Source organism: Phocoena phocoena, chromosome 2 (genome assembly GCF_963924675.1).
Source record: "Phocoena phocoena chromosome 2, mPhoPho1.1, whole genome shotgun sequence".
NCBI classification, from domain to species: domain Eukaryota; kingdom Metazoa; phylum Chordata; class Mammalia; order Artiodactyla; family Phocoenidae; genus Phocoena; species Phocoena phocoena.
Genome location: NC_089220.1, coordinates 47270331 through 47384212, shown reverse-complemented (window position 1 = coordinate 47384212; position 113882 = coordinate 47270331). Strand labels below are relative to the sequence as shown.

General features: G+C 39.4%; 1 protein-coding gene across 2 annotated transcripts; it reads right to left on the bottom strand.

Annotated features, from left to right (window-relative positions):
• Positions 1–24174: 24174 nt before the first annotated feature.
• FERMT2 (FERM domain containing kindlin 2) lies at positions 24175–95094 on the bottom strand. 2 transcript variants are annotated; one of them, XM_065901389.1, is made up of 15 exons: positions 94764–95094; positions 73785–74018; positions 55147–55281; positions 45357–45582; positions 44729–44831; positions 43246–43353; positions 39524–39658; positions 38531–38580; positions 37225–37349; positions 30658–30764; positions 30299–30520; positions 27708–27728; positions 26934–27058; positions 26473–26614; positions 25296–25469 (listed from the first exon to the last, which is right to left on the bottom strand). In XM_065901389.1, the coding sequence occupies exons 1-15, from the start codon at positions 94918–94920 to the stop codon at positions 25296–25298; spliced, it is 2064 nt and encodes a 687-aa protein (XP_065757461.1). In that variant the 5' UTR covers positions 94921–95094. The 2 variants fall into 2 exon arrangements, with proteins under 2 accessions (XP_065757468.1, XP_065757461.1); XM_065901396.1 differs by lacking the exon at positions 27708–27728 and having other exon boundaries at positions 24175–25469.
• Between the last annotated feature and the right edge of the window lie 18788 nt (positions 95095–113882).

Sequence of the window (113882 nt, the reverse complement as noted above, 5' to 3'; positions counted from 1 at the left end):
TCTTTTGTGTTTCCATACAAATTGTGAAATTTTTTGTTCTAGTTCTGTGAAAAATGCCAGTGGTAGTTTTATAGGGATCGCATTGAATCTGTAGATTGCTTTGGGTTATAGAGTCATTTTCACAATGTTGATTCTTCCTGTCCAAGAACGTGGTATATCTCTCCATCTGTTTGTATCATCTTTAATTTCTTTCATCAGTGTCTTATAATTTTCTGCATACAGGTCTTTTGTCTCCTTAGGTAGGTTTATTCCTAGATATTTTATTCTTTTTGTTGCAGTGGTAAAGGGGAGTGTTTTCTTGATTTCACTTTCAGATTTTTCATCATTAGTGTATAGGAATGCCAGAGATTTCTGTGCATTAATTTTGTATCCTGCTACGTTACCAAATTCATTGATTAGCTCTAGTAGTTTTCTGGTAGCATCTTTAGGATTCTCTATGTATAGTATCATGTCATCTGCAAAGAGTGACAGCTTTACTTCTTCTTTTCCGATTTGGATTCCTTTTATTTCCTTTTCTTCTCTGATTGCTGTGGCTAAAACTTCCATAACTATGTTGAATAAGAGTGGTGAGAGTGGGCAACCTTGTCTTGTTCCTGATCTTAGTGGAAATGCTTTCAGTTTTTCACCATTGAGGATGATGTTGGCTGTGGGTTTGTCATATATGGTCTTTATTATGTTGAGGAAAGTTCCCTCTATGCCTACTTTCTGCAGGGTTTTTATCATAAATGGATGTTGAATTTTGTCGAAAGCTTTCTCTGCATCGATTGAGATGATCATATGTTTTTTCTCCTTCAATTTGTTAATATGGTGTATCACGTTGATTGATTTGTGTATATTGAAGAATCCTTGCATTCCTAGAATAAACCCCACTTGATCATGGTGTAGGATCCCTTTAATGTGCTGTTGGATTCTGTTTGCTAGTATTTTGTTGAGGATTTTTGCATCTATGTTCATCAGTGATATTGGCCTGTAGTTTTCTTTCTTTGTGACATCCTTGTCTGGTTTTGGTATCAGGGTGGTGGTGGCCTCATCGAATGAGTTGGAGGTTGCTCCTCCCTCTGCTATATTTTCGAAGAGTTTGAGAAGGATAGGTGTTAGCTCTTCTCTAAATGTTTGATAGAATTCACCTGTGAAGCCATCTGGTCCTGGGCTTTTGTTTGTTGGAAGATTTTTAATCACAGTTTCAATTTCAGTGCTTGTGATTGGTCTGTTCATATTTTCTGTTTCTTCCTGATTCAGTCTTGGCAGGTTGTGCATTTCTAAGAATTTTAATGAGGGTTTGATGTCTCCTATAGAGTCAGAAAATTTTGTTTCTGTTGTGGAAGAGCTATTTGTGTTAATAACAACAGAAAAAGGAGTCAAAGGCCACTCTGAAATTTTTCCTGATATTTAATGACTGTGTTTACGAAGGTATTCTGGAAAGTTAACATGGCTTATTAAGCTGAAATTTTAAAAAGCGTTTCTTTAATGACATAAGCTTCTTTCAACTCCAGCTGTTCTAAATGGCAGCTTCCTGTCCAAGAGTCATTATTTTTAAAAGTCGTATTTAAGGTAACTGAAAAAAAACTCTTTTAGTAATTATAGTGATTAGATTCTCTTTTAAAATTATGCTTGGATTTTCTATTAGGAAAACCATGGCAAAGTCATAAAATCATAGATCCATAATAAAGTTTCAAAGGTCTGAAAACTTTTATGGACTAAAAAATACTGCATTTTCAAAATTGAATTCTGTGGCTTTCATATTAAAGGCAAGCAGAAGTTTCCCACATCTTTAAATAATTAAGACAATTAGAAAACTGTAAACCAAACTTTGAATTCTGTAGCCCTTCAGAGTATGAAAGCTCTGTTGTAAATCTGCTGGATTTATTAACTGGGGGTGCTCATTGAGTAGGGCATAAGCCATATCATATAATGCTACCTACTGAAGGCTTGTTTTGTTCCTTTGTTGAAACACTTCCCCAGAGTAAAAAGACTGGGAAGAGAAAAGAGTTAACTGAGTTCATCTGAAAGAACCTCCCTTCCCATCCCCAATCAAAAACTTCTCACCCTTAAATCCCGCCTCCTTTGACTCTGAGCCCTGCCCCTTTCCAGGCCCTTCTCACCTGCTTTGAATCCCTGTGCTCTGTACCTTGGCATGGAGCCTTTCATTCTATCATTTTTAAGTTATTCTACAGTGATTTCTGGGGTACTTAGTACAGGTTTGTCCCTACAGTTTACTCTTCTTGAAGACAGGGTCCACTCTATGCTTTGTCTCCATTTTCCCACAGGAGTTTAACCTATGCTGATCACTGAACTCTCTGTTTCCAGAACTGTGATGGTTAATCTCATGTCAACTTGGCTAGGCTGTGGTGGCTAGTTGTTTGGTCAAACACTGGTCAAGATGTTTCTGTGAAAAAATTTTTTTTAGACGTGATTAACTCTTAAATCAGTGGACATTGAGTAAAGCAGATTGCTCTCCACAGTGTGAATGGCCTCATCTAATTAGTTGAAGGCCTTAAGGGCAAAGACTGAAGCTCCCTGAAATAGAGCGCATTCTCCTCAAGACTGCAGCGTAGAAACCCTGCCTGAATTTCCAGCCCACTGCCCTATGGATCACACTCCAGATGCAATATCCGCTCTCCCCTGAATTTCGACTTCAGACTTGCCAGCCCCTGCAGTCACATGAGCCAATTCCTTAAAATCTCATTCTCTCCTAGTGGTTCCGCTTCTCTGGAGAGCCCAAGAATTAAAAACCTACATTAAACAATAGATACAATAATAAGAGATTTCAGTGGGCTGTATCATTTTTATAGTAATTCTCTGAAGAAAGTACCTTCTGGCTCTCAGTTTACAAAAGTGATACGTCTTGAAGGAGCCTTAAAAACTTAGCCACTCAACATTGTCCCTGTCCCCAAATCATGCTACCCTCATGCCTCATTGACGTTTTTTAACTTTTTATTTGGAAATAATTTCAAAGTTACAGAAGTGTTGCAAGAGTAGGAATAGTGCAAAGAAAACTCACATATACTTTCCCTGACTTCATCTAGTTTACCCATTTACTTTATCACTGTGCATGCACTGTCTTTCCCTGTATGCACGTGCGTGCACACACATTTGAGTGTAAGTTATATATAACATAACTCTTTACTTCTAAATGCTTCAGTGTGTGTTTCCTAAGAAGAGGGATACTCTTACTAACCCAGTACAATTATCAACTAAGAGAAATTTATTACTGATATAATACTTATATCTATTCCATTATCTGTATTCCGGTTGTATCCATTGGTCTGACATTGTCCTTTAAAGCATTTTAAAATTCTTTCCCGTTATAGAGTATTACAAGATATTGAATATAATTCCCTGTGCTATACAGTAGGATCTTGTTGTTTATCTATTTTATATAGAGTAGCTTGCATCTGCCAATCCCAAACTCCTCATTTATCCCTCCTCTCCCCCAACGTTCTGCTTTGGTATCCATAAGTTTGCTTTCTGTGTCCATGAGTCTGTTTTCATATTGTAAATAGGTTCATTTATATCATATTTGAGATTCCACATATAAGTGATATCGTATGATAGTTGTCTTCCTCTATCTGACTTAACTTCATGTAGTATGATAATCTCTAGGTCCGTCCATGTTGCCGCAAATGGCATTATTTCATTCTTTTTTATGGCTGAGTAATATTCCATTACACACACACACACACACACACACACACACACACACACACTGCATCTTCTTTATCCATTCATCCGTTGAAGGACACTTAGGTTGCTTTCATGTCTTGGCTATTGTAAATAGCACTGCTGTGAACATTGAGGTGCATGTATCTTTTCAAATAAGAGTTTCGTCCAGATATATGCCCAGAAGTGGGATTGCTAGATCATATCGTAACTCTAGTTTTTTAAGGAACCTCCATACTGTTTTCCATAGTGGCTGCACCAATTTACATTCCCACTAACAGTGTAGGAGAGTTCCCTTTTCTCCACACCCTCTGCAGCATTTATTATTTGTAGACTTTTTAATGATGGCCATTCTGACTGGTGTGAGGTGATACCTCACTGTAGTTTTGATTTGCATTTCTCTAATAATTAGCTAAGTTGAGCATCTTTTCATGTGCTTATTGGCCCTCTGTATGTCTTCTTTGGAGAATGTCTATTTAGTTCTTCTGCCCATTTTTGATTGGGTTGTTTTTTGTTTGTTTGATATTGAGTTGTATGAGCTGTTTATATATTTTGGAAATTAAGCCCTTGCCAGTTGCATTGTTTGCAAATATTTTCTCCCATTCTGTGGGTTGTCTTTTTGTTTTGTTTATGGTTTCCTTTGCTGTGCAAAAGCTTAAAGCATTTTTTTTCTTTACTGTAGGATCAAGTCTCTCTAATCTGGAACATTTCCACAGCCTTTCTTTGTCTCATATGACATAGGAGCCATCAATTTTGATGCAAAATTTCCAAGGAAATTCATTGTTTAGCTAATGCTAGTTTTAGCAAAACTCAGAGTCAGAGATAAATGAATTTAAGATGTAATTTTCCTCTTAGGAGTTCATAAGGATCACACAGAATTCTGGATATGAAACACATACCCTAGTAATGCCTGACTAAATCACTTGATGTCCCATTGCTCTCTATTATACTTTCCTAACCTAGGTTTTCCTCTGCCCTGGGCGCAGTCAGTGGGTAAGGCAGACTTTGTGCCTGAAGTCCTATGACTAAAAGCTTATTGTCAATTAGATCTCGGTTTGGAAATTAGAACCAGATCTGGTTTTCAGTTAATTAATTCATAAGAGAAAACTAAGGGCTTGAGATTAAAAAAAAAATTAATGAGAAAACATTGAAGTCACCGGGAATAGGCTTTTCCAAAATATACTCCCTTCAGCTTTATTTAATATATTTTATAAACAAACTAATATAATTAAGCTAGCTTTAGCCCATAACAAGCTCTGGCTTCTTTCTTTCTTTCTTTTTAAACAGAGGGGAACATTTGATTAAATTACTATTCATCTGAAAATATTATTCGATGGGAAAAAACCCATTAGATGTATAAAGACAGATAACATTAAACAGTTAATTGTGAATAAAGAATCACGTGATTTAACATAGATGACTGAGAAAAAAAGAGTTCTTGGTTTTGAAATACATTTTTATGCAATGTCATATAGTTAAAATCACTGTCATGCTACCTTCTGCTCCAAAACTGGAAGTCATATAGTACATCGTGTAGCATCCTCACTCTGGTTGACTCGCTGTCTTGGCATGGTTTTTGCTGCAGATGGGTATAGAGACGGTTCTTGTCATACTTTAGAAAAATGTCATTGTTCAGTAGAGTAGAAACACAAGTGAGTAAGCTTCCGAATTATTAGATATTTTAAAATAGAGAATTTAAAGATATATTCTTATGACCAGTGAAAACTATTGTTTTTAAACAGGAAAAATATTAAATTAGAATTTGATGGGGGGAGTGGGGCAGAGTGGAGAGGGTCGTGCATGTTTTAGGTGGTTAACAGCTAGCTGACTATCAGTCAGAAATCCCCCTCAGAGTAGATATTACTTTTGTGAAGAAAGCTTTTTTGTTTGTTTTATTTATAGAACTTGATAAATAAGATGATGGCCATTAAAAAAAAAAACTGAATACCATTCTCATTGAGAGACCAGCTAATTGTGGGACCTATAACCAAGGTCAGGAAGTTAGTAATAAAGTTTAAGACAGATGGCTCAGTTACCTAATTTAGTCAACACCCCTTGCTCTGGAAACCAGAATGGCCTTGGGCCTAAGGAAGATCTTCCCATACTAAGTATAAAGCATCTCTGATGAAGCAAAGGTTTCCAGACGCATTTCTACAACATTTTCCATTATTTACCACACGGGAGGTTAGGTGTGATGCAAATGAAAGGTAGTTATTTTCTGTTTGTGAGAGCCACCCACACTTCCCTGGGACACCTTGACAAAGGACAAAGACACTGCTTTCTCATCATGTAAAGGGAATAAATTGTTTTGCTCTGAATGGGTCTGTACCCATTTGGCTCAATGCAGAAGCAGTCCTGTGCCCAGGGATGAGTTCTGGCCTTTGCCTTCCAGCTTCTTCAAGTGGTTTTCCACCCCTTAATGTACCTAAATGGAATACAGGGAGGCTGCTCCCTACTCCCTCCCAGAGAGACAGCTCCTCCAGTGAGTCATGCAGACAGACACGCTCCAGCGTCCTGGGCGTTTTCTCTCTAAGCAGACTGGCTTGCGTCGCACCAGCATGCCGCGTTGCCTACAGCGTCAGCTGTTTCCCAGACGACACTGCCAACTCTGCCTAATGCCACCGCCCTGAGAAACCAAGGCCTGGGTCTAAGGATCCTACGGAGTGGGAGGGAAAGGGGGTAACTGATGCCCATTTCACAGGAGCAGCAAGGGCTGAGGTGGACTGGTGGACATAGTAAATGGGTCCAGACTTTGGAGTGCCTGCAACTGTATTTCAAGCCCTAGGCACTGCTTTTTAAATCACCATGAATAATTTTTTTTCCATTCTCCCAAGAGAGCTCAGATGTGAGCATTAAATTTTCCTCGCTTTTAGAAGATTATGAACCTCTGGGCTCAACCACTGTTGTGTTTTATTTACCAGAACACAATTAGATGATTGAATAAATTATTGGTTACTTTGCCAGTAACTGTGACCCCCATGGGATTATTGCTTTTGAAATGCTAAAATGTTTTTAAACTTCCAAGATTCCTGCTGATGTGTGTTAAAGAAAAAATTATTCTGATACTTGTTAAATCAGTAAGGAAAACTTTTCCAGGACTCTTGTAAGTCAGAGCATTGCAGTAGGGGAGAGAGAAGAGGCTCAACTCCAAACACAATAGACAGCCGGGGATTACCGCCAAACAGCAGAGGGAGCGGGGTCAGTGGATGGAAAACTACTAAGAGGATCAAGGGTAGGGAGATTTGCTAAAACTACCAAACAGGATTCTTGCTGAAGGCAGGTCAAGGACACATACGTCAAATGTGAGGGATGAGGAACTTGATCCCAGCAAGGGTGAGGGCCGAGGTCGAGGCCTGGTAGACCGGGGTCTGACTCAAGTTTGGTCAAGGAGAGTATCTTTGTGATGTGTACTGCATCAGGGTTTCTACTGCAGAGAGGAGAGGAGGGGCTCTGGTGCAGTTGACCTGAGAGGGGAAAGGCCCTTCTCAGACTTGTGCTTGGCAGGTAATACACACAGGGTTGCTCTGCCCAGGACTTCCCTTCTGGGCCAGCAGGGTCACCAGTTGGGATGATGGTTCTCAGGGCCAGACAGAGCTTCCAGGCTGCTGCCCCCTATGCCCCATCCCCACCCAGTCCAGCCACGCAATCTACTGTTAAACCGGGTCCAGGGAGACTTGGAAGTTTTTATTGTGCTCTGTTCCAGAGTCGAAATGGAAGAATCAGATCACCTTTTATTAGTTTTATGTATTAAAAATACTGGAAACACAATTTTATTTATTTTAATTTTTTATTTATTTATTTTTATTTTTGGCTGCGTTGGGTCTTCATTGCTGCGCGCAGGCTTTCTCTAGTTGTGGCGAGTGGGGCTACTCTTCGTGGAGGTGCATGGGCTTCTCATTGCAGTGGCTTCTCTTGTTGCGGAGCATGGGTTCTAGGCATGTGGGCTTCAGTAATTGTGGCACACGGTCTCAGTAGTTGTGGCTCGTGGGCTGTAGAGCGCAGGCCCAGTAGTTGTGGCTCGCGGGCTTAGCTGCTCCACAGCATGTGGGATCTTCCCAGACCAGGGCTCGAACCCATGTCCCCTGCATTGGCAGGCAGATTCTTAGCTACTGCGCCACCCGGGGAGCCCTGGAAACACAATTTTAGATTATAAACTTGACCTTGTCAAGTAGTTTATTCAGCTTTTTAAAGTTGGGGTAAAATAGACATAGAATAAAATTTACCATTTTAACCCTTTTTGAGTGTACAAGTCACTGGCATTAAAGTATGTTCACATTCATCGCTATCCATTTCCAGAAGTTTTCCATTATCCCAAACTGAAACTCTATCCCCATTAAACACTAATTCGCTGTCCCCTCCCTCCCCTTAGTCCTGGGCAAACATTGTTCTACTTTTTGTGTCTATGAGTTTCTGTCCTCTGTGAGTGCCTCTAGGTACCTCATGTAAGTGAAATCATACAATATTTGTCCTTTTGTGACTAGCTTATTTCTTATTTCACTTAGCATAATGTCTTCAAGTTTCCTCCGTGTTGTAGCATATGTCAGAATTTCCTTCCTTTTTAAGGCTGAATAATATTCCATTGTATGTATATACCACATTTTGTTTATCCATTTATCTGTCAACGGACACTTGGGTTGCTTCCACCTTTTGGCTACTGTGAATAATGCTGCTATGAGCATGGGTGTACAAATATCTGTTTGAGTCCCTGCTTTCAATTCCTTTGGGTATATACTAGATCATCTGGTAATTCCATTTTTAATTTTTTGAGGAACCATCATACTGTTTTCCACAGTGGCTATACCATTTTACATTCCCGACAGCAATGCACAAGAATTCCGAATTCTCCATATCCTCGCCAACATTTATCTTCTGTTTTCTTTTATAGTAGCCTTCCTAACGGGTATGAAGTGGTATTTCACTGTGGCTTTGATTTGCATTTCCCTCATAATTGATGATATAGAGCATCTTTTCATGTGACTGTGGCCATTTGTATATCTTCTTTGGACAAATGTGTATTCAAATCCTTTGCCTATTTTTAAATTGGATCATTTGCTTTTTTGTTGTTGAGTTGTTAAGAGTTCCTTATTCTGGATATTAATCGCTTACCAGATATATGATTTGTAAATATTTTCTCCCATTCTGTAGACTGCCTTTTCATTCTGTTAATAGTGTCCTTTGATACAGACAAGTTTTGAATTTTGACAAGGTCCAATTTATTTATTTTTCTTTTGTGGTCTGTGTTTTGGTGTCATACCTAAGAATTCATTGCCAAATCCAGTGTCATGAAGCTTTTCTCCTATGTTTTCTTCTAAGAGTTTTATAGTTTTTAGCTCTCACATTTAGGTCTTTGACCCATTTAGAGTTAATTTTTATGTATGGTGTAAGGCGTGGGTCTAGTTTCATTCTTTTGCATGTGGTTATTCAGTTTGCAAGCACCATTTGTTGAAAAGACTGTCCTTTCCCCATTGAATGGTCTTGGCACCCTCGTTGATCATTCACTTTTATTTTACATTGAGAAGAGGAAACTGTTAGAATTACATTTCATCTTTTAGATTTACATTTCATTTTTTGATAGGTTTTCAAAATCTATCCATCTGCCACATTTCTTTACCAGCCCTTTGCTCGAGAGTCAGTGCGGGTAGTGACTTTACCTCTATTAGGGATGACAAAACTTTGTCAGTCTGATGGTACTTGGATGGTTTGGGGAATCCGGACTGCTCCACATTTTCTCTGTTGGGTGTCCTACAGATTGAGCTCTCCTCCTATGGAACATATTAACAAACTTCTGGAATGCCAGTGCACATGGGAGGAATAAAAAATATTAGTCACTCACATGCAAGTGTGAATTCATTTACATTCCTTGCCTCCCAGTTGATTACTGAGAAGAAGGCAATTTTCACTTTAACTTGATTAGAGGGTTGGGGAGAAGTAGGAGAGGGAGAAACACTATTTTAAGGACAAGGCAACATTTCAAGAAGGGCAGGCCCAGGTGTGGTGCTACCCCAGACAAATGAGGCATGGAGCACTGTGGATGGACCCACAGAGAGGACCATGGCCCAGACAGGGAAGTAGGAGAATCTAAAGATAAATTTTGCATACTCCACAGCTGTGCCAGGGAGGGGCTGTGGGAGTGAGCTTGAGTACCCCAGAGATGTGCAGAGCCAAGGCCCAGCTCCTTCGTCGTTATTTTAAGGCAGTAGCCCATATTTCTCTAGGCCTGGACACATTTCTTTTAGGTATTGTCTGTCTAATCCTTCTTTTAAGGGAAAAATGAAAAGAGCGCAGTGCTGAAGAACATCTTACTGGGGGAGTGGGAGCTCTCAGACAGCTAATGTGTCTGTGACCCTCGCCTCCACCTCCAAAACACACACACACACACACACACACACACACACACACACACACACACCCCTCTCGGGAATTTGTCCTCATTTTGTAATGATTCTAATTTGAGTTGATTGCACATATTTACATAACAGATATTTAAAATGTAGACTATATTGTTGATGCTGGTGTACCTCTGGTGAGTACTGGGTATTTTATTTAATTAATTAATTTATTTATTTTTAAAAATAAATTTATTTATTTTTGGCTGTGTTGGGTCTTCGTTTCTGTGCGAGAGCTTTTCCAGTTGCAGCGAGCGGGGGGCCACTCTTCATCGCGGTGCGCAGGCCTCTCACTGTTGCGGCCTCTCTTGTTGTGGAGCACAGGCTTCAGACGCGCAGACTCAGTAGTTGTGGCTCACGGGCCTAGTTGCTCCGCAGCGTGTGGGATCTTCCCAGACCAGGGCTCGAACCCGTGTCCCCTGCATTGGCAGGCAGATTCTCAACCACTGGGCCACCAGGGAAGCCCACTGGGTATTTTAAAAGTTCCATTCGTACATTTCGAGAATTAGGATGATTTGTAAATTATTAAAGATTCACAGTTTGTCCTGTAAGCTCCTGTTTCTAGCCAAAATCATCCCTGCTACACAGTAGAGAAAAGTAGTTTTACAATTTGGTTCTGTTATCTTTAAAGCATCTTTTATTCACAAAGGGAAAGATGTATCTAGATCACATTCAAAATTTCACTAATGCCTCATTGATCTAATTAATTTGGCCACATAAGACTTGACCATTGCTGGGAGTTAGTCCCATAGAAAAGTATCACAAAGGTCACACCCTTAGCAGGGAACTAAGGGTTTTCCCTTTTCTATTACAGAACTACTTATCTCTCACTTCTTGATCTTTGTACTGTTACAAGAGAGTTGACTTGTGACACTAGAGTGCAGGATATCACAAAGCACTCCAGCCAATGCTTTTTCTCTTTAACAAATCACACTTGACCGTTAAGTTAACAAGAGAGGCTATCTTATGCTATCATTAGGAAGCTGGGGCTTCCACTTTCCATTATCTTTCCATCCATTTCTTTTTTTTTTCCCCACTCATGTTGTCCAACAGTTCAGGCCCTCAAATTGTGTGATTAATTTCCCCTACTTTCAGGTAGACTATGTGACCATCCCCTTAGCTGCAAATATATATATACGCCAAACAAACAAAAATATATTTTAACACAGTAGTAGATATCTTGCTTGATTAGCTCTTATATATGTCCTTTATTTACATTTTGGGGAACACGTCTTTTTCCTATTTGGAATTATTACTATTATTTGAGGTAATCTCTGACTAAAATAGCTAGAAAGTTGTTTTGTTTTGTTTTGTTTTGTTTTGCGGTACGCGAGCCTCTCACTGTTGTGGCCTCTCCCGTTGCGGAGCACAGGCTCTGGACGCACAGGCTCAGCGGCCATGGCTCACGGGCCCAGCTGCTCCGCGGCATGTGGGATCTTCCAGGGCCGGGACACGAACCTGTGTCCCCTGCATCGGCAGGCGGACTCTTAACCACTGCGCCACCAGGGAAGCCCCTAGAAAGCTTTTGAATAGGGTAGAATAGAAAGCACCTTTAACCTTGGAATAAGATTTTTCTGATAACAATTTTTTCTTTTAACGATTCCAGTGTGGGGACTTCCCTGGTGGCACAGTGGTTAAGAACCCGCCTGCCAATGCAGGGGACACGGGTTCGAGCCCTGGTCTGGGAAGATCCCACATGCCGCGGAACAACTAAGCCCGTGTGCCACAACTACTGAGCCTGTGCTCTAGAGCCCATGAGCCACAACCACGGAGCCCATGTGCCACAACTACTGAAGCCCGCGTGCCTGGAGCCCGTGCTCCGCAACAAGAGAAGCCACTGCAATGAGGAGCCCACGCACTGCATTGAAGAGTAGCCCTCGCTTGTCACAACTAGACAAAGCCCACACACAACAACAAAGACCCAACACAGCCAAAAATAAATAAATAGATAGATAAATAAATATTTTTTAAAATAAATAAATAAAAATAAAGATTCCAGTGTGGTATCATGGGTGTATGCATATGTCCAAACTCATCAAATTGCAACATTAAATATGTGCAGGGTTTTTTGTGTATCAGTTATGTCTCAATTAAGCTGCTTTAAAAAAAAATAGCTTTGTTTCTGTCTGGTAAATAGAGACTCAGTCTTGCCAAAAGAAAAAAAAAAAAGATTCCAATAAATGGAAAGAGATACCATATTCATTGATTGGAAGACTCAATATTGTTAACATGTCAGTTCTCTCCAAAGTAGTGTAAAGATTCAATGTAATCTCAGTAGGCTTTTTAATGTGTTAGAAATTAACAAGATAATTGTAAAATCTATATGGAAATGCAAAGGACCTAGACTTGTCAAAACAGTCTTTAAGAAGAATAAAGCTAGGAAATAAAGAGGAAAGTATGGAGTAAGGACATAACAGAAAGCCCAGAAATAGATCCTCACTTACGTGGTCAGCTGATTTTTGTCAAAGGGTCAAGGTAATTCAATCCAGGAAACAATAGTGTTTTCAACAAATGGTACAGGAATAACTGGACAACCGCATGTATAAAAATGAACCTCAACCAGTACCTCACAGCATATACAAAACTTAAGATGGATCCTAGACATAAATATAAAAGCTAAAACTATAAAGCACTAGAAAGAGAACATAAGAGAAAGCATTCATGAAGTGGGGGTAGGCAACTATTCAGACAGGACTCAGAAAGCAATAACCATCAAAGAAAAAATTTATAAATCAGATTTCTTCCAAATTAAGTATTTGTTTATTAGAAACACTATTAAGAAAATAAGCAATCCATGGCCTGGAAGAAGACAGTGGCAAATGTATATCTAATAAAGGAGTTGTATCCAGAAGATATAAGGAACTCCACAATTCAATAATAAAGACAACCCACTTCTTCTTTTAACCTCATCAACATTTATTGAATTGTGAACCGTTGCAAATACTGCTGAAATCTCAGACTCACTCACTCCAATCCCTCTCTCAGTTTCCGCTTGAAAAGGAAGCCTAGAGAAGGCACCCCAAACACCAGAGGGTAGAAGGGAGACATGGGGGAACGCAGGGAGATGGGACATAGGGGGAAGAGGAAGGAAGGAGCAGGACCAGTCTGCATGGTTAGCCTCCTGGGACACACACACACACACACACACACACACACACACACACACACAGGCAAAGACCAGGGGTGTCCATCTCTGCCCCCACCCGGTGGCCGTGAGGACATCAGGGAAGGACCAGGCATCCATGAGACATTTCAGTCCTTCCTGTCATGAAGCGAAAGCCCACCTTTTAAACGATGGACAGAAATCTTAAACCCACACTTCACAAAGGAAGATACATGAATGGTCAGCAAACACATGGAAAGATGCTCAACATAATTAGTCATCAGAGAAATGCAAATTCAAACCACAATGAACTAGGACTACACACCCATTAAAATGGCTAAAATTAAGAAGACTGACAACATCAAATGTTGGTGAGGCTGTAAGCAACTCCTGTGCAATGCTAGTAGAAATATAAAAGAGTATATCCACTTTGGGAAAAGGTTTAGCAGTTTCAGATAAAAATCAAACATACACTACGCTTTGACTTGGAAATTCCACTCCCAGAGAGAAATGAAACACATGTTCACAAAAAGGCTTGTACAAGAATGTTCACAGGAGCCTTATTCATAATAGCTCGAGAATGGAAACATCCCACATGTGCCTCAGTAGGAGAACGGATAGACAAATTGTGGTGTATTCATACAAAGAATGAACTACTGATACATCCAACAACATTGGATAAATCTCAGAAACACACGGAGCAAAGGAAGCCAGACACAAGGACATGCTGTGTGATTCCATTTATAGAAATTCTAGAAGAGGCGAACTAAGGTGGGAAAAACAACAACAAAGCAGTGGTTGCCTCTTGAGTGTGGGGAGGAACTGGGAAGACATAGAGGCACTTTCTGGGGAGACGGAATGTTCTGAATCGAATGAGGAGTGTGGATTACAGCTGTGTATCCATTTGTCAAGTTGTACAGCTGAGATTGGTGCATGTCAGTGGATGTAATTTTTACCTCAAAAAAGCTGCAAAAACATAATAACTGAGTGAGGAGTAGGAAGACATAAAGGTGATGCAAGAATGTCAGGATAGGGCTTCCCTGGTGGCGCGGTGGTTGAGAGTCCGCCTGCCGATGCAGGGGACACGGGTTCATGCCCTGGTCCGGGAAGATCCCACATGCCGCGGAGCGGCTGGGCTCGTGAGCCATGGCCGCTGAGCCTGCGCGTCCGGAGCCTGTGCTCCGCAACGGGAGAGGCCACAACAGTGAGAGGCCCGCGTACCGCAAAAAAAAAAATGTCAGGATATTGGTAATTGTGTGTGATGGATACGTGGAGGTTCATTATACGGTTCTCGTTATATGTGTTTGAATTTTTCCATAATAAAAAGTTTTGAAAGTGTGTATGAAATTAAAAAGTGAATTGATGTATGGATCATGGGTTGCTCTGGTTGCCATACTTTTCTGGGCAACGTTCAATTATCCATATTAATGGGGGAGGACAGTGGTTGAAGATTACAAGCTTTGGAACCATTTACTAGCTCCATGGCTTTGAGAAAACTTGATTTCTCCATAGTTCAGGTCTGTCATAGGGCTTTGTGAGGTTTAAATGAGACGAAATATGTGTAAAGTGCTTTGCCAAGTCCTTGCTCAATAAATGTTAGCTATTACGATTAGCGGAGGGAAGATGTGGCAGAGATCACTTTAAAAATTTATTTTTACCTGGCTTTGAAAAAATCCTTTTCTGTGTAATTTGAGTGTGACTGTTTCTGATATTTGAGGAATCGATATGATGGGATCCCACTGGGGAAGGTTTGGCTGAGAAGAAATTAGAAAAGCGCTCCTGCCCTTGCAGTGAACTTGGAAATTAACACCTAAACTTTATCTCCATGAGGTTGTCTTCAAATTCCTAACATGAAACGACGTAGACAGTCCCAAAATCTTTTTTTCTTATTTGTTCGCTTTTTGAATTTGAACTTTTTTTTTTCTTTTCTTTTGGTAGCACCTGTCTCTGGGATGTTTTGCTTGGGCCAGTATTTAAATTGACCGTTTTGTAACTTCAAAACAGCTAGTGGTAGGGAGAGAAGGCTAAGATGTTGGGACCTAAAAATAGCAAAATAAATAATCCCCAGCTGGCTGATAAAAAACCAAGTATATAACCGTATTCACTCTCAGGCCTGGAGAACACTTGATTCAGCGTCTTTTGTTAGCAGCTTCTAACTCCAAGCCTTCACATTGTTATAGGAAATCTTTTGCTTTATAGCTAGAATTCATAACCTCATTCATTCAGGGAAAACATTTTGAGCACCTTGTTCATCCCGGCCGTCAGGCGCTGGGGAGGCGAGGCCGAGCACGGCCCTTGGCTCTAAGGCTGGGACACACTCAGTAAATAAGGATGATCTCATGGGGACACAGGAAGGGTTGTCAGGGAAGGTGTCTCCGAGATTCATGAGTGCACGTCCTGTCAGATGAGAAGGGCTCTGTTGGTCTCTCTTTCTTGCTTTACATACTGTTGGGTTTTGGTGTCATTTTCTTTAAAGGACCTAAATGGAATTTGCCAGACAGAGCTGGCTTTGAAGACTGATTTGTGGTGACACTCTTTCCACTTCACATTAGTTTCTCTGAGTACCACACATATTATTTCGTTGTAGAAAAGCAGCTTTCAGCCCATCTGCTCAGGGTCAAAGTTCTCCACACACCCTCACGTGTAGCAGAGAGGTTCCCACGCTTGGGCTCTGGGCGCTGGCCTGTGATTCCCTCCTTCCCTCGGCCCCTGAGGGTGCTCACGCGCTCTGATCTGTTTCCGCCATCTCCCTCCTTATCCTGAAATGTAAGGAGCGTCTTTTCAAATGGAATTTGGCCTTCCCAGGAGTCTTCTCCAGGACATCTTGTTTTGGAAACTTCAGTGTGTTATGCCCCTTTATCTTGCATTTTTATAAAACCTCTTTTGTTGTTGCTTTTTCATCTTTTTTCCTCCGCTTTTTAAAAATAGAGGCATTTATACTAATTAAGGTTATAGCCGCTGCTTTACGTGTGTGTATTATTTTCCACGTTTCTTCAGGATGATTTTGAAGGGCTTGTCTCCCTCACATTCTGGTTTCCCCAACTGTACTTCTGAAATAATTGGCTAAATTTAGTTTCGTTTGAATAACTCAAACACATACCACATTACTCCACATGATTTCTGAGTATTTTAATTAGCTGGGTTTTTTTTAATCCCTCTTTTACGTTTTCACAAATATTTATTGAGCACCTACCATTTCCTCATGTCAGGATCGGGATTTTCTCAGTAACCTGGACCCTTGCTTCTCACCCTCCTGCCTTCACACACCCCCCAACACACACACACACACACACACACACACACACACACACACACACACACACACTTCTCTCCGTGTCCTTCCAGGCCTCGCCGCTCTGGTGTCCCCGTGGTCAGGCGGTGCTCCTGGGCTGCTCTGGCCCGCGGCCCTCTCTGCCTCGTGAGCACTTATCACCTCCATCACTGGCTTGGCAGTTAGTCATAAACAGCCATGTGACATGTACCAAACTTCTCCTGTACTGTCTTCCACGATTACTAGAGTCTTTTCATCTCTGGGTCCTACATCACTTAATATAGTACTGTCTTCCTCCTGAGTGTTCAAAATTTTAGATTTTTAAAAAAAGATTAATAGCTCCTTGCCTTCTACTTCTCCAACTTTAGCTTCAGGCACCTACTTTGGTTTTCAGATGATCAAGAAAAGTTTCTCCCTTTCCCAAAAGAATAGTCAACCAGGCAGCTTTACCTGCGTCACCGAGGAACTCATCTGAATTTATAGATGTGTTGGAACAAAACGAGCTGACTGGCCTCCAGTGATTTGTGACCTCTTACTTAGAGACAGAACTCAATTAGGTATTACACCACCAGCAACCCCCCTTTAAATAGTTGCCTAACAGATTGCAAAAGACTGTGCCCCAGGCTTTTATGGAGCACAGCTTCTTAGTGCAGTTTCTCAGAATATAAATCAAGGGCAAGGTTTATAATCAAATCTCATAGGTTTAAGAATCATTTTTGCTTAGAAATCAATATAATTTGATCTCAAACAGTTCTTGGGACTAGAGGAAATATTTTAAATTCCTTTTGTCTGCCTAAAAAACAAAAATCAAAAGACAAAAACCCTCTAGTATTTCTACATTCCACAGATTTGTCTTAACCAGTGAAGATGAAAGGAAACATCTGTTCAGTTCCCCTCTTTAAAGATCTTCATAGGAGGAATTCTGGGCATGTGAAAGGAGTCAAGGTCACAGTATAGGCTTCCATCTACAGTACAGCCAGGTCTGGACAGGGCGTTGCAAGGAACTCAGTTCTGGCTTCCTGCTAAGGATAAGTAGAAGGCATTTACTCTTCATTATGTGGTTGCTTTCAACAAAATTTATGAGAAAGCAAAAGGAAGTTTCTAAACTACTGCCATATGGCAAGTACTTGGAGCACTGAAATGAGACTAAAACCCAATCAGAAAGAAGCATAACCTATTTAGGACAAGACATCCAGGCCTCTTTTGAAACTGAAGCATTTCCAGACCTTCTGTAAAGACATATAGGCTGATTATACAAAGGTATTTCTTGAGTATAACATTTAGAAATAAAAGTCAAACCTGAGTGACAAAGATGACCTCAAAACAGTCTATTTGCTGTCTGTCCTTTGCTCTTGTTAAGTAAGTTTCTTCCCTATTAAAGCTACTTTTGAAGCTTCTTTTTCCTCATCTTCTGTACAGAACAACTGGTATCATCACCCCCTGGTACAAATGATGGCTTTTCAAAATATACCCTTGTAAGAACACTTGATATGTATCTTGTTTAGTCCATGATTCTATGTGTCTTTTTCCATTCTCACTGAAGCCATGCTGAGCTAGTCTTACTAATCCATTATTTTTAACCTTCTGACAGTTTTACTTACTTGCATCACTCCTTATTCTGGTACTTTCTGTATGAATGGGGACATTTTTAAAACAAACAAATCAAAATAGATTCCAGCTATTTTCAAGATTGCCCTGCCATGTAAGCAGTGGCTTTTATCTATCTTTCCTATCCTGTTGACTTTCTGTTCATATATTTATAAAGCACTTTCAAATCATGAAAGCCTAATTTCTTGAGAGTCAACATTTTGTTCAGAATTCCTCTCTTATAAAGTCAGCATCTGTAGAAGGCTGGATCTGAAGGACACACTTTAATACTAAGGTGGGCAGCAAGGGAAGGTGTCAAGTAAGTTCCCTGACTCCTCTGCTATGACCTGGATGGTTTAATAAGATCTGAGTTGACATCTTCACTAAGGCTTATAAGTAACAATGCTGTGATTTGTATATTGACCAGAGCCTTGAGCTTTTTTTTTTAAAGTTATTTATTTATTTATTTTTGTCTGTGTTGGGTCTTTGTTGCTGCATGCGGACTTTCTCTAGTTGTGGTGAGCAGGGGCTATTCTTCGTTGCGGTGGTTTCTCTTGTTGCGGAGCACAGACTCTAGGTGTGCGGGCTCAGTAGTTGTGGCGCACGGGCTTAGCTGCTCCGCGGCACATGGGATCTTCCCAGACCAGGGCTCAAACCCATGTCCCGTGCACTGGCAGGCGGATTCTTAACCACCGTGCCACCAGGGAAGCCCCGAGCCTTGAGCTTTAAGTTGATTCTTTTTTTTTTTTTTTTTTTTTTTTTTTTTTTTTTTTTTTTTTTTTGCGGTACGCGGGCCTCTCACTGCTGCAGCCTCTCCCGTTGCGGAGCACAGGCTCTGGACGTGCAGGCTCAGCGGCCATGGCTCACGGGCCCAGCTGCTCCGCGGCACGTGGGATCCTCCCGGACCTGGGCACGAACCCGTGTCCCCTGCATCGGCAGGCGGACTCTTAACCACTGCGCCACCAGGGAAGCCCTAAGTTGATTTTCTGATTGAGCTGATAGATCTTTTCTTATCCAGTCCTTCATGTGACTAAGCCTGCCTGTTCACAGAATAGTGGTGCCGCCCGTGAACATGAAACAGAGCAAAACCAACTGGACCGCAAGGGGAATGAACCCCTGACCCTGGGCTCATTAGCTCCATTCGTAAACCAGGGCAGCCCAACAGTCAGCCAATTAGTGATTCACTTGGCAGGATGGGCCAGACCCATGTGCTGATCCAGTCCAAATCCAGGAAAGTCTATCAGAGGAATAGAGTGGCAGCTGTCAAGAGCAAGACTCGCTTACTTCCAATTTTAATGTTAAAAAAATCTTGTACATTTTAAAACTTGAATCATACTATGTGTTCTGCAAGCTAGATTTTTGATTCATCATTAGGTTGAGATTCATCTGTGTTGTTTTGTGCATTGGAATTTATTCGCTATTTTGATTGCATTTTATGACTGTGTTATATTTGATCCGTGCTACCGTAATGGACACTTGATTTCCGGTTTTCTGCTATTATAAGTAGTTCTGCTGTGCATATTCACGTTTGTGTCTTCTGGATTGCACGTGCAAGAGTTTCTCCAGGTTCTATACATACCTAGGAGGGGAACTGCTGGCCTATAGGATACATCTTTAATTTTACCATTTGATATCAAAGTGTTTGTGCAGGGCTCTGTTCCAGTTTATATTCCCACCAACAAGTATTCCAGTGATTACACATCCTGGCCAATACTTGATATTGTCAGACTTTAAACATTTACCAATGTGGCATGTGTGAAGCTGTATTTTAGTTGTATTTAAAATTTGTTTCTTCCTCCATTTTCTAGAACACTGGTAGAGTTGCACAGTTCTCTGTAGATTTACTGGCCATTCAGCCTTCCTCTTTTGTGAAGTACCCAGTCTTCTGTCCATTTTTCTTTTGGCTTCATCAGTGAGCACGTGTACTTAACATTCCAGATGGTAACGCTCTGTCAATTATGTTGCGAATCTCTCTCCCAGTTTGATTTGCCGTTTTACACTTTATAGTATCTTTATAGTTCTCATTTTGATGGAACTGGTTTGTACTTTTTGTCTTATTAATACACAAGCTCTTTCCCCACTGTCACAGAAATGCTCTCTTACGTTATCTTTTAAAAGTTTTATTCTTTCCCTATTTAAGTATTTAATCCATCTGGAGTTGACTCGGACTACTACATTCATAGATGAGGTGAGTGGTCTAAATTCCTCCCATAAAGATAAACACCAGCACCGTTTGGTGGGCAGTCCTTGTGTTTCGTGCTGGTCTGCAAGGCTGGCTTTTGGAAATCAAGTTTCCCTACGTGGGCATGTTTGCTTCTGGGGTCTGTTCGGGATCTTCGATTATTGTATTTCTCTCTGTGCCAACACCACACTTTCCGTCTAGTGTTACACGACTTCTTGCTGTCTGGTGAGGCCTCACCTGTTGTCCTCTAGGAGCATCTTAGCTATTCTTGGCCCTTTGTGCTCCTGGAATAGAAGAAATGCTGTTTTCTAAATGTTCCTTCTACGAGCTAACTGAATTTGCAGTTAGACGAGGAAGATAGAAACAAGGTTTAGATGTTCTGAACAGTAAATATCAGAGTAAATGTTGTTTACTTGAATTTTACTTGGTCATAAAAATTAAGTTCATGAAATTTAGATTTGAGATGAGAATTTATGCTCAAGGTGTTTTTTTAAAAAATTGTCCAATATCTACAAACCATATTAATACAGATATGTTAAACCCGTCTGGTTGGTCGTGCTGTTTTTATCACAAATTTAATTAACATTGAACTTGGACTACTTCCCTGAGCAGTAATATAGATAGTGCTTGGCCAATGAAGTCACATGAGACCATAACTAGAGCTCATGAAATAATGGTCTCAAATTATTTTAAGTGCTTGTAATTTTTCGTAATATGCAGGCCCAGGCCCAGATATCAAAAGGGAAACTCAACTAGGGGTATGTGTGTGTGTGTGTGTGTGCGCGCGCACTCTGGTAACTGTTCAGTAAGGGAATAAATAGAGAATTTTAATGTACACATTCAGCCTGGGAAACTTTGTATTGTTTATTAAATAAAGCAGAGAAAGCAAGAGAGGAGTCAGCACAGCGGGAAATAAGGTCACCAGATAAGGCTTCTTTGCTACCCTGTTTCCTGTTCTGGATGGCTCTGCCGTCCACTCGGAGTTTCATTCCTCTTACCCAGCTTGACAGTTTCCCATTTCCTGTCACTCTCTGTCACCTCCCCCATTCTTGAGCTGCCAAACCAAAGCAGTTCACACAGATGAAGACAGTTAATTTGTTGAAGAGCACAGAGCTTTCAGTAAACACCTTCTTCCTGCACAGTACTGTGTAGAGATGATGGGAGCTTTATCAGCGGAATGAGAACTGGATCAACTTCGTACTGTACATGTCATTAGGTCTACACCCAGATAGCAAGTCAGCTCACCTCTGCCTTTCTTTGCAACTATATAGCTGCAAAAAGAGGGAATGGCTACAGGAGCCACAAAAATGTTTTGGGAGGGGGTGGCAGGATTTTTTGGAATCAGTGTCTGCATTTTTAGAGTAAAGCAGAGCACAGACGGCAGCTGTGCGGGGTCATGTGTGGAGGAGAGGCATTCAGGAATTATCAGTGATGATACTCTGTCACAAAGGGATGGATTTCAGAAAGCCCTGTTCTTATTTTCTGAATTATCAAAGTGGTGAAGACATTACCATGTTTTGATTGATGGTCTAAGAACAGCAGCAGCCCTTGTCAAACTTAATTATAGGGGGTAGAAAGAATTATGAAAGGTACAGGATAAGGATGCATTCCAGAGAATCGAAAAAGTTTTGAGTTTAAAACAACCTAACATTTTACTAAGAAACTACTACATTCAGTGTAGGTACGGTTAACTCTGTGTGGTTTTTCCTACATAAATTAAGGGTCAGGAACCTAGGTTGGTCTGATCCCACTACATCACTGATAACTAAAGCACCTTAATAAGACTTTTAACATTAAAAAACAACTATGGAATACAAAATGAAATACGCACCATCTGCTACAGTGTTGCCCTTTGTCCTGTGTAAGAGCAAGTCAACTGCCAAGTGGCTTTCCTTCTACAAAGTTCATGTCTCTGGGGTTATAGATGTGTTAATTAGCTAGGTGGTGGGAATCCTTTCATAGTGTGTACCTACAGCAAATCACAATGTACACTTTAAATATCTTACAGTTTTGTCAATTATACCTCAGTAATACCGGGGAAAAATAAGTTCACGTCTCTAGGTACCTGACTTGAAGTTCAAGGTTTTGTAAAAAATAATTTGTACTAAGTGAAGATTACTGACTAACTATATCAGGGGCTTCCAGCTGGTCTCTAACCTCCTGATTTAAGAGAGTCAGAAGGGAGCTTAGTCTCCCATCCCCTGAGCCTTCACGTCCACTTAAAGCTGAGTCACTGAGCAGAAACCAGAAACTTGTGTTGCTGCAGACCCTGCCAGTGTTCTTTTCATGGACTGGTATCATCTCTGTAGAGAGATCACCACCACTAGGGTTCCCCAGGATTCATGAAGGCTTTGTTTTTAATACCACTGGACAGGGAGATGGAAACCAGGGTTCCACTTCTAGCTCTGCCTTGGCACTTGTCAGTTATAGCTGTGTGACTTCAAACAGGTCACTTGGCCTCTCTGAGCTTCACCTGTAAAATGAGGTTGAATTGCACAAATCTTTAGATAACATATGTGAAAGCACTTAGCATGCCCCTTAGTGCACAGTTGGTGTGCCAAAAATGTTTGTTTCCTCCGTACTAAACTATGCTGAGGCTGAAAAATTCTAAGTTGTAATGATTCCTTGATTTCCAAGATGGCCATCACTATATTCAATAAACAAATGTATGTGAATTGATCCTAGGTAGTAACCATGAGGCTCAGATCCAGTCCTCAAGGAAGTAATCATTTATTAGGGGCAAGAGGATATACTCAATAAAGATGATTGCTCTTAAGTTCCAAAAAGGACCAAATTCAATGGCAGTTCAGAGTTAAGAGAAAATTTTTGGCTACAAGGAAACTTGGAAGTATTCATGGAAGAAAGAACACTTGAGCTCTTTCTAAAATGCTACAGAATGCTGAGATTTGTACAGGTGGAGACTAGAAGGTTTGGGGATGAAGACATCCCAGGTGTGGGGAATGACTTGGAGATGGGCAAGTGCAAAGTGTGTCTGCAGCCGCCCAGTCTGAGTGAAGTATGCAGAAGACTGTTGGGAGATAAGGGTGAAAAAATGTGACCTGGGAAACAGGCCACAGAAGACCTCTGAGCACTTAACTGGGGACTTTTAGCTTTTATGCTGTAAGCAACCAGGAGTTATTAGAGCATAACCTGTTGCTGTGCTGGGGCTAAATTAATCTTGAAATCACTGGGAGGGCAGCGGGGCAACCAGAAGCAGGGAAGTCAGCACAGAGGCTCCTCTCTCCCTTGTGGGGAGGCCGTGGGACCATCAACGACTCGGGCACGCCGTAGACTAAATGTATTTTAGGGCTTTTAGCAAGAGACTGTACAAGTTGGTGATCTGTACTTAAGGGAACGTATTATTATTATTTTTTTTTTTAATGGGAAGGCGCTCTTAAATTTATGTTATGACCTGGCCTTAGAGTACAAAGAAAAGCCATGGAGAATGTGACACAGACCAAAGACCTGAATTCAGGGGATGGTGAGAGCAATGACAAATGAAAGACACTGGGCTGCATGAGGGAAATATCAACAGGGCTTGGCCTGATTAACTGCACGGGGTAAAGGAGAAAAGTTCAGAACTGAAGTTCTGAGTCTGAATGATGATGGGATAGCAGTAACAATACGGAGTCAATTCATAAAAATTGTAGTTTTTGAAACTGAGTCATTTTGCTGTTTAAAACCAGTTCTGCCCAAGTCAACAGTGCGGTTCATCTGTCATATTTGTTTATAGCTACATGTCTAACAAACATATAAATATTTTACAGTTCATTCCTAAGTAGTAGGAAAAATGAGGGGTTTACTATTTTTTAAGTGGAAGACTCCATCTTAGAGATTAAGTATGTCTGTCTGGTGACACTACAGAATACTAAGCAAGCTGTTCTCACAAGCTGCAGGTAGAGCACTTCCAAAAGGCAAAAGATCACTTCTACAAAGTTAACGCCATGTAAACAGTAAAAACAAGAAGTACAAAAGAAACATTAAATAAAAGATTTTGCTTTTATTTAAAATAAAATGCATTTATACAGTCTTTAAACCATGGATTATTGAACAATACTGGTAATCTACCCCCTCCCTGGCACCCTTTTGGGCTACGTGAGCTAGGAATTTTCTGACTAGCACCAATGCGGATTGTAACAGCGCAACAGACTAGAACACAGCCAGTCCAGGCATTCGGGTTAAGGACACTGTGGCAAATCATGACTATGATGAAGTCATCCTTAAGTTAGCAGATATTAAAACTGCACATTAATTATATTTTAAAGAGCATTTAATTAATTGCAAAGATGCAACATCCAAGCCATTTGCTAGTTGTGAGTAGTTTTTTAAAAAACTGTACAATCTTTCTTATAAAATTTGTGTTTGTACATTAGTTACACAAAATGCATACTTCATAGACCTTTACTTCATATTGTAATGCAAAGGCTGCATATTTTAGGCAGACAGTGAATATGCTGGTGAATACTAAAAGTGTTGTAATACAATATGGTGTAAAAATAAAAACACAAGACAATATACACACATGCTTATTCAAGGACAAAAACAAACCAGGCATGACGACTAACAGCTATTTCCTTCAAGATCAAACAACGACAGTATTAAATATCAGGCACCTTCTGCAGGCCTGATTTATTTGGGGGGTGGGGTTGGGAGCAGACAGACAACAAATGGCGACCAGAAGTATAGGCTGTTTGAAAAATACGAGGTCAAATTAAACATACATTAAAACACATGCATTAAACATGATAAATAGACTTCATATAGTTTAAGCCCTGGATAGCTTTAAAGTAGATGGCTTGAGTTTCTTACATACAGTTTGGCTAGCTTGAATCAGTGATGTTTTGTTTCTGACTTGCCCACTACTTCAGTTTTCAATTCATGGCCCTAAGGAACGTGTGCCATATTCAAGTCCATATATTGTATCATGACAGCGATTAATAGTCGTGCTTGTTAGTGCACATATTAACTGGTCTGGTAAGGCAAAAATGTTTTCATGATAAAATAATAAATTTCAAGCTTACTTTATTAAGCAGCATATAACAAACAACAGCTTTTAAACTTAAATAACTGTTATGGCCATGGAGCTTCATTACACAGCGTTTCTGTTCACACCCAACCACTGGTAAGTTTGTAGAACATCTCTTCATCTAAACTCTCGTTTTGGTCTTTTGCACGTGTTGAGAGAAATATGTAGCCACCAATGAATTCATGAACCACTTTGCAATCTACTTCAGTACAAATGAAGGACAATCGTACTTCATCTGCAAACTCTACAGTGACCTAGAACAAAGACAGAGAACGATCAGTCCCTGCAAAACTCCAGATGGTTGGGTCCAAGTGAAGCTACTGTGCTTAAGGTCTGTCCTTATCACAAAATACTTGCTGGTCCTCAAATATGTTTTTAATCCTAAACTAATAATGCCTTTAAGTCCAAAAGCATAACTAAAGTGTACTAGCCCCTCCCCTCCTCCTTTTTAGTTTTCTTGTTCTGAAAAGGAAGACTGAATGCAAGGGGGCTTAGGTCATTAGGTTCCCAAATGGTCTCTGGTGATTCAGTTAATGAGAATGTCTCTCTTGAAGTCCTGGGAGAAAACCTACTTCCTGTGTTTAATATCTGCTTTAGATATTTAACCTTTAGGTTTCATGTTTGAATATTTCAGAAATACAAGGTTCTATGATGTAACTGAAATCGATACAACAAACCCAGCGACCCTAACACAGATGACTTCCTAGTAAAACATTCTGTTTATTTTAAATGATAGTCATGTAGTCCAAGGCTAGGGGCAGCATGACATGCCAGGCTTGAGAGCCCCAAGTATCCCAGTGTGAATCCTGATTCTGTTACTAAGTGTGTGGTCATGGACAGCGACTGCCCTCAGTCCTCTAAATTCTAGTGTCCTCATCTGTAAAGTGGGGATAATCCATCAACCTTACAGGGCTGAGGTGAGGTTTAGAAATATGGTACGAATATAAAACATCTAGTATCGTGCCTGGCACAGGCATTCAATAAAGAGTAGCTGCTATTTGTGAGTGGAAATATTTATTTCCACTCACAAATACTTACCTAAAGAGAAATATTTATTTATCCGTTATAGAAGGATAACCTTAACGATGAGGCAACAGTGTAACGTATTATGTTCTTAGAATTTAATATCTAGGCTAGTTATGAAATAGGCAAGTTTAAGTAGGAAATGAATAGAATTTATAGGCCTTTTTCTTCTTCATTCATTCATTTTTAGCAGACGAACTACATACGCATTCAAGTAGCATAGTTACAGCTTACCATTTTTATTTCCCAGTTTACATTCCACTGTTTCATGTTGCTGAAACGCCAGGTTTTAATTGCATCTCCTGTACTGGCGTCCATCCTAATCAGTCTGTTGTATGCAATTCCAATAAGTTCTTCTTTTTTGCCCCCTTGGAATCTACAGCATTAAAAACATAAATAAATGTTTTAAAACATGTTGGGGGTGGGAGGGGGACATGTTGGTCTGTTTTTCTTCAAGACACGTGTGTTTTAATTCTAAAAAAAAGCACAAAACAGAAATGCAATCATTTCGAATTTTTGATGAAACAATTTTAAGTATAGAAAATACATTCCAACATTCTTTAAATTTTACTGTGTAACAGGTTAATGGGTCTCAGGAGGTAGCTTTAAATGTTCAATTTCTAATTATATGAAGTAGATTAAGTAAAAAGGCACAGATTATGGTTTACACATAGGTGCTTAGTAGAACCACTGACCTTGCAATAAAGTGTGTGATGCCGAATTCTGGTAATGACTGCCAAGCTTGGATAAATCTCATCTTGGCTTCAATTAGACTCATCTGAGCTACATTCTGATGGGCCTCCAAGATTCTTGCTGTTATCTAAACATGATTAAACATCATCTTTACCATTAGATATTATTCTTTCATGATAGAATCAAGGCAAAAAAGATTAAAACATTGAATTATGTGCCTCACCAAAATTATGTATTGCAAGAGTTGGAATTAGAAAATACCTGAAGCTACATTTGGGAATTTTAGTAAAATAATGACTTTCCAAAATAAACCTCAATATATATTTTTTCTTAATTTTAGTTTCCATATGTCAAGAAACAGTGAACTATTAGGACTGCATAACTGCCATTCTTGAGACATATTCAAGTACACATACATATGATACTGCATTATAAAACTATATTTTCTAATCCTCATATACATGACGGGTTTTAAATTCAGTACCAAGATAACATGATCAGAATGAGTACCTGGCATACAAGTTTCTAGCAGGAATAATATATACTTTTAGCAGCTTTAAAGTACTTGAAATCACTGTAATAACTTTAAAATTTTTCTAAAGGAATCATCAGAAAGGTTAATTTTTTAATTTAAATTATACTCACTTTGGGATGACTATTCCCTCAAAGAGTAGAAGGAAATTAATCCATGAGGGGAGACTGTAGCTAGGGCTTTAAATATTTTTAGTTATTTTCTTTTTCTTTCTTTCTTTTTTTTGTAAATATGGAGAACTTACCAAATCTCTTATATAGCCTGGCTGTAGATGGCAATGCGAGGAAAAGAAAAAGGAAGCAGAAAGAAAAAAAGGCAATCAGAAAAAATGGCAATGAAGCAAAGAAAAAGTTGCGGTAACCTGCAAACCAAAATTCCAGCCAAAAACCATGCAAAAAATTACTTTAGATGGAAACCAAGCAAAGTAAATGCAAGCATGAAAATGAAAATGAGAAAGCAGCGATTACTTTCCATTTAGAATACTGAGAAACACTCCCCATTATTTTAGATTGTTAAGTGTTACTGAAATTAAGGGTAGAAATTTGTAGGGAGAAAATTAGGAGCAAATAACCTTTCCCCCTTCATGTACCAGTTCTTACTGGTTAGGGTAAAGCTAATTATTTTAGTAGCAAAATAAAAATTAATATTGAAAAGCCTTTAATGTTGTCTCATATTGAGTCAGATAATATGTCCATGCACCGCTTTTCAGAAATAAGTTGAAGGCATAAAAATAAGTGCAGTGACCATACTGTTTTCTTATTTACACAAGAAAAGCAAATCCCTCAATTACCATCTGTTTTTTGCATCCTTTTTCCTGGAAGGGAAAATAAAAATATGCCATACACTACAGTAGGAGTGGTGGCTATAAACATACTGGTCCATTTCAATTTGGATTAACATGGATAAGACGTAGAACAATTCTTTCTTTTAAAATGTTAAAATCCAGTTTGGGAGACATCTATGTAAAAAATATCCATAGCAAATTTAATTAATATATAGTTTTTAGGAATTAAAGTAGATTAACTATAACAAAGGCTATACTGATGGACCCAAAGACTTTATGCCCTGGTAGGGCTGAATGACCCCATGGCCTGCACGTCTTAGACCTACCTGACCCCGGAGTGCCACCGGATCATACAGTTTAACAAACAGTTACTGAGCAATATGTCCAACGACTAGTACACACCTGACACAACTAAACTAAACTAAACTAAACTCCTGCTTATCAGCACTTACTAGGTGTCAGAGCAATAATATGACTCAACCTCCAAATCTAGTTAGGGAAAGGAGAACTCAAAAAGAATGCGCATTTGATAAGATGCCAATGTGGAAGACAGGGCTAGAAAGATCCTTAATCTCAGACCACACACATACTGCCATCCTGCCAGTTAAAGACAGTCACACATTCTCTGTTCTCAAGAGAATTTTCAGCTGACATCTATTCAAGAACTCACCAACAGAAAAGTACCTTTTTAAAGCAAAAACTATCATTTTAAAGGCTTCTGAGAAAACAATACCTGTCTGACAACTAAACCACCATTTGGCAGTCTTCACAATTATACTTTAAGATCTTTTTTTCCCTAATACCTGATAGTGAAATGAGATTGCTAAAGATCTGAAACTATTCATTGACTTTGAAGGCAAATGAATCCACTTTTAGAAATAAGTCTCTTTATAAATAATTTTTAAATGAATTAACTAAGAATAAAAAATGAAATTAGAACTCGATTCACTTTCCCTTTTTAACTTACAATCTACATTCCACAAAGCTCCCCAGGGCAGCATTTCCTCCATTCCTCACTACTCCCACTTCATATGACCGTGGGATAGACCATTTCCATGCAGTTTACACAACCTCTGCAACTTAAAGATGAATACTTGGTGATTAAAACTTCTGAACATTTCTAGCTAAGTGATTTCATATCCAAATGATAAAGACTGTATTTAAAGTTAAGAATTAGTAAGTGTTCTGGATATATCATTGGGCCTTTCCAGGAATGTTTTAAAATTACTCAACAAAAATAAAAATGAAACTAGATAAAAATGAAATATTTATTTCAAAGTTCTTCTTCACTCCCCTCCTAAACTGGAGCCTTTTCCTTTTATGGCATGATGCTGGGTGTAGAGAATACTGGGGGCTATCCCAAGTAAAACTCCCCTGGCAAAGAACCTTTTACGTTGTGGCAAAGAACCTTTTTCCTAAATAGCAATCCTCTTATGGTATTAATTTCCAGGAAAGGAATTCTAAACAGAGGGAACAAAAGCAGTGAGTTTCAATGAAAATTTACCAAACTTTGTCACATTATGCAAATGTTGCCTAGGTTTTGCCTGTTAATGTTAAGAAAAGACAATGTTCAACGTGGACTCTATCTACCCTCATAAAGTTTATTTCCAAAGCTGAAAAAGTCAATTTTGACAGCAAGAAGAGTCATCACAGATTTGGTTGGGAAATGCTGGCTGTGCTTTCTATCAGACTTCCTTTATATACGGAGTAAAGCTGATGAATTAAGGAACACAATGCAGTAAGACCGCATTCAATTTCCTGAAAGACACCCTGTTAGCAGAGTGATTTCCGCAGGTTTGAGAATAAATATGCTCCCGATATTCCACCTCATTATCTTCCATATTAAAATAATAAGGCTTTTCTTAAACGACCAATTTAAACTGACCGAAAGCTATTTATTTCTTATTTTATGTTTTAACCACCTGATACGAAATTAAGACTACCAATTAAAATGAAAAGGTTGGGTTTAAGAGGGGGAAACTAAAGTATATGTAGAAAATTATAAAACAAATCAGCAGAAAATAGCAGATGAAGTAAAATGAATCAAGTACCTGCTTGTTCTTGTACTTTTTTAGATAGCGAGGGGACACCAAACACTCAGGATTTATATCGGTTGTGATCTGCTCTGGTATTAACTGAGGATCTGGATTTAAATGCTGCATCTTCAGAAAGGAAAGAATATTTTGAACTTCTAAGTTATAGGAACTGTCCGCCATGGTCTTGCCTTTGGAGGCCAACCTGCAGGCTGCCATCCAGTGTGCATACTGTTTTTCCTGTTGAAAAGAAATACTGAGGTTTGAAATCTATCCCATGATGGCGTCCTTTGAGTATAAAATATAAGAATGAATGGTCAACTCACTAAGTAAGGAAGCAAAGAACACTGAGTTTTACTTTTAATCAGAAAACTTACATTGTCACAACGAAGCCAGATTTCATTCATGCCCTCTGCGACTGGAATGAGGAGTTTAATGTTAAATTTTTGGCCTGAAATGTTCACATCTGGGGTAACTTCACACCCTGTAGTAAAAAAGTTATTAAAATGATCAAATTTACTCTTAAGAAATCCCAAGCCAATATAGGTAGCCCTCATTTTATGCCATCTTAACATGTTGAATTTGCTGTCGTGGAATCTATAAATCAGGGAATAAATTCTTTATGCTCAGTAATTTTGTCCGGGGGTGGAGCAAAGAATCAGATCTATATAACATACAAGAGATCTAACTGCACAGAGTTTGTGGCCCTTGACTGAGAAGAGAAGCAAAGAGTCCTATTAAAAGGATATTTTACCAAAAACACTTGCACTCCATCCCACAAGTTTTATATGTATTGTTTTAGTATCATTCAGTTCTTTGAATCTTAAGTTATTTGGGATTTTTTCCCCTAGGTTTCTAAATGTACAGGGATTTTTAAATATCTTTCTATAATTAAATTCTAACTTAATTGTGTTTGGGTCAGAATAAATGACTTTTATGATGCTTTAAAAAAAAGGCATGTTTCGGGTGGATTACCCAGTTTGAGCTAGAGTCCTATCATAAGGGCCTCCTTAGGACCCCACTGCTCCCTAACTCAACTGCTCTCCTCTCCTATTCCTGTGTAAGAAGCATGAAGCTTAATGGCACAGGGGAGGGGAGGCACACGATCTCCTGATTCAACTGAGTGCTCCTGGGCACAGGCCTCCTTCCAAAACTCCAGGGTGTTGGAATACTTAACAAGTAGTTCGATTCAGAGGGTGATCATTTGAACAAAAATAGTTTCTTAAGCATTTCTTTGTACATATGAGAAATTAATTGTAAGCACAATATATTAGGAGTCCATCTGGTATAGAAGGTAACATAAACTCATATACATGCGAAGTCAGTATGAAAATAAGTGGCATGCAGAATTTCACTCTACTGGCAAGTTTTCAGGAATACATACATTTATGGATTATAAAAATCCATGTAATCAACTCTGTTAACCATGAGCTGGTGGTTTTACAGAAGAGAACACAGATTTATTGAATGTATATACCCAGTTAGATAACGGGACAATGGTCAGCATAAATTAGTAACCAGTATAATATAGTGAAGAAGAGCTCTGCAAGCAGACAGATTTGGGTTCCAGACCCTTCTCAACCACTTCATAATCATGTCCAATTTATTTATGCCCAAATATCCTGACCTTAAACTCGACCTCACAGGGATGCTGTAAGGATCAATAAGATAATGAAGATGTCAAAGCTCCCTAAAGAGTATTCCAAGTGTTAGTACTTAGGTCATGTCACCCTCAATACGTGTTAAGACCATCCAGTAGGCTCTATGAGGAAGAATGTAAACTGTTAGCAGGGACTGCTGTTGCCTTTCTCCTTGTACTGGAGCAACTTCTCCCGGCACAGAGAGTACAAGGAACAAGATAATAAACCTCTATGTATCTATCACACAAAAAGAACATATGTTTAAATTGTCATTTTTTTTCCCCATCACATAAGTGTTTTATGTATCATATAAAAGAAACAGAACATGTCAGATAAAGGAGAGATCCTCTCCTCTCCAGAATTAACTTCAATCATTAATTTGATGGACCTTCTCCCCTCTTTGCTTTCTTTTTAGAATATTTACTCCACATAAATAGCTACCACGTTAACTCCTATACAGTCATTAGAAACAATTAGGAAGTTGTGTGGCAATATGTTTAACCTGCAAAGTTAAAACAAAGAGATGTTTGAAGATACACAATCTTTGCCACAAATTTCATTAATCATGCAAGTAGATTTACAGTACCCAAGCCCATAATAATTAGACCTCTTTTTAAAGTAAAATGCCAAAAAAACCAAAAAGGAGAGACCAAGCGAGTGGTAACTCAGGCACTAGTGTAAGAGTGCAAGCACAGAGGCACTCAGTAGCCACATTTCAGACAGTATTCACCCCACGCCTCCTCCAAGCACAGGCTACCTGCTTCCACGGTAACATGCTGGACCTCACTGTAACCCAATTACTAGTTCTCTGAAGCATTAAATGCAAACAGCCCACTCTGATCACAATCTTCCATCCTAAGTCTCCCCAAGTTCTTTGAGAGACGCCATCCTGTGACCTCATCACTTTCTCCCCATCATGTTTCCACCTCTTCCTTCTCTGCAGTCCAGCCTGGACCCCGCTGCACCAGCTGTCACCTCCAACTCTCCAGACTCACTGTCTTTCCATTACACACACTCAGCAAACCCTGAACCCTAGCTCAACCCAGCCATCTACCACTTACTTGCCTCTGCTCTGGCTCTGAGCACTCTGAGGGGGGAGGAAAAAAAAAAAAAAAAAAAATCACAAAACTGAGCAGATAAATTTCACCAGCAATTCGTAAATTCCCAACCTTAGCCTGCCCCTTGACACTGGCAAGCCTTCTGTGTTAGCAGACATTCTCAACAATGTTTATTTCACATCTTCTCAGGCCTCCTATGCCACTCACTCTCAGCGGACAACCTCACATGTTACTTGGACAACCTCACATGTTACTTTCCCAAGATGAAAGCCATCAAAAGTGAGGTGCCCCAACTTCCTGCCACCAAAGCAGATAAACCTGGCTGCCCTTGCTTCCACACAGTGGAAGAGGTGTCTCTCCTCCCAAGGCTCTTACGTCCGAGTGGGCTGCATCTTCTACCACCCGTCAGGAGCCTTGCTCCATCACAGAGATCTTCTCCTCCCACCTCCCTTCCTTTCTTTCTACTGTGACGTTTCCATCAGCATTTAACTTCCTTGAGTCTCTCATCTTAAACCATAAAACGCCTCTCTCCTCTACCTTATACCTCTCTCTTCTATTACTGCCCTCTTTCCTCCTTCTCTGTCACAGATAAGGTTCATCAAAAAGCTATCTTTGTTTCCTATTTACCTCTCAATGACTGTACTTGTACTTTGGCTCCCATACTTAAAAGCCCATTGAAATCTGCTGAATCTGTTCTTAATCAAGGTTACTAACCACCTCCATGTAGCTAAATCCTATGGAGGCTTAATCTTACTTTTCTGTAGCATCTGACACTATTGACTACACTGTCCTTTTCGAAACAACTTTTACCTTAACTTCCATCATGCCTCATTTCCATGGTCTTCCTATATATTATTTTTTGTGGTTTATTTCCCTTGCAAGTTCCTCCTCCTCTAATCTTCCCTGTCCCTTAAACATGGGTGTCCTGCAAGGTTCTGCTCTTAGCCTTTTCATATTGTAGACAACTATTCCAACGGCTACATCTACCATTAATACTAGCTGCTACCACATCGCTATCTGCAGCATGGATCTCTCCCGTGCTCCAAACAGATATCCCACCAGCACCTCAAATTTAAAATAACCCAATTAAATTAAGCTCATCTTCCTCCCCAAACTCATCTCTTCTATATTCTCAATCTCAATACCACCCTATCCACCCAGCTATACAAGCCAGAATCAAGTCCCTCCTCGAGCCTCTCCCAGGCCAATCACCCAGTCTGTTGATCGAACTTCCTCAGAATCTAACGAAGTTGCGCCCTCTTCTCCACCCATATTGATAAACGTAATTTGGATCACTATCACTGCTCTGAAATTGCTCCTCTACACTGTAGCCAATATAAATATGATGGATCCCATCATTTTCATAATAATCTTTCAGTGTCACTTCACTGCTGCCAGTTTAAAAAACTTAACAATTTTATCCTCCAATTCCTGCCAGTTTCTTCTGCTATTACCTCTCATAGTTAGCAGGAATGGATTCGACAGCTATTAAGGAAGGGTTCATCCTCCCCGCTCTAACTCCATGTTCCGGAAGCACAACCCGCCCGGTGACTGCGGATGCTTCTCTCCACGCGTTTGCACACCAGTCTCTTTTACCAACTCTCCTCCTTCCTTCCACAGATCACAATTTTCTCTTTTGGATCGTAACTGTGACATTATTTCCCCCATGAAGTCTCTCCTAATTCTCTCCAATGTCACTGAAGACTAACTGGTACAGCACCCTTACCTCTTTGCTCCTCTAATCTATTGCTTACTTTTTTTTAAGATTTTTTTTTTTTTTTTTTTTGCAGTACTCGGGCCTCTCACTGTTGCGGCCTCCCCCGTTGCGGAGCACAGGCTCCGGACACGCAGGATGTGCAGGCTCAGCAGCCATGGCTCACGGGCCCAGCCGCTCCGCGACATGTGGGATCCTCCCGGGCCCAGGCATGAACTCGTGTCCCCTGCATTGGCAGGCAGACTCCCAACCACTGCGCCACCAGGGAAGCCCTATTGCTTACTTTTTAAAGTACTATTTACCGCCCGAATTGTAGCTGTTTATCTCCTGACATGCTCTAAAACACCTTGAAGGATGCGACTGTAATCTGTTCTTGCTCCTGTCTCTAGTGCCTGGCACAGCTCACGGCAGGAGGTCCATCGGCATCTGCTGAATTGCACCTTTTAGAACTGTGCGTTTCAGATATCTCAGGGGCCTCAGAGAGCATCCAGTTCAACACTCTTGTTACTCAGAGGAAGATGCTACGGTCCAGATAGGCTATTTCCAAAATCACAGAGCAGAACAGAATCTAGGCCATTTGATTTAGTTTAGTGGCAGAGCAGAATCTAGGCCGTTTGATTCTTAGTCTGGTGTTACCTTCACCAGTGTGATGTGCTAGAAAAGTGCTCCTTGGGAGGACTTGGGAGAAGTGGGACTCGGACACCCTGTAGGCTGTTCTCCATACCGGGACTTAACTTCTCAGTTATAGAAGGAGAAGACTAAGGATGTAATAGGGACAGAGAAGACGGGCCAGAAAACAGATTAAGTCTCTAAATCGAGAGTGGACAATTGCAGCTGGTCCTGAGCAGCTACAAAGGGAAGCAAGAGGACAGCTGCAATAGATTTTGAGAGTAACAAATAATGGTAAAGACTCAAAAGTTAAACTCGTGACTTAGAGAAAAAGACAGTGAGTCTAACTAAAAGTTTTAGGAAAATTACAGAATTTCAACACATGGGCACAGCAATCATCTACCCAGGGCAGAGGTCTTTCTATTTATTAAAATGTGTGTAACTACACAGCAATAGTTCGGATGACTACTGGGCAGAATAGAGATAGGGTAGAGATTTGGACGTCGGGTTGAAATATACTAAAAATATACTAATGCACAATTTACTAAGAAAAATTAAGAATACAGATGTAACTCCAGAGCCCGGAAGCACCTAACTCCTTCCTTAACTGCCTCTCTAACCCCTTAACTCAGGAATTCAAGTCTCACAAGAATGCATCCGGCTGGAATCTAAATCCCACTGGAAATGAGTCTGGAAGATGTATTTTAGTCTTGCAGCTTTGCTGTAAGGGAAGGCACAGTAAAAGGAGTGTGGAGCAGCGAGGAGCCAACCTGCCGCGTCCCCCACCAAGCATGCTGGGTGCCCGGGGCAGCGAGTGCGGGGGAGCCTGTGGAGAGCAGGCTTCCTGGAGGAAGTGGTATCTACACCGGAAGTGAGCTGGCAGTTTTAAGTAACATCACCGCGAGTGAGAGGCTCATGAACGATCTGCAAGACCAGACGAAGGCTGCAGAGAATCACAGAAAGAGGCAGCAGGATGTCCTCCAGCCACAGAAGAACCAGACCAACCTGGAGAGGGAATTCTCCTACCACCTGAACCACTGCATCCAACAGATGAGAGTGGTGAAGGAGCAGTGTGAAGGACCAACAGAACTCACTAAAACCAAATGAAGCTGTAACTCCACAGACCTGAACAGAAAAAAAAAAAAAGACCAAAACCAGCAGCTCTGACCCTTGGCCAGGCTCAGCCTGGGCCACAGGAAGCAAGCCCGCCACAGCTGCCACAGGACCGCGGAAACAGGTCCAGCAACGTGTGCCTCAGGTACCAGCCCCTGTTCTGAGACAGCTTTGGATCTGAAGAAATAAAGAGGAAACCAACAGATTCAGGTTGTCAGCTAGGAGGAGCCTCAGAGGGGTATCCTGGGGCTGCCCCAGGGGCCAGGACGACAGCAGTGTTGAAGATGACGAAAATGTGCAGGGAAGAGGTGTTGGGAAAGGGGAAGAACTCAGCTAAGCCCTGCAGGTGGCTAACCCACCGGTGAGCCAGAAAACCTAGAGACTGGGGACCTGAGCTGGACCAGCTTGTTAGCAGTGAAGGTCAGGGGGATGCTGATGAGGAAGGGAGACCCCAGCAAAAACTGGGGGAGATGTGACTACAGCACAGGTGAGAATGAGGCAGACCCTGAAAATTAAGTGGGCAGCTCCTGCAGAATGAGACAAACCTAAATGTCCTAATACTGAAGAACAGAAAAGGGACATCATACATTTACTTGGGATGAAAGTAGAATCACACACTTCAAGTGAGGACTGCACAGAGATTACAACAAAATATTCATGTGAAATTGAATACTAAACATAAAAAAGTACCTAAAGCAGTTAAGAAACTAAAAAACTAAACAACTTTATCCCCCAGCAAAACAAAGTTTATTGAATATTAGCTAACAGATATTCCACCATCAATACTGGTCATTCCAAGGCTTTCCTTACCTCTTAGGTTCATCTGATGAGCTGGTGTGCCACTGGATTCTTCTTTGCTCTTATAGCAAGAAATAGATGTGTCTTTAAAGGTGCACCAGTACTGCTTGTAACCTTTTAGAGTCAGCTTTTTTGGCCTATGTGTCAAACAGAATTAGAAGGAAAAAAAAAAAAACACTTTTGAAATAACTTTATCAATGCTATGTTTTAGCAGCAAAGTTTCACAATGTTAAAAGTCTGAGACCAAGTTTTACATATGCTGAATTCAGTTCCCTTTTGGCCAGTGTGTTATATTCAATGTTGCTCTTACTGGATTTGCCCCTCCTTTCTCAATCTACTCAGGAAGATCTTACAGTGAGTGGGCAGAGGAAGACAGTAAGGCAAACATTCCAGTATTTCTGTCAGTTGTAGCTGTCCCTATCACTAGCAGGTCACATGGAAAGCATAGGAAAATAAAGGTGAAGTAAATGTCAATGATCGGAAGGTTCCTAGGTCCTGTAATTACCTGCAAGTTCATGATGTCCATAGGGCTGCCTTTGGAGCCTCTCTAAACAAGCAAGTTTACCTGGCAAGACTAAAGTGAGGGAACTGCTTATCTCTCAGGCATGTACTTCAGTGGTGACTTTAACTTGTCACTCCAATGTCAAACAGGAAGCATGAGGAAGAGAGGATAAGGAAAAGTGCAGGTAGGTAAAAAAGGCGTGTAAAGGGAGAACAAAGTAGGGTAGGGAGCAGCATTTGAAATTGTGCCATTAGCTCAGAAATGTTACATATGTGGAGCTGTTAATATGTTCACCTACAGTAAATGGTTTATTCCAAAATGGCTTTATATCTTATATTCCACATCACCTCCTTTCCTCTTTCTGCCTTAATGCCTAGCGCTCTTGATTCGTTGGAGTATGACTAGATCGACGGTTTAAAAGTCTAGATAAGATACACTGGAACCTTGTTATAAAATGTCCCATCACCAAATGAATAGCATTCAATAGATTCTGGGGCTCTAAACAAAGAAACAGCCACTGACAATAGCAGTTCATCATGTACTGCTTTCACCCAGACGGGATGCTTTATACTGATATGCCACTGTATGTTTCAGAATCTGCATGATGCAATCCATCTAGGTTTACACAATCTCCTCCCCCACCTTAAGGAAAATGTTTATCAGATAAAACAACTTAATAAGTACTGCAATTTTAATTTGGTAAAGATGGTTATTTTCCCTCATTTGCCAGTCAGAGTAAATTTCAAAAATGTGAACGTGGCTATAAAACTGACATTTATTCATTAATATTTGGAATTCCTCCCCTTTTGTACTTACTTGAAAACTTTAATATAGTCAGCAAGTTCAGGAATGGAAGTGATGTCCCCCTAGGAAAAGAATTAAGTCATTTTTTTCTCATGAAAAAAAAAAATCTGAAACTCTACTGTTTAGTATCTGATATCAAGAACCAGCTTATTCAGTAAATAAGGAAAATTACATAAAATACAGATCATAAAGATTTTAAAGGTACAATCATATTATATGGTCCCATAGTACAATGGTATTTTCAAATGACATAAAAAGCTATTAAAAATTTGATCAAAATAGCAATTTATACAACCCACAAGAATATACTGTTGATTTTAATATAGCTAAAACTGCTTAGAGCTGCATATGGAACTTTTGTTTTTTTTTTTGGTATGCGGGCCTCTCACTGTTGGGGCCTCTCACTGTTGTGGCCTCTCCCATCGCGGAGCACAGGCTCCGGACGTGCAGGCTCAGCGGCCATGGCTCACAGGCCCAGCCGCTCCGCGGCATGTGGGATCTTCCCGGACCGGGGCACGAACCGTGTCCACTGCATCGGCAGGTGGACTCTCAACCACTGTGCCACCAGGGAAGCCCCATATGGAACTTTTGTAACTCGTAACAGTCCTTAAAATAGTGTTTCTTCTGTAATAACTAACACCTAAGCATTTAAAAATTTTCCTGAGATCTATTTTTCTCTTCTTTTTGTCATTTCAAATTTGGAGATCACTAAATGGATTTTACCATGACTTGAGATTAATTTTTCCTCTGAAGAAACATTCTCCCTCTACTTGTAAGAGAATGTGCAGACTGTCAAGATCTATCTTTACTGTGTTGGAAGCACTAGACACTAGAACAATATTAATGTTAAAAATTTCCCTGAAAGTTTCTGGAAAGTTGATGTCTGTATTTTCTAAAGCACTAAATATTTCTCTGTATCCCCCAAACACTGCATGAAAACCTAATTCCACAGAAAGGTATAAACATCTGTTCAAACTAAATCAGTAGGTAAAAGATTCACCCTACCAAAATTGTTGATGTTTTACCCCCTTCCAAAGTAATCTCCAGGTCTGAAAGGGCAGCATCAACTTCATCCACTTCTTTGTCACTGTTGTTCAAATGATTCTCTGATGTCATGATCGACAACTTATTGATATGATACTGAAACCAGAAGTGATATTTTATTTAAATGATTGTTCTAACTATAAATTTTTAAATGAGATATTATCTGTATCTATACTGAATGTCTTTCATCACCTAATCTGAAAAGCTAAACGTCTCTAAGAATTAGAAGGATAGGAAAATAATGGGCATGGCACCTGAAATCAATGTCCTAAACCTGCTAATAAATGTTTACTCAAAAAAGTAGGGTCCCTGGACAAATACAAATGAATTCAGTTTGGGTGTCCCTAGGATTTAGAGAGTTAACACCTCTCCCACTGAACTCTACATGAGCAGAGACTTTTTTAAAAAAAGAATAAATTTATTTATTTATTTTTGGCTGCACTGGGTCTTCGTTGCTGTGCCCGGGCTTTCTCTAGTTGTGGCGAGCGGGGGCTACTCTTTGTTGTGGTGCGCAGGCTGCTCATTGCAGTGGCTTTTCTTGTTGTGCAGCATGGGCTCTAGGCACACGGGCTTCAGTAGTTGTGGCTCGTGGGCTCTAGAGCGCAGGCTCAGTAGTTGTGGCGCGCAGGCTTAGTTGCTCTGTGGCATGTGGGATCTTCCCGGACTAGGGCTCAAACCTGTGTCCCCTGCACCGGCAGGTGGATTCATAACCACTGCGCCACCAGGGAAGTCCACGAGCAGAGACTTTTAAGTGTCTTTTTTCCCCCACTGCAGTATTCCACGTCTAAAACGCAGACTAGAACCAACAAGTATTGGATGAATGAACAGAATATGCGTAAGGTCTTCCGTAGAAATGGATTAACATTGGTTACCTTATATTACTACTATTATCCAGCAGAGGAAATTTAGTTACCACTATTATGCTGAAAACTAAAGTTCCACTTTCCCCCATCCTCAATTCAATGCTGAAAACCTGATCAGAGAGAGATGACATTTACCTTCTCATTCATACATTAGAATAAGGTAGAATACATTTATATGTGAATACATATACCACCACTGACACACATGAATACTCCCATATACATATATGTATATATATAATGAGTAGTGATAACTCCTCCTATATGTAGATAGAAAGATCTTTGGGTATAGAACTAGTCATGATTTTAAATACACTTAGGTAAGTGGTTTAGAACAAATATTAATGATTAGATTTTGATGCTAAACTTTAGAGAGGTTTTATACAAAGTTAAGCAGAACTTTTAAATCACTTAATCAGTTACCTTTCAAAGCACTAAGTAGCAATCCATATTTCTGAAGGATTCATTCACTGAATACAATCTATTCATGGGAACATTTAGTGAACTAATCCTGAGGCCAAATATCAATGTTCCTCTGTATTTTAAGATGTAGTGAATTAGTAATGACTACTCTCTGGCTGTATCTTCAGTTGTGCTGAAATGAGATCCTTATAGTGGTAGAAATTTTCATATTCACAAATCATGAAGAAAAAGGCAGGGTGAGGTCCCCAGGCAGTGGCCGCAAATATCAGAGCATATTAAGAAGCATATGGAGAGCTGGTTAAAAATATAGATGCTTAGGTTCGTTCACCCCCAGAGATTCTGATTCAGCAAATATGGGGTCCAGCCTGGAATCTGCATTTTTACTAAGTACCTTAGATGATTCTGATGCAAAAGGTCCTTCTGAGTTATACTGGAGAAATCCTGGATGTGAATGGGACTGGTCATAAAATCCAGTTTTGATTTCAAAGGGGCATGGAGTATCTGTTAAATGTTACAATACATGATTGGACCTAAATACTTGAAAAACAGTGTTACTAACTTACCCAATTTAATTTTTTTTATCCACAGCTTCTTACTTTGAATTTTTTTGTTTCTTTTTACTATTGTAGACTTAATTTACACAAGGAACCAGAAGCTCTAAGGAGAGAATAGTTCAGATTGTAACCTATGTCTAAAATAAAAAACCCTAGGCATCTCCTTGCCATACTTTCAGTTTCCCCCTTCTTGTACTGGATGGCTTCCAAGAGGCTTTGGGTCAGTCTCTTGGAAGGCTTCCAACAACTCAGGGGATTTGTAGTCCAAAACTCTCTCAATGAATCTATATTCTAAAATGGTCCAGGAAAGCTATGCTTTGGGGCATTCAGTCTCCATGAATTAAAATCCATGGTTCTGAGGTGTTTTTCACTGAATCGAAATGGAATATCTAATGTTTATTGGGTTGGGGTGGGAGTTGGGCAAAGCTGAAGAATAATCCCATTTCTATGACAGTATGACTGGGTGTATACTCATTCAACAAATATTTTTTGAACACCTATGTGCTGGGATATATCTGTTGGCTTTTTAAAAAAATGCATTATTTTATAATAAAAAGATAAGAAATACTATATAAGAAAACCTGTGGTTTTCCCCACATACATTTTACATGTATTATTATTCTGTCATTAGCAAAACTTTCACTAGAAAATTATGAGCCCATACTCTAAGTGAGAAAGATGTAGAGAGAACACTATATAAAACCAAGTGAGATTACTCTGAACAAAACTGCTCCAGAATTTAATTAAAGAAATTCTTCAGGTAGTCTGAATCACCCACAAACACAATATGAGAGTCTTAACTGATTAAGCATGTCTCTAGAAAATAACTAAACTAATTCATCTGTCACTACCAATTTTCCCTGTCTGAGCTTCATTTTGATTCCCTTCTTTCAGTGTGTAAAACTAAGGAGAAATGAGCTGCTCTTCCTCTCTAAAGGACAACTTTTTTGAGTCTTAACTGAGAAACTCTTCTGGGTACATAAAAACATTTGGAAGATTGAGGGCATTTTTATTTGTGTTCTAAGGAAAAAATTAAATCATTGTGATAGTGAAAGATATTCATAACTGAATGTCAACCTTGCTTCGAGTACTTAAATAGAATTCCACCATAATCTGAGAACACTCGCCAAAGCCTCACGCAGATATCTGAAATTATTAATCTAGAAAAATTAATCTAGTGGTCAATCAGACCTCAGTGTCTCCAAGAATGATTTGTGGATGCCACCTTAATGTTACTTTACCAGTGGGAACAGCAGTAATGAAGTGGGCAATTAATTTTTTAATAAGCCCTACTGTAATTCTGAAACAGGTGGTAAGCAAGAACCACATTTGGAAAAATACTAGTTTAACATTAGCTACCTACTTCTTAAGGATTACCATTCTAAAAACTTATCTATGTTTAGTTTCACTAGTCTCTTAAAATTTTATCATCTTAAAAGGTATTAATTTCTGCCATAGCCCATTTTACAAATATTACCATCCCCAGTTATTTATCAAGTTATGCAAAGCTTCATTTCAGAAATCTGATTCTTAATATAGATTTTATTTCCAGGGGAAAATTGGACAGTTTTAAGCTTATATACATCTAGGGGTGGAAGGATATTTTTCTCCTACAGGGTATAGAAAAGTAACTATTAAGTATACCACTAATCTCTTACATAAGACAAAAATTAAATTAAATTCACACATATTTTGCCTTCTAAGTGTCTGTTCACTTTCTACATAGCAAAAAGTAAAAACACTACCTATCAGAATGCTACTGGAATTACTATGCCTCTTTACCATTTAAATAATCCCCTACCCTTTCCCCTGAAAAGTCCCATTTACCAATACTTGCCACTACCTGCAAGGCTGCAAACATCATCATTTCTTCTTCCGTGCATTCAATTTCTTCCAAGATAATAGCCCATTTGGCCTGCTCATAAAGCTGATTAATTCTGATTGCATCATACTGCAGCAAAAGAGATACAATTCTTTTGTAATATATTACCTTTTACATTAACAATAAGGAAAAAAGCTACCTATAGGCTTACGTATCCCTAAATATATCCACATCTAATTTTTCATTAAAAATGGCATTAAAATCTGCCATAAGATTTTTACATATTCAGTATGAGAAGCAGATTCTGTATGTTATTTTCCAGGGAAAAAAACATTAGGTATTACAGACCTTAATAAAAGGAATTTAACTTGAAGACATTAAAGTAAGGTAGAACTGACTGTTTGTCAGTATTGTTGTTGCAATTTACCACACTAACATGTCATAATCAGACAGTAAGTTAATTATTTCGGGGAACATCTTGCTCACTGTGGAAAAGCATACCCAGACAAAGTGGCAGGTCCTTGGAAACAGTAATTATTTTAAGAATCCAAAATAGAGGGCATACACAAACACACATAAGCACACACACACATTTGTAGAAAAGATTTACTTAAATGTTACTGAATTATCCATTTAGTTAACGTTAATAAAAATCAATAGTAATACTGTAACAATACTATCTTAGAATGGTAACAAAATACATAGCCCCCTCCCACCCCATGCAAATATAACTATGTTCCCAGAACAGCTTTGGCTTTACCAAAATTAGGTATGATATAACCTAAAAAGGGATTAAAATGATTTTTTGTAATTCTACTATATACATTTTACTGTTGTATGAAGAATTATTTAAGCACATAATTTAAAATGATAAATATATACATTAAAATCTAGGCTATAATCTAGACATGAAAAGGATGAGAAGCAGGCAAGAGAGGTCCCCTAACCCGCAAGGATGACAAGAAAGCAAAAGACTCAAATCTCTGTGCCATGTGTTTTCTGGGGGAAAACATTCCAGATCTCTACAGCAAATTTAAATCTTATCAGAAAGGCAAAGTACTTCAGTAGCACAGATGATGCCAACCATCTGATAGTAAAAACATATTACAATGTTTGGCTATTAAATTGAGAGAAATATAGACTTAAAAAGGAGTTTTTTTTTGAAGCAACATCTTCTGGGATATATAATTATGTACAGTTGAAGAGAGATGTTAAAAAAAAACAACACATAAACTAACTTTACCAATTCCGTAGTACCTAACTAGTTCCTTTAAAATACAAATCAACCAAAAATTCAATTATTTAACAAAAAGAAAAGGGTTTAGTTATGCTTCCAACTTACTAAAACAACAGACTACTTTAAAATACAGGTGCCTTTGTCCAAAGCTTTGAGTTTTTAATATTATTCAGGACTTGCTATATATATCCAAACAATTCCTTACCCCACCAACTTCCAAAAAGCAAACAAAAAGGAACAAAAGAGATCCCTCTAAACCCTCGGTACCTTTGGATTCAAATCAAAAAAGCTGTAATACTTGAATCGGAGCAGCAAGGCCTCATTTTCCTTCACATCCTGTTCCATTAGAGATCTTGAGGAATCAAGCCACCTGGACAAATTAACAATAGTGGAACAGAGCAAGACAAAATTAATTCTACCTCTATGTGGATAAAGGAATTCTTAAATTGTATCTATACTTTAAAACTTACTCTTGGTTGGGCAGGATAAATTAGGAGGCTGGGATCAACATATACACACTACTATTTATAAAATAGATAACCAACAAGGACCTACTATATAGCACAGGGAACTATATTCAATATTTTGTAATAACCTATAAGGGAAGAGAAACTGAAGAAGACTATATATACATATATACATACACACACATATTTATACACACACACACATATACACACACATATGCTATATGTATATACAGCTGAACCACTGTGTATGTGTGTGTGTATATATATACACACACACATATATATATAAGTGAACCGCTGTGCCGTACAATTGAAACTAACACAATAGTATAAATTAACTATAACTTCAGTAAAAACAAAAACAAAAAAAACTTGTAAAGTAATTGGTAAACAGCAAAAAAAACAAAACAAAACAAAAAACTTACCCTTGGTTGATTTTTGCTTTGTCAAGAAGGGCTTGAGGCTTGAACATTTTGGCCAAGATTTCCGGTGACGTTATTGGCTGACTGACAGCAAGTATACCAGGGTTGCCTTCTGACAAAGCACTGTCACCGAACCAAGCAGAAGTTGGTGACAAGGGGCTTCCATCATGAGCATCGTAAGTGGGGGTCATTGTTTTACTATAAAGTCCTGGGCTTGAATATATACTTCCTAATAAATAACATGAAAAACAGGTAGTAAGTATGAAGTATAGTTATCTTAGTTTTCAGTAATACATGCTATAATGATATAAAGCATACTGAGAAACACAAGCTTCATTCTGGAAGGAAAAGCTTTAGTACATTATTTTACCTCTCTTAAAAACAAGTGAAATTAACTTACTTGTATAACATTAAGAACATGTATAACAATAAGGTCAAAAAATATAACTAAGTTGGAAACTCTAGGGAAAAAATCAGTTCAAGAGAGTTAGAATATAAGTTAAGGATATTGCTGAAGCAGATAGACCAACACTTTTGTTTTTTAATTGTGCCAAGGCTCACCTTTCAGAGGGCCAATGTAAAGAACATCAGTGCCTATAGAAAAGGAAAGAAAGGAATTCAGAAGGTAAAGAAAGGCAATAATAGAAGACAGAAACAAAGAATGAAAATGAAAAGAAAATGGGAAGAAGAAAATACAGATTTTTTCCTAATTGTGAATCATAAACTGAAGTAAATATTCCAAGTGTATTTAAGAGTAAAGAACCTTAGAAGCTATAATCTAAGTAAAACAAGTTTTGTCCAATTCAGAACAATGAGGTTGGGCCTCCCTGGTGGCACAGTGGTTAAGAGTCCGCCTGCCAATGCAGGGGACACGGGTTTGAGTCCTGGTTTGGGAAGATCCCACATGCCGCAGAACAACTGGGCTCGTGTGCCACAGCTACTGAGCCTGCGCTCTGGAGCCCGCATGCTGCAACTACTGAAGCCCACGCACCTGGAGCCTGTGCTCCACAACAAGAGGCCACCGCAATAAGAAGCCCGTGCACCACAATGAGGAGTGGCCCCCGCCCACCGCAGCTAGAGAGCCCTTGCAGCAATGCAGCCCAATAAATAAATATAATTTTTTTAAAAAGTCATTAAAAAAAAAAGGTTGTGCTCTAATCATGTGTGACAAACATGTATACATTTATCACCCTTTGAAATCACTGTACCCTGTTTTAAGATCGCTCAATGTAACTGAATAAACTCACATAAATTAAGGGAATAATAATTTTCTCAGTGAATAGCTAAACTGGCTCCAACAGATTTACAAATAAAGTATTCGAGCAAAGGGATATATAAATATTGCCCTAGAAAGAGGCTTACAAGGTGCATTTTATAATTAAACCCCTGAAGCTGTAGAGATACTGTCTTTTTAATCTGCTTTCTCAGTGTTAAAGGGCTAGGTATGTAGTAGAGGCAACATTAAAAAAAATTGTTGACTTAGTCCACTGATGATCTATCCTCTGTCATTTAGACTACAAAAATTAAGGAGATTAAGTTAAGACTTTAAAAAAATTCAGAATGACATTAAAAGCACCCCTTCAAAGTTCTAACTCTGTTAATATATTTTATCCTGTAGTCATAATTTTTAAAAAGAAAATGTGTAAATGGGTGTCACACTGTTAATGGATGATGTTAATGGAATGGCTTTTTTCCTTGACTAATTTAGGAATATGCTTAGGAATTTCTCTCCTTTCATCTCTAATGACATACCACCCCCAAACACACAATGATAGAAACAATTACCTATGAAAAAGTGGTGGTAATGCTAGAGATTTCTGAAGTTGTCAAGATGGAGTCTAGGAAGAGAACACAAAGTGGAAAAAAAAAAAAAATCTCTTACTAGCCTCTGGGTATCTGATTTGATACCCCTAAATGTATTCTCCCAATGGATGCTTAAAACAACTTGTAGAATGTGAACATTGTTAAATAAGCAACAAAGAAAGCTGTGAATGCTCCTTTTCAGCCTTCAAGGAAGAACACTGGGATATTTAGTTGTACCTTTAAAAGCAAGAACCTTAAACCACAAGGGCATTTTCTGAAAGAGTTACTTATTAAAAGGGCTGAAAACATTACTCCAGCTCATCTGAGCAAAAAATAATTCTGCTATAGGGAGTATACATGTAAATACGGTGTGGAAAAATAACATTACCTTCTAGGCAGAATCTTCTCATTGTTTATTTCAAAGATCTAGCAAACAAATCTTTTACTAAATATGTCAGAATACTGACTGAAAATTCATTCCTGATATGAACTATAATTACTATTCAGAACTGAGTAAAGTTAGAATTGATTTAGAAACTTCTTTATGAAGTTTCTAAAACAGAAAATATATTCCCCTACATTACACATCATTTAATAGAATCAGCCACCCAATCAATTCCTTTCCCTCTTATTTACCTATACTTTGTGTAATCTACACGTCGTTATCTGATCACTTCATTTTTCCCCTTTATTCTTTTTTGTTAGGCAATCTACAGTAATAACTCGTTTAATGTTCCCAACAAACCTATTATTGTCATTTCAGAGGAGCAAACTGAGGCAAGGAGAAGTTAATATACACGTCCAATGTCAAGAGCTATTAAGTTGCAGAGCCAAATGTAAATCAGCAGTCTGACTGCAGCTAAATACACTGCCTCCCAGGTACCGTAACTTATTTAAGCCATTCCCAGTTGGTGTGCATTTATTCATTTTAGAGTTTTATTATTGATGTCACCACTGCTGTTGCAAACAGTGCCTTCCAATAAACAGTTTTGTACCTATTCCCCAATTCTAGCGGCATTGCTGGGTCAGAGGGTATGTGTGTTTAAGTCCCAGTTCAGTGATAATCGCAACCAGTCTGTATTCATGATTGCCCAGTTTAACCCATGTTTGAAGCAGAAAACTAATACAGGGTAAGATGAAGTAGCAATAAAATATGAGTTTGCTGAACAACATGCAGTGATAACTTAAAAACTATAAGGATGAGAAACAAAGACTTCAATAAGCACTACAGTCTTGGGACACCTACTATAAATATGAAAAACCCAATGTAACCTAATAGCTCCTGAGAGTATCCCTATATTTTAATACAGTAGAATCTGCCTCATAACTTAGTGATTATATACACATATATCCTTTTCTAAAAAATACTAAAGTATTTAATACACTTAAGAAATTTTTCCATCAAGGTATCTAGCTCATATCATACTTAGAAAACACATTACAGGTGAATTAAAAATATGAATATTGATATTACAGATAAATTAAAATATATAAATATGAAATAATTATAAAGGTATTAAAAGGAAATATAGAAAATTTTCTGTAATATTTGTGAAGATTTTATTAACAGTGAAAACAGAGAACTACAAAATAAATGCCAGATTTGACTACATAAAAATGTAAGACTTTAGTATAGTAAAAAAAAGAGCACAAACTTAAATACAGAATGCCAGTATAGGGAAAATACTTATCACATCAAAAGATTAGTATCACTAAAACAAAAACACAGATAAAAGAAAATGGACAAGGTCCATAACTGAAAATTAAGAGAAGAAACAGGAATGGCTAATAAATACATGAAATATTGTTCAACCATTGTTCACACTCAGTGTTTACCAGGGAAATAAAGTAATTCTGAGATACCTGTCACACTGGCAAACATTTTGTCAAGATTTACAACAGTCAGTATTGGGCAGAATGTCGGAAAAGGGGCACTTTCATATACTGTTGATGGGAGTGCAAAACCGTCGCCTTCATAACTCTTTCTCGGAGTACAGTCAACCCTTGAAGAATGTGCAACCACATTTGAACTGTGTGCGTCCACTTACATGTGGATTTTTTTCAATCCTAAATACTACAGTACTACACGATCTGTGGTTGGTTGAGTCTGTGGACGTGGAACTTCGGGTATGGAGGGGTAACTACAGGTTATACACATATTTTCGATTTCGAAGAAGGTTGACCTCCCAACCCCACATTGTTCAAGGGCCAACTGTATGTCTGAATCTTGGAGAAACTTTCTGGAGTATATTTGACAGAAAAATTAGATACTAGTTAGCTAGAGAAACAGTTAAATGTAGTTCTTCTACATGGAAAAATCTGACACTATATACAAAGAAGTAGGGAGACCTCTACTCTGACACACAGAAAGATCACCAAAACATACTGTTCAATGAAAAAACTCATACTGTAGAACAAATATATAATATATATGTCTCTCATTAATGTTATAAAAACAAAACAAGACATGCAAGTAGATATAAAACATACAGAAAAGGTACTGGCAACTTGTACTCCGTTTACAATATAGTTATACACAGTGATTAAGAAATGGCTACTTCTTGATAGGGAGTACCAAGGGAATAAACTGAAGTCAAATTTCCAGCTTTGGTTTAGTACATGTTCTATACTATGGTACTTTTATTTTTTATAATGAGGCTGTACTAATGTATAACTTTTGTAATTAAAAAATGATATAGGGGCTTCCCTGGTGGTGCAGTGGTTGAGGGTCCGCCTGCCAATGCAGGGGACATGGGTTCGGCCCTGGTCTGGGAAGATCCCACATGCCATGGAGCAGCTGGGCCCGTGTGCCACAACGACTGAACCTGCGCTCTGGAGCCCGTGAGCCACAACTGCTGAGCCCGTGAGCCACAGCTACTGAGCCCACATGCTGCAACTACTGAAGCCCACGTGCCTAGAGCATGTGCTGCACAACGAGAGAAGCCACCGCGTTGAGAAGCTGGTGCACCGCAACGAGGAGTAGCCCCCGTTCGCCGCAACTAGAGAGAGCCCCCACGCGCAACAACAAAGACCCAACACAGCCAAAAATAATAAATAATACAATAAATAAATTTATTAAAAAAAGATATAAAGTCCATTAGTATGCATCACTGAGTGAAAAAAACACAAATTATAAATGCATGTATAACACAGTCTCACTTTCATCATTAAAAACATAATTCTGTAATATTTGAATTTTTACTATGAGCATGCATTACTTTTATAATTTTTTTTTTTGGCCACGTCGCACAGCTTGCAAGATCTCAATTCTCCAACCAGGGATTGAACCCGAGCCACAGCAGTTAAAGCCCAGAATCCTAACCACTAGGCCACCAGGGAACTCCCATTGCTTTTACAATTAAAGAATAGTTTTTAAAGAAATTTTTTGATGTTTAAAATGGCAAATTCCAGTTAGGAAAAATGGCATCCTGCATGGTGATCTTCCTGACAGTGCCAAGCAAGTTAAGTACTGAGTACTGATTACTTTCTCTATTACTTTAGGACCCAGACTTTTCCTTTGTCTAGCTGCTTTTAAGATTTCTTAGGAAAGTTTCTAATGAAGTCATTTTCTATTTCTATTTACATAATAAATCCTGAAATTGGTAGTCTGTAAGTCAGTGCTATACAGTAAAGTTAATTCTTACTTGGAAAAATTGTTTCCCCCAGACATGGGATCAGGCTATTTAAATGGTTCCCTCCTCACAGGTATTTGGAGATTAGATATTTACCTAGTTACAGCTAAGAAGTGGCAAAGCATCAAGAGTGTATCGCTTGAGCACAGTCTGTAAGCAAGGTATTTAAAAACTGAGAATTTTATCATAATTCTGTATAAGAGTTTGACTAAAGTCTGAGAATCATTAATTCACTCATGACCCTTTACCTCTTGAAACATTACTTTTAAAAAAAGCTTTGTTGAGGTATAATTTACACACCAATATTTTATCAAATGTTCGTATTAGAATTCATAAAATATTTACTTTAAATGTTATAATTGGAGAGATGATGTTACATAATGGTTAGAAACATGAGTGCCAGAGCCAGAGCAACCTGGATTTGAATCCTAGCTGTGTCCCTAATTAGCTTTGTGACCTTGGGCAAATTACTTAACCCTTGTAATGTTCTTTCCTTGTAAGTAAAATGGGGATAATGCCACCAGAATCATAGGTGTTCTGTGAGGATAAAATGAAAGATAATGTATGTAATAAAGAATAATCATCACTTATTGAATATATACACACATATATATATAATTGTTAACCATGCTCACACTGAGATGGCTCACAATTCAAGAAGCACATGGGCACTAAGGGAAACTGAGCCTGTTTCCTCCTCAGTAAAATGAAAATTACACCTACTCCTTACCACACCCTGCAGTACAGGAACATCTGTGAAGCACTGAGCACAGTATCTGACACCCCGAAGATATCATAAACTGAGACATATGGACCTGTTGCTAGTTATTATGGGCACAACATGCAAGTGATCATATTTCTCAGTTATTTGGTCCAATATTTGACTCACATGACTGATAAATCATAAAGTCATGCAAACTAGATATTTGTTTTAAAAATTAATCACATGTTGGGGCTTCCCTGTTGGCACAGTGGTTAAGAATCCACCTGCCAATGCAGGGGACATGGGTTCAAACCCTGGTCCGGGAAGATCCCACATGTCGCGGAGCAACTAAGCCCGTGGGCCACAACTACTGAGCCTGTGCTCTAGAGCCCGAGAGCCACAACTACTGAGCCTGCGTGCCACAATTACTGAAGCCTGTGCACCTAGAGCCTGTGCCCTGCAACAAGAGAAGCCACCACAGTAAGAAGCCCACACACAGCAACGAAGAGTAGCCCGCACTTGCCACAACTAGAGAAAGCTCACACGCAGCAACAAAGACCCAACGCAGTCAAAAATTAAATAAATTAAATAAATTAAAAAAAAAATTAATCACGTTACTTTTCATGTGTATATGGGACTTCTTCTCTACAGATAATCAGTCCTCTACATGTCACTATCTTTGTGTACTTTCTTAGGATTTCACATCAACTCGTCAAATGTTTTTTTAATTAATTTATTTATTTAACTTTTTTTGTTGGGGGCTGCACTGGGTCTTCACTGCTGCACGCAGGCTTTCTCTAGTTGCAGCAAGCGGGGGCTACTCTTAGTTAACGTGTGCAGGCTTCTCATTGCAGTGGCTTCTCTTGTTGCGGAGCAGGGGCTCTAGGCACGTGGGCTTCAGTAGTTGTGGCACGCAGGCTCAGTAGTTGTGGCTTGCAGGCTCTAGAGCACAGGCTCAGTAGTTGTGGCGTACGAGCTTAGTTGCTCCGTGGCATGTGGGATCTTCCTGGACCAGGGCTTGAACCCGGGTCTCCTGCATTGGCAGGCGGATTCTTAACCACTGCGCCACCAGGGAAGCCCAAATGTTTTTAATTAAACTGCTTGAGTGTAGAAATGTTTTTAATTAAACTGCTTGGGTGTAGACAAATAAAACTTTTTTTTTAAATTCTTTCACTGAAAACACAGTCACTTCACAGACACAAGAGAGCACACACAGTGTATGATTCCATTCACATGAGGTTTAAGAACTGGTAACACTTCTGTGATGAGAGAGGCAAACAGTGGCTATTTGGGAAAAGGCCTGCGAGAGGCCTTTTGGGGTGTCGGTATCATGCTATACGCTACGTCAAGTTCTGGGTGGTTACAAGGTATATACATCTTCAAATATTCATCTGTAATTTAAAATCTGTTCATTTTACTGTATGTAACACCTCAATTTAAAACAAGAAAGAAAAGAAACCCGTAATTACTTATTCTTAAAAGATCTGGAGCTTTCCCTTGTCTTAATTATCTTTTGTCTTCAAATTGTATTTTCTTAAAGCACTATATAAAAGCTCTCACTTGCAATTCTAAGACCAATCCTGACTGATTTCAACCACTCCAAAATCATCCCATAAATACTTTTCTATGTAGTTCTTTGTCTTAAGAATTAAATGAGTTTCCGTTTAAACTAAAAAATAACTTAAAGCAGGGATTGTGTCTACTGTCAGATACCTTCATCTATATAGTCAAGTCTAAATCTGATTTTTTACCTTATTCTAATGACAGACACATTCTTTTATTCTCTTTCACCTCCTAATCTGTAGGATTCTACCACTACTCTTTCCCCTCATTCCCTCCTCCACATTTTACTGGAATTAAATCTGATATTCTTTCTAAAATAACGATTTGTTCATTTTGTAACATATTCAGAAACCAATGACTCTACAATGCACTAGCCTATATATACCTCAGCCTGACATTAAATACCCTCCAGTGTGATCCAGAAGTTCCTTGGAGGTCTCTCTCCCATGAATTGGCTCAAATGGTTTATTTACGCATCTTGTACTTTTCTTTTGCCAGGATGTTCTTTGTTAATATCATTCTTTCTACCAGGATTGCCTTTTCTTCCCATCAAAATCCTAGCCACTGGAATCCTAGCTAATTCACAAACTTACCTCCCCAATCCCCAAACTGAATATACCCTATTTGGAATTGCTTTGTCTTCTGAATTCTTATAACATTATATTCTGCAACACTCATTTAACATTGATGTATTACCTCCTTAAATACAGTACCTGTAACTGTGCTTTTCAACGAGCCTATAAACTACTTAAGAGTAAGGATTGTCTTATTTCTTGGTATCTCCCAAATGTAATCAGTACATGAGGAGTGACATAAAAGTTACAAGGCATGTAACCTTAGACATTCCTAAACTTACTGTGCCATAATATCTTCATCCTTATATGTGAGTAATAACATAATCCACCTCAATGGGTTGTAGGGAGAATTAAATGAGTTTCCACGAGTAAAGTGTATGAAATAGGTCTGGGCATACATGACCTCTATGTTCACTGTGTACTTTCATTACCATCATCATCACCCCAGAACTTAAAAAACCAGGAATGAACTGAATAGTAAAATTAGTTTACTTATTTGCTGCTGGGATCTATCCTAAGAAATGGATTTGTAAATGTGTGGCCAATGGAAACATGGGAAACTAATTTCCTGGGACTAAAGTACCATGTAATCTAATTAATTAGTCATCTAGCCTCTCAAAAGACACTGCCTACATTCCTGTTGCATGCCATATGCTGAGTTGGGTCCTGGTAACAAAAAGGTAAGAAACAGTCTCTTCATGCAGGGGCTCACGATTATTAGGGGAGAACATGTAGTATAATACCAAACACAGAAAAGTCTGGTGACTTATGACAGAAGGATAACCTAATTCAGGTTGGGGAGGTAACAGAAGGAAATCTGAGAAAGCTTCTTAAAGGAGCAACACCTTAAAGGGAAAAGAGAGGCACTAAGAGACCAGCATATGCAAAGCATAGAGACAGTTTTAAGTAACCTGATAAAACCAATAATGCCTTAACTAAATACTGGTGGTTTTCACAAAATACCAAAAAAATGGAACTAAATGCTTAAAAAAAAAAAACTGTCCAATTTCCACAAAGCAAAGAACTGAGGCCAGTTAAGGTACTGTCTCCTTTTGACTCTTCCTGAGCAGAGAACCAGCTTTTCTTTTTATTGACGCGACTGCTACCACCTGACATGACGATCTGCACATAACAGACTCTGCTGATGATTTCAAGATCGAGGGAAAAGATGCTGAGGGAGAGTGTTCTTTAACTTGACCACTCTCCTGGCCTACACAGTCCATTTATCCCAATATCAAGAACACAGAGGGAGACCTACTGTATAGCACAGTATATACTATACACAGTATATACTCAATATTTTTTAATAACCTATAAGGGAAAAGAATCCGAAAAAGAATATATTCTTTTTCTGATTTACACACACGTGTATGTGTGTATAAATGAATCACTGTGCTGTACACCTGAAACTAACACTATATTGTAAATCAACTATACTTCAGTTAAACACATACACACACACAGAGGCATACAGTCCATGGTTCTCACACTGAGCCCATGCTTAGTCAAAGCCTTACCAGATCCAGGAGTGATAAGAGGCCCCTCTAATTCAAGTGCCTCATCTTCAGACTGGTCATCTAGCTTTTTCTTTTTTTTCTTTGTTGGATCTCTGGGTTTTTTCAATAGAGAAAGCTCTTCAGGGTGTCTGATATCTGTTAAAATAAAAAAAACATTATTTTACTAGCATAACAGAAAATTTAAACACATTACACTTGGTAAATCTGTTAATCCATTCAAGAAAAGAATTTGTAATTTCCTTCTGTGTATGTGTGTGTTTGTGTTTTGCCAGATACTAATGCTATGCAAAAGGTTGGACTATGACACTTTTAAAGACAATATACCAAAGCACTCTTAATTCATAACTATCCAATAAATGTAGTTACCTCAAAGTGGAAAGATAATAATCTACTAGGGTACAGAAAGAAAATACTGGAACTCTTATTTACATATTTTTAAATACAAAACTGTAAGAAATTAAGGTTTATATTATATGGTAGCCCTCATTCATTCTGTATGCCGTAAGTTAACACAAGATATGTCAAGTAAATGTAAAGAAAATATTTTCCCATCATTACCAAATCTCAAAATTTTAGTCGACTCAAACTTTTCTACCTTGATATCAAATGGCTACAAGTTTTTCTGTTTATTCTATTCATTTTCATGTGAAGAACCTGATGAGAAGCAAAATGGTTACAGGAAAGTAACAAAAAGAATTAAAATGACCCAAATAAGTATAAATATCACATTACATATATTATATACCATGTTCATAAATTGCAAGAATGGTTAAGAAGTCAGTTCCCCCAAAACTTAGCTAGAGATTCAATGGAATTCTAATCAAAATTCCAGCTTACTCTTTTGAACAAGTTGATTGTAGAATCGTTCTCATTTCCTTATAAATTTTATGAGTCAAAGCAATTTAAAATAAAGCTGGAAGACTTATACCACCTGATTTTAAGACATCATAAAACTACAGCAATTAAAACAGTGCAATTACTGGCTAAATGATAAGACGTATAAATGAATGGAATAGAAGAGAGGACCCAGAAACAAACCCAGATACAGGCGGTCAATTATTTTGGACAAAGGCGTCACAGCAATTCAAGGGAAAAGGGAAATCTCTTCAATAAACAGTGCTAAACAAGAGATTCATGTATTTTTCTAAAAGAATGTTAGCCCTCACCTAACACAATGTGCAAAGAATACATAAGAATAAACAAGAAGAATATGCGAAGATGCTCAACATTACTGGTCAGGGAAGTGCAAATTAAAATCACAACACACATATACACCCATCAGAGTGGCCAACATTAATAAAACTGATAATACCCAGTGTTGGTGAGGATGTGGAAGAACTGGAACTCTCATAGCCAGCTGTTGGGAATGTGAAATGAGAATTTCTGAAAACACTTAGGCAGTTCCTTATAAAGTTAAACATATACAACTCAGACACTCCACTCCTAGTTGTTTACTTAAGACAATGAAAAGCATATTTGTAAGCTTTACTCACAAAAGCCAAAACTGGAAATAACCCAGCTGGATAAACAAAATGTGATCCTTTCATATCAGCGGAATACTAGTCTTACAATGTAACACAACTCATCAGTAAAAAGCAACAAACTATTAATACATGCAATAACCTGAATGCATCTCAAAATCATTATCTAAGTGGAAGAAGCCAATTAGAAAAGGGTATATACTGCATGATTCCATTCACAATATTCCAGAAAATGATAACAAATCTATAGTGACAGAGCAGAGCAATGGCTGTTAGGCTAGAGTTTGAGAGCTAATGGAAATGGTCTATATCCTGATTGTGGTAGTTTCAGAGATGTAGGCGTCTGTCAAAACTCATCCAACTGTACACTCTAAATGGGTGCAGTTTACTGTACATCAATTATACCAAAATAAAGTTAATTAAAAAATAAAGAGGGTAAGGAGAGGGAGAGCAAAGAAAAACAGTAAAAGAAAAAAGAAGCACTAGGTCATATCTCACAGTGTTTGGTGGCACTACCCCATATGTCACAGACAACAAAATCCAAGTCGCTGCATAACTTGAAATGATGCAGACTGCTAAGTCACTGGATCAGAATTCGACAGGGGGTAGTTTGTACCTTCAGGAACCCACAGTACTCACTAGATTCAATCCAGCGTCACAAATTCAGGAAGCTTTTTATCAGTAGGGGAACTCAAACTAGGGTGGACCACACCTGCTGCAGCGCTGATGGGGCACAATTTGAGGCAGAGGCACACGGCCAAACTACCTGGATCTCAGCTCCACTATTTACGAGCTGTATGACTTGGGCAAGCTACTTATTAGCCTGCCAGCATCCAAGTTTCCTCAGCTGTAAAATGAGACTAATACTACCACAGGAGGTTTTTTGTGAAAATTCAGTGATTAATATGGGTGAAGTTTCTTGCACAGGGCCTGACAAGTACTTTGTAAGTATTAATGGATTTTTCCTAATTTTAAAAAGGATACCATTATGGTATAAATTTGGAAATTATGAAAAAGTATAAGACATGTAAAATCTGTTCTTGAAAAATGGAATATGACTATGTGAATCAGTGATCATTTTAATAGACGTATAAAATTGTATTAATATAACATAATTTAACCATCCTTCTAATACTGTGCCCATTATAAATAATGGTTCTACAAACATCTACCTATATACATATTTTTCCACATTTTATTTCTTTAGAAATTCACTGGAATCAAAGGTTATAATAATTTTAAGGCAAAAATGGAGGAAGATGGGCACTTGTGTTATTTTTTAAGGCTTTACTTTTAAAACAGTATGTTTATCTCCTTGTTTTAATTTACATTTCTTTGATTAATACTGATGTTGTACACTTCCTCATGGGTTTTTAGCCATTTATATTATTTCCTTCCTTCACTCATTTTTCTATTAGATTTCTTCAAAGTTAAATTGCATATAAAGATTAACATGGTAGCAATCACTGCAAACCACACTGAACTTTCTTTTTAATTTTATTTTATATATATCTTGTACCATGTTTAAAAAAGAAATGCAAATAAATCTTTTAATAACTATATGGATTTTTTGTTTCTCTGTTGGTTATCTGATTTTTACTATTAGGAACACTCTGGTACCCATCAGGTTTTTGTTTTGTTCTGTATTTTTTTTTATAAGTTGTCTTATTTTTTTAATATTAATTTATTTATTTAGGCTGCACCGGGTCTTAGTTGTGGCACACGGGATCTTCGTTTCAGCATGAGGGATCTTTAGTTGCAGCATGTGGACTCTTAGTTGCAGCATGCATGTGGGATCTAGTTCCCCGACCAGGGATCGAACCCAGGCCCCGTGCATTGGGACCACAGAGTCTTACTCACTGGACCACCAGGCAAGTCCCCTGTTCTGTATTTTACATGCAATTGTGGGGGGAATATTATTCTGAAACATGAAAATGGAATCAGCAGTAAAATTTGTCCTCAACAAATACTTTAGCAGAGAATAGGTGAACGTAACTGCTCCTTACTTACTAATAAATTAATAAATTTGGGCTAAGTACGTCTTACGTGCTAAACAGCAGAAATCACGATAAAAATAAATTCTTAAATTCTGTCACTTTCTTAAAAGCTTCCCTGGCATGTCTTTTCCAAGTTAAAAATAGGACAGCATATTCTTTAGCTAAAGTTACAAAATTATGGGACTTCCCTGGTGGTCCAGTGGGTAAGACTCCCCGCTCCCAATGCAGGGGGCCCAGGTTTGATCCCTGATCCGGGAACTAGATCCTGCATGCATGCCACAACTAAGAGTCTGCATGTCGCAACTAAAGATCCCTCATGCCGCAACTAAGACTAGCGCTGCATGCATGAATAAATAAATAAATAAAGTTACAAAATTAAAAATCACAGATTTTCTTCAGTCTTGTATATTCAAGTTGAGATAGGCTGGGACCTGGTACCCTTTACCAGAGTGCTTGCACCTGGACAAATGTCGGCTGAAGCAACAGAATACATAGAAACTATAAGGGACTAAAAATAGCTGCATGCATGTGCAGTTAGGGCAATTATGAACAATAAGATACAAAAAGGCCACAAACCAACTGCCATTCTGGAGGTGTTGGGAAGCAAAACTAGGGTACTGAGCATGATCCCTACACACACAGCACCAAGGGGTGGGCAGACCATCTAAGCCATCGCTCCAGCACAGCCCACCAACCTGCCCCCGCCCTCACCCCATTTAAGGGACCAGCCCGCCCTCCTCAGAGAGCCAGGAAGGGAAACTGTTGCTTGTTTCTGCTCTCTTGTGCTGCAGCGCAAGTCCCAGTAAAGCCTTGCTGAATTCACTGTCTGGCCTTTTATTGATTTCTATTGATTAAAGAGTCCAAGGGCACAAGTCGGTAACAAAGTTAACCCATTTACCCTCAAAAGTAACTTCTGAATCAGTAGCGCTAATTTCTATCATTATGTAGATTCAGAAACTCAGAAGATATTTCAAGCATGTCTTTTGAGCCATATTTATCTAATTAGCAGAAGTGAATCATCATTTCCTAGACTACTTTTAAAAGAAACAAGATTTAACATGCTAAGAGACCTAATGATTTACGGGTTGTACTTTCAATTCTCAGTGTACCCTCAGCTTTGCTATCACTGCCATGTTGGGAGAAAATAAAGGCTTTAGAAAATTCCTAGCTTCTGAATAATCATTTGTCCCCTCTGCTTCGGTATTAAGTGTGGGCAGGGAGGTAATCTCTCTCTCCACCCATTCATTTCCCCAAAGTAAATCATAAACTGGTACAGGGTGAAAAATCTAAAAAGTATGTAGGGACATAAAACTAATCACGCCTGAGAGATATGACACGCTTCTATCACAATTTGCCATTAACAAGTTTAGCGGGAGAGGGGAAAGCAAGCATGTATAATTGGAAAAAGCCTCCTAAATGTTTCTGGTATGTCCTTTCTGCTTGAGAAACACGGCACTACATGATTCATCCTTTGAGATTTTTGTTCCTAGGTCATTTCCTGTCAGCTCACAAGCCAACTATTATTAGAAAAATCAGTATTGTTAACTAGCTTTTTGGTCAGTCATAGGCAGATGAAGCAGCTCCTAACTTGTATGTGCCCATGAGAATTGCCTGTGATGTAAAAATAATTATATTAAAAATATATGCTTACGCCACACCCCCAGATAATACTCTTAGTGACTCAGGGGTTCCAACAGCTTGTTTTATGGAAGTTCTAGTGATGGATGTTAACGAAACTTACTGTGGTGATCATGTCACAATATATACAAATACTGAATCATTATTTTGTACACCTGAAACTAATATAATTTATAGGTCAATTACATCTCTATTTTAAAGAAAGCGCTATCGGTAATTTTGATTCCAACTTTTCCTTGAGAACTAGTAGCTTAGGGAAAGGGGAGGAGGGAGAAGGACTACATCTTATTTCTCTAATTGGAGCAACGTAGCCATTGGCTACACATGAAGTCTGTGAATAAGTGGTTTTCACTTCATTACAACAATAACAGAAAAAGTGAAGTAAATCCATATAAAATACTATTTCATTGATACAGGATTTTAGGACTTATTATTTACTGTGTCTTATATCAAGGAGAAATTAAACTAGTGAATTTAGGAATCTGAATCACATGTGTAAGACTGGACTTGGGGAGGAGCATAAGTAATTAAACAAGGTTTATACTAAAATAAAACACACCTAGAGGACTATGAGTTATAAAAACTTTAAAATAGGCACACCAAAATACAGTGCTATCTTTCCTTTGTGCTAAATTATAGTTCAATAATAAAGATATACTAGCATTATGAGTCACTACACAAAGCAATGATCCAGGATCTATTTATAACAAAAGGATAAACTACATAGCAATAAAATTTAACGTTCAAAATCAACATAATGTTATCAAGTAGAATACAAATCTAGTGGAAGACAGACTAAATAAATTATATAATTATGTAATTATATATAGTACATATATATATCTCCAAAACTATGGGGCTGAGGAAGTGGGAAACTAAGGAGCAGAGAAGGGTTCTCAGGTAAAATAATAATCATTTTAGTTTAAAAATAAAATTTTCTGGAGCGTTTCCAGTTAAACATGTATGTTGAGTTTGTGCGTTTACTTTCACTCCTTTCCAAAAATCATACCAAAATGTAAAGAAATAAAACATGAACCTAAAAGGACAAAAATAATAGGAGAGAAACATCAGATAAGCAACATCAGAAGAATGCTGAGACAAAAGCCAGATGGGAAAGAAGCAAATGACTTAGCAAAGTGGACAAATAGAAAATCAAGGTGTTTGCAGGAAGTACCAATGGGAAACACACTGACTCACTTGTGCCAAACATCAAGCATGTTCATGTACTGAAAACAGAGAGACAAGAAAAATGAATCCTGCCCCACATCGGATTACACCTACCCCTTAGATACGCACCCTTTAGGATTCCTCACAGGAAAATCTGAAAAGCCTTAGGGAAGAGATCTTTTAGATACTGACATTTGAAAAAGTGTGCTCAATGTCTAAATACCCTGCAAAAGGGTGACAAGCTAAACCCCGTTCAACTAGAGTTTCCTATTAGGTATATGTATGAATGGACAATTAGAATGGACAATCAATGACTGACAGACATTATAGAAAGGACTCTGTGGTAGGCAGAATTCTAGAGATATCTCCTTAAAATTCCTGTCCCTGGTTATACAATCATACGCTAATCTAGGGACTACTGTGAAGAGACTTTGCAAATGGAATTTAGGTTACTGATCAACTGATTTTAGGGAGATTATCCTGAAGTCTCTCAGTGGGTCCAGTGCAATCACAGGAAGCCTGCCTAACAGAAGAGAAAGGCAGAAGAGGGAAGCAGAGCAGAGGTCACATAGATTTGAGGAGTAAGAAGAGCTGGACTTGCTGTTGCTGGCTTTGACAAACAAAGAGACCACAAGTCAAAGAATTCAGAAGGCCTGTGGAAGCTAGCAGACAAGCCAAGGGGAACGTCAGTCCTAGAGCCACAGGGAACCCAATTCTACCATGCAGAATTCTTTCTCAGGGCCTTCAGGAAGGAACAGAGCCCTGCTGACACCTTAATTTTGGCCTTATAAAATTCTAAGCAGAGGATCCAGCTGAGCCATGCTGTGCCCAGACTTTTCACACAGAAACTGTGAGATAATAAATGTGTGTTTTAGGCTGCTAAGTGTATGGCAGCAATGGAAAACTCACAGACCTTCCAATGTGAAAGAGAGCAAATAAAATGAAAAAGAACAACTTAGGGAAACAGAAATAATGCAAAGAACAGAATAGAATAAAACATAAACCTCTTAATTACAAATCTCAAAGATAAGACAATGGCATCCGTGAAAGATGGAAAGGATGTTAAAAAATAACCAGAGGGACTTCCCTGGTGGTGCAGTGATTAAGAATCCACCTGCCAAATCAGGGGACACGGGTTCGAGCCCTGGTCTGGGAGGATTCCACATGCCGCGAAGCAACTAAGCCTGTGCGCCACAACTACTGAGCTTGCACCCTACAGACCGTGCTCCGCAACAAGAGAAGCCACCACAGTGAGAAGCCCACGTACTGCAATGAAGAGTAGCCCCTGCTCGCCGCAACTAAAGCCCGCACATGCAGCAACAAAGACCCAACATGGCCAAAAATTTAAAAAAAAAAGAATTATTATTTTTAATTAAAAAAATAAACAGAGATAAGAAGGGGCTCTTGGATATTAACAAGGGGGAGGAAGGGTCCTTTCCATTTTTAAAAAGATTTTTTTTTTTTTTTTTTGCGGTACGCGGGCCTCTCACTGTCGCGGCCTCTCCCATTGCGGAGCACAGGCTCCGGACGCACAGGCTCAGCAGCCATGGCTCACGGGCCCAGACGCTCCGCGGCACGTGGGATCTTCCCGGACCGGGGCACGAACCCGTGTCCCCTGCATCGGCAGGCCGACTCTCAACCACTGCGCCACCACTTAACTATTTTGTTAAGGTTTAACTTATATAAAGTCTACAACTCTTAAATGTATTCATGAATATCTGGGTAATAAAGATCCAGATAGAAATATAAAACACTGAAAAATAAAATTTGAGAGCCACAATAAAAAAGCAACACACAAAATATAAAGTCAGGTAAGAGGATCAATCCAAGAACTAATATCAGACTAATTACTAGCAACAAAAAGAAGAAAAAAAACACAGGGGAGGAATTAGGGCACATTACTATGAAATTTCAAAATGGCAGGGAAAAAATCCTAAAACATGCCAGAGAGAAAAAGCAGTCTACAAAGAAAGCATAAAAATTAAGAACACTATCAGGACTATAAATAGCAATATTGGAAGCTAAAACAACTGAACAATGAATTCCCAATTCTGAGGGAAATTAATTTTCAACCCAACAATTCCTATCAAAGGACAAAATAAAGACATTTCAAATATGACACCTCAAAAATTTACATCCCATCTACCTTTGATGATGGAGGATATAGTCCATCAAAATAAAATAGCAAATCAACACTGAGGAAAATGCAAGGATCAAATATGAGAGAGAAGACACTTTCCCTGGACAATGGTGGAGGGAAGTTCTGGGGCTCTAACTGTACAACTTGACCTAGAAGCCATCTACTCCAGATTGGAGCAGGAGGATGGAGGGACTTCACAGTGTGTTTAGGAAGAAAAAAAAGGAGGGAGGGAGGAGATTATTATCAGATAATGTATTTGATCATCAAAATTATAGAGAATCTAGAATGTGGAAGAATCAACAACAGAGAAGTTTCAAAACTAAGTAAATGATAAACAAAAAGGCATATAAGTTAGAAAAGGTAAAAGTATACACTTTGGTTCAGCAAGTAAAAATACCTTGTTAAAATAATGCAAACAATGATATTGATTTAATAAAAAATTATAATAGTTATAATAAAGTGAGAAAGAAAAAGTTGAGAAAAAAGAAGTGAGCAGGTATCTAAAATGGATAAATCAAGAAATAACAGGGCTTCCCTGGTGGCACAGTGGTTGAGAGTCCGCCTGCTGATGCAGGGGACGTGGGTTCGTGCCCTGGTCCAGGAAGATCCCACATGCCACGGAGCGGCTGGGCCTGTGAGCCATGGCCGCTGAGCCTGCGCGTCCGGAGCCTGTGCTCCGCAAAGGGAGAGGCCACAATAGTGAGAGGCCTGCGTACCGCAAAAAAAAAAAAGAACAGCATAAGCACTTTATTTAAATTACGGAACTAAAAGAAACAGTAAAAAAGTAGAAAGTGGTAGGGAATGTGCTTGGGGTTGGGGAGAAATAGGACAGAAAAGTCATTTTATATGCTTTTTTAGCTTTAACTCTGTTATCTATGGCTTTGATTAAAAAAAAAATTTCAAAATCTTTCTGCTTATTGTGTAAAGAATGAATTGGAAGGAACAAGGATGGATAAAGCAGACCACTTAGGAGGCTGCTGGAACATTCCAGAAGAGAGATGGTGGTGGTGTGGCCTATGAGAGCAGTAAGGATGGTAGAGATGGAAAGATGTGGAAAGACTCAAGATACATATTGGAGGCAAAATTAACACTTCTGGGTGATGGATGAAATGTGTATAAGGAAGAGAGTGGTACTAAGGATCACTCCCAAGTTTCTGACATATATCTGGGATGGTGCTTTTACTGCTATGGAGACTTCTGAGGGGCAGAGTGGGAAGGGCAGAACACAGAGATTTGGAAAGGAATACCATGAGCTCAGTTTTGAACATGTTCAATTTGAAATTTCTGTGAAAGAAATGGTTTTGTTATTATAAATAATGCTTCAATGAGCAAATGATGGCTTTCTAAAAAAGGTACATGGCTAGAAGAAAATCAAGGATGAGTTAAGAATGGTCTCAACTAAGACGGAGCAACAAGAATTTGATTTACCCTCCTGCTTTATTTAAACAATAAGAAAGGAAAAGAAACTTTTTCAGGTATTAGACAACAAAGAGCACAGGAGAGAAGAGAAAAGAACCAGAATGAGCTCTTTGGACTGTACCAGCTTACTGCCTAGAAGTAGTTCGGGGTGGGGAGGGGGCAAACAGAGTCAGGTCTCGCTGAGTTGAGAGATCTGAGGTGGAATCCAGGGAGGCCAAGATGGCTAAAATTTGTGGGTCAGAGTACCAGAGAGAAGAGAGCTCCACAGAGAGATCTGGAGATCTGTAGTTATCCGCTGGGATCTGGGTGAATACTGATCTGTGCATTTGTGAGGGGAAAGTCTTCCTAATACACAGGATATTGAGAAGAATCCCCAGAAGGAAATTAGCCCTGGACTAATGGTGGCTCTGGACCTGCCCTAACAGAGCTTAAAAGCAAGTGTCAAAAGGATCCAACTGATTCCAAGTAATATGACTGAAAATTTTGACAGAAAAAAAGCCAATGCTACTTTTAAAATTTATTTATTTATTTTTGGCTGTGTTGGGTCTTCGTTGCTGTGCACGGTCTTTCTCTATTTGTGGCGAACGGGAGCTACTCTTCACTGCGATACGCGGGCTTCTCACTGTGGTGGCTTCTCTTGTTGTGAAGCACAGGCTCTAGGCACACAGCCTTCAGTAGTTGTGACGAGTGGGCTCAGTAGTTGTGGCTCGCAGGCTCTAGAGCACAGGCTCAGTAGTTGTGGAGCACGGGCTTAGCTGCTCCGCAGCATGTGGGTCCTTCCTGGACCAGGGCTCAAACCCGACTCCCCTGCACTGGCAGGTGGATTCTTAACCACTGTGCCACCAGGCAAGTCCCAGCCAACGCTACTTTAAGGAATACAAAAAGAAATCCAGCCACCAACAATGAAAAATTAACAGACTCTAGCATTCAATCAGAAATTACCAGACATAAAAGAAGCAACCCATTACCAGGAGTAAAAGGGGGGAAAAAGTAGCAGAAGCAGAAATAACTACAATGATAGAATCAGTAATCAAAGATATTAAAATATCTATTATAAATACACTCCATATGTTTAAGAAAGGAGAGAAAAAGATAAAAATAAGGAAGAAAAAACTGAAGATTTATGTATTTTTTAAAAGTCCAAAATCAAACTTCTAGTGATGAAAAATACATCTGAAATGAACACTGGATGGGATTAACAGCAGATCAGCAGAAGACCAATGAACTTCAAGACAACAATGGACACTATCCAAGATGGAACATAGAGAATAAAGACCGAAAAAAGGAAGAGAGCATCAGTGATCTATGGAAGAATAACTGTGGCTCTAACATATATGAAACAAGCCCAACGAAGGATAGCTGTGGGAAGGGACACCAAAAATTATTTGAAGAACTAGTGGTTGAAAATTACACAAATCTGACGAAAACCGTAAACCCACAAATCTAAGAAACACCATGACCCTAGAACAGAATAAACCTAAAGAAAACTATGCCAGCACACATCAGAATTAAATGCTGAAAACCAGGATAAAGATAAATTCTTAAAAGGTTAACAGAGAAAACATTCAGAGGGGAAAAAATAGAAGAGCCATAACGGACTTTTCTGAAATTATGCAAACCAGAAGACAAGAGAAAGACATCTGAGAATTACTGAAAAGAGGAAAAATCTAGAATTCTTCACATAGCTGCAGTATCTTTCAAAAATGAAGGCAAGATTTTTGTAGACAAAAGGTAAAAAAAAAAAAAAAAAAAATTATCACCAGCAGACCTGCACTATAAAAAGGTCATATGAAGTTCCTCAGATAGAAGAAAAAGGGTATCACATGGAAAGTATTCTTACAAAGAGCAGTGAAAAATGATAAATGCATGGGCAATTATAAAAGACCGTTTTTCTTATTTTTTAATATTTAAAAAGACAATTATTGTTTTAGGGGAAAATAACATTGAGTTTTAGCATATTTGAAAGTAACACATATGACAATAGCACAAAGAACAGGAAAGGGGAAATGGAACTATACTGTTTTAAGATTATTATACTATGTGTGAAATGGTATACTATTTGAACACAGAATGTGAATAAAGTTAACGTCATACACTGTAACCCCAGAACAACCACTAAAAAGACAAAAGTGGTAATAGCTAGTAAGTCACAGGTGACAATAAACGTAACTGTAACAAACAAACCCCCCTCAATTTAAAAGAAGAGAGGGAAAAGAAAAAAAACAGAGCACACAGAAACCTTAAAATAAATACCATATAAAAAACAAATACCAAGGTGACAGATTTAAACTCAACGACACTGATAATCACATTAAAAGTAAATGGTCTGGGCTTCCCTGGTGGCGCAGTGGTTGAGAGTCCGCCTGTCAATGCAAGGGGACACGGGTTCGTGCCCCAGTCCGGGAAGATCCCACATGCCGCGGAACAGCTGGGCCCGTGAGCCATGGCCACTAAGCCTGCGCGTCCGGAGCCTGTGCTCCACAACGGGAGTGGCCACAACAGTGAGAGGCCCGAGTACCGCAAAAAAAAAAAAAAAAAAAAAAAAGTAAATGGTCTATCAACTATGTTGCATGCCAATTTGATATTATCACTGTAAAGCAATATTACACTTAGAAACCTAATTGTTTTCCCATAATCACTGAATTCTCTGATATCTTTTTTCCAACTTCCTAGCATTTCCTCTCTGAAGTATCTAAATTAACTGTCCTGCCTGAAGTTTCCTTTAAAAGGCAATGTCTATAAAGTCCTATGGCTTCAACATATTCAATTTTGTTTTGAAAGGTAATAAAAATAGTGAATTTCTATTCCTACATCTAAACCACTGGAAAAAAATAAAATAAATAATCTAATGGAAGCAACCTAAATGTCCATTGACAGATGAATGCATAAAGAAGATGTGGGGTGTGTGAGTGTATGTGTGTATATGTAATGGAATATTACTCAGCCATAAAAAAAGAATGAAATAATGCCATTAGCAGTAACAGATGGACCTAGAGATTATCATAGGAAATGAAGTCAGACAGAGAAAGATAAATATCATATGATACCATTTATATGTAGAATCTAAAAAAATGATACAAATGAACTTCCCATTCACTCTTAAAAAGGCTCGTCATTTGTAAAGCCTGCATGTCAGAACCCACCTTACATAAAAGAATTTAGCATGCTTTGCCAGCAGTGTTTCTTTCAAAAAGGAAAGGAAAATGTAACTAAAAACCTCATTTAATCATTACACAGAAGCATCTTCTTAAGAGTTATGTTATAAAAAAAATCAAGATACTTTTTATCAAATAAAAAACTTAGCAGTCTGCCAAAACTCACACAAGAAATAGACAATCTGAATAAGTCTATACCTATTAAAGAAATTGAATCAATAACTAATAACCTTCCAAAACAGAAAGCACTAGGGCCAGACAGGTTCACTGGTGAATTCTACCGAACATTTTTTCTAGTTTTACTGAGGTATAACTGACATGCAACACTGTGTAGGTTTAAGGTGCACAGCATAATGACTTGACTTACATAATATTACCACAGTAAATTTAGTTAACATCCATTATCTCATACAGATACCCAAAGAAAGTTTATTTTGCTTATGGTAAGAACTCTTACGATCTACTCTCTTAACAACTTCCAAATAAACCATACAGTAGTGTTAACTCTAGTCATCGTGCTATATACCACATCCCCAGTACTTACTTATCTTGTAACTGGAAGTTTGTACCTTTTGACTACCTTAATCCAATTCCTCCCCTTAGGCTGTTTCCATGTCTTGGCTATTATAAATAATGCTGCTATAAACATGGAGGTGCAGCTATCTCTCCGACACAGTGCTTTCATTTCCTTTGGATATACTCCCAGAAGTAGAACTGCTGGATCATATGGTAGTCCTACTTTTAGTTTTTTGAGGAACCTCCATACAGTTTTCCATAGTGGCTACATCAATTTACAATCCCACCAACAGTGCACAAGGGTTCCCTTTTCTCTACATCCTTGCCAGCATGTATCACTTGTCTTTTTGATAACCATTCTAACAAGTGTGAGATATATCTCATTGTGGTTTCAATTTGTATTTCCCTAATGATTAGTGATGTTAAGCACATTTCCATGTACCTTTTGAACATGTTTGGAAAAATGTCCGTTCAGGTCCTTTGCCCATTTTTAAAAGTGGATTATTTGGGGATTTTTTGCTATTAAGCTGTATGAGCTCTTTATATATTTTGGGTATTAACTCATCAGATATATGGATTGCAGATAATTTTTCCCATTCCACTGGTTGTTTTTCATTTTGTTGGTCATTTCTTTGGCCATGCAGAAAATTTTTTTGTTTGACGTAATTCTACTTGTTTATTTTTGCTTGTGCTTTAGGTGTTATATCCAGAAAGTCACTGCCAAAACCCATGTCAAGGAGCTTTTTTCTTGACATCTGAGGAAGAAATTATACTAATTCTCTATAATCTCTTTCAGAAGATAGAAGCAGAGGAAATATTTCCTAATTCATTCTATGAAGCCAGCATTACTCTAATACTAAAATCAAACAAAGCCATTGCAAGAAAAGAAGACTACAGACCAATATCTCTAATGAACATAAATGCAAAATCTTTAATAAACTATTAGCAAATCGAATCCAACAATGTATAAATAGAATTATACACCATGACCAAGTGGGATTTATGCCAAGTATGCGAGGCTGGTTCAACATCCAAAAATCAATATAACCCATCACATCAAAAGGCTGAAGAGGAAAAATCACATGACCGTATCAATAGGTGTTAAAAAAAAAAAGCATGACAAAATCCAACACTTATTCATGATAAAACACGGCAAACTAAAATAGAGGGGAACACTTCCTCAAGTTTTTTCTTTTTGGCTGTGCTGTGTGGCTTGTTATGATCTCCCTGGTGGTCTAGTGGTTAGGATTCAGCGCTTTCACTGCTGCGGTCCAAGTTCAATCCGTGGCTGGGGAACACTTCCTCAACTTGATAAAGAGTATCTACAAAAAACCTTCAGCTAACAACATACATAATGATGAGAAACTAGAAGCTTTCCCACTATAACAGGAACAAGGCAAGGATGTCCTCTCATAACACTGCTTTTCAATATTGTACTGGAAGCCCTAGCTTATACAATAAGACAAGAAAAGGAAATAAAAAGTGTACAGATTGGGAAGGAAGAAATCTGTCTTTGTTCACAGATAACATGATCATCTCTACAGAAAATCTAAAAGAAGTGACAAAAACTCCAGAAACAAATAAACAATTATCGCAAGGTAAAGGACACAAGGTTAATATACAAAAGTAAATTGCGGGCTTCCCTGGTGGCACAGTGGTTGAGAGTCCGCCTGTCAATGCAGGGGACACGGGTTCATGCCCCAGTCTGGGAAGATCCCACATGCCGCGGAGCGGCTGGGCCCGTGAGCCATGGCCGCTGAGCCTGCGCGTCCAGAGCCTGTGCTCTGCAATGGGAGAGGCCACAACAGTGAGAGGCCCGCGTACTGCAAAAAAAAAAAGTAAATTGCTTTCCAGCAGTGAGCATGTGGAATTTGAAATGTAAAACACAATACTATTTACATTAGCACCAAAAAGTAAAATACTTACATATAAATATGACAAAATATGCACAGGATCTATATAAGGAGAACTACAAAACTGTGATGAAAGAAATTAAAGAAAGAAATAAGGGGAGAGACATTCCATGTTCATGGTCAGGAAGACTTGATCTGTCAAGATGTCAGTTCTTCTCAGCTTGATCTATAGATTCAATGCAATCCCAAACAAAATCTCAGCAAGTTATGTTATGGATACTGACAAACTAATTCTAAAGTTTATATGGAAAGGCAAGAGACCCAGGATACCCAACACAATATTGAAGGAGAAGAGCAAATTTGGAGGATTGATGCTACCTGACTTCAATCCTTACTGTAAAAAGCTCCAGTAATCAAGACAAGGTGGTATTGGCAAAAGGACAGCAAACAGATCAATGAAAAAGAATATAGAGCCCAGCAAGCGACATATAAATATAGTCAACTGGTCTTTGACAAAGCAGCAAAGGCAACACGATAGAGAAAAGATAACTTTTCAATAAACAGTGCTATAACAACTGGACATCCACATGCAAAAAAATGAATCTAGACCCAGACCACACACCCTTCACAAAAATGAACTCAAAATGGATCACAGACCTAAATGTAAACTGTAAAAGCCTTAAAAGATAACATTGAAAAAACTCTAGATGACCTTGGGTTTGGTGATGACTTTTTAGATATGATAACAAAGGCATGATCCATGAAAGAAATAACTGATAAGCCAGACTTTATAAAAATTAAAAATTTCTGCTCTGTGAAAGAAACTGCCAAAGATAATGAAAAGATAAGCCACTGACTGGGATAAAATATTTGCAAGACATATCTGATAAAGGACTGTTACCCAAAATATACAAAGAACTATTAAAACTCAACAGTAAAAAAACAAAAACTTGACTGAAAAATAGGCCACAGACTTTAACAGATACCTCACCAAAGAAGATGTACAGATGGCAAATGAGCGTATGAAAAGATGTTTCACATCACGGAAATGCAAAATTAAAACAATGATATACCACTATACATCTATAAGAATGGCCACAGTCCAGAACACTGACAACACCAAATGCTGGTGAGAATTCAAGAGCAACAGGAATTCTCATTCACTGCTGAATGTGAATGCAAAATGGTATAGCTACTTTGGAAGACAATTTAGCGGTTTCCTACAAAACTAAGCATATTCTTACCATATGATCCAACAATCATACTCCTTAGTATTTACCCAAAGGAGTAAAAAACACATGTTCACAAAAAAAAAACCGGTACATGAATGTTTACAGCAGCTTTATTTATAATTGCAAAACTTGGAAATAACCAAGATATCTGTAATTAGGTGTGGAAAATAAACTGTGGTACATCCAGACAATGGGATATTATTCAGCGCTTAAAAAAATGAGTCACCAAGCTACAAAAAGACATGAAGGAAACTTAAATGTACATTACTAAGCAAAAGACACCAATCTGAAAAGCTACGTATTGTATGATTCCAATTGTATGACATTCTGTAAAAGGCAAAACTATGGAGACAGTAAACAGATTAACAATTGCCAGGGGTTGGTAGGGGAGGGATGAAAAGGCAGAGTACAGATTTTCAGGGCAGTGAAACTATTCTGTATGACATTACAATGATGGATATGTCATTATACATTTGTCCAAAGCTGCAGACTGTACAACACCAAGAGTAAACGCTAACGTAAACCATGGAGTCTGGATGATAATGATGTATCAATGAAGGTTTATCATTACAACAAATGTCCCAGTCTGGTGTGGGGTCTTGATAGTGGGGAGGTTGTATGTGTGGGAATGAGGGTAAATGGGAACACTCTGTACTTTCTGCTTAATTTTGCTGTGAACCTAAAACTGCTGTAAAAAAAGTTTATTAAAAAAACTGATAAATGATATAAACAGGCAATTCAATAAAGAAACTGAAATGGCCAGTAAAGACATAAAAACATAGTTATCTTTATAAACTAAAATGAAATACTGTATTTTTTCACTCAGAGAAGCAAACACTAAAAACTGACAACATTCAAGTGTTAGTGACAACTTGAGGCAATGGGTTTTCACACACTGACGGTTGGAATGTAAACTGGTATAACCACTTGGGAGAGCAATTTGACGGTATCTGAAATGAATTATGTGTACACTTAAAACACAGCAATTCTACTTTCTACTTCTACACAAACACAAAAGAGAAATTCCTCCACACTCGTGCAAAACGGCATTAAGAAGATACCTGCACAGCAACTGCAGGAACATTTTGTTTTTGGATATACACACTCACAGATGTGGATACATGTATGGATGTTTACATACTTTCAAAAGTACTGGAAAGATACATATTAACCTTATGCAGTAGTTGCTCTGTGAAGGGAGATTGGAGGAGAATATGTATCAAGAACTTTACCTCTATTATTTTGACTTAAAAAATAGTTTAGCAAAATGATAAAATATCAGCTATTAATTCTAGATAATAGGATTTAGGTAAGTGTTACATAATTCTTTATATTTTTCTGTATTTTAATTTTTGTCTTAGAAATTCCATTAAACATTAAAAAAAACCTCGTAATTTGAGTCATTAGAACAATACAGTAACGTCCTGTATCTCCCCCAAATCTATGGTACAATGGAGTTATGTACTAATGGTAATGACAATGGTTCACATTTTCTCTGATGGTTGAATATTTCCTGTCATGTGACAGAATTGGGTCAGCCAAAAGTAATCTACATCTCATTTCAGAAAACATAAACAGAACTGCTACAAGAGTTTTCAAATTGTAGACTGGTTAAGGACGACAACACTCACGGTCATTTCCTTAGGAGCTGTGTCAGGCCTTCAAGGAAGGAACACAATCTGCCTGAATCACTAAAACTGAATATTGACTTACGTTGAAGGAAATACTACAAAAGCTACATCACTCTGCAAATAACTGCCTGTTCTCTTCTCCTTCCCATGAAAATAAAGTCATCAGAATGAGGTATTAAATAATAATATATATTTCTAATAGGGAAATACTAGACACCTCCTGTTCTACCTTAACATTTCTTTACCTTAAAGTAATATAAAAACTTTAAAGAATAAAGTAATATTTTCACAAATACACAAACACAGATAGCTCACCCCAATCCCTACTCCTTGAGATAAACTCAATGTCAGTCATCAGTCATATACATATCACGCAACTCATAATTTCATGAATTTATCTAATACTTACTAAAAGTCTTACAGATGTCAGAAACAGCTTTGAAGACTCTGTCAGAGAAATTCACTTTCACCTTCACATACTTCATGTTGGGAAGTTGCAGGCGGAGCAGCTTGTGCTGGGGGGTGAACTGAAGCTTAGCATCTGCCTGAACGCCATACTTGTCCAAGGTCCAATGTGTCTTGAGGAGCCAAGTTCTCTTCTTTTCCCACCACAGAGCGTGGTCAGACCAATCTTTTTTTACATCTGTTAAACAAACAAACAAAACACTTCTAAAAATCATCAAGATCACCTTGAGAGAGATCATAAGCAGAAAACTAAATAACTGGGTATTTAATATGATCAACTAATTAAATACTAAGTGCCCGTTTTGTGATAGGTACAAAAGAAATACTAAATAGCTGAGAAAACATTCTGCCCTTGAAAACTAGTATAGAAGGGAGCTGAGGCAGAATACACAGGGTAACCTAGTAATGCTTAAGGGGGACACACAATGAGGAAGAGAGTAAGTACTCTCTGTAGGCATTCCGAGAACAAAGAGAACCCTGGGGAACAAGGATTAATGATGAGGCGGAGTTGGTGGATTCTGAGCCCAGCCTCGAGGAATGGACAATATTCTGATGATAAAATAGGTGAGAAGGCTGAGATATATGAGGCTGCAGAGGCATGCTGAGGTTAATCAGTGGTGAAAAGTAAGATGGAACCAAAGTGAACAAAACCCAACATCCTAGGTAAAGAAGAGACTGGAAAAGAAAACATCCACGAGTAACACTTAATAACTTATTAAGAGAAAACAAAAACAAAAAAACTACACTCCCAACCACACACCCAAATACATTCCAAGAAAAGTAACTTATAAGTCACACTGTCCAACTTTTTTTCCCCAATATATTTCGGTACAAGAGAAAACATTAATATCTCTTATACTCTTTAACATCCTTATGCAATTAAATTAAATGAAAATAAATTTATACCAAATAAAGAGTATAATTTACACAAGATTTGGCTACCCCCAGATATAGCAGATCGTAACAATAAACTTGCAAATAAAAGCCAACTTTAGCGAGTTCTTAAAGTAGCAATAAAAGTAAAGACTTTTTGGATCAATTATATGATAAACTAAGAACCAAAAAAGGGGGACAGGATATTTTTTTTTAAAAAACAGTATTAGCCAAACAAAGCTTTCCAGGGGAAGAAAATAAAAATGAAAAATATTATCATGATTCTGATATAAAGTTCATCTTAATACAGTTTTAAAAAGAATTGTTCAATTTTAAGAAGATAAATTTAAAAGTATACACTAACCTGAAATTTCTTTTTTAGCACCTGTCTACCAGAAAGCTTCAGAGTAAAAAATCAAACCACCACACTGATTATGAGCCTAGAAACACTTTCTATAATGGTGAAATTTACTTGATATAATTAACTTCTCCTCATTATGGAAGAAACACATCACAGGTGGGAAAAAGACTTTCAATTCCCCCAGCCATTTTTAAAAAATATTTTAATTAGTAAGTACTTTAATGGGAGAACTGTAATTACTTGTGATTATATTGCCATTTTGAAATTTCAATATTTGTTTTGGGAAAGCCCAATTATGTTATTTGAAGTTTGGCTGCAGAAATACATATTTTACAACTACTTAGTTGTGACACAATGTATATAATACCCTGCATCTTAAATTATTTTCCAGCACAGAATTTATCAACTAACTTTTAGAAACAACAAATCTGATCTAGCTCATAAGAGCACAACCAAGGCTGGGACCTTTTCATATACTATGAGGTAAATGTCACACACATTACAGATGGTTTACTTTTTTCTTCAGGAATGAAGAACCCAAGGCAGAAAAAGATAATTTGTAAAGAATGATAGTAACCAAGCAGCGCAAGGCAGACCTGAACTGAATTAATTGTAGGTAGGTATCTAATACTTTCTTCCTCATATCTCAATCCATTCACTTCTGCTCCCAATATCAACCATTAAGGAAGCTACAACATATATTTCCAGTGGGGGGAGAAGAGAGGAAAAAGCTGTACACCGCTAATAATAATAATAGTTTTGTAAATACTGACTTAAGTCATTTGGGTTCCCTTTGACTTAAATCAAAAGACAATCCTGAAATAAGAACTTTGGCACAAGTAGCTTATTTGGGGTGGGGGTGGGGGGACCCCAGGAAGCATACCTGAGGGGATTAGGAAAAGCAAAACAGAGGGAGAAAAGTCTATTAAGGATTCATTAACTTCTGTGGATAACTGGAGTTCAGTCCTGTGAGATATCCTCCGAGGAATTACATAGAACATGACTTAGAATTATTCCCCTAAGGAAAGAGAAAGCTGGGGCATCTATCCAATTCCTTGGTTGAGGGTTGCTCGTAGGGCCACTCAATTCCCAGCATTTCCCCAGCTGCCACGCATGGGCTGGCCACCCTACACTCAAGCAGTTAACTCACCAAGGCTGAAATATTTACTACGTGGACTTTTTACAGAAAGACTTTGTAGGCCCGGATGCAATAAAATCTCAACTTTGCATCAATTAGGCTTCAAACGCTGACCTCAAAAACAGGTACTTCCCGTGATCTTCCTCTTTAAAAATTTAACCCTCCCCATCAATTCCACCTTGGGTTTTTTACACCAAAGGAACGGCACCCCTGCATCCAATAAGAATAAACATTGACAAGGACATATAATCCAAAGATTGTGTACTAGAAACCTATGAATAGTTTGTTTACCCACAGAAAGAGAGAAAATCTTTTACTGACTGGCGACACCTGTAAAATCAGTCTTTTTTACCCACAGAAAATAGTAGATAAGTAACAATATAGGAAAGAAAAATTACCCCAAATAAAAGCAGAAACAGGACACCAGAAAAGATCTGAAGTGTTGATAGGGCACATGCCAAGAGACAAAAACAGAGAAAAGCAGGCATTCTGACAGCAAAAGTAGTAGTCAGTGTTAGAAGATGGAATGGTTGGACTATGGGAGCCTGTAACATATGTTCAAATAGTATAATTTTTGGTAGCATTCTTGAAGACTCAAAATACCAGCAACCTAATCAGCATTAATTATAAGATAATCACTACTACAGAACAAGAACAAACAGCATCTATAAAATATTCATTAATTCCACAAATATCTACTGAACATTTACTATGTGCCAGAAGGCACTATTCTAGTGCTAGAGATACAGTGATGAGAAGAACAAAGTTCCAGCATCTTTGAAGAAGGCCAATATGACTAGAATTGAGGAGGTGAAGCATCAGAGAGCTCGGCAGAAGCCTTGTATATTATAAAGTCGTTTAGCTTTTATTATGTGTGTGAGAGAAGCCACTAGAGCAGTGTTTTTCAGCTTGTTTGGCATTAGAATTATCTGAGCAACTTTTCAAATAGAGTAATGCCTGGACTCAGCCCAAACCACTCTGGGTGTGGGTCTAGAAATCGACTTTAAGCAGGGGAGTGATTTTTCCCTCTTCTCTCTCACATCTTCTTTTGGCTCAAGACAATCCCTCCTATATGAAATGATTATGTTCCAAAGTTCCTTTAAGTCTTAGAATTTAGATTTGCCACAAAGAAACATTATAAATAGGTTCCAAATCAGACTGTTACTCAAATCTAAAATAGTCCAAAGTATACTACTAGCAATATTACACTAAACTGATATCATAAGGCTTTTGCAGAATATATGGCTGATGTTCAACTAGAGATGTAAGGAAAACTGCTAAGTTGCACCTGAAAACTGTGGGTTGGATGGAGAGGAAGAAAGACAGCGTTGCTGGTTAAGTTGTGAGGGAGACAAGGGCTTCCTGCTAAAGTAGGGCACTTGGCTACTCCCTCGTCATCCTTCCATAAACTCCAGGAATTAACTGGCCTCCTTCCTCTTTCCCAGCTACAATTTGTTGTCTTAAGCCAAGGTTTCTTTCCTCTACTAAAGCTCCTAAAAACAGAAGCGCTTTACCTTCTGCTTTCCTCTCTAATTCCTGAAACATACAACTATTCTGATGTTTCTAATGAAATGTTATTGCCAATAATGTGTAAAGACAAGGTCTACAAGTAAAATTAATGCTTAAGTAAGTTTAAAAAATTATCTCTATAATGTTATCCCTAATGTTTATTGAAATGTAAAGGACATTAATTTCACTTTTCGATCACATCATCTTTTGTCCTTAAGAACTCCTCACTCTCACTCTTTTAGGTCTCTCTCCTCCCAAACTCCTTTTAATTTCAGAGGTGAGGCAGCTGAGGATACTGCTCCCTTGTTTTTAGGATGTGCCCTCGTGTTCTTGTTTTTAATCACTCAGACCTTCAAAAAAGGAAACAGGCAAAATGGACAAAGTGTTGCTCTTCAGGTACACAACCAATAAATGAATCAATAAACATTTTCCAGGGACCTACCATATGCCAGACACTAAACTAGGCCATGGGAATATATAATTAGTTTCGTAAGAACTCCTATCAAAGAGTCACTTACAGTCCAAGTGAGGGACGCAGACAGTGGCAGAAAGATCAGAATCCAGTTCTAATAGGTATCTAACTGACATCTCAACTGAAGAGTCAGCATGAGAAAATGGGCTCACAGACTAAATTTATGTTCGCTCAGCTCTGCCCAAGGTTAACAAACTCTGTCTCCCAGGCACACAGAGACCTGGTATTTCCACTTTATTTAATAATTTCTTTACCTCCCTACAGATGTCCAATCTGTCCTCTTCCTCACTCCTAAATACCTATTTCCTATAAGACTGATAGTTCATTAGGGTCTCAAAGAGCTACAGGGAAATAGTCACTCAAACCACTCCATTTCTCTGTTCCAATACCATCCATACTTTGGAATGTCAATTTATTTATATATAATGGACCCCAGTCCCCTCCATACACCAAGAAGCTAATCAATTCAAGATATATCCTAAGAAAGATAAGGATTACACCAGATAATTAAGGACTAGACCATGGAAACTGTGATTCAAGTGAGGGTTAGTTTCAAGAGGTCCTTCCTAGAACCGGCCAACACTACAAAGTGAGTCATCAGTTCACTCTCAAAACACCAAGTGTGAAGGAATATTTATATTATGCATGTCTTTAACTGATTTAACAATGGCAGCTACAGACAATAAAACTCAAAAAGGTTATGGTTAGTAGCTATTTTACTATTTGAAGAATGAGTATAGTACTATGCAAAATTAAACTGAGTTCAAAATAAGTGAAGAACACAAACAGGTATCAACTGCAAAGACATAATTTAGAAAAATAATGTAATTAACCACTTTTGATTTTACATTAGAAACTAGAATTATATTATAAAATGAATACTCTATCATCTAAAAATAATTGAAATAACTTCCAAGTCATTCCTCCCTTAAGACTGTTCTACAGAGACCAGAAGTAAGTGCCTCAATTATTTTTAATCTTAGAAGAGTAACCCTCCCTTCCAGACTACGCTTCATTCTAGAGGAATAATCCCCAACAGATTCGCAGCGGTGTATTCTATACTACATTACTACAAGGCTATCTATGACTGAATCAGTTACTATAATAGGGTTATTAGTATACTAGAAAGAAGTATATTCCTGATTTTCCACAGCTATGAAAAGCAGAAACAGACTGCTTTAAAAAAGTCCCAGAGCTCACTCAGCTGACATACACTTTTGTTAATCAATAAAATGAAAAAAGGAAACACTAGCAATGACGCACGTAAATATTCCAGAATTCAGTAACTGTCCCCTACTCACCCCGTCCATTCAACAAATTAAGGGAGACTACACCAAGATCATATAAATAGTAATTATATTAACCTAATCTTTAAATCTTTAAAATTGAATCTCTCTCTCCAAGGTCTACTTTCTTCCTCAGTTTTTCTTTCTATCCAAGTACTATGGAATTTACCTCTCAAGCAGCTGTTAAATTTGTCCCTTCCTTTCTTTTTATTACACTGCTCTAGCTTAAGTCCTCAGCATCTCTTGTCTGAACTACTATAATCCCATTTTTTACAAAACTATCTGAATTATCTTTTAAAATGCAAATCTGATCATTTTGCTTCTCTACGTAACTTTACAGGTCCTTCTGTTGCTGAAGTGTTTTATCACCTCTTAGCAGGTTACACAAACCTTAACCATCTGTGCCCCACACTGCTTGGCTATCCCCAGGTACAGCTCATGCTCTGGCCCAGTTTGTGAAACAACTTGATGTTTTGTGCGTCCTTGATTGGATACCTTTCTCTTCCTCCCCTCATCAAGCTGACAAAATCCTACACAAAAACCAAATATTACCATCTCCAAGCCTTCACGGACCCTCCTGTTAAAGCAGTTACGTACATCTTAGCACTCTGAATAATATACCACACTTCATTATAATTGATTTTATGTCACTACCTTCTTCCACTCGATTATGGGTCTTTGATCTTATTTATCTTGTACCTCAAAGGCAGAGCCCAGGGACTTTCCTGGTGGTGCAGTGGTTAAGAATCCACCTGCCAATGCAGGAGACACGGGTTCGATCCCTCCTGGTCCAGGAAGATCCCACATGCCGCAGAGCAACTAAACCCGTGCACCACAACTACTGAGCCTGCACTCTAGAGCTCGCAAGCCACAACTACTGAGCCCTCATGCCACAACTACTGAAGCCCATGTGTGCCTAGAGCCCATGCTCCACAACAAGAGAAGCCACCGCAATGAGAAACACGTGCACCGCAAGGAAGAGTAGGCCCCGTTCGCCGCAACTAGAGAAAGCCCGTGTGCAGCAATGAAGACCCAACATAGCCGAAAATAAATAAGTAAAATAAATAAATTTTTAAAAAGGCAGAGCCCAGGGCCTGGCACATGGAATTAAACCAATAAATATTTGCAATATGCAGGCAATGTGTAAACTCTTAAGTGTATACAGGCAAATGAAAAAATAATAAAACTGGTATTTACTGTACTGTAATTTAAAACATTAGAAATATTGAGAAGTGTTACACTTCTTTGTAAAAACTTACCAAGAGTAGTTTTATTCATTTATTTATTTTCGCTGCACCAGGTCTTGCTGCATGAGGGATCTTTAGTTGCAGCATGCAGACTTCTTAGTTGCGGCATGTGGACTCTTAGTTGAGGCATGCATGTGGGATCTAGTTCGCCGATCAGGGATCGAACCCGGGCCCCCTGCATTGGGAGCGTGGAGTCTTACCCACTGGACCACCAGGGAAGTCCCCAAGAACAGTTTAAATACTACTTGTCTATGCCCTGGAAAATTATCATACTCTTTCTAGGTTTGGATCAATTTCCAACATTTTATCCTGCGTACTTTCAATGCCATGCTATATCTCCGAGAGTTCTTTTAATATGCAGTTTTTTGCTGGTGTCACTTCCTCTGAGACATCTTTGTCTTTTTTGTCGTACCACTTAATCTCATTTATGTCAATACGTTTGCCTTCACTAAATTCCTCTGGCTGTATATCTAGAATCTCTCAAATGGCAACAGCACCCGCATTCCCATGGTGAGCTGTTTCTTCTATAACTCCATTTATGCTTGATTCAAATTTCAGTTCTGGCATCACCACTTTTTGGATTTTTCTGCTGAACATTTATCTTTGTTGGCCAATTCCCTCTTTCAGTTATCCATTAAAAAAAATCTCATGAGTTTATCAGTGGGAGAAAAAGAAGCAACACAACTACGTATGCTGTCTTATGCATGAACACAAATATATAGTAACCAATCATGGACAGACTGAAATATGTGATATGACTGGTCACTGATCATGATACACATGTTACTGACACAGTGAATTGTAGACTGAAGAGCTAGAAGCAAAGTTGGTACTTTATGCAGTTACTCAAAGTATGGTGGTAACTAAAATGTGAACCATGTTGTTGGATAACTGGTGTTAACTAAACCATGATAACTGAAACATGTGCATACTGAAACTGTGCAAAATACTGACGGTTTCCAAAAATATGATATGTCCTTTTCTTTAAAAAAATGTTTTTCATCTGTTAGCATAAGCAGTAAACTGCTTCAAACTTTACATAACATTCAAATTGCCAAATTATTTCAATTGAAGTACCCCATTCAATTTTAGCTTAAGAAAATTATTGGTTTACATTAAGACTTCAATGACTGGCTAAAGCAGATGCATCACCCAGTTTTCAAAAACATTTAGAAACTAAACTCCTGATTAAAAAGTGACTCACTGATGTTTCTTTGACATAGCTAACTTGATTAAAAATTAGGAATTCACTCATCAAAACAAAACAAAATCAACTAAGTTTACAAATGGCCTTCTGAAGTTACTCACAAACCCAAAATAATGTTTATCAATTTCAATATCAATTATTTCCTATTATAAAATATACTAACTCAAAGTAGTTGAGGAGCTTTACCAGATGACATACATGCATGCAATTACAGAGTGCGCACAAAGAGAAGTCATGTCAATTATTCATTTCCAGAGGGTGGGTAACTTTCTATCCAATCCAACGGCTTACTACTAATTTTGTTCAACTTGACTTAGTTCCTAGAAGACTGGACTCAGAGTCCATGCAATGTCAACATGTAACAAATTCTAAGAGAGTTAACATCAAGGCTGAATGTATCAGTTAGTATTTGACTCACAGAGGTAATATAACTGGATTTGTCTTTTAAAGTTGGTCAAAGGCACTAGCTATTCTATAGTTCAAAAAAGAAGTAACTTAAGAATATTTTATTGGCTTTGACATTTAAAATTTATCTCAGAAACAAATTCTAATACAGGACTGGAGTGCAGACTACTGAAAAAATATTTCTTGGAATCCAAGAGGCTTAATACTGCTTGTATCTTATGTTACTGACACATATGTACATGATGAACTCCAAATTTGTAAAGATCTAATGTCTCTTCCAATTTAAAATCTATTATTGGTATCTCACAGCTCTTAGTACAAGTGTTTTAAACCTGGTTTACAACGCACTTCAAGCACTTGCTTATTTCTTAAGCCTGTCAAGTCACGGGTTCCCCAGGACCATTCCTCCATCATCATTAGACTTCTTTCAGTTCCTCAAATGGCAGCCTTCCCTTGTTCCCATGCTCTCATGCTGGGACTTCTCATCTTCTCCCAACCTGCTGTTCTTTTATCCCATGCCCCCATGCTAAGATCCTCTGTCACTCTTCTGGCTAATTCCTACTCCACCGTCAGCCCTCGTTTTAAAAGTAATTTCCTCCAGAAACCCTTCCCCATTGACTAGGTCAGATTCCCCAGTACATACTCTCAGAACTATTTCAATTATCCTAACACTCATCACATTATAGCAATTACTTATTTAAAGACTGTCTTGCCCCTAAGACTACAAGTTGAATGAGTGTAAGGAAGAAGCTAATTTTGTTCACTTCCTGTCTCTCTCATTCATAGTATGGTATCCAGCATTCAGCAGGTTCTCATTTAAAACATTAAGTGGGTGCGTGAAGGAAGAATAGAACAGAATATCATTTCCTCACTTACTTAACTATATCTTTCCTCTCTATAATTATTATCTTCTACTTCTCTAAGCTAGTCTCCAGAACACCATAAACACCGCAATCCTCAATCCAGAATGCCTTTCTTCCTAACTTTTCACCCTGGCCCTCTTTAAATAAAGCCAGTCTCTGTTCATGCTTCTAAATCTCCACCACCTTCCTGTACCACTTATTTGGCACTTCACAACCAGACTGTCAACTCAAAGCAATCTTCTGTTTCCATTTTGGTACTAGAAAGCTGCTCACATTTTGAGTGGGGACGATGTCCCATTACCTAATATAATGGTTGGCCCTCCATAAATGTTTTGCTTGCTGCTACTACTGATGAGGTCAAGTTCATATACCTCTTTAATCCCCACAAAAGTCTCATGTTATAAACCTCTCTAACCTACTGAAAACAGAATATGAGTGTACAGACTTTAGGTAGGAATATTTACATGCGAATGTCTCCTCTTGCTCTAAAGCCCCTCTTTCCTAGTCTAAGTTCTTTAAGGCATTTATTCCCCAAACTCGTAAGTTAAGGTATTTAATAGTGAGATATCCCAGAGGTCCATTAGGACCCTCAATAAAATAACACCAGTTACTCTAACAGAACTTACTATGTGCCACTGTGTGCTTTACACATAGGTATTCATTTAATCTTCACAACAACCCTATGAGGTAAGTATACCATTATCTCCATTTTACTTGTAAGGAAACTAAGTCACAGCAATGCTAAATAACTTGACGCAAGGTCACAAAGCTTATAGGGAGTGAAGCCAGTATTTAAACCCAAGGCAGTGTGGCTTCGGGGAATATATTCAGAGTTCAGAACCATTAAACAAAACTTCCAACAGCAAGAAAATAAGAAGGGGTTTCTGGTTAAGTACTACATAAATACAATGAAAATGAATTAGCCTACTTCAATCCACAGTTCAAATTTATGTTTTAGGTTTACATAGTATTTGAAGGACAACTGAGGATAACATTTTTTTGAGCTCTTAATATAGGCAGTCTACTTATTACCAGGGATTCTGTTAATACTTTTAACACCATACTCAGTCGGTTAACAGAGTAACTCCAATAAACAGGGAAGTAAACTAAGGTTAAGGTTAAATGAGACTAATAATCAGGAGAGGTTAAAATAACATGCCAAGGTCATATATAACTCAAAGTGGCATGTCTTAGACTTAAGTTCTTAAACACTAACAAAGTTCACCTTTTAAAGAAGGCACTTGCCTAAACCAGAATATTAAATTTATTGGAAATACCCTCCATTTAAGTATAGTTTATCTATAATTTTGTACATATTGAAGCGTAAAATCTACTGCTTCTGAAACATGTTATACTTTTTAAAAATATTACCCATAGTGATGCAAGTTAGCATAATAAAGTTAAAATGCATTCCTAATATGATAGAGGATAAATCAGTACTATTTGGCTTACCTTTATAAATGAAACTTTCTCAATCTTTTATAAAATATTATTTCTCTAGCTCAGTAAAAGGGAACATTTTACACAGCTACATTTCATCACCAACATAGCTACATTTACAAAGGCTATTCTAAAACACTTCATATATATTAACTAACTGAATCCTTATAATAATCTTAGGATAAAGATACTATTATTATTCCCATTTTACAGATGAGCAAGCAGAGGCACAGACAGGTAGGTCACAGAGCTGCACAGCCAGAATATGGTAAAGTCAGGACTGTGACACAGTCAGGAGGCCCTCCCACAGTCTATGGTCCACAACAAGGGCATTCTATCACAGCAACAGATTTCATCAACCAACACCTTGCATAAAACCTTAAAATGATACAGCAATTGTTTGCTTTCTTCAAGTTATTTTTAATTTCAAAGGTTATGAAATTCAGGAGCTGCATTAAGGAACAATAAGCCGGGAGGCACTTATCCAACAGACATCTTCAGCTACAATAAATAATGCTGGCACTTGATTGGTGTTTTATTCATAACCTTGAGCGTTCCATTAAGAAAAGATATCAAAACCATCAATACACTGATGCTTTAACATCACAATTGATCTTTAAAATACTTAATGTAGTTTTTAGTTACAGCATAATATAAGATAGGTAAATATCTCAGAAAAGATTCACTACAGATTCCAAAGCAAATGTCACCTCCTCTGGGCTGAAGGTTATCGGCTCCATAACCTTGAAAACTGTATAAGGGTTGCCCAAGGATACACTGAAACTGGATGGTCCTTATACAACTAAATAGTAGATAATCGAGTCTGAAAACTGAACCGTGAAAGGAAAGGAAACTGAAATGTAAACTCCACATTTCAATGATTTATTGCTTATCTTCTTCTCTTAAGAACACTGATTCACTGAGGAGCAAAATTATTGAAACTGAGAGAAAATATCAGAAAATAAATTTTCAAAACATTTTACCACGTAACTCTGAGTCACTATGAATAAATAGTGTAGTATTCTCAATGAAGGAAGGTAGACCAGGATTCGAATAATGACCCTTTGTACACAACAGTACTGTTTTAGCTTATCTTCTAGTTTAGAGAGATCATATTTGAAAATTTTTCAAAGAACTCTAATAACATTACAAAGGTAAGGGACAAACATAAATGAAGGCGTATTCTGTGTTCATCTATACTGTACAAATAAGGAAACTGAGATCCTTAACGTGAAAACCCTGACTTAAAAAATTTTTTAGGGCTTCCCTGGTGGCGCAGTGGTTGAGAGTCCGCCTGCCGATGCAGGGGACACGGGTTCGTGCCCCGATCCGGGAAGATCCCACATGCCGCAGAGCGGCTAGGCCCGTGAGCCATGGCCGCTGAGCCTGCGCGTCCGGAGCCTATGCTCCGCAACGGGAGAGGCCACAACAGTGAGAGGCCCGCGTACCGCAAAAAAAAAAAAAAAAAAAAAAAAAAAAATTTTTTAAATCACACAGCTATTAAGTGGGATGGTCAGGATGGTCAGGATTGGAATCCAGACTTAATTCTTTCTATAACATTAAACCCTAAAACGTTTATTATTCAATAATGCTTTACTATAGATCTATTTTTATGACTAAAGTTCTAAAAAATCTAACTTTTCTAGTAGATCGATGGTAAATCAGTTTTCATTGGACTATTATTTTACACCTCAGATTCTACCAAATTAAAGTTGTAATTACATTATTTTAAATTGATATGATGCAATTATTTCCTTTCTAATACATTATCACTACTGTACCTCACATATTCCTCCTTATTAACATACAAATAGACAGAAGCTATACAACTTAAAGGACAAAATCTCTGAGACCTTGCCTAGGCCAATTTCCTTGCATGAGACAATTTTTTAAAAGTTCAATCCAGAAAAGAAAAAACTTGATAAAATGGACTTCCTCTAAATTTTGCTCTTTGAAAGATACTGTTAAGAAAATAAAAAGACAAGCCACAGACTGGGAGGAAATACTGCAAAACACATACCTGATAAAGTACTTGTATCTAGAATAAAGAACTCTTAAAACTCAGTAAGAAAACAAACACCACAATTTAAAAAAATAGGCGAAAGATATGAAGACTGTTCACTAAGATATACAGATGACATATAAGCATGTGAAAAGCTTCCCATCGTTAGTCATTAGGGAAATGTGAATTAAAATCATAATGAGATACCACTACATACTTTATTAGACTGACTAAACAAAAATAAAAACAAAAACACCTGACAAATACCAAGTGCTAAGGGAGGACTGAGAGCAACTGGAACTCTCAAGAAAATTTTTTTCAATTCTTACACCATGCTGATAGGCATGCAAAATGATGCGGTCACTTTGGAAAAGCTTGGCAGTTTCCTAAAAAATTTAAGCATGGGGGGATGGTGGGGGTGGGGGTGGGTGGGATGAACTGGGAGATTGGGATTGACATGTATACACTAACATGCATAAAATAGATAACTAATGAGAACCTGCTGCAGAAAAAATAAAATATAATAAAATTCAAAAGCTAAATTTAAGCATATACTTAGGATACTACCCACCAATCCCTCTCCTTGGTAGTTATCCAAGAGAAATGAAAATACACATTCATGGAAATGTTTACAACAGCCCAATTCATAATCTCCCCAAACTGGAAACAACACTGGTAGACTGGAAACACTGGAAACAAGTGGTAGATGGATAAACTGTGGCACACATCCATACAATGAACTACAACTCAACAACAACAACAAAAAACTACTGATACGCACAAATCTAAAATGTATTATGCTAAAAATATTTTTTAAATAAAATAAAATGTATTATACTAAGCAAAAGAAACCACCCTCAAAGCTACGTGGTTCCATTTATATGACATTCTAGAAAAGGCATTCAGTGGTTTTTAGAAGCTGGGGTTGAGGGGATGGGCTGATTATAAAGGAACACAAAGACATTTTTTGTAGTGTTGTGAAAGTTCTATATCTTGATTGTGATTGTTTTACATGACTGCATGGGTTTGTCAAAACTCAGCACATTATACTAAAAAGTATGAATTTTACTATATGTAAATTATACCTCAGTAAGTTTGACATTAAGAAAAAATTAACAAGCAAAACATGCAATAATTATGCAAAATTTTGTTACAAATGAATTATACTGGATATGAATTTGTAACCACAAACCCAAGTGTAGAATGTCACATCTCATTTAAAAAATTATTTTATAATATTCTTTTAGAATATTTGTTTACCTCACACTGGGCATATACCATTTTGTAATGTACAGTGGCATCAGCATTATTAATTTTTATTTCAGTAATATAATTATTTAAATAAAAATACTGAATATGGGGCTTCCCTGGTGGCGCAGTGGTTGAGAGTCCGCCTGCCGATGCAGGGGACATGGGTTTGTGCCCCGGTCCAGGAAGATCCCACATGCCGCGGAGCGGCTGGGCCCATGAGCCACGGCCACTGAGCCTGCGCGTCCAGAGCCTGTGCTCCGCCAACGGGAGAAGCCACAACAGTGAGAGGCCCGCATACCGCAAAAAAAAAAAAAAACTGACTATGTTAGCTTTTGTCTTAAACCACTTTCATTAGTTTCTAAATGGGATTAATGTTTTCATATGCCAAGACACAATATTGTATCATTCCTTTGTTATAAGTGAATAAAACACATACTACTGAGGCCTTCGTGGTTATAAATTTTTCAAATCTCTGGAATACCATCGTCCACTTGTTGGTCCATTCCATTTCAGAAATCTCACGAAAACAGTAGTTAAATAGCTCTTTGCTACATTACAGGGGCAGGTGTGTTTGGAAGTGAGCGAAAGAGCGGAATGAGAGCTATTTTCCTTGTTGTTTAGGGGGTGAGAGCACAAAGCAGTCCCAAACTAGGCTCCTTCTGAGGAGTACAGTTCTCCACGATTAAAGCTAGAACCCATTAAACAGTCTAGATTATATCTTAACTCCTTTCAAAAGGAGTCCCTCCCTGATCCCCACCCCCAGTTCAGGGTATTCAGGGACTTTCAATGCCACTCTCATTTGTATAGCACAAAGAGTCCATGTAATGCATTTTCACATGTAGTATCTCTTTTCCCACCAAGACCTATGAGAGAAAGTTTTCTTAAATTTGCATTTTACAGATGTCAAAACCCACTCAGCAGATTGGATTAGCTGTCCAGTGATCACACAAACCAATATGTGGCAGAGCCAGAATATTGTTTATTATTCTATGGATGCATTAACATTTACTACAGTCTAAAGACAACCCACACTATGGGAAATCTATACCCAATGATGTCTAAAACTATTATCTATACCTTATCCGATAGAAAGCTAAGAAGAAAACTGAACTTTAAAGATAAAAGTGTATGAAAAAGAACCTATAAAAATATCATTCTAGGGCTTCCCTGGTGGCGCAGTGGTTGAGAGTCCGCCTGCCTTTGCAGGGGATGTGGGTTCGTGCCCCGGTCCGGGAAGATCCCACATGCCACGGAGCGGCTGGGCCCGTGAGCCATGGCCACTGAGCCTGCGCGTCTGGAGCCTGTGTGCCACAACAGGAGAGGCCACAACAGTGAGAGGCCCGCGTACCGGAAAAAAAAAAAAAGCTAAGGAACTGTTCCATAGGGTGGCTAGGAAGTCTGAAAACAGGTACAATTGCTTTACATGTATCTTAATGTAATATTAATAGACCACATATTACATATTCTCCTATGGTTCCAAACTTGGTAGCCATTGTGTATATTAAAGGAAACTAAGTAAAGAGGTCAATTTAGTGACAGTTAAATGTAGAATGAAATCCTGGATGGAAAAGACGAAGGCCAATACAGGAACAACTGGCAAATCTGAAATACGGATGCATGTCAGACAATTAGTATTGAACATGTTAGACATGTTAGTACTGAATCAATGTTACATTTCCTGAATTTGATTAACTGTAATGTAATACCTAAGAGAAAGTCCTTGTTCTTAGGTGATACATATTTTAAGTACTTAGGGATGAAGGGTTATGATGTGTGCAACTACCTCAAATGGTTCCCAAAAAATGTGTATGTGTTTACGTGTACAGAGAAATCAAATGACAAAATGTTAACTGATGGTCTAGATGAAGATTATAGTGTTCACAGTTATTATTCTTGAACTTATAAGTTTGAAATTTCAAAAAATAATTAGTTGAAGGTAAAAAGCAAAACTTTAAATTTTCTTTCAATTTTCTTCAATAGCTAATAGACGTTTCCGACAAGATCTTTTCTAAGAAACTGAATAAAAAAGATATATTCTTTCTAGTGCCTCAATAAATAAGTTAACTCTAGTTGGAATCAAACAGTATTTGTTGATCTTTTAAAAACTGTGTATAAAACACGGGAGCAAACCACACATAATGTATCCAAGGAATAGCTTATACTTTATTAGGTGCTATGAGAATTTCAGTAAAATTTACATACTGCCCTTTATTTTAAGGAGCTTAAGATGTGCTGAGAAACATAAAATTCAATGTCCAGCTCCTGTGGATCATTAACAATACTCTAAACACTCATAAGACAGTACATATTTAACTAAAATTTTCCTCACTCTAATATATATGATTTCACCATTAGGTGTTTCTCCCACCCCACTCCAAAAGATTTTCAAATTTATTTTTACCTTAATATATTTCACTACAAATGCAGTGAGGCTGCATCATGTAGACATTTTACTTCCATGAATTCAACCATAAGCTCTCAGGGGGAAAAACTGAGTATTTCAACAGCACAGCACCATTCCACAAAATAAGCATACCTTCCCCAAGGAGCACTAAGCAGGAGTATAAGGGAGCTGTCCAGTAACATATGTGTCTCTCCCTGTGTGCATCTTGCCAAGCTCTGATCCTAGTATTCAAAGTATTTTTGTGTAACAAAGCCCCTAATGCAAGCCAATTTCTTCATCTGGTGCTCAACTAAAGAAATTTATCTTTGGAGTTTCTGAAGGAAAAATTAGCTATTTTGCACTCCTGTGAGATGAATGTATGGAAACCATACTTCATGATGACTTTAAGGGATTTTTAAGGTCATCTGAAACAAAATCTTTTTTTGGCGGGGGGCGGTCATCACGTGTGCTAAATTCACAGTTTAACTCAATCCTAACATGCAACTCCAACGCAAATGTACTCTATTTCATTATTATAGCAAGAACATGACACACTTTAAAGCAAGGATGACTTCTTTCCAAAGGCTACATCCAGAAACATATTCCTCAAATTTTCTAAGTCAACTCCATATATTTTTTTAGGTGCTCCTGAGTTTGCCAATTTACATTTTTTCCTCTGGATGATCATTTAATCTGATTTAACCCAACTTCTACATTCTTCCTACCCATAGAATCAGAGTTAGAAGAAACTTAGAAATCACACAGCCTATTCCTCCCTCCAACCTCACAGAGCTGTTGGCTGGAGATTTCCATTCACTAAGTTCCATGTTATAATAAATTCCTTACTTTCTAACTACCATAAATTTTTCTAGAAAATTAAAGATCTAATTGTACACAATTCTAAAAAGACAATTTTTATAAAGTGATACTAAAATGCAGTGAAACAAAGCATCTCTCTGGCATTTTGAATCCTCAACACGTACTAACCTCTGAATCCTATGGAGTAGAACAGTTTTAATAATTCTCAATGATCTCCAGAGGAACGTCAGGGAATCCCATAAAATTGGGCCTCTTCCTTACAACATTTGTTTTTGAATACAATTATTTTATAATTTTATCCTCTGATGTCTTATTTTTATAATCCTTAACGCTGATGTCTTATATTTTAACTCTTTTCTTAAAAAAAACAAACTAGGGACTTCCCTGGAGATCCAGTGGTTAAGATGCCGTGCTTCCACTGTAGGGGGCGCGGGTTCCATCCCTGGTCAGGGAACTAGATCCCACATGCCGCCTGGTGCGCCCCCCCCCCCAAAAAAAAACAACTATAAGCTTTCAAAACTTTTTAACAAAAAGTACAATAAATTTTAAAAATTCTATTTAAAGTTTCTAATCTGGATTTTTTTTTAAATAAAGTGAAGTAACTTTTCATTTTCAGAATGAGGTCGAAATTATTTGTCTAGTAGCAACCTAAAGTCACAGATGCAAAAAGTTTCTGTGACATCAGGATATAATTCCCTAAAGCCCACCTTTTCATGGTATACTCTTTATTTTCTTGTAAAAGGTTAGTGCAGAATGACAAATGTGTTGTGTACTAAAATTTAAAAGGGATCGTTCAGATCTTTGAATGAGTCATAAATCTAAGAATCATGGTTGAATGACCTTAGCTGAAGAAGCACACAAGTTCTTTATAAAATTCTAACTAAATACAAAAATGTTGTTGACATTCTAAGGAACCATTACTTACTTTTACAGCTTGCTTAATTAAAGTGCCTAAGTCTGGGATGAACACTGTACCTTCAAAATAAGCCTGACCTTCAAGGGCCAAACCTTAGTGTTGTATCATAACCCTTTTCTTGATCACAGACCTCTTTGTGAATCTAATGAAAGCTAAGAAGCCTCTTCCCAGAAAATTTCACATGTGCACATACACACAAAATTTTAACACAATGTTGAGGGAAGGAGTCAGCATGGACTCTATCCATCCCAGAGAAATAATTGCTATCGCTGATTATATGGAAGACAGCCTTAAAACATAATGCTTTGGTATTCATACACACTCTGATAAGAAGAAGAAGGGTATCAAACACGCATCCGGAGTTTGAAAACGTAGGTGAGGGCTGTTCTGCAGCACCGTAAGTGTTCTGAGACCAGAGCACCCTGGTCCTGCTAACTGTCCATCCCTGCTCCGCAATCCCCTCCAACATGACACCCTGTCTCATCGCTACCATGACCTCCACCTCTTATCTACACTCGGCAAGCTGCTCTGATCTACTTCATTGACAAGTAACCATCCAGTCTGCCCTTTAATACCTTCAGTAACACAACTTAGGGCTTCAGAAGGCAGGCCATTCCAGTTTTAGGCAACTCTGAAGCATTATAAAGTTCTTTTCTAATCTGATTAGACTGGTTTGTAAATTTTAAATGCTGTCCTGAATTTCTCCTCTATTTATTTGCCAATAGGTAACAAAATAGCTTGCCATTCAAAGTATCTAATCCTAAAACCAGGAGCAAAAAATCATTTAGCCTTACTTTTTCCCAAACAGGAGAGTCAGAATTAAGCTGAAAAACACTTTCTATTTGAAAGTCAAAACCTAAGAGGATCAGTATTGGCTCAGTTCAAGAAAGATGTAAGGCTTTCACGTACACAACATCTCCTACCTTGCTGGGCTTCTTTTCACTGCATAAAATATTTAAAATGCATCAACATTAAAAGATTAAAATTATAATCACTGCAAATTAACATCAGTTCTGTCTAAAAATAGTTTCTTCTCTGTATTTCTATTTATGCCTGTGATTCTGTAATAAACAGCTCTAATCAATGCAATATAAATATAGAAGTCATTATTTATTCATTAGATAAAGCCTGGCTTTCAAGAACTACAAGTTATCTCAGTCACCTTCAACAGGTCCTTTTTCACAATAAGAAATATCTCTTATTGAAACCAGAGTATTAATAAGGCCCATTTATCATATATAAAGCAATATCTGAAGAAAATGCTTGCTTCCTTTGAAAACAAAGGAAATACAAACAATTATATTTGAAATTTTCTTCCTTAAACGTAACCCCTCACTAGTGCTGAACAAGAAAGGTTCAGAAATATTCTGCACAGTGATTGATTAATCAGATAAGAACAATGCTAACCAACAGTTAAGTGGATAAACACACAGCAAAATCTCATTTTCAAAGGGCCACCCAGGGGGTGCTCTGTCCTGGGTTTTGTCTCAGAGAACCAAACAATGCACAGTCCTAAGGAGGAGGCTACCCTGCAAGGAGCTTCTTTATTGTCCTTCAATAATTAAACTTCCTGCAGGAATCCAAAGAAGGCCCATCTAAATTAATGCTGTCTTACACTGCAAATTACATTGGAGCACTATTTTGGTAAGTTTATGTGGTAGGTATACACTAATCCCTTGGTAAGAAATACATTTCCTGATAAATAACCACTTCTCTACTTTTCCAGAATGGCCAGAAGAAGGAATGCTGTGTTTTAAAGACACACACACACAAAGCCTAAAAAGATAATGCCATGCATTTCCACTTTTCAGAACCTGTATTACAAACAAATGGCACATTAAAGCTCAGGAACAGTCCTTCAAGCATTTCTCTTGTAATAAAAGCATCTATTAAATCATTTTAGTTGATTCTTCCAGCTGAAAATGGTTTCATCCATCACAAACGTGTACTGAAAAATTTTCTTACACTTCACATTGTTGGATACCCTATTATTTAAGACTGAGTCAGTTTTAAATCAATCAACACTTTAAAATCAATATATTTGTACCTACGCAAATATGTCAATCTCGACTAAGTTCAATAATGTCTGCTTTTTAAAACAAAATTCTTTCACCAGCTTGTTATTCATATAAAATCGAACGCGGGAAATAACTTACTTAAAGCACGGACTACTATAGGTAGTCAAACACTGCCCTACCCCTTGTAAGAGTGGATGACTGCAACATTTTGATATACTCCATCACGTAGAAGTACAGCTACAAGACCTTCACATCAGCGCCAGAAGTTGCACACTTTCCAGTAGAATTTATTCTTAAATAGATTTTGCATCATCCTCAATACCAAACGTCACCAACGTCCAGGTACACTGAAGATAAGTAATTGACAACCACAAACCCTGTAATATAACCCTCTCAACATTCACTTGCGCACTCTTTCATTTCTTTTAATGTGAAATCGCTAAGTGTAAAGAATTAAGGAATCTTCTCCGTTTACTACGCAGTTGAGCGTATTAATCGGGAGGCTGGAATCACCAAATTATGAAAATTTCAGAGTAACAATACAAAACAAGATTCAAAGGGAAAAAGGTCTATTTGCTTAAATACTGAGAGGGCTTACATTTTTTTAAAAAGTATTTGCGGGATGCCAAGCAAGATTTCCAAAATCCACCCGTCCTCCCGCCTTAAGTCACCCGCCCAACCCCGCGCCCAGCCTGGGTAGTCGTTAATTTGACGCGGCCGGAATGCTACTCACCGAGTTTTTCCACCAACTTGAGCATCACCCCTCCAATGTGCACCTCCCCGGTCACTCTTAGGGTGACATCGCGGTTCAGGTCCGTCACATGAACGCTCAATTCCCACGTCCCATCCGCATAGCAGCCATCTGGCATCCTTATCCCGTCTAGAGCCATGGCTCCTTCCTGCAAGCACGGAGGAAATGGCTCTCGTCAGCGTCACTCCCCCAAAGGCAGGCAAATCCCACTGAACTCGCAGAGTCGGCCGCGAGGTGAGAGAAGGTGGAGAACGCGAGGGTTTCCGCACGAACCCAAGTTCGGGAGAGGCGGCGAGACCAGCTGCAGGCAGGATCCTGCGCCCCTTCCCAGCGGCTGCCCCGCGCTCCCGCCCCGCGGCGGCCCTCGGCGGACACGGCGCCGCCCGCCCCGCGCGGCCCCAGCCTAGCGGCCCTCGCCTAGCGGACCGCGGCGGGCTTCACCTGCCCGCCTGCTGGCCGCACCCAGGCTCGGGAGACGCTGCCTGCGGGCTCCACAGTCCTCCTCCCCGCCCGCGCACCCCCTCGGTCCCCGCCGGGCCCGGCCCCTCACCGCGCGCTTCTCCCGGCCCGGGGCTCCCGCGGCAACAGGCGCGGGGCGATGGCTCGCCCGGCGGCGGCGGCGGCGGCGGCTGCGGCTGCTGCTGCGGGTGACCTCCTGTGCGGCCGAAACGCTGCGTCCCGGCCGGAGCAACTAATGGAGTCCGGTCGTCACGGCCCCTCGCCTCTCCCTCCGCGCTCCACCCCTCTCTCCCCGCCCCCTCAGTCCGAGTCCGGCTCCCTCCCCCTCGCCCCGCCAAGGCGCACGCAGCGGGTCTAACCGCCTCGCCCCTCCCCCCGCGTCCCCTGCGGCCGCACTCGGGGCCGAGGCCGCGCGGACTCCCGGGCTGGGGGCGGGGCGGCGCGCGGCGGGGGAGCGAGCAGTGCGGGGGAGGCGGGGGCGCCCTCGGCTGCAGTAATCTCTGCCCCGCCGTGCCGCTGCCTTTTATGGAAATGAAGGACCCGGCGTAGGGATTGAATCCAACATCCGGGCTCTCGGCGGCGGGACCTGAGGAGGGGGAGCCACGGGAGCGCAGCTGCCTCGCACCGGGGCGCGGGTGGGCGCCGGGCGCTGGGTTCCGCGCTCGCTTCTCTGGCTCAGCGAGGGCCCGCGACGGTGGGTGTCGGCGCTTCCAGCCGGCGGAGGGGGCTCGTCCGTGAGAAACGGCCACAGGAAATTCCCAGGGCAATGTCGTTTGCAGGGAACAAAGTCCCCCGCCCCCTTCCCGTGCCTGGAGCGAGCCCAAAAGTCTCAGGGCAGTGAGAGGGGCCGCACTCTGGGAGCTGGAGACAGAGGGTTGGGGACGTGAAAACTTTAAAAAGTAAATGCCCAGGCCAGCTCCGTGAACCTCCAACAAAAGAATGAGAAAACCCGGAGGGAGGTGAACCACAAAAATTGCTTTGCAAGCAATGTCCGGCACAATCAGCAACTCCTACTGGACTCCCAAGAGTTTGCTTGCGCTCTTAACCCATTCGGAAGCTCCAACCAGAAGTGAGTCATTTAGGTCCTACGATGCGCTAGTTAGAGGGGGAAAAAAATCAGGGCAATGAGTTTTACTCGGAAACTGTTTTTTCCAGCCTTTTCAACTCTTTGTACGTATTTGTGTTTTTTTATATGCAATTTAGCACTAACAGCCTACTAAGGCATTTAGATGGAAATACATCCTCAACCACACCCTGAGCCACACCTTGAAGGAATTTTAATAGTTCTGGACCGGTGCCAGCAGATACGGGCAGAACTAAAGAATGTTACCTGTGGAGACTGACCAGTGATGGAGAGCGGTCCTCCTGCTTCCCACTTTACTTCCACTTCCCCCTTTTACTGGCGTACTCTGTGGAGAGGGCTCCGGTCAGAAACAGCTAGCCGGGGAAATTGCCTCGCTGGCAAATGCATGGCTCGACGAATTTAGGTCAGGAAGATGCAGATAAGATATCCCAGATCCCACAAAAGACCCCAGTTTTAAAAGTCTCAAAGTCTTCTTGAACTGTGTCAAAAAGACGGACCTCACCACCACCACCCCCCACCCCCCACCCCGCAAATAACCCTGTGTTCAGCAACACAATTGGGAAACGAGGTTAGAGGCCTCAAGTAAGGGGTGGGACCCATAAAGGAGTGAAAGAAAAGCAGCGAAATTTAGTCAGATGCCAGAGGTTTGGCACCAAAAATAGGGAAAACCACTACAGTATTTTCAGCTAGTCATCATGGAGAAATTGATGCCTCGAGTCTGCAGTCTCTCCACTCTCCAATCATTTCTACTCATGGAGGGTCTAAATAGTGCGCTTGGAAGCAGTATGAACTTCCTGAGAGGAGGGATTGTTTTTGTAAATTATGGTGTTGGAAATATATAGGAAAATGTTTTTAATAAAATAGAGAATAGCTTGTTAGGGTAAAAAAAAAACTGTACAGAACTGTACATGCAGCTGTAAAATCACAAGCGTATCTAGTCCTAAATATTCAGAGAAAAAATACTGAAAGGAAACACACCAAAATGTTAAAAAGCTCTCTGGGTGTTGAGATCAGGAGATTTTTTTTCCCCCCCCCCTCTATTCTTTATTTTCCGAAAGCTCCAAAGCTTTGCATTCAGGACTTGTCTGTTGCTGGCTTTAATTGCATCCAGCATCTCGATTTCTCTGGGCATGCCATTACCTTCACAATGATAGACACAACTGATAGAGCAGCTGCTGGACACCTGGACAGGACTTTCAGAGGTTTCCTTTTGTGTTTTTTAATATTCCCAAATAAAACATGAGTACTTTGAGAGCAGGGACTTCAAATTCTTTGCATTGCCCACAGATTCACAAATAGCTTGGCACAAAGAAAACGGAAAACACGCTGGTACCAAATCAACACAAATGTCAAGGAAACACTAGGTCTGCCCCAGGGAGAGATTTCATTTTGGGGGAAATCCTGGCTTTTAAATCTATGTGGTTTATTTCCACACCTTATCCTCTAAAGACTTATGGCAACGTATAAGATGCATAAACTGTGAGATAGCATACATTATAAAAGGCACAAAACAACAGGAAAAAAGGTGGGAAGTGGAGGGTTAGAAATTTCAAATACAGCCAGGAATGAGGCTAAGAACTGTACCTTAACAACCTTCGCAAGTGCTCCAGTAAGCTCTGAATGACAATGGCTTCTCAAACATGCCTTTATAGAACCAAAAATATCCATGTCCTGTCTGAATATTCCCTTCTGTCGAAGCCAACTGTCGTGTCTCAGAAACCCTTTTAATGCTCAGTTTCCACATTCTAGTTCTTGTTTTCTCACTCTCCAGTGAGTTACTTTCTGAACAACCTCCCACCACAGTGCCCACTACTCTGACTGCTGCCCACTTCTGTGAATGATCCCTATATAAGGGACGAGGAGCTGGAAGGGGAGATGTTAATATTGCAAATTACCAGCCCCATTTCTTAGCATTGGAAACAGCTTGATTATATCTTTATAAGAGACTTTACTAGCTTTAGAAAGTCAGCAGTTCATGTTTGAGCAGGATAAAGCACAGGAAGGCAGTGACCCTCTGAAGGAACCACTGGAGGAATAGTTAGGCTGAGATGGGTGCAGCTGGTCCCTTTAGGCCTTCTTTTTTGAGTATTTCAAGCTGTTGATTGCTCTGAAGATTAAAGAAGAGTCAGACTTGAATCTCTGAAACTGGGGATTTTTTTCTAGATTATCGAGTGAGACCTTCAAGTGCATTTCTTAGATGTTTACTTCCACCTAACGTTTCCCAGTATGTTCAGATGTGGAATCTTATCTGAAATCCCCCACTAGAACCTCTAAGACAATGCAATACTTCTGGTACTTACATCATACTGAAAAGTAGCCGAGAACTCCAGTGTTTGGAAGAACAGCTCAAGCATTGAAAGCTGCAATATCCAAATAAGGTACCAAGCACTGGGCTTAGGTTTAGACCAAATGATACCTCACAGATCGGCCGTCCAATGCAGCTCTCCCTCCGGCTTGGTTATCCACAGGTTGACTTCAGCTTTTTCTCTGAGCCTGCTTAAACTGTGCTTTATATTCTTAAAAGGTTAATACAAAATATAACCACTGAGTTTGAAAGAAAGAGAGGTTGAGGGAGAGGAGGACATAAGGGAAGGTTTGTGTGAGTGTGAATGTGTAAGGGTAGTTTAAAATGCACGTAAAAATGCCATATGAGGCCAGCAAGATGAAATGTAATGAATTATTCCTGTCAAATACCAGGTGAGCAGAATTCCTGTTTGTCTCAGGGATTACCAAAAATGGAGCCCACTGGTAAAGCTACTAAGGGGGTAGAAATCAAGGATCATGGAGTGTGAACTAAGAATGGGAAGGAAGGTTGCAGGAGCCACTTTTCTGATAGAAGTGGATACTCACGGTAAACAACAAGAAAAGGCCTGGCAAACTGAGCAGCAAGGAAGACTTGCTTCGGAGTGGGGCTGTTTTGACACAGATGTAAAGAAAGCCTCTCAGATAACAATGAAATCTCTACTTCAAGGGGACAGAAACGCACTGCTTGCATTTACTGGTCTAGATTATAGAAAGCTTTTCATAGAAAACCATGCTGGGTGATCCTTAGAAAACAATTTTTGAGCACCACGCCATCTTGTGAAATGTTCTGCCTCTGACAAAAATATGAACGATTCACACAAACAAGGCAGCTCACTGTGTGTGTAGCACAGTGCAGGGCGCTGAGACACACGTGTCGATGTATAGCACACACCACAAGCGCTTAAGGAACATCTATCTAATACAGGAGACATATTTAAAACACCAGAAAGGATGTCCATATGCAAAAAGAGTTAAATTAGACTGCTGTCTTACACCATATAAAAAAATCAACTCAAAACGGATTGTAGACCTAAATGTAAGATCTAAACTATAAAATTCTTAGAAGAAAACAGAGAAGTAAATCTTTGTGACCTTGGATTAAACAATGGCTTCTTAGATAGGACATCAAAGCCAAAATGATGAAAGAAAAACTAAGTTGGATTTTATCAAAGTCAAAAATGCCTGTATTTCAAAGGACAGCATCAAAAATGTGAAAAGAAGGAGGGAATTCCCTAGCAGTCCAGTGATTAGGATTCCACACTTCCACTTCAGGGGGCCCCAGGTTTGATTCCCTGGTCGGGGAACTAAGATCCCATAAGCCAAGTAGTGTGGCCAAAAACAAACAAACAAAAAAAAAATGTGAAAAGACCCACAGAATAGGAAAAAATATTTGCAAATCATTTATCTTTTAAGGGACTTATATCTAGACTATATAAAGAACTATTACAACTCATCAATAAGAAGAAAAACAAGCTGATTAAAAATGGGCAAATGATCTGAATAGGCAGTTCTCCAAAGAAGATGTGCAAGAGGCCAATAAGCACATAATAAGATGCTCAACGTCATTAGGTGTCAGGGAAATGCAAATCAAAACTGCAATGAGCTAACACTTCACACCCACTAAAATGGTATGATAAAAAAAAAGATGACAGTAACAAATATTGGCTAGGATGTAGAGAAATTACAACCCTCATACATTGCTGCTGGGAATGCAAAATGGTCAGCTGTTTTCAAGAAACAATTTGGCAGCTCCTTAGAACATTCAACATAGAGTTACCATGTAACCTAGCAATCCTACTCCTAGGTATATACCCAGGAGAATTGGAAACATATGTCCACACAAATACTTATATGCAAATATTAATAATAGCCAAAAGGTGGAAACAACCCAAGTGTATTTCAAGTGATGAATGAAAGACATTTGGGTTATTTCCATCTTTTGACTATTATTAATATTCATATAGAGGTGTTTTTTAGCGATTCATTAAAAAATCAGAAGGGAGAAAAACTCTATTACTCTAAGGACTAAATTGTGAAGTATAGACCCACTTTGAAGACTGTGATAACCTAGCCTGTGAAAGAAAGTCATCAATGCAGTCATGGAACATTTTATGAAGAAGATAAATCTAAGCAGATATGAAGGAGTAGATGGAGTTTGGCCTTTCCAGGGGAGTGATATGTGAAATCAGGAGGCAGAAGTGAGCATGGCATGATCACCAGCCAGGGAGAAGAAAGGAAGAAACGTCAAGGAGATGCTCTGAGGAAGAGTGAGCATGGAGTGAGGCTGACGAGGGAGGACAGAAATTTAGAGTCTGAGATAGAAAATGGGGAACCATTAAAAAGTTGGCACATAGTAATAGCATCACGAAAGCAATGTTCAAATAAGATTAATCCAAGAAAAATATGCATGATGGATTGGAAGAGCAAGGGACTAGAATTCAGAAGGTAGGCTTGGAATGTGTTCATAACTTAGATGTAAGAAAAAGCCTTTGGCTGATGAGGTAAGTAATAGGGGGTGGGAGATGGAGGAAATTTCAAAAAAATTACTATTATCAAAAGCTTTTGTGCATTTTTGACGTTCTAAGTGCTATGCAGGGTACTTTACTTGTTCCTCACAACAACCTTGAGTTTTTATTATTATCTTTATTTAACGTGAGTTAACTGATAGGCGGAGTGATTATCTGGTTGTATAACTTGTTCTAAACCACACAGTTGGTACATGGAAGAAGTGGAATTAAAACCGAGGTCTGAAAACAGAAGGTCATAAATCCTTCAAAGTTTTCACGTTTGGGTGACCAGGAAAAACAGTGGAGTTACTGAACTGGGAAAGGGAAATTGGGAGGAGCTGATTTCAGGGACCAAGGGAAAGATGAGGCTTTTAAAAAAAGAAATATTGAACTTGGGGTGAAAGCTGTATATCGCAGTGGAAACATTTAGATAAATAAGCCTGGCAATCTTGTGAGAGGATCAGATCACACAGAGAAAAATCATTAACAAAGAGGTGAGCCTTCATGGATGGCTCAACCCCCCAAATGAGACTGACCCTTGGGGAACTGCTCCCCAAAGGCAGAAGCTGGAAGAAGAGGCATCTAAGGCAACAGAGAAGAAAGGATCAGAGGTGGGACAACAATCAGGTAAGTACAGTGTCAGACAAGCCAAAACAAAGAAAGAAAGAAACCATTTCAAGAAGGAAAGGTGGTCAGTAGTATCAAACGATGCCGAGAAGTCCAGGAGAATAGAAGTGCTGAAGAACACGAGGCTGGTGACAATCATTGTTCACCTTGCAGAGACCACTTTATAGCTGACCGAGCAAAGACAGAGTTCAAAGAGCTAAAGAAAAGGGAAGTTTATCAATGAAAGGAAAGCAAGAAATAGGATGGTGATTTGGAGGTGCCACAGGAGCAAAGACGCTTTTTTGAAACAAAGGAGACCTAAGCATTCGTAAAGACTATGGAAGATATAAGGGGGAAATTGTTGCTTAACACTGAAACCAGGATTCCCTCCAGGATTATCTGGGATCATGCCAAAGATTCAGGGGGAATAGGAGCAGCCCTTGCCAAGACAGAAGAAAGACACACCAGGTTGCAAGGACAGAATTGGGTTATTGGAAGGCTGGAACCATCTTATAAGCGTGGAAACACACCACAGGATACAACAAATCAGCGCATAAACATATTTAAATAAATAATGTTTATATTAGGCAATAAGAGGGTGGGGCTGGCTGAGTTATTGTGCTGCTTGGATGGACACCCTCCCAGGAGGTCAGATTAGGGCCAGGATGTAAGAAAGGAAGGATGTGATTAAGAGATTATTTCAGTACAACGAGGACAGAGATTCAGAGGCTCACAAGGGAAAACCAGTGTTAACAGCACAGATGCCAACTTGCCTGGCCCATAGGAGCTGCTGGGGATCAGCTGGACTGGAGACAGTACAGCCATCACTTGTAAATCACTGGAAGCCCACAGGCCAACGAGGCCAACCCCCAGAGCTGCCTTCATGCGGTCAATTCCTGCAACACAGCAGAAACTCCCACTAGATTAGTGTTTCCTTGTTAATGAACACACTAGACTCCTCCCAGATTTTCAGTGTTATTTACAGTCTAGCAAGTTCCTCCCTGTTTTTCCTGGCTGGTAAACTGCTTACTCCCAGCCCTCATTCTGAGAAAGGCTCCCTATCCTTTGTGCTTTGTATCACAATGTCCTCTTCAAATGCATAAACCCTGTATTCTTCCTAAACCAGTAGTTGCAATTCCACTAAAAGAGCCAAACCAGAAAGCCACCTACAATTCCAGTTGCCCTAAGGCCAACTCAGTTCAACCTGGAAGGACAAAAGTGCCTTTTATCAGCTTGCTCCTAGGCAGGTACTCAGGTGACAGAGGATTGACCTCAGCTGAACATCACCACCTGGTGCCTGGGAGGTGTCACTGCAAATCTTTTCTCTCCCTTGGCCTGGGAGGTGTCACTGCAAATCTTTTCTCTCCCTTGAACCAAATTCAACATAAATTTCAATGTGAACTTAATGAGCAAATGGAAAAAATGCATCTATTAAAAGATAAACTCTTCATTTTGGGATCCCATCCTTTCTTTAGGACAGCGCTCTTGGAGGTATCCACCTATTCCTGCATCAGCAGTTTTTCCCGCTTCATATAATTTTCCCCTTGCTTTCTAGATCATTGCCATCACCATATAAACAGACTCTACCATCTCCCATTTAAAGAAAGAAAGAAAAATGTCTTTCTCAATGACATACATCCCTGCACTACCCGTTACTGCTATGGTCCCTTTGAATTTAAAACCACTCAAATGAAATACCTATATGCAACATCTCTACTTCTTCAAGTCTAAATTACTTTTTAACTCACCCCCAAATTGGTCTCTGTTTCCACCACTCCACTGAAACTAATGGCCTCTCTGTTGCAAAACTCACAGTGCTTTTTCCATCCTCTTCTCACTCGACCTCTCAGCAGCATTTTTTTTTTTTTTTGCGGTACGCGGGCCTCTCACTGTTGTGGCCTCTCCCGTCGTGGAGCACAGGCTCCAGATGCGCAGGCTCAGCAGCCATGGCTCAGGCCCAGCCGCTCCGCGGCATGTGGGATCTTCCCGGACCGGGGCACGAACCCGTGTGCCCTGCATCAGCAGGTAGACTCTCAACCACTGCGCCACCAGGGAAGCCCATCTCACAGCATTTGATGCTGTCTGCTCTTTCTAAATGCTCGCTCCTCTTGGACTCTTTCTTCTACCTCTCTGTCTTCTTTTTTCCGTCTCCCTTGCTGGATCCTTTGCCCCTAGCCAATCTCTAAATTCAGCATGGTAGGTAGGGGACCCAGCTTGGGACCTCTTTTCTTCTCTATATGCATTCTCTCTCTAGCCTACCTCCCTCTGCCTCGAGACTTTAAATATTGTCTCTATGCTGATGATTCCAAGTCTCTAGCCCAGACCCGTCCTTGGAGCTCCAGACCTGGAGATCCACGTGTAATAGATATTTCAAACTAACCTGTGCAACATGAGACTGACTTTCCTACAATATCTATTCCCACTCCAGTGTTTTCCATCTCAGTAAATGACACTATCATGCATCCACTGGCTCAGCCTAAAAATCTGGAAGTCAGCCTTATTTTCCCACATTCCTTCACCACCCCTCCTCCAGTGACTCAGTTCATGCTAAGTCTGTCTCTACAATATATCCCAAATTCACCCACTTCTTTACATCTCCACCATCACCTGCCTGGTCCTGGCCACTGTCTTCTCACTTGGATTATTTATTCAATAGCGGCATAAATTGTCTCTCTGCTCTTCCCCTCTCCAGTCCATTTCCTACACAGTACCTACAGTGATCCTTTATATATGTAAATCTCAACATTTACTCTTTTTTCTTTAAATTTTTATTTATTTTTGGCTGCATTGGGTCTTTATTGCTGCGCACGGGCTTTCTCTAGTTGTGGCGAGCGGGGGCTACTCTTCTTTGCAGTGCGCGGGCTTCTCATTGTGGTGGCTTCTCTTGTTGTGGAGCACCGGCTCTAGGCGCCCAGGCTTCAGTAGTTGCGGCGCGCAGGCTCAGTAGTTGTGGCGCATGGGCTTAGTTGCTCTGCGGCATGTGGGATCTTCCTGGACCAGGGCTCGAACCCGCGTCCCCTGCATTGGCAGGCGGGTTCTTAACCACTGTGCCACCAGGGAAGCCCCTACTCTTCTCTTAGAAATATCAACAGCTTTCCATTGTGCTTAGAATAAAATCGAAACTCCTTACGGTGTCTTAAAAGGCTTCACCAGACCAAGACCAACCTACCTTGCTGACCTCCCACTCACTGTCTCCAGTCAGTCGGGCCTCCTGGCTCTCCTGTCTTAGTGTTTGCCACTCCCCTGCCCCCAGGCTTTTCCCTGGCTCTTTCCATGACTCTGTCTTTCTCAGTCTCAATCTCATCAACTCAGAAAAGCTTTCCCTGGCCACACAATTAAAGTAGCCTTTGCCCCCGCCCTCTACTGCCCAGTTACTTTCTAATTCCTCATCTGCTTTTTCTCTTCAGTAAAATTTATCAAAAATTTGAAATTATCTTGTTTGTTTGCTTATGTGTCTCCTTCCCACCCAGCCTTCCCCTCTGCCATTAGAATGTAACCTCCTTGAAGGGAGGAAACTTCCAACTGCATCGCAATGCACGTGGGCACCGTTCGTGTTGTAGTCCGTGGGAATGGAGGTCCCTGTGGCCACCTGCCCTCCTCTGCCGTGTGCACAGCCATAGCCCCCCAGCACCTAGCACAGTGCCTGGCACGTGGCAAGTGCTCAATAAAAGGTTGTGGAACCAATGAAAGAGTGAAATGTAGTGAACCAGACGATCCCAGATGTACATCTCAGATCCAAGCCTCCAAGAAACGTACACTCTAGAAGACCGTTAGAACCAAAAGTATAAACATGACAGATAAACACTGATGGGTTTCTTTGAGCCACATGCATATTTAGTAGCATGGTGCCTCTGGTCTTTGAGCTATAAACAAGTGTATCAATGTAGATAGATGCTGTCCTCATCCTCACACAAGGAGAGTCCACTTGAGAAAATCAGTTTGAATTCAAGCAATAATTCTTTTCTCCAGTGTTTTAAAAAAAGTCATTCTCCAATCTTCTCCACTGTCCTTGAATAGTCAGCACCGGCCCCTTCCGTCCCAGCCTCCCTCCTCACTCTCCCACGTCTTCATCTCCCATCTCAGAGTGAATGTTGAAGCCATCAGGGTAGAACTGCCTTGACCTACATTACAAATCTTCCATCCTGCCTGCAGCAGCACAGGTGCCCTCTCCTCTTCTGTTGCCATTAGGCAGAAGAGACCTCCGTGTTCTTATCCAAAGCTAATCCACCTGTGTCCCGCATCCCACTTCCTCCTATTCTTAATTCATCAATTCTTAATTATGCCTCTCCAGGGTCTTCAAACTCTCTCCTTAAACCAGAGACTTCTCATCAGCATTTTAATACTCAAGTCTTTCCCAACATTTGAAAGACCAGTGGAGAACAGGTCAGGAAGCCTTCCTGGACCTCACAGTCTCCCTAGTTGCTCTCCTCCCCTTCACAGAGAGCAAAACTTCTCAAAAGTATGTTGAACATTGTCTATATACTCACTGTCTTCCTTTCCTTACTACTCTCTTACTATGGAACCCATTTCATCCTTGTTTCTACCTCCACCGAAGTGGCTCATGTTGGGGGCACAATTACCTCCAGGTCATTAAACTCAAAGGCAGTTTTTAAAAATAAATTTACTTATTTATTTATGGCTGTGTTGGGTCTTCGTTTCTGTGCGAGGGCTTTCTCTAGTTGCGGTGAGTGGGGGCCACTCTTCATCGCGGTGCGTGGGCCTCTCACTATCGCAGCCTCTCTTGTTGCGGAGCACAGGCTCCAGACGTGCAGGCTCAGCAGTTGTGGCTCACGGGCCCAGTTGCTCTGCGGCATGTGGGATCCTCCCAGACCAGGGCTCGAACCCGTGTCCCCTGCACTGGCAGGCAGACTCCCAACCACTGCACCACCAGGGAAGCTCTCAAAGGCATTTTTAACCCTCATCTTACTTGATTACTTGGCCACTCTTTTTTTTTTTTTTGATAAATTTATTTATTTTATCTTATTTATTTATTTATTTAGGCTGCATTGGGTCTTCGTTGCAGTGCGCAGGCTTCTCATTGCAGTGGCTTCTCTTGTTGTGGAGCACAGGCTCTAGGCGCATGGGCTTCAGTAGTTGTGGCACGCAGGCTCAGTAGTTGTGGCTCGCAGGCTCTAGAGCTCAGGTTCGGTGGTGGTGGCGCACGGGCTTAGTTGCTCCACAGCATGTGGGATCTCCCTGGACCAGGGCTCGAACACATGTCCCCTGCATTGGCAGGTGGATTCTTAACCACCGTGCCACCAGGGAAGCCCTCCTGGCCGCACTTAACACTGGCAATCACCTCTGCCTTGCAACACTTCCCTTGCCTCCTGTCACACCATGTTTTCCTGGCCCTTCCTTGTTTCTTCTCAGACCCCTTGGCCGGCTTATGTTCCTCATCATGTTCGTGATTTGTTGGAGCCCTTGAGGTTCTTCCTGAACCCCTTTCTCTTCTCATGCAAGGATCTCTTTCTGGCCCACGGCTTCAAACACCAGCTCCATGTTAATAACTCCCAAATTAAATCACCAGCCCAGAGTGCTCTCTGAGCACCAGTGTTCTATACCTAATTGCTCATTCCAGATCTCTACTTGGATGTGCCACATGGACCTCAAAATGAACATGCACACAAGTGAAACCTGGGTCTTCTCTTGCCAGTGAGATTCATCAATTCAACTGTACAGACCAGACACTTTGGAGTCATCTTTTATGCATTCTTCACCTCTTTCCTCTTCTTTTTTTTTTAATTTTTAAAATTAATTTTTATTGGAGTATAGTTGCTTTACAGTGTTGTGTTAGTTTCTACTGTACAGCAAAGTGAATCAGCTATACGTATATGTATATCCCCTCTTTCTTTGGATTTCCTTCCCATTTAGGTCACCCCAGAGCATTGAGTAGAGTTCCCTGAGCTATACAGTAGGTTCTCATTAGTTATCTATTTTATACATAGTATCAGTAGTGTATATATGTCAATCCAGTATCCCAATTCATCCCACCCCCGACCTTCCCCCCTTGGGGTCCATACGTTTGTTCTCTAAGCCTGTGTCTCTATTTCTGCTCTGCAAATAAGTTCATCTGTACCATCTTTCTAGATTCCACATATATGCATTAATATACGATATTTGTTTTTCTCTTTCTGACTTACTTCACTCTGTACGACAGTCTCTAGGTCCATCCACGTCTCTACAAATGACCCAGTTTCATTCTTTTTCTCTTTCCTCTTCTTAATCCATCACCAAGTTCTGCGGACTTTTTTCTCCTATGTATTTATTAGATGCACCTACCTCTCTCCATCTTCACTGCCACCGCATTAATCCAAGCCACCATCGTGTCCCACCTGGATTTGCAATAGGAGCTTACAGGGGTCCTCACACCTGCCTTTGCTCCTTCTCATGTTCTCAGCACTGTAGCCAGAATGCAAATCTGATGGGCTCACTCCCCTGTTTAAAACCACTCGAAGCCTTTGACTTTCTCTTAGGAAGAAGAACAAAATCCTTCCCACGCCCCAGGCCCTGACTCATCTGACCTCCCCCACACACTTTGCCAGCCTCATCTTGTTTTGCTCTCTCCCTTTTGGCACTACCTTCCAGTGGTCTAGCCACACAGACTCCCTCCAGCCTCAGGGTCTTTGTAGAGGATTTTCTCCACCTGAACAACCCTAGCTTCCCTCTCACCCTTTGTCTACTTAGCGCCTAGGATCCCTTAGTTCTTAGTATGTGGCGGATACTCCTGATGCCTGCCCCATAGCTGGTCTGGAGCAGTGGTTCTCAACGTGTCAGTCCTGAACAAGCAGCGTCAGCATCGCCTGGGAATTTGTCAGAAATGCACATTCTCCAGCCCCACCCCACACCTACTGAATCAGAAGCTCGGAGGTGCGGCCCTGCAATCTGTGTTTTATTCAGTCCTCGAGGGGATTCGGATGGTTTGAGAACCACTGGCTTGTGGTGTCTGTAGAAGCTTCCTACATCCCTCTGCTTAAGGGGGTGGCTGCGAGCGCTGAGAATTGAACACCCCTGGAGTGACCCTTAACGAATGAGGAACGGGAGTGGGTGGATAACTATCCCAGCCTCATACCTCTTCATGAGACGTTCTTAAGGATGTTCCGCAGTCTCCCAGAGGGTCCCCAGGAGAACTGAACCCTGGTTACTCATAGTGGCAATTTGCTCATTAATGGTTTTCCTTCCTTTTCTTACTCATTCACAGAGCTTTCCGGAGTCAACTCTTAAATAAGTCACCTGTGCCCAAATCTTTGTCTTAGGGTCTGCTTTTGGGGAAATGCAAACTAGGATACACAGTGCAGATAGCCCACGTGAGGGAAGCTTTCCTTTACTCCCAAACTAAATCAGTTCACTCTGCTACATGCTCTTTTTAAGCCCTCTTCTTTTGCATCATAGCACTTTCCACAGCTTATACTTAGATATTTGTGTGATTCTTTGGTTAACGTATTCATCCCCACCTTGAAGGAACAGTGTCTATCCCACCCTGTTTTATCCTCAACACCTGCCAGTGCCAGGCACAAAAATAGACACCCAGTAAATGTCTGTCGAATGAATGACAATGAATGGATAGTACCCTTTCATTCGTAACTTGCGGAAGGGCTAGCTGAGAAATTCTCAGGTTTTCTGTCACCTACATTTCAACATATTTTTCTTTTACATTCTTTCTAGTCTCCTTCTCTCTCCTTTCATAAAATTCAATATTTTTCATTTCATATTTAGGACAATGACGTTCTCCACATAATACTATGACTCTCCCTTAGTTTGGTCCAAGTTTATCTTTTAAAGAATTTCCTTTCCAACCAAAACATTTGTCCTCCTATTCTAACTATAGAAACGACTCCTTCTGTAATAAGACTTTAAATTTCAAATCACAATATTCCCAGGCATCCATCCTCAAAGCCTATAAAGGCTTTTCATTGAAGGTTTCCATTGGCTTTCACACTTCTACAGGAGGTGAACATATGAATACATATTAAATAATTTTGCATTCCTGAGAATCAGCCTTCATAAATAATTTACCTTTGTGTGCGAGAAAATGGGAAAGGACACATCCCCCTTCTCCCCACAGCTTTAGGTCTTTGCCCACCTCTGTTTAGATTACGAGTTGGGGCAGTTTTGTTAACAGGCAAGTTTACTGTATGTTAAAGTTGGAACCTATGTCCAGCATCTTTTGCATGGTAGGTATCCTCCTCCTGGAGCAGGCTCCGTGTCTCCTCTCTCCCATTCTATATGGTTTCCAGAGACTCAGGTTCCTCCTATTCGGGAGAAAGAAATGAGACCTCACCTAGACCTCAAGCAGAAGCTACATTCTCCAATCCAGCCAGAGACTCCCTCCCTCTCTGTGGGAGTATGAAGTGCTTGCTCAGATATTAATGAAGGAGAACTTCACTTTGCTCTTTGTTTTCATGTGGTTGAACCAACTGAGCATGAAGGATGCTTGGCAGACCTGGGCACGCCTAGGTCTCTAGACTAATACACTCAAAAAAGGACTCAAACCCTACCTCCAACCTCTATGAAAATACTTGTTTTTTTCAGGAACTCTGAATAGCAATTTCAGAGCTTATGCCTGAAACTGAGCACGTGGGGCTTGCTTCTTGGCAGAACCTTTCAAATAAATAATAGAAAAGCCCCAACAAGACTTCCAGTCTGTCTCCCCAAAACCAGAAGAGGATCATTTCCTACATTAGGCCTATCTAATGTTTTATCTGATTTAATTTTTAATATTTTGGATGATGACTTTCACAACTTCCCTGAGGAGACCATTTCATAATTCAATATTTATCTCCTAGACTGGGAGTGTTTCCAGTAATCAACCCAAATTTTTAAATTTCATCTTGTTCTCATGGAGATTATTTCCTCTCTGTGAGAAGATAAAATTTTCAAATATGGTATAAGTATACCAACAATTTCCCAGTAGGCAATCTATTCCTTCAGTCTCTTCAATGAAATTAATACCTCTAACCATTTGTTTTATGAACACCTATCATTTTTTTCTATCCTTATCTATATGAACTTATTTTCTACTTGTAGTCTCATTCTTTTTTAAAATTAACTCTTTTTTTTTTGCGGTACGTGGGCCTCTCACTGTTGTAGCCTCTCCCGTTGCGGAGCACAGGCTCCGGACGCGCAGGCTCAGCGGCCATGGCTCACGGGCCCAGCCGTTCCGCGGCATGTGGGATCTTCCCGGACCGGGGCACGAACCCATGTCCCCTGCATCGGCAGGCGGACTCTCAACCACTGCGCCACCAGGGAAGCCCAAAATTAACTCTTTTTAGTAGTGACTTCTTGGTGGTAAAATATACATAAGATAAGATTTACCATTTTAGCCAATTTCCAGCGTACAGTTTAGTAGCATTAAGTACATACACATTGTTGTGCAACTATCACCACATCTGTCTCCAGAACTTTTTCATTTTCCCAAAGTGAAACTCTGTACTATTAAGCATTAACTTGCCATTCCCCCCAACCCCAGTCCCTAGTAACTGTTTTGCTTTCTGTCTCTATGAATTTGACTATTGTAGGCACTTCATATAAGTTCATCCTTATTTTTTAAAGGAAGTAACACCTCTAAACTCTAACAACTATGCTTTTAAGTGATGACAAAAATAACAATAACCTTATTACAGCTGTATTAATTCAAGGGTGACATTCAAAATATTTAACAACTGGCATGGCAGGGGCACTGGGCAATGAGAACAAAGCTCAGCCCAGGCAGAGTGGATGACGGATGTAAAGAACAGCACAGCCTGGCCAGTTCCTACACCTGCACGGCAACTGTTTCTCTCATATAACTCATGCTAACGTTGCTGTTTGTACTGTAGTTTTAGATATTTCCTTTTCATGTAATATAGGTGTGTAGCTGATTTTATTGACTGCCTAGATTTTTTTTCTTTTTTTGGCAGGCCTAGTGGAGTTTTAGGTCCCCTCAGGTACTTGGGGGAGAGGACTAAACTACATGTCTCAAGGAGAATGCTGTCAGTGGTAAGGCACAGAAAACTCCCTCAGAGTCATCCCATGGAGGACAGGGTTGAAGCCTTGGTGTAAAAGAGCATTCTGATCTATAAATTCTAATAAGAGAATTTATGGTGATAAGCAAAAGGCATGCATTTTTTACAAAGGATACTAGGAGACGGCAGTCTGTGGGAAGTCACAGTATAATCTTCAAAAACATGAATTTTATATAAATGTATAATAAGCATATGTCAAAAATTTATTTAACTTATTAATGAAGGAAACAGTACGATGGTGAAATTGATCCAGAGGGGATCTACGAAGCTGATATATAGGATTGGTGAAAAAAAGAATGCTGGAATAAGATGGCAAAATTAGATACAAAACTGGTAGATGTCCTAAGGGCAGTAAAACCATAATCTTTGAGGTTATCTTATTGACTGGGCAAAAATCATTATCAATTTTCTATGTTAATATTTAACTTTACAGAGCCTAGGCTCTGATCAACAGTAAATGGTCAACCAAACAAAATTACATTTCCTACACAATCAGCCTTGTTAGGCAGTCTCATTAGAGATAACGCTCTAGTAGAATATTGAAAGGGCACACAGTACTTTCTGTTTTACTTGTTAAGTTTTGGGTATTTTTCTTTACAATGATGTGCAGAGAGCCAGTCTTCTCAAATTTCCCCACTATCCTTTTACTAAAGGCATGTCTGTGTTGGTGGAAAATCCTTCCCATCCAGAATGAGGTCTGAAAGTTGGGAGAAGACCTGAGCGGGCACTCACCAAGTTTTTTGTACTCCCCAGTCATGTCACCGTGAAACTCTAGCATAATTACCTTAGATAGTTATAAAATCTGCCTTTAACAAGTCATGTCACCTAGTTCTAGCATTTGGGTTCCAGGTACAAGCTCTTATACTATGTCACCTATGCCATAGAAAAATTGCAAGAACAGTACTATGAATACGCATATATCTTTTGCTTAGATTCACTAATTGTTAGCACCTTGTAAGTTTGCTTTATCTCTTTCTCTTTCTCACACTCCCACAAACATATTTTCTGGAACCATTTGAAAGTTAACTATACATATTATGAAATTTCACTCCTAAATACTGTGGCATATAGTCTTAGAAATAAGAACTTCTGGGCTTCCCTGGTGGCGCAGTGGTTGAGAGTCTGCCTGCCAATGCGGGGGACACAGGTTCGAGCCCTGGTCTGGGAAGATCCCACATGCCGCGGAGCGACTAGGCCCGTGAGCCACAGCTACTGAGCCTGCGCGTCTGGAGCCTGTACTCCCAACAAGAGAGGCCGCGATAGTGAGAGATCCACGCACCGCGATGAAGAGTGGCCCCCGCTTGCTGCAACGAGAGAAAGCCCTTGCACAGAAACGAAGACCCAACACAGCCAAAAATAAATAAATTAATTAATTAATTAAAAAAAAAAGAATTAAGAACTTATTTTTTTTAATAGTAGATATTATGATGCTTTCCCCAGATGCCCTTTCAGGGATGAAGAAATTATTCCTCCCTAATTTGGGAGTGCCACTGGCAGATAGCCCTTAGCTGTCGACCGTCCCTGGAAATTGTCTTAGCTGGGGAGACCAAGTAAACCATGGCCACACCCTCCCCAGGGCCATCTGAATTCCATGAATGATTGATGTTAGTTATAAAGGCCTGGACTCCTTCCTGAATGAGGACAACTTGGAAAGGCCATTCTAGCTTCAGCCCCCCAAGGGGACATGAGGCCTTAGCTGAGACTGCATTGCAGCCCAAACTTTCTCTCTGTTCATTTCTGCTTTTTTCCCTCTTCCTTTCTTTTCCATAGGTGTTGATTCCAAGAGCACTTCCCAGTGAAATTCCTGCACATTAATCTCTGTTTCAGAGTCAGCTTCTCAGGAATGTCAACCAGAGTGGTGCCGGAAGTGGCTTGAGAGAGCTGAAACTAATATTATCAGTTTTAGTGACTCATTCCAGAATTTTATCATCATGGCAGCTAAAAAGTACTTTCTCACGTTAGACTTAAAACTCTCCTGTTTCAACAGTCTCCAAGATATATTAATTGAAAAAAATTAAGATACAGAGTGTTGTATGTTATGAGCTTCCATTTGTGAACAAAAGAGAGAATACGAAAAAGGGAGAATACATTTACATATAGGCTTATACGTGCATAGAATAACTTTGTAAGGAAATACAAG

Bases quoted from the DNA above. Each gene is read 5' to 3' on its own strand.
- FERMT2 (XM_065901389.1), bottom strand. From the start codon at position 94,920: ATGGCTCTAGACGGGATAAGGATGCCAGATGGCTGCTATGCGGATGGG. The intron at 37,350-38,530 runs GTAAGTACAAAA...TTTGACACATAG, and splicing joins GACTATATTAAAGTTTTCAA to GCCAAAAAAGCTGACTCTAA. The intron at 30,765-37,224 runs GTAAGGAAAGCC...TTTTTACTACAG, and splicing joins TCATCAGATGAACCTAAGAG to GGTGTGAAGTTACCCCAGAT.